Source organism: Schistocerca serialis, chromosome 5 (genome assembly GCF_023864345.2).
Source record: "Schistocerca serialis cubense isolate TAMUIC-IGC-003099 chromosome 5, iqSchSeri2.2, whole genome shotgun sequence".
Classification (NCBI taxonomy): domain Eukaryota; kingdom Metazoa; phylum Arthropoda; class Insecta; order Orthoptera; family Acrididae; genus Schistocerca; species Schistocerca serialis.
In genome coordinates this window covers 712,246,240-712,390,418 of record NC_064642.1, presented here as the reverse complement: position 1 = coordinate 712,390,418, position 144,179 = coordinate 712,246,240, and the positions used below count along the sequence as shown (strand labels likewise).

Sequence of the window (144,179 nt, the reverse complement as noted above, 5' to 3'; positions counted from 1 at the left end):
ACCCTTCCCTCTCGAAGAATCCTACACTGGGTTCAATTGCAAACATTTCTATAACTACTATTGTTACCGTCAAACAATATTCCAACATTACTCGCTATAGTGTAACGCACTATAGTTGTTCCAAGAAATATTTAATGTATTCACGACAGAACAAACTCAAATGTTACTGTTTGTTTCACTTGTCTCAAGTTAATTACTCTACATGACAGCTGCGTGTACGACGCGTACATTCGCTGTAGATGCGCTGTTCTGATATCGTGAAGACTCACTGACTCATGGTTTTCCCTCTGAAGCACTCTGAGAATACCAGCTCTGTTTGGTTTTTCCACACCTTCCCTTTCATTATACCATTTCTGTGAACATACAACTCACTTCTCTACTTACTAACCTGTAATACCATATATGTGACCTAATTTCTGTTAATCATTATTTTCTGTTACCTTCTGAATAAGACTGCCAGTTAGTCACAATCCTGTCACGATAGTCATTTTAGGTATTATACAGCTAGGACAGTTAATCCAGGTACTATGCCACCAGGCTTGTCTCCAGATTATGTGCTGTGATAGTGGCAGGCCCTGGCACAATTTAGTAATGTTTTGTAATTTTAACATGAAGTCACACAGGAAGAATGTAACCGTACTGTAAATTCATACGAATGCTACAAAACTGGTGAATTGGTCGCTCACTAGTTAAAAAACCAATGACTTTATATGCGCGTTTCGGGAGATACTCATCACCAGAGAGTCTGGAAACCAAACTACTAAGGACAAAAAATACACAAAGGTATACAGAGCAACATGACAAGAGTACAACATTACAATGTTGCATCATATACAGAGCTGACATACACAATATGATCATTTAGATATTCAGATGCATAAAGACACGTCGTAACCGATACAGCTGTCATTGCATACTAATTTCAAAACACCAGCAAGCTTTGTAGATGGACAAATTACATCACAGAGAGTGGTGAAACATACATAGATGGTGCCACATAACGGCGAATACTGAATGATGAATCTTAATTTACTTACATAAAAATTGCTGAATATAAAATATAACTTTAAGGAAGGTATGCAAAGAGAGAAAGTTAAACAACACGCCGTAAAACAATTTTTGCATTGGTATAAAACGCCATCAGTAGAACAGACATATAAAATAAAATGTGTAACTTATATAAACCAATTATATAAAACGAAATTGTACGCAAATGACGCACTCACAAAAAGTGTGAACCAAGCAACATAGTCACATAAAATAAAATATATGAAATACCAAAGAAATAAAACTAGAAAGAGCAGTCGTGCCATACGACATATGAATACAAGCACTCACAGGATCAGGTACTAAGGCTAGTACCACTCAAAGATAATAAAATAAATCAAGGGAAAGATGAAATACCTCATGCTTCCCTTAGAAAGAGAACGTACGATACTTCATGTTGAACCAAAAGGGGGTGAGTCAGATATTTTGAAAAAGTTATAAAATTTAATACACTAGTAGCGTGACCCATCTTCATTGTTGAATAAACAGCTGTGTTCAATATGGTAGTGGTTCTTTACAATATTTGGGGAAACATTGCAGTTGTAATTCTATGAATTTCCCACCTACACTACGCCATTTCGCACATGTGCTTGTCCATAAAGTTGGTTGTTAAATCTTTCACTTTCGTCGTATTTTATTAATTACGATAAATACAGAAATATTTTTGCGTGTACTTGCGCCACTTTCCTCCACACTACGTAAATTTTGTACTATTTTTTTGCTTTGTTATTTTAGGCAGATGTATTGTTCATGTGCACACTTCTTGATATGTATTTTTCTAGAGGGTTTGCGTCCCCGTCAGCTTTGGTATCCAAAGTTACTTTGTATTTCATTTACTCATTAATGAGTTGTTATTACTTTCTCTACATTATGCACAGTATTTCACTTACTATTTATTTTAACGTTCTTACTTGTACAATCTTCTTCACCCAGTTCTCTGAGGAAGTTATTGCTCTAATTCTATGCATCACATATTTTTATGTTTCTGTATGCAGAAGTAGACTTTCTGCACTTACTGCATTTGATGTGTTTTCTGGAAGGTTTGAGCCTCTGATATCCTTTAAATGTAGACATTTTTTGCTTATTTATTATAACAATTTATTCTGTTAACTCTTAAGTATTTCCAAATCATTATTGCGCCCTCCATACTGCTTTGTATTCCTGAGGTGTTGTTACATAATTTTATCTATTTCACATTCCTTTTGATTTATGTTAGTATTTTCCGGTAGTCCTAGTTCCATTACCTAATCCTGTGAATTCTTGTATTCGTGTCGTATGCCACGACTGTTTCCTCTGGTTTTTTAACATTTTAATTTCATATATTTTATTTCCTATACTTTTATGTGGTATGGTTCACACTTTTTTCAATATGTCATTTGTGTGTAAGTTGATTTTGTGTAATTGCTTTTTATACCTTACACATTATTTTACATGTCTATTCTATTCATGGCATTTTATACAAAAGTAAAAACTGTTTTATGGTGTGTTGGTGTATGTATTGTATTGTATAAATTTCTGAAAGTTATGTTTTATATTCAACAATTTTTATGCAAATAAATTAAAATTCATCATTCTGTTTTCGCCGCTATGTAGCACCGCCTATGTATGCTTCACTACACTCTGTGATGTAAATTGTCTTCGTAGAAAGCTTTCTGTAGTTCTGAAATTAGTCTGCCATTACAGCAGTATTAGTTACAACATCTGAATACCTACATGATCACAGTTTGTGTGTCAGCCCTCTATATGACGAAATTTCATAATGACTGTGCTCTTCTCATGTTGCTCTGTGTACCTTTGTATATTTTCTGTCATTTGTATTTTGGTTTCCAGTCCATTTGATGTTCTTTATTTAACAATTTTTTTTCTTACATGGACTTAAAGAACCGAGAAGACGAAAATTCCTCATAAAAAAAGATTTTTTACTTAAACTGCTGAGTGACTTTAACTATACTGTCTCTTTACTATTCTTTATAGTTTCAGCACTGACCTACAGAATTTGCCCTGACAAACAGAACTCAAACTTATCCTGTTCATTAATTACTCACAATATTCAAGGATAACGCGATTAGACTGCTCAAAAATGATAGCCTGACTTCAAATAATTAATACAAAAGAACGGCCCTGAATTAGTAGAAATCCTAGCAATAACCTATACATTTCATAAGTCACTTACCTCACAAAAATCTTCATTACACGAAGTACAGCAATGCCGCTATATAAAAGATTCTAACTACTGAAGGCTCTAACTACTGATAGGCATGTGGTTAGCAAACGAAAGATTTTATTGCAGAGTAAACAATGTATTTACCTTAAGACTGTGACAACCAGTTCAAAAATTATATAATCATCAGTAATAAATCTCAGTGATAGATATACATTCAGACCGTCCGCTCGCCCTAACTGCAAACCTCCAACACTGCTAATTATTAGTCTCTAACCCCCATCACTGCTGACTACTCACTCCTAACTTCCATCACTACTGGCTGTTCACCTCCAACTGCCATCACCTCTGACTGTTAACTTCCAACTGCGAGTCCGACCAGCCACAGAGAGTCTCTTACAGAGTGCGCACACCACTGTCAGAGTTATTAATGCAGAGCGCTACATAGCGCTGCCAACATACAAACACGTAAACAGGCTACTTAACAGTTTCTTATCTAGTGGCATTTCATTCAGCGACCAATTCACCAACTTTGAGCACTAATATTAATTAGTTATATTTTCCCATGTAACAGCACGATTTCCTATATAGGCATAAACAGTCTACGCATAGCACCTCTGATCTGTCACATTCGTCAACGGTATCGTCTTACTACGCCAGAATGCATACAAGCATATCATTGGGTCCTCTCCACATGAAATAATTATGCCTGTTATAGGCTTTCATATGAAGGTAAAGAAAATGACTTGCGAATGAGTAAAGATCATGTAAAGTATTTCAAGTAAAATCAGACCTCTAGTATCTCTTATTCGGTAATTACATTTGTATGAATTTGGTTTAGATTCTGGCCTTAGAGATTTGTTATATGTGTTACACCGTACCTCAAGGTGATTGTTTCAATTAAAATTTAACTTTAGGAAATATTAATATTCATCCGAGAAAGGTCAATCTCAGACCTGTAGCGTTGTTATATTGTAAAAATACCATTTTCTTACTTGATTCAATAGTCAGGTTTTTTATCTTTCCAAATAACGACTTAGTTAAGGATCTCACTCTTTCTCATTTTTACTTGAACGTAAAGCTTTGTATCCTTTTATGTAGAATACATTACATCTTTACTTTTCTCTCTACGATTTTCGATTTTTATCAAAATAATATCGAGCTCCAGTCTAGTGTAATCCTGCTATGGCATTGCCTAAGACGAGTTAACTATCGTTACAGCCACTTGGACCTTGACATTTATACAATTTTAAAGCAACTCTCCGCTTCTTCAGGCGTTGGTTTCTAGCTAACTACTTTTCTCACTACTTTGTCACAGTTAATAGTTACCGGAATTTTGTTACAGTTAATTTGGAAACTTGACTCAGATTAATAGTTAGTGAATATTAGCACTGTACGCTGTTCCGGTTAACAGTTCCTTATAAGCAAACAAAATCGATAGAAAATTAGATGAAGTATAAGTAAGCGTAATAATAGTTCGCTAAGAACTCAGACTTCCCATTGTTCGGTAGTAGTTCTCGCAACAACAGTAAATTACCTCTTGAACCTATCATGAGGCAATAGTACAATCCTTCCAACAACCAAAAGACAGACCAGTCCCAATTGATATGGTTCTGCATAGGCCGTTTACTTCATACAGGCAGTTTATCGAAACTTATTGCTATCAAAATCCATTACTTGATACTGAACAAATAAAACTGGATTCGAATTCTTATCGATAAAATGCTTAGTTCGTGACCATTAGCCGTTTTCTCAAACGAAATTATTTCCTGGTACAGGACTGTTAGACGGATTCAGTTCACCTGCATCCTCGTAAATTACTCGCTGGAACAGCATAATGCTACCAACAGAGTTATAGTTACGTTAATCTGTCCTGATGATTTCAAGCAATTCTTTAAAGACGGTTTACTATTCTGGTACGCAAATCAATCGTCAACTGTCGTAGTAGGATTATCCAAGGCAACGGCTTCATGCAGCTGCTCTAGACAAAATCATCGCGCAACTGCTATTGAAACCCATACTAAACAACAGAAACCATCAAAATTCGACAAGCGAACAACTCTACCAGTGATTTTATATAATTATTTCATTGCATCCGGTGATCATGGGAGAAACATACAGCGATTGGCTTCACACTCAGTGTATACTCTTCGCCGTTGTTTTCAGCACTCACAGCTTGCGTCATCTTTCTCCTTCCTTTCACCTACAACATGTTTTACACAAATTTTTGCATCTATAATATAAAAATACAACCACATCACCATTATTTTCGCTATATCTCCTTCTCCAATCGATAAATCAAGCGATACAGTTGTAGTTGATCCATAAATAAGGTTGGATGACTGTTTCATGACAAATGCCCCTCAAATTTTTGTATATTACGAATTTCGTCATCTAACGTGATGATAGACTTAAATCTATGTGTAAATTTCATTAAAACGGCGACACGGTCCTGTCCATTATTCAGTTTCATCTCACTTTAGTCACTTGTCGCACCCTCATGTTCATTGTATCCAAGTTTAAGATAATGCGATAATCATATATCAAATGTATTATATTCATTTAGTGTCCTCCGACGTAGTATTATATGTACATTTACCTGTCTACACGACCTTTCATCATTTCTGTTTGTTTTGTCAACGTAATATAATCAAGTATATAACAGGGCTGAGCATAGTACAAAGATTCTTAACCACAGCAAATTGCTAATAGCCACGGAGGGAAGTTTTCAAAGATGCAACGCCTTATGACTGGAGCTATGTTAAGGAAGACTGACAGGACCAGTGACTGTTTCAGGGGCTAGTAGTTGATGTTCATTGTGGACAAATTTAAAATACATTGCTTTAGTAAGCGAAGAAACCCAAAACCCGTTACTATTGATTATATTGCAAATAACCATCATAAATGGTTAAGAGCTTTAGCTTTATTATTCTACAAGTAGTTTCAAGTTCAAAAATTTTTATGGAGAACAGCTCATGTCTACAATTTCCAAGAGTTATCCATAATTACACTGCCTACCATAAAAAAAGAACAGTGAAGCACTTAGGAAACATGGTCAGATGTCAATGTAACATCACATACATACACATCATTAGCAGGTGTGTGTAAACCAAACAGTATAACTCACTGTTGGAACGTGTGTGGACGCTTATGACTGTCCTGTGTAATCTGGCAGCACAGAGAAGTATGCACTCAACACTGTGCCACGCAGTTATGGAGGATACGGGCGCTGGGCTCCATCACCTCTGCTGCTGCTACTGCCACATCACCAACAATTCACTGTACTACTGCCGTTGCCACTCACATAGGATGTGGTGGTCTGTGGCATCCAACACAACTGTCATCAAGCTATAAACAAGTCCTGCACACAGAGTGCTTAATGTAACAAAAAATGAACCATTTTAGGGAGTGTGCTTTATTCTGCATGTCACAGCTTAGAAGTTCTCTGGATCTCTACACCATGTCATCAGTCAGCGAGAACCACATAGGATACATGAAGCCTGACAATCATGCAGAACTCGCAAGTTAAGGAATGTCTGTAAGCTATGAATAGAGCCTACAACTGCTACACTGCAATATGCCACGGGAAAATCCCATAGGACACAACTGTATTAGTGCTAAGAAGTCTTTGACAACAGCACCGAATACTTGTGAAAGCTGTGATGATACGTCTACTAATAGCCAGTGTGCGATTTGCCGGGGGGATGGGGGGGGGGGATTTCCCCCCCTCTGCATCAGACCATCCCCTCCTCTGGTTTTAGTTTATGCATCCCATCCTGGGATGTGTATTTCCCACGCACTGGAGTTAAACTTTACATATAATTTGAATTTGTGGAGCCGAACACTGAAAGTTTACTATTAATACTATTAATATGTTTGCTTATTAATTTGAAAAAAGTGTTATGTAGTAGTTAAGCATTTCAAAACATTTAGAACTAAATGACAAGACGACGCACGCCACATTTCCGTAGCATGCCACAATGTTGCAAGACGTCGCCCCAGCGTAGACGAGGCTTTAGAGACAGGTCTGTATTGTATGGTGGATGTGATGTGTTGCGTACGAAACTAAAACCTGCAATCAGATCCAAACGTCGTGGAAAACTGTGAAGAGGTGTCATCCTGCAGCAATATAACGCTCGCCCACTTTCTGCCAAACGGACAGCCGATGCAATAAAGGAGTTCAGATTCGAGGTGCTGGAACATCCACCATACACTCCAGACCTGGCTCCAAGCGATTTTCCCATGTTTCGACCCTTAACGGAAGCACTACAGGGAAGAATATTTGAAAGTGATGAAGACGTCATTGCTGCGTTGAAAAATTGGTTACAGATGCAACCGATAAACGTATTATCTGATGAAATAAAAAAAAACTCGTAAAACGTCTGGAAAACTGCATTGAAGTCCAGGGAGTTTACGTAGCAAAATAACGCATGTTTCAGTTTTCTATCATCAGAATAAATACAGCTTTTCACAAATGTGCCTTTACTTTTTTGATTCCCCTCGTATCCCTGTATGTAGATGGTTTGGTAAATAAGCTTTAACTATAACGTACTTTTAAAGATACAACAAGGGATGGCTTTTCTGATAGTGCATACGCTTGAATAGTGAGTTTCGGCCTTAACACCTGATAATAAATAACTGTTTAACCATGGGTAACGCCACGGTCCAAGCTAGTAACATATATAATTATACTAACCCCCTAAGACATCCCCCCCCCCCCCACTGGTAAAACCATAACTCGCACACTGCTAATAGCCCATATCAGCTTGTTGACATGTGACTGACATAGAACATGTACCAATGTGTAAGATTGGGTCTGTGGTCTGTCTTAAGGCTCTTGCGGAACTCTTCTGCTTGTAGGCATTTAGTAAACTTCTGTGCAACATGGGGTGGTTTATTACAATTTTTTGTAAGAGGGGGCAGTTCGTTACATTTTCACTGGAACATGGGACTTTTGTTACTATTTTACTGTAACAGAGGAAATATTTTTTATTGTCACATGGAGTTTTTACGATTAGAAGGTAATATGTTACAATTTCACTGTAATCTTTGTATCTATGATATAAAAATACAACCACATCACCATTATTTCCGCTATATCTCCTTCTCCAATCGATAAATCAAGCGATACAGTTGTAGATGATCCATAAATAAGGTTGGATGACTGTTTCGTGATAAATGCCCCGCAAATTTTTTCTCTACCATGCATTATTTTGTTACGATTTCACTGTAACAGGAAACATTCTGTTACCAGTAGCGCTTATGTAGTCTCCATTGACCAACATGTCAGTTACTCAGTTTCTCATCATATTCCCACTTCATATAAAATATTGTAATTATGAACTTTAACAAAAATATTTCAGAGTGGCTTTCACACAGTCAAACTCCCCAGGAACTAGAATAACTCCAAGTTTGACGATTATCAGAAATTTTCGCTACAGTCGAACACATTTCAATGTTGTTCAACCTAGCAGGCTTGTAGAATTTCTCCTACTATGTGTGCATAGTTGTTTCGCATCACATATCTTGACACCTGCTCTGGTGACCAGCAAAAGACCTCCTGCACAAGTCCACTTGTTGAAGGAGTCATCTAGGCATTCACCAAAAAATGATTTAGAACTCCTGTGGAGGTGTGAGAGTTCGCAAATAGAAGGCCCTCCACTCCACAAGTCGATTACAAAAGTGAGAACTTGTCACTCATAGCTCAAACCTTCAGAGTCTTCTACAGCTACGGTTGTGAAATCCGCTAAAAATGTGTTACGTACAATGTAAAAGACAACTGTGTGAGGAATCGCTTGCAAATCACTTAAAATGTAATGTTTGTCTCGACATTAGATGTGTCTCTTTATAGGAAAAATGATTGGACTGTAACGCTTTGTATACGCCAGCATCAAATTTATGTCACATCAAGACACACTTACAGTGAAAATTAGTGTTAGTTTAACAATAATACCGTCACATATCAAAAATTATGTGGTCATTGTGTTGTAGCTAGTTAATAATGTATGCTTCTGCAACTAGCCGAAAACCTATTTGAATCTGCAGTACGAATCTAAGGCCATTGTTTAACTAAATTTGCGATGGGACGTACTGTTTGAATTTCTGGAATGAATTTACCAGTACAATAACAACCACTAATACCTTACGAAAAGAGCCACATCGTTGCAGGAACACCCATGCAATTGACTGAGGCGTAAGGCTCAACGGCGCTAGAGAGGTTTCAGGAGCACTCGCGGTGACGTCTTAGCCTTCAAATTGGTCTGACCTGATGGGATCTGGGATGCTATTAGACGACAGCCCTACACCCGAAATATAAACGAGTTCTGTGAAATCATACGATGTTAAATACCTCTGAAAGAAACCGCTACAGAGCTGATTCATCTGCATGCTAGATCTGCTGACAATCGTAAGCCTGTTATAATTTAAAAGCAGACCTCTCTGTCACGACCATCCACAACTATACCCAGCAAAATACTTACAATACAAGCATATTGTTCAGGGAATCACACCTTCATTCATTAGAAATGACTTAGAAATCCTTTGGAGATACATGATATCTGTATATGATAATTCAGTCACCGTACATCTTCTGAGACACTCCTGAATGCTATATACCACTTATCTTCGACTGCAGATCTCTGATACTGGTTATCTTTCATCCAGCCTATCGCAAGATAAGTCTTTCCTCGATAGAAAGGGTTACCCTACCACGTCTGGAGCTACTTACAGCGCTTATGGCTACAAATTGCTGTCTTGGAAATACTGAATGATTGAAATGTCCATCTCAGTGGTTTCACTGACTCAAACAATACAATTCCACAGATATGCTCTTCCAAGGTCTATCCATAAGATACCTATGTTCATCTTCCTTAGGTGACATGAAACTCCAAGGCTTACAGATCCAGCTGATGTTCAACCTCTGGCGACAGTACCATTTTAAACCTGCCGAAGATGTTAGATGTGTTACGTACAATGCAAATCGCAATTTATGTGAAGAATCGTTTAAAACATACAATGTTATCATTACTACTAGATCGTTATCTGTTTGTACGAGTGATGACTGGAGTTTCCCGTATCGTTTGCATCGATATCGTTAGTGACAAACTGACGAAAGTATAAATCTGTAGTGATCTTGCTAAAGGAGTCACATCAACAAAGTCTCGATTTCGTCTGATCTGGTGAGACGCTGTTGGACATTTGCGATTTCCATCATTCGTCGGAATTCTTTCGAAAACTTCTAAAAACGTGCAAGCTCTCCAAACACCCGCCTTGTTAACAGTGCATTTCTAGAGGTTTGTTTGATGTGCTTATAAGGTAAGCAAAACAAAAGATATCAAACGAAATCAGAGATGTCCTGCTAGGACATTACAGGCATGTATAGTCCAAGTGGAAGTATTAGGAAAAGGAGAATTTTTGACGTTATATCTATTGATTTAAGTACATCATTCATTGATTTCAGCGCAAAATTGACGCATGTCGACGAAAATCCAAAAATTTGTTGTATGTATGCATGCACCATAGTGCCTATGTCGCACATTTCTAGTGAAGCTGTGGCGTCAGAGGTGTGGGGAAATTGGGTAAACTTTGGACATCTGGGCTAGCAAAATTTTTAACTTAGTGCAAAATGAACTGTAAGTCTTAGAAGCGGAAAACGCGAATTAGTTTTTAGAGTCACGCTGTTTTAAACTTAGGACTGCCGTATTTGCTTGTCCACCATCTTGAGTTTAAGCGACCAGGCAGTTATGTAGATTGACTTAGTGTGCCCAGATAGCCATCTTGTATTGTGACATCATAGAGATTTTCCTAGTATGCCCAGTCGCCATTTTGTATCGCCATAATGGATTCTGACTCTATACAGACTGTCCTTGCATTTCACTCGATCAGAACAATGCACCATCTTAGACTTACCGTCAGTTTACACTTAGAACAAATGAGCTCTGGGCCCGTACGTCAGACGAGTAGTTGAAAAACCTGTAGCACAATCATGCTGTGTTAAATACCATCATATTTTGATTTTCGTAATAATTTATACATACGGAAATTGGCTGGTGAGTTGTGGAGAGGGCAAATATGGCTGCAGTGCATGATGTCATCCATGATGACAGAATGGGGGAGGGGAGATATCTGAAACAATGGAGGTTCTCCCTGGACCCATGCAGCTATTCTTCTGTTGCATAGAACACTCACAAGAGTACATTAGTGTTGGTGATTGGTAACATTTCCAGCGGTGTCAGTGTACACGAAGGGTGTGAAAAGTATCAGTTCTTGAGTGATGACTGTGAAGGACATGCAGATACCGCATATTTCTGAGAGACCACAACATCAGGACCTGACAGAGTGTGAAAGGAACTCTTTGTGAGATTTCATTTGGTCGCCTGACAGACTCTGGCAACATCCAGATTTCTTGGGCATTCACATGTGACGGTGATGTAATGCTGGACAGCTAGGGAAAGTGAGCGCAGGCATACTCGTCGTCAAGATTCTGGTGGATCTTTCCTGACAATCACAATGGAGGGTCACGTTATTGTACACCAAACACATCGTATATCCTCCACATCTGCAACTGCCATCCGAGAGCGAGTAATGTCCTCCATATAACATTCTGTAGCATCTCATGCCATTGATTGGAGATTAGCAGAAGCTGGACTAGGGAACACTCTCCAGTTCGTAAGCTGTCATTAATACCACAACACATCCATCTGCACTTAGAGTGGTGTTGCTACTGGAAACCATGAACTGCTGGTGAACGGGGCAGCTTTCTGTTCAGTAACGGATAGCGGTTTGCCATGAGGGAGTATGGTAGCCACCTGGTGTAAAGTCCATTCTTCCAATGCTCTGTAGAGGTACAGCAGTTGATGAAAACTTCCATATAAAGTACATATGGAAACAGACTTCTTCGTAGGCACATCACATTATAATAATAGCTCTATGATAATTATCTTCTTCATAGTTTCAACTCGGTTTATTTGCCAGCACGCATTACAGTGCGACATATTACAAACTTTAACTCATTTGATGATACAGAACTTCACCCCAACGTGACGTACGAGAGGCAGGTACAACACTGAGAACATTCAATACAATCATTATAGTTCAATTATTTTCATTGAATAATCATAATAGCCACAGGACATGTGGCAGAGCTTCAGGCTTCTTAACGTGAAGGACAGCCTTCACTGGCAGAGTTCTGAAACCGGCAATTTAATAAACTCATACCATATGAAGAACAGCCTTCAGCATTCACCGTATCCCCATAGCATACATGCATCAAAAGAAAAAAATAAACACTTCATAATTTTGCATCGAACAACTAAACTGTGATAAAATTATTAAACTAATACTTATCATATATCAAACTATATGCAAATCATGTAAGTAGCAAGGTACTCGGCTGCACAGCATAAATTCTGTGCCACTACGTGTCCCACTTCCTACTCTCACAATATATATTCTCAGGAATTCACTATGACTTGTAAACATTAATCATTATTGACTATGTGCTCTGTCAAATTTTAAAGAGTCACTTTATGTTTAGATTAAAAAGCACTCATGTTCTGTAACTACAACAGGTCACAGTAATGTGTATATGTTCCTCCTCAATTGTTCAATACATGATATTAATTAACACATACAACAGGTATATGCACAGTATGACATTATCACCAAAACCTGCAGGAGATATACTCTTGACCTGTTACTAACGACATTCTCAACTCCATATATCTTTTGGAATTTCTTCAGTCTTCGTAAGTACCACTTATTGTTTACTAATTATATTAATAGTAATATTTATTAGGCTACTTTCCAAAATTAAACTTTCGTTTCACTGTCCACGGAGTAGTGCAAACCGCGACAATGCTGGTTTTATCAGATAGACTTTTCATCTAACAATGAGGATAAGCTACAGTCCACGATTTATAAATGACTCCACGATTTACAAACGACAGAAGGTAATGTTCTGATATTATATCCAATCCTTTTAATGACAAAAAAATCACTCGAAATAATATGAATTTTTTCAGCACAGTTATTTACCATAAAAATTAGCCGTGCTCAGTGACCGTGTGGTTAGAGGGACCATGTCACGGATCGCGAGGCCCCTCCTGTCGGAGGTTCGAGTGTTCCCTCGGACGTGGGTGGGTGTGTTGGTCTTTGCACAAGTTAGTTTAAGTAGTGTGTAAGTCTAGGGACCGATGACCTCAGCAGTTTAGACCCTTAGGAATCACACTCACATACAAAAATTACTTTTACACAGAATATTGTATTACATAAAATTTACTCTGTACCTCTTTAAAAGCAATAATTTTAACTTACAGTGGTGGGAGAAAACCAATTAGAGTACTGAAAACATGACCGGTGATTGACCCTGGATACCAACAAGAAGATATTTTTAAATACGATGAAATCTTTACATACAGTAATTACATGGCAAACACTTGCAGCAAAATGAGTTCAATGCAGGCTTCTTTTTTCCAAATGGGCCACCTCTCTACCCAGTCCTCTGAAATCATCCTCTATTCTTAACCCTCAGTTACACGTCAAGGAGAATCTCAAATAAAGTTCCTCTCTCCGTGCGGCACGCCCGCCATCGAAGCTCCTCACTCTGTCAATAAACTTTCTCCCTCTCTGGTCAACTCCCACCGACTCCTTCCTTCCCCGCGCTCTGCTCAATAACACGACAACATCTGGTTGTCAATAAATACGTCTCACTAATGTGTTCAGAAATGCAAAGATGCTCACAGTGGGAAACAGTAACTGTCAAATATACCAAACAAACTGTGATTTAACACGATACGTAGATCTTTCCTAACGATGTCTCGTGATTCACTGAGGTCAGAGAGTCATAGAATAGCGACATGCATGTATATAGATGGTGTTAGTATCACGTACACCAAATACAAAATGGCAGTGCATTGGTAGAACTGTCCTTTGTGATCAGGTGATTCATATGAAAATGTTTCCGACGTGATTATGGCAAACGACGGGAATTTACAGACTTTGAATGTGGGCTGGTAGTTGAAGCTAGACGCATGGGACATTCCATTTCGGAATTCATTAGAGAATTCAGTATTATGAGATCCACAGTGTCAAGAGTGTGCCGAGAAACCAAGTTTCTTGTGTTAGCTCTCACCACAGACAACTCAGTGGCCGACGGCCTTCATTTAACGATCGAGAGCAGAGGCGTTTGCACACAGTTGTCAGTGTTAACAGACAAGAAACACTTGATGAAACAACAGCAAAAATCGACGTGGGAAGTACGACGAATGTATCCGTTGGTGCGACAAAACTTGGCGTTAATGGTCTATGACAGCAGGGGACCGCCGCGCGTGACTTTGCTAACAAGGGAACCTCCCCATCGCACCCCCCTCAGATTTAGTTATAAGTTGGCACAGTGGATAGTCCTTGAAAAACTGAACACAGATCAATCGAGAAAACAGGAAGAAGTTGTGTGGAACCGTGAAAAAAAAAAGTTAAATATACAAACTGAGTAGTGCATATGCAAGATAGGCAGGAAGAAGGCTAATGCGGGATAAGTAGAACTGTGGTCGCGTGGTTAGCGTGAGTAACTGCAGAACAAGAGGTTCTGGGTTCAAGTCTTCCCTCGACTGAAAATTTTACTTTCTTTATTTTCGCAAAGTTATGATCTGTCCGTTCGTTCGTTGACGTTTCTGTTCACTGCAATAAGTTTAGTGTCTGTATTTTGCGACTGCACCGCAAAACCGTGCGATTAGTAGACGAAAGGACGTGCCTCTCCAATGGGAACCGAAAACATTTGATCGCAAGGTCATAGGTCAACCGATTCCTCCACGGGAAAACACGTCTGATATATTCTATACGACACTGGTGACGGCATGTGCGTCACATGACAGGAATATGTTGTCGACCCACCTAACTTGTACACTTAGCGAATGGGTAAAAAGATTCCTCTACCTTGCCCGATTTAGGTTTTCTTGTACATGTGATAATCACTCCCAAAATAGTGATGAAAACATAAGGGTTTGTCACAGAAACTGAAAATAAAAAATTAAACTTTTCACTCGAAGGAAGACTTGAACCTAGGCCCTCTCGTTCCGTAGCAGCTCTCGCTAACCACAGGACCACGGCACACCTGGCCTTCCAGTGTCCTTGATGTTACCTATCTTCGCATGGACTACTCAGTTTGTATATTTTACTAATTTTTTTCATAGTTCCACACAACTTCTTCCTGTTTTCTCGATTGATCTGTGTTCAGTTTTTCAAGGTCTATCCACTGGGCCAACTTATAACTAAATCTGAGGGGGGTGCGATGGGGAGGTTCCCTTGTAAGAGCACGATGCCTGCAGCGCTTCCCCTGGGCTCGTGACCATACCGGTTGGACCCTAGACGACAGGAGAGCTGTGGCGTAGTCTGATTAGTCCCGATATCAGTTGGTGAGAGATCATGGAAGGGTTCGAGTGTGGTGCAGACTCCACGAAGCCATGGAACCAAGTTGTCAACAACTCACTGTGCAGGCTGATGGAGGCTCCATAATGGTGTGGGCTTAGTTCAAATGGCTCTGAGCACTATGGGACTCGACATCTGTGGTCATAAGTCCCCTAGAACTTAGAACCACACTACTGGCCATTAAAATTGCTACACCACGAAGATTACATGCTACAGACGTGAAATTTAACCGACAGGAACAAGATGATGTGATATGCAAATGATTAGCTTTTCAGAACATTCACACAATGTTGGCGCCGGTGGCGACACCTACAAAGTGCTGACATGAGGAAAGTTTCCAACCGATTTCTCATACACGAGCAGCAGTTGACCGGCGTTGCCTGGTGAAACGTTGTTGTGATGCCTCGTGTAAGGAGGAGAAATGCGTACCATCACGTTTCTGACTTTGATAAAGGTCGGATTGTAGCCTATCACGATTGCGGTTTATCGTATCACGACATTGCTGCTCGCGTTGGTCAAGATCCAATGACTGTTAGCAGAATATGGAATAGGTGGGTTCAGGAGGGTAATACTGGATCCCAACGCCCTCGTATCACTAGCAGTCGAGATGACAGGCATGTTATCCGCATGGCTGTAACGGATCTTGCAGCCACGTCTCGATCCGTGAATCAACAAATGGGGACGTTTGCAAGACAACAACCATCTGCACGAACAGTTCGACGACGTTTGCAGCAGCATGGACTATCAGCTCGGAGACCATGGCTGCGGTTACACTTGACGCTGCACCACAGACAGGAGCGCCTGCGATGGTGTACTCAACGACGAACCTGAGTGCACGAATGGCAAAACGTAATTTTTTCTGATGAAGCCAGGTTCTCTTTACAGCATCATGATGTTGGCATCCGTGTTTCGCGACATCGCGGTGAACGCACATTGGAAGCGCGTATTCATCATCGCCATACTGGCGGATCATCCGGCGTGATGGTATGTGGTGCCGGTTACACCTCTCGGTCTCCTCTTGTTTGCATTTACGGCACTTTGAACAGTGTACGTTACATTTCAGATCTGTTACGACCCGTGGCTCTTCCCTTCATTCGACCCCTGTGACGCCCTACATTTCAGCAGGGTAATGCACGACCGCATGATGCAGGTCCTGTACGGGCCTTTCTGGAAACAGAAAATGTTCGACTCCTGCCCTGGCCATCACATTCTCCAGACCTCTCACCAATTGTAAACGTCTGGTCAATGGTCGCCGAGCAACTGGCTCGTCACAATACGCCAGTCACTACTCTTGATGAACTGTGGTATCGTGTTGAGCTGCATGGGCAGCTGTACCTGTACCCGCCATCCAAGCTCTGTTTGACTCAATGCCAAGGCGTATCAACGCAATTATTACGGCCGGAGGTGGTTGTTCTGGGTACCGATTTCTCAGGATGTATGTACCGAAATTGCGTGAAAATGTAATCACATGTCAGTTCTAGTATAATATATTTGCCCAATGATTACCCGTTTATGATCTGCATTTCTTCTTGGTGTAGCAATTTTAATGGCCAGTAGTGTACGTAAACCTAACTAACCTAAGGACATCACACACATCCATGCCCGAGGCAGGATTCGAACCTGCGACCGTAGCAGTCGCGCGGTTCCTGACTGAGCGCCTAGAACCGCTAGACCACCGCGGCCGGCTTGGGCTTAGTTCTCTTGTCCAACTTAACCGATCATTGACTGGAAATGGTTATGTTTGGTTACTTGTAGACCAATTGCAGCCATTCATGGGCTTCATGTTCCCAAACAAAAATTGAATTTTTATGGATTAAGGTAGGCTGTGTTACCAGGCCACAGTTGTTCGCAGTTAGTCTGCAGAACGTTGTGGACAGTTCGAGCGAATGGTTTGGCCACCCAGATCGCCCGACATGTGTCTCATCAAATATTTATTGGACATAATCGAGAGGTCAGTTCGTTGACAAAATCCTGCACCGGTAACACTTTCTTAACTATGGACGGCTGTCGAAGCAGCGTGGCTCAGTATTTCTGCAGAAGACTTCCACTGACTTGTTCAGTCCACGCCACGTCAAGGTGAGGCACTAAGCCGGCCAAAAGGACGTCCGACACCATGACTTTTGTCACCTCAGCGTGTGTAAATCTTTCACGGTGAAGCAGTCGTCACCGCGACCTGACAGTTATGAGAAAGCCATATGAAGGAAGGAGCTCACCTCTTTGCTCGATATGGTCTCGGTAACAGTGTGGTGCAACCTGGGTCGACGCCCCACGCGGTGATTTGCAGACGTAGATGTTCGTCGGCGGTCGTGCAGCAAGCAGGGGGGTGAGGGAAGCACCCTCGCTCGTGCCCTGGCGGGTAATGGCGCCTATTGAGGCCATTGTGCCGGCACCTGGTGTCTCACAAAGGCCGCTAAGCGCCGCATTCGTCAACGTCCGCCGCTCAATGCGTCGCCGCCACTCGCCGGAACCCGCCACTACGGCCTGAGAGCCTCTCGGCCGGAAATCCCCACTCCAGGCAGGGGAGTTGTTTTAAATGAAGAGTAAAACTGCGCACTTTACAAACCTAAAAAACTGTCTATCCTATGACCACAGGTTCCAAGACGCACAATTACAGTCGGTCAGCTCATACAAATACCAGTGTGCAACACTGTTTAGGGGCGTGAAATGCGACGAACACATAGACTCCGTCGTCTATAAAGCAGGTGCCAGACTTCGGTCTATTATTAGATTTGTAGGAAAATGCAATAAGGCTACCAAGAAGACTGCTCACAAATCACTCGCGTGACCCATCCAAGAATATTACTCAAGTGGGGGGGGGGGACCTGTACAAAATAGGACCAACAGGGGATATTGACTATACAGGGTGTTACAAAAAGGTACGACCAAACTTTCAGGAAACATTCCTCACACACAAATAAAGAAAAGATGTTATGTGGACATGTGTCCGGAAACGCTTAATTTCCATGTTAGAGCTCATTTTAGTTTCGTCAGTATGTACTGTACTTCCTCGATTCACCGTAATGATTTCATACGGGATACTCTACCTGTGCTGCTAGAACATGTGCCTTTGCAAGTACGACACAACATGTGGTTCATGCACGATGGAGCTCCTGCACATTTCAGTCGAAGTGTTCGTACGCTTCTCAACAACAGATTCGGTGACCGATGGATTGGTAGAGGCGGACCAATTCCATGACCTCCACGCTCTCCTGACCTCAACCCTCTTGACTTTCATTTATGGGGACATTTGAAAGCTCTTGTCAACGCAACCCCGGTACCAAATGTAGAGACTCTTCGTGCTCGTATTGCGGACGGCTGTGATACAATACGCCATTCTCCAGGGCTGCATCAGCGCATCAGGGATTCAATGCGACGGAGGGTGGATGCATGTATCCTCGCTAACGGAGGACATTTTGAACATTTCCTGTAACAAAGTGTTTGAAGTCACGCTGGTACGGTCTGTTGCTGTGTGTTTTTATTCCATGATTAATGTGATTTGAAGAGAAGTAATAAATTGAGCTCTAACATGCAAAGTAAGCGTTTTCGGACACATGTCCGCATAACATATTTTCTTTCTTTGTGTGTGAGGAATGTTTCCTGAAAATTTGGCCGCACCTTTTTGTAACACTCTGTATACAGAGAACTGCAACACGAATGGTCACAGGTTTGTGTGAGCCTCGGAAGAGTGTCGCACAGATGTAAGAAATGATCTGGCAGAATCTTGAAGACAGACGTAAACTATCCACAGAAAGCATACTTACAAAGCTTCAAAACCGGCTGTAAGTGAACGCTCTAGGAATATACTGCAGCCTCTTCATATCACTCCCATTGCGACCGTGAGGAAAAGATTACATTAATTTCAGCACATACAGAGGAATGTAAAGAGTCATTCTTTCCGCGCTCCATACACGAGTGGTACGGTAAAAAGCTATAGTAACTGGTACAGTGGGACATATCCTCTGCCACGCACTTCACAGTAGTTTGCAGAGTATAGGTATAGACATAACGTCGCCGCGTGGGATTAGCCGAGCGGTCTAAGGCGCTGCAGTCATGGACTGAGCGGCTGATCCCGGCGGAGGTTCGAGTCCTCCCTCGGGCATGGGTGTTTGTGTTTGTCCTTAGGATAATTTAGGTTAAGTAGTGTGTAAGCTTAGGGACTGATGACCTTAGCAGTTAAGTCCCATAAGATTTAACACACATTTTTTTTGAGACATAACGTCGGGCTGCGAGACTCAGAAAAGCATGAAGTAGGGAAGATGTGTATGGCGATACTTGTGCTTGTGGTCGACAAAAAGGGAGCCTGAGTCCCTTTCCATATAGTACCAACGCTCCACAAGTGAAGACTGTGGATTTCATTAATGAAATGTGATGAATTGGATGGCTGCAATCAATTCCATATCTCTGGTCTCGAAGTCCATCTGTGCTGTAAAGTTTGTAAATATGTGCAACATAAATAGCCTACTGTTAAATAAAACATGTCCTCATAGCTGTGCATTTATTTTGTAACAATTGCTAGAGGTCACTCATGATTGACATCGGACGTGTTTATACACTGCTGCGAACTTACATTTGGATGGAATTTACTAAAATTCGCAATATTGCAGATCTACGTGATCTAATTACATCAACTCATTCTCAAGTGACGCTTGGCGATTATCCAAAGCTAGTGAACTTGACAATAGTTCACAATTGCTAAATATGTATGGAAATTGCACATACATCGTAAATTCCTTGCCCCCTTCTCTATGTCCATTTTCTCATCCCCTCTCTTTCTCCGTACATCTCCTCCCCCCCCCCAAATCTCTCTGTGCATAGTCTTCTTATCCCTATCTCTATCCATCTTCAAGTCTCCCTCTCCATATCCATTTTCATTTGAATGTTTAGTAGCTCCGTACGTGTCCTCCTGATGTACTGTCAACAAGTGGATCTGTTAATTAACAAACATTGAATCGTTAGTTTTTCATAAAAGTAATTTTTATTTTTATTTTTATTTACTGGTCATGTGAAAATATATTAAAATTTTATACAGACATGCAAAAGTCGTTTTTTGCTAAATAAAAAAAATTGCACCAAAAAGACTGTTCAATCTCGGGAGATGAAAAACTATTTTCTTTTCTATTTGGCCTAATGTCCTTGGAGAACAAATCTGCAATCACTGTTTTTGAAACGGATTTATTACACATCTTGACTGGATTAATTTTTTAAATGATCGGTTTCGGTTCAACATGAACCGTACTCAGATCTGTAGACAACAGTAAAATAACTAATTATCAGATACTTTACGAAACACAAAACGTTACTAGAGGCATTCCAGCATCAAAGATCAAATGCGCCGGAACGTACCCGAATGTATCGACTGCCACAGTAACCCGTCCAGCTGCGACCAAATTGGCGTGCTGCATCTCATAATAAAATATTATTTCCGTAGAACGCACGTAATTAGGTCTCATATAATCCATGAGGCTACTGCTGATATGTAGTGTCTGGTACAATTGTCACAGCTGAGTAAAAAATACACACTCACACTGAGTTAATAATAGTTTTTCTTTGTTTGGTGTGAATGAAGATACTTAACTGATTTTATGGTGTGGTGTGGGTTACTATAAAACGTTATAAAACATTTTTAATTCAAAAGGAGGACGGCATCCATGTCAGCGTTGAGGTAGGCCTATCTTTCGCTTTTTCATGCTATCGCTGTTTTGGTGTACTGCAGCCAGCCGGGAATTCTTGCACTCACCGCCGTCATGGGAAGAGGGCCGCGCTGCAGAACCCCTTTACCGTATCAGGCGCAGCAGATACACCTTAATTTCCTGTTACTGTCCTCAAATTTTAATGTCATCCAGTATTACAATTCTGATTCTTCCTGTCCCTCCTTTCCCCGTGGCTTTAACATCGATGAATCTTTTTAAGTGAATTACTTCTCAATATACGTTCCTGTAAAAATTCTTTCCTCATTCTTACCAGATCACATCTTTCGTTTCTTGCCTATTCTTAGGACTACTTCTTTTTTCCTTTCCTGTCGCTCCACTTCACTTGGAACGATTTTCCCTACAACCTCATTTCATAACCATCCAACCGTTTTTCTCGTTTCTTCTGACTGCTAATGTTTCATTAGCATATAATATGGCACTGTATTCCAGCAAAATATTCGGCACATGTTTTGCTGTCACCAAACCAATCACCATCTCAAAAATTTAGTTATTTATAGATATTCTATTTTTTATTTCCTCCACACAGTTTTCATTTTCTGTCTGCATCATATTTCAGACGATATTGTATTTGTCCAAGCCTTATTCTTTCTAATGATGTTATCAACTGGAAAAACTGAAGAAACAGAACAAACCATACGTAATATGCACAGCCAAGAACGTTAGTTGACATGGTTAATTTCAAAGTTGTCACCGTGTTGTGCTGTGAACAAACAGGTCGTTATGAGTGTAGCATAAGGAGCCACGCGGGATAAGCCGAGCGGTCTAGGGCGCTGCAGTCATGGACTGTGCGGTTGGTCCCGTCGGAGGTTCGAGTTCTCCCTCGGGCATGGGTGTGTGTGTTTGTCCTTAGGATAATTAAGTTAAGTAGTGTGTAAGCTTAGGGACTGATGACCTTAGCAGTTAAGTCCCATACGATTTCACACACATTTGAACATTTTGTAGCATAAGGAAAATCGAAGACTAAATAAACATTAACTATCTAAACACGTGAAACAGATAAAACCTTACATATGAAAACAGCGCTATGAAAAAGTGCTATAATGATATAATAAATGCGTTACGAAACTACATTTGCAGAAAGTAATTGCGATAATTGAGCGTATCGTTCGATAAGGAAGTGTCAGGATTACAAATTTTCATTACAGTACGAAGTGTCATCTTTATCACCCATAAAATGACAGGTCAACAACTGCCAGTGGTTATTATTTACTGTTGTATATCTAATACCATACCTCATGTAATTTGTAAACCAAATGTTTTCTCTCAGTTATATCGTGAGGCTTACGTTTTCCTTCAGTTGTATTATAGTAGGCCTAGTATGAGTTACTTGTAGTTTTAGATTTTCCTTCAGTTAAGTTATAGTAGGTCTAGTGTGAGTTATATGTAATTCCATGTTGTGTCTAAGTTGTTCCCTATAGCGCATGATCTTTAGGATTTTATCGTTGACCATTTTGTATTTTTAGTTGTATACAATCTTAATCTTGAAGTATAATTTGTGTGCAGTTCACACAATGATGTACAAATGATTTTTTCTTCCGTACTGTCACTTACATTCTTCATCTTACAACTATTGGCATGCAGATAGCGCTATTATGATTTATAATCAGGAATACACTATGATATTACAGCAGTAGCCCAAGGTCTAGGTTTTATGTTATTGGTGACATGAGGTCTTTTTTTCGTGTCCATTGTAACCCAAGATCCGTGCTGTGCTATATACAAGTCTTAGTCACCTATATTGCAGGGTAGTATCTAACATAACTTTCTGACATTTCCTTTTCCTACAATTGTAAATGATCTCTTTATATCATATATACAATAGCTTCACCTCGCTGTTTATGAGAACTCGATGTTTAAGGTGCAAACAAATGTTTTACTTTCGTGGTTGTGCATAAAAACTCGTAATGAACATGTGTAATCCTGACACTTCCATATTAAGTGATAAGGACAAATATCATAATTGCTTTCTACAAGTGTAGTTTAACAACGCAATTATTATACCGCTGTATGAATCTTTCACGGCGTTATTTTCATGTATACATTTTAGTTGTTTGACATGTTTCGTAAGTTAATATTCTTTTAGTCTTTGTTTATCTTGCGCTCTGCTCACAGCATTTTGTTTGCGCACGGCACCGCTTGGTGCCAACGTTAAAATTAACCATGTCAACTGGAGTTCCCTGACCAATGTTCGCATTATAGATAGTATGTTTTTACTCTGTGGTATCACGCTCTTTCGTCATCAGTGGGTACATAGGACTGAGCTGTCAGTCGTCTTTTAACTGTGAGGAGTGCATGTGTGATTTATATCAGCTTTTTAAGAATTGTTAAAACCTGGTTATGTTGGATGTTACGTTTGCCTTCCTACATTTGGTATATGAAAGTGTCTCCAACGAGAAATACGCATTTTTAAACTAATAGACGTTACAATTTTGTAAGTACTGCATATGATGTTAGTTTTCTAAGGTACAACACCAATTTTTTCATTCTTTTCTGTGTATAATACGTATGGTTTCGGCTTGTGCTGTGTGTTCAGTTCTTCCAATTGATGGTGGTTGAAACAACCGAAACTGATGGAATAAATGTAATTTATACAACTGACTGGCAAATAAAAATACTTTTCTTTAAATACCTCACGTTTGTAGTCAGTTACCCAGATAAATTCTTCATTCTCATCTCTTCGATCTTTCCCGTAATTATCCTCTTCTCCAACCCTTATGACCCTCAACATCTTAAGTTTGGTTCTTCACTTGAGTCTACCAGCAATGTTTGACTATCTGCACAGTTAACTGCTCTTATCCTTCCTGTTTCCACTATTTTGCCTCTTGTTTTTTTTCTGAGTCTTTCTCCGTGAATTTCTCAGCAAAAATGTTGAAGAGCGTTGGTGACTAATAGCACCCTTGTAGCAGACCTCTCCCAACACCCATTTCATCCGTTTCCCTCTAGGTGTACTGCGTATCAGCTGTCTTTGAATGTTGGTAAAAGTGACATGGTCCTGTAACAAAGAGGAAGAAACGCATCAGATTACACGTACTAATGAATATCACGTCACTTCGTACAAGTGTTTAGGGGCAATACTAATAACCGATATGAAAGGACGCGATCTCGTAGAATCAGTATTAGTGAAGGTGAACGGAAGACTTAGACTGCGACAAATTCTAGAGTAAGACGTGCTAAGATTGTAAAAACCCACCACAGATCGTAAAGATGTTTCCTTGGAAGAAATACGCCGTACTCCTCGCGAAACCCTGTTTGGTGAATTCAGGAAACATGTGTCCGAAAATGGCTGCGTGACTATCATGCTGCCACCAAAGTGTATCTCACAGTGAGATAATGAGACAAATACAAGAGAGATTAGAGAGCTGCACAGACATATAGTCATCTATCTCTCGCTCATTACACCAATGCAACAGTGTGCGAGTACACTTTCAGTGGTTTGTGGAGGGTTTATGTAGAAGTAGATGGGAATTTCCGAAACTTAAGATTACTTTTTTCCTTGCCTCTCAACAAAGCACGCTCCGCGACTGCTGTCACTACCGCGGCGTATGACACATATGTGACCGGAGCTGTAAGGTACGTAGAAGAGAGGGTGTAGGTAAAGATATCATCAGCCCTTAGGAAGGTTTCAGCAACACAGTGCTGTAATAACAACGGTCGTTCCTGTTGGAGGTGGTATGATATTGTCTTCCTACGACCTTCGAGCTGACTTACCCGTCCACATATATGGAGACCTGTGGTTTAAAGTGGTTCCACTGGACAATTCGGAATTTTGCGCATCAACAAATTCCTTATAACTCCGTCAGATGTCAGATCTGTTGGTTGCGCACCAGACTAGCAAACTTATGCTATGGATAGGGTACTGAACCATCTGTCCTAAGTAATTTTCAGAGAACGTTTACTGTAACTGTTTCGCTGAAGTTTTTCCTTGCCTGCGACACGTGAAGCTATAATTTTCCCAGTTAATTATGGGAAATCATGGGCAAGAGAAGTCTATTGATATCAAACACGGACCTCAACTTGAGGAAGACGTTTCTGAGGATATTTGTTTGGAGCACAGCATTGTATGGTAGTGAAACACTGATTGTGGGAAAACTAGAACAAAAAAAGATCGAAGCATCTCAGCTACAGAAGTATTTTGAAAATTAGGTGGACTGATAAGTAAAGAAATGCAGAAGTTCTCCGCAGAATCGGTCAAGAAAAGAATACATCAAAAACACTGAAAAATAAGATACAAGGTGATAGGACATCTGTTAAGACATCAGGGAGTAACCTCTATGCTACTACGTTGAGCGGTAGAGGGTAAAAACTGTAAAGGATGATAAAGATCTGAATATATCCAGCAAATAATTGAGGACGTATGTTTCAAGAATTTCTTGGCGGCCGCATGAAACCATTCAGAAGGCTGGTGACAAAAAAGTGACATGCAAACGCTCTTACTAGGCAAAGGGAATTTTTCTGAAGCTATAACTTTCTTCTGCACCTGCATATGTGTCAATAAGAGGGACCCAACAATAACTTTTATCCTACTCCGTGTCTAAACTATTTCGCGTGTACGCGTAACTTTTACGTCAGTTGGTATAAAAAAAATTTCTGTTAAATGTACCACATCCCACTCCCAGAAGCCAGTATTTTCGGTAAAGATTTGAAACTTCACCAAAGATGTCACTGTATTGTTTTACTGGTTGTCTATTGTTGATTAAGGCTTGCACCATATCGAACTTCGCCAAATGCTCCTGCAATTTTCGAAGCTTTCTCTTCATTGCTTTGAGGACAGGGGCATTTTCATGCTGACGGTAAAAATACGACTCCAAATTGTTTCCACATTTTCCTGTTTTCTTTTTTTTAACAGCTAAGCTAGTTTGCCATTGAGATAGACAAACTGCCGACACAAAACAAAGAAAAATAGTAGCATATCAAAACAAGAAAATACTTTCCATGAGGTATCCACCACGTCCACAGAGTGACATAAGGACGGCCTACTGTGGCCACTCCATAGAACCTACGCTGTTCTCAGGGCCCAGCTCGTGGGGCCTGGCTCCAGAGCTGCTGATACTCCGTGATATCAGTCGTGATGACCAAGGAACGAATTAAAGATAAAGTTCTTCAGAGTTGTGGATGTGTAAACTTTGCGGATATCATTAGTCTGTTTACAAGTAAAAACGCAGCGAAATCTTTGAGAACAATGAACGTGCCCAACTCTCTCTCCTCGTAGTTTGTTGCTGTATGTTGGCATCTATTTACTTACCATAGCTCAATTCCTATAACTCCGTTGCACATCCAATGACGAGCCGAAACACTATTAAAATTTCCTTAATAGTGTGTTCATCTATGCAATACAACAGCGATTCTACATGGCATGGAATCTGCAAGTACTTTGTGTGTCTGTCGAAACATATGATACGAGAAGTCTGCGCACATATCGCGTAATTCTGATAAATTACGGTCCATTGTTTTGTGGAGAGGAACTGGCGCCTGATAGCGTACCGCATGTTTGCCGTCAGTTTAAGATAATATACATAATATACATTTTGTGGCGAAGACATCAACATGAGCTCACTATCATGCTCCTTAAAAAACTGTAGCATAATTCTGGCCAAGCTACACGAATGTTTATCTTGCTAGGAGACGTAATCAGCATCTGTATAGACATCAAGCATGAAGGGATACACTGTTCAGATAGTCCACAGCTGTCATGGTGTCTTAGATTACTGTCATAGGTCCAAAGGGACCTCATGTGAATGTCCCTCACAGCACTCACAGCATAATACTCCCCCCACCCACTGATCTGCTTCCGCAGTACAATGCATGTTATGGATATCAGATGAAGGTGCATAGGAACTCTTTACTGCTACCAAAATAATTGATATGAGCCAATAAGAGAACTCCTTATCAAATTTTGAACAAAAATTCCAGCTAACCGCCTTTGGGCCCAACTACCGGGTCCCTTGCTAGCTGCGCCATGTTTTCTCCTGTACTTCAGAACTTTTCTTTCTTAAAAGGGACTCTTTTCACTTCGCGCTCACTGAATCTTTATAACAGGTTTGGCTGCCCTGTTGTTTTCGGTTGGCGGACTGCTCTTCCCTTCGTTTACCTGGCTTTCAGTAGAAATATTTTTACAATTCGTATGGTTCCCGTGGCGATTCCCATCTTTTGCCAGCCAGATAAAATCCCAGGCTGCAGCACATTACAATATGCTTCCCTAAAGCAAAAGAAAATGAAATGTAGTTAACCGGAGTTGGAATTTGTTATCATAGCTTACTGTGTTCATGCAGCATTAGTGGTTTTTATTTTATTTACTAGTTAGGTCTGCGTATTAGATTAATGAACAGCTAAAGGGCATTTTTAGGAAAAATTTAGCGTAGCACCTCATATCCTGACCACACAAATAGGACAGTTGTCTGTGGTAAATTCCGTGTCACTATGTAACTGGTTACCTATCACATGTCAAGGTAAACCACCCCTTCTGCCACTCACGCCTTCAGCCAGTTTACTATCTTCGCCAATAGTATGACAAAGAGGCAGGTAGAAACGGGCACTCTATCCCTCCCCCTACACACTCCCTTCTCTCTCTACGCCAGTTGCGTGGGTCTCATCATTAGTGTTCCGTACGCCTCATATGATCGTGAAGGGCTGTCAGCAGAGATCAGCCAGATCTGGACATAACACGAAGCTTCATTTAAGAGCTCGCCTCCACTCACTCTTATAGGTAAATTGAGTGACTGGGTGTGATACTACTTAAAAATGAAGGAACATTTATCTTAATTTATTATCCAAAATTATATGAAGCACTTTGACAGTAAAGTGCGTGACTAAAAAAATTGTAGAACATGAAGAATACAAAAAAATGGAAAATATGGATAAAAATACAAAATATGGAAAAATACGGACAAAATATGAGTGCAAAATTGGAATAGAGAATATCATTCTTTACTGTAAGTACGAAAGGGAAATGGTCATATGTTGATGTATTTGCAGAAAGGATTATGATTTTCAGGATGTTCAGTACAATCACATTAGTTTTCGAGAGACTCCATACATACAAACTTGGTGCTTCAGATATTCTGTATAGTTTATTTTGGATTAGATATGCTATGGCACAGTTAGCAAAAAAATCTGTATAATTAAATACGGATCCAAGGGATGAGGACATTTTTTGTTAAAGCGCGGCACAATATATCAACATTCTATTTAGTGATAGATTATATCTTGATAAATTAATTCTTAATATTACTGCATTATAACCTCAACGCTTCCTATAAAAAACTGGTAAACATTAAGAAATCAGGTTTTAGCGCTAAAACGTAGAACTGATGGACAAAAGCACCAATTCTCAATGTGGATGGTCTTCCGCCGGATTAAAAAGAGTTCATCTTATTCATCACAGACTGCAATCGGTAAAACTTGTTTGTCTATGTTTTCTGTTAACAAGCGTTTCGAAATAGGGAATAGTACGATAGAGGTAGCTTGTGCTGAAAAATCTGCTATGCTAGTAGTGACTTCATTTTGTATCATGGTATATTGCATGCAAAAATATCTGATACTGTCACCGTACTAACCATTTGTAACCCACCAATTACAATTCCTTGCCTGCACTGATTTATAGATACTAGCAAAAAAGAATTATGTTGACTGAGTAATCGAAATTTGTGGTATAAGCTACAGGACTTTGATTTAAGCGCTAGATACAGGAGAGGGACTACGCCACACTTACACATGCTTTTTTTTAAAGTTTTTCAAAGGGAGTAATCAGAATTTGTGGAAGATGTTGCACGACTTTCGTGTAAATACTAGACACAGGAGAGAGATGACACCACATGTGTGTCCTTTAATAATGGGAAGAGAGAACATTCTACAGACATGGTGTCAAGACGAAATTGCCATATTCCCTTACACGTGGTCAATACTGCATCAGTGGTAGGTATGATAGAAAACAATTGCTGGGAAGCACTGGAAACCATTTTGAGGAAATATGAAGACCTATGGATTCGACATATTCAGTAGAGACCGTCAACGTTAAAATGCATGTTCTAATAGATCAAGTGCCTGGACTATTGCACCAGCTTCGTGCAGACAATTGTCGTGTCATGGATTTGAATATAATCAAAGACTTTTCTGGGATTGTTAACGAAGTGGAGATGTATGTCTACCTAACGCCTTTTGTGTGCAAGAAGAAGACTGCAAGCGGAGCGGTGATTTTATTGTAAACAACAATAAGCCTGTTGCATCTTGTGTATGTTATTTTAAATTGAGGGCAACCGTAGCCAAATTTCCAATTTTCAAAGAAATAATACTCATTTGCCGTAGAATACATTTTTATTGAAAGTCACAACTGGTATCGCGCTACTAGAAGACCCATCCTGATTGAGCGGCAGCAGACAAGGCAGTCGCTCAGTCACCTTCCTGTTTGTGGAACAGTTCAGCTATCCCCTTCCTTTTAATTATAGACTTTCGCTTTTGGTGCACTATTTGCCTACGATCTGACATGGGCGATGAGGAGTAGTTCTAAGGCAGTTACTTTTCACCGATGACTTGTTAAAAAAAGTCTTCATCACTTGAGGATGCGTCATCTAGTGGCGCGAAACCGGTCATGACCTTCAATTTTAAGTATTCTGCAGCCAACGCTGATTATTTCTTTCAAAAACTGTTGCCTGTTCCCTGATTAAAGATCATGATGTTACCATGCTAGAAGTTACAATATCTAACCATGGAATGGATTGTGTGTTTGACCCTATGGTATCCTGTGTACATGTATTAAATATCAGTACAGTTTATATTTTAAAATACGTTCATTGTTCACTGTACCAAACACACGGTACGCCGTGGTGTAAATTGTAACGAAGACTGGAACAAAAATGACACAAGTATTATACATAAGTTGGAGAAATAGGTTTTCTCTATTCGGTTCCCCTTCCCCTCCCCCTCTTCATTCCTTTCTGTCTCTAGGCCAGTTGCGTGGGTCTCATCATTAGTGACCTATACAGCATAGTGAAAGTATGCTCGTGAAGGGCCATCAGCAGAATTCAGACAGTTCTGGTCATAATACCCAAGCACTCCTCTAGGTGAATCATGAGACTAGATGTTACACTACATAAAAATGGTGGTAAATAGTGTCAACTAACGATTCAAAATTACATGAGGCACTTTGACAGTACAGTGGGTGACTAAAAAAATGTATAAAATAAGGAAAATATAAAAAAATATGTGGAAAATCTGGATGAACATCGAAAATATGGAAGAAACAGACAAAATCTGGATGCAAATTCGGAATAGAGAATATCGTTATTCACTATAAGGACGAAAGGGAACTAGTCATACGCTGATGTATTTGAAAAAAAAGTTATTTTCAGGATGTTTAGTACAAGCACATTAGTTTACTAGATACTCCAGATATACAAACAAAGGGTATTTTGAATATTCTGTACAGTTTATGTTGCATTAGAGAATATATGGCAAAGTTAGCAAAAAAATAAAACATGTAGCACCACTGTCGTTCTGCAGTTCGTGTCCTGGGGTAATAAGAACACATGAAGGATGACCTGTGCAGAAGTACAACTTCCCGACAGCCAGGGCTGAGAAAAGATTATAAATTATGGTCTGTATGCATACAGTTGTAATTACTTGCCCGTAAACTATGTGAAAATCAATGTTATGTATCCGACTCCATTGCTCTGCTGGAATACTGGCCATTAATTACAAGCAAACTGCATTGCAGAATCAGCAAGATGAATGTTGATGGTGTGTATGCCATAGAAAACGGAACGTTTTATTAATAGTGGGAGATAGTACCATATAGTAATACCCTACAAAAAATGGGGACTAACAGACATATTTTAGGCTATGTCTTGATGGAAAATCTGAATGCATCGATCTGCTGGAGTACAGACTTTCCTTCAAAAGCAAATTGCGTTACAAAATCGTGAGGATGGATGTTGGGTGTGTATATGTCACTGAAGGCTGTGCTGAATGTATACTATGGGAAATATCCTAGTCCATAACATAACAATTATCAGCACCAATAAAAGGTTATAATCTATCCTCTGTCAGCCTGTCTCTCTCCGTGCGAACAGGCCTCGGAAGACCCAACGGTACCGTCCGGCCGCCGTGTCGTCCTCAAGCCTACAGGCGTCACTGGATGCGGAAATGGAGGGGACTGTGGTCATCACACCGCTCTCCCTGCCATATGTCAGTTTTCATGACCGGAGCCGCTACTTCCCAATCAAGTAGCTCCTCGATTTGCCTCATAAGGGCTGAGCGCACCCCGCTTGCTAGCAGCGCTCTATTCAAGTGCTAGCCCAGCCCGACAGCGCGGAACTTCGGTGATCTGACGGGAACCGGTGTTACCACTGCGGCAAGGCCGTTCGCTCTGTCAGCCTATAGTTTTAATTATACACCTATAAACTGCGAGGAGAATGTTAACACAGTATTACTCGCAAGTGCTCTGTTTTAACGGAGGAAACTTTTTCTCAGTTCAGGACCTTGATAAAGTGATATACTGAACATCAAAATTCCATATCGAGGTGTATAACACCTAAAAGGACCAGCATGTCAAGCAGAATTACACCAGACCCTATTACAGATTTCAAGTATAAAGTATATATGTAGCATTACTGTCATTCCGAAAATTGTCTGCTGGAATAATAAGAATACAGAAAGGTTTTCTTGTTTAGAAGCATATCTTTCTAACAATTAAGACCGAGAAAAAGTTATGAACTATCCTCTGTCGATCTATAGTTTTAATTATATATCTATAGAATAGGAGGAGGCTGGTAACACAACGATATACGTATTTTCCACATTATCTAGCTGCATTTATGATACACCATTTGCTATATGCTTCTATTGTGGTGGATATGCTTCTGTTGTGGTGGAAAGTGGCAAGCATCCATTCTAAAGTGCTATAACCTTTAGTTATAAACATAAGAATCTACGGAGAAAATTTGCTGACTTGCCTGAGGCTTATTCTTTCTGCTGTTACAGTAGTGGAGTGTGATTTGTCAGATACTCTTTCTTTGCATTCTAAATGCAGTGAGGTTCTTTCCCAAGACATACATAGCATTTCTAAAGAATCAAAAACTTTAAACAAGACTCATATATATTATATAGTTTTAAGTATATATTCTCGTAATCACAACCCATGAACCCTCGATTCAGATACAAATAAAACCATACATTTTCCCTAATTTGCTGTCCATGCACATTTTCTGTCCTTCTTACTACGCCAGCTAGTCTTTCTTTTAACTTTGTATGAGGAATCGCTTACGAATGTGATGGTGCTCCAATTACTAGATCGCTTTAAACTTAAAAGTTGACGATATTATCATGTCGTCACTTTCGATTATGACTCATAGATGTGGAACACATATTGAAACTACTCATAAAACTGCGTTACGTAATTGACTGGTTCGTGATGTTTTTGATATGTCTTAGGCGCTGCTGTCACTCTTAAGGCCTTACTGTTGTAATGCTACACACTCATAAGAGTGTATGTGGAAATGTGTTGCAGCCCTACTGCCACGCCGGCCTTTGTGGCCGAGCGGTTCTAGGCGCTTCAGTCTGGAATCGCGTGACCGCTACGGTCGCAGATTCGAATCCTGCCTCGTTCATCGATGTGTGTGGCGTCCTTAGGTTAGTTAGGTTTAAGTAGTTCTAAGTTCTAGGAGACTGATGACCTCTGATGTTAAGTCCCATAGTGCTCAGAGCCATTTGAACCTACTACCACATTCACAATAATCAACTGAAACGGTAGCCGCTGTGATATACCTAGGATTACCTATCCAGAGCAATCTATGGTATACTAGAATTGTTTATCACCTGCATCACACGTTTTAGGAATAATTCCAATTTTGTAGAGCATTTTTCGTGTATTAACCATTTCACTGCAGTGGGCATGTATACGCGTCCGTCTATGCCGTACCCCAGGTGTTGTGGACGTGTAAAGATGCGCCGCTTGGATTTTCCTACAGTGCTATGGACGTCTAAATGCGTCCAGAGCTGCCGACCTCTCACTGCTACGGACGAGTTACTTCCACATAAAACGTTTCTAGTATTTATCATACAACATACGTGTCTCATTGTGTGCTATAATTTGCAGAAAACATCATTTAAGTATCTTGAATCGCTTATGAGATATTGCGATTGTTATGACCACATCATTCGGGATGCGTCAGGACGCCAATTGGGGCGTGGCGCGCGGCCGTCTTCCGCATATAAAATCGAATAACTCAAGAACTAAATGAGATATCCTTCTGCTCTCAATTTTATATAAAATTTATATATCTTTTCTATATTTCATTTACAGCAATTTATGAGCCAAGATCAACCATACGCCAAGTTTATGAAATGCGTTTTTACCTCTGCAAAATCTCTAAAATTTCACACAACGTTTTACTTAACTTGATGCACCACAGTAACTATAACATGTAACGAAAACAAATTCAATCTTTTCTGGAGCAAAGATGTAGGAATCTAAGATGTGCAAAATCATTTTTTTTTTACCTAACGGCTTTCGAAAAATTGGATGATGAGCATTTCATATCGACCGGGACGACTCCTCTCAAAAGAGGCAGCAGAATTTGGTGAGCAGTACAGCCGCAACTAAAGTAGCCTCAGGACGGAATGCAAAAAACTCCTCTGTAGCAGCAAAGGGTTAATCGTTGTGTGTTACTTCAAAATACGGCGGGTTACGAGAAATTATGAGAAAATAAGCACACTCTAAATGATTGGTAAATAATACCACGCAATTCGAGCTGTACGATCACCACACGTTAGAAATATATTAGTGCATCAGGTATACACAATTTTTTGCAGTACTTTGCTGTAATGCTTAAGTCAGTGGAACCCAAATTTCGCAGTTGTGGAATGAGTTTTAGTAAAATAACAGAAGAACTGTTGGATGATTGTCAAACTGTTACGAAATGATTTTCTTATTCATTTGCAATGCCTGGGCTCATTGTCTGGTTTGATAAAACTACAGATGATCATTGCATATCGAAAATTACGTTTAGAGATAAATTAATTTGATAAGTCATCCATCATCTCTGTAGAATAAAATGTGGAGATCTAAAATCAAGTGTTTACTGTACAGGAGAACTTTGCCAGTATTGTACAGTGTTAATAACGACCCATTATTGGATGTATTTTTGGGGATTTAGAGGGACATATAAGGAAGGTCGAGTACATCGTTTAAGACAGGCTACACCACACGTCCTCAAGCTGTTAAATTTATCACGGCTGACCACGTACTCTCCGACGTGGGCAGCGGCCCGTGATCACTGTGGCTAGCGGGTCACAGCCCGCTGGCTGTTATCTATCACGCGTACGGGTGGTGCCTGGTGTGACAGACGGTGTCCAAGAGCCCCTCTCGCTCACTGTGTCCAGCAGCGTCATCCAGCAGATGTGCGGGTGTTCGGCTTTTGGCCGTCTCAGATGCTAGCGGCTGTCTCCTCATCAGACGCGATGCTTTGGCCGTGGTAGACCACACTGGTGGCAGTTGCTGGTGCAGTCAAATCCTGGGAAGCAGTGTGGCGATGCGATGCGTTACGGATCGGACGGGTAGCGCTGACGCCTCGCGAGATTGTGGACTGCATCATGAAAGATTTTTTTGTTTGTTTTAAATCAAGAGCATTTCTCTACCATTCCTATCCATTGCTTGTGTTGGTACTGGTGGTGGGTTGTGTTAACAGTTTATAGCGCAATTTAGCGATATCGTGGGCATACCTATCTGTGGGAGCGATCCTAATTTGATATTTCTGTCATAACTTACAAGTGTACTATAGCCTCATAGTGTGGCAATCCTCTAAGGCATTCTTAAAATACGTCACAAACGGGCAATTTCCTGGTAGACTTGGTATGTATCGAGAGTGTAATTATTTGCTTAAATAAAGCATTGCAGTAATTGTTAAATCATAGGATATAGGTATCTTTGTTAAAATATCGCACTGTGTTGATTGTTGAACGTAAGATATCAATGTTTTTACTAAAAATGACTGTGATAATTGTTAAACATTACAATCTAGTATTTATATGCGTATTTTGTTGACTCTCTATAAAAGTGGGAGAAAACTGGTCAAAAAATGTTACAAACTACTGACTCAGTCAGATCGCTGGTCGATCATCAGCGATCGGCTTGTTATCTTTGGCGCGTCCCCAGGCATGAGCATCTATGCGTTTTCGGCTGGGGCGCGCGGGACGGCGAGAGGCAGTCGGTTTGGGGCTGCCGGTGAGATTGGCGGAGTTGTGGCTCGGGCGTAAACACATGTGTGATGTCTGTTACGCTGGGCCTCTTTGCTAATCGTGAAACTCTTGCGGCGGTTACCGGTTGCCTGGAAGGCATTTTATATAAACTGTGCCAAGCCTCGCAGTGAGAGGGGAGACCGGAGTTGGTGTTGGCCTAGATGTTTGTACAGATTGAAGTGCCTGTGTGAGAAGCACAGCGTGGGCCTGTTGGTTCCTTCGTCCTTCTGGCAGCCACCGCAAGCGGATGTTCGGCCGGAATGTCTTCAGTTCGTGGTGAGCATAGTGTGAACAAGTTTTCGTAGGATGTGCTCCCAGTCTGACTCTTAGCCTGTGTTATTTGTGGATGCAGACCCCTTGTCTGTTACTGCTTCCGGGTGTCCTGCAAGATTTCACAGCAAAACTGTTTTTGTGGCATTCTGTGTTTCTAGCTCATCCTCCGCCTAGAAAGGGGTAATATTTGGAATTCCTTAATGCTGTAATTTAAACATACATAAAAAATTGTTCTTTCAGAATAAGCGCCTGTTTCTTTGGGACACTACAGTTCAAATAGGAGTGGCATAATGTTAATGAGTATTTGTCAAATGAAGTGTATGTAATGTCTTGCTGTTTTCTGGAGCATGCAGCTGTGTTATTGAACTCATTTTGAAGTGTTATGTTGGCTGAATAGCTGCTCCCCACTTCCGTGTATTTTTTTTAGCAGTATTGTAAGGTTTTTGGATATTTGTCAGTGGGGTGTATTGATTCAATTTTGTTTTTCTCTTGCTTTGAATTACGCTGAATTGTTTAGTTTATTTGGTTATTGGCTTAACTCGCGCTTCAGGCATTAAATCAGCTGTTTTTGAATTTTTTTATTCCTGTTTAATGTCAGATTCAAATGTAACTTCATTTATGTTGTTTGGAATAAACGTGTTGGACTGACCTTAATGAGTTATGTGCAATCGATGTAAGGGACCCAGTCCTTCATTAGTGCTTAACAGTGGCGTGTGGTTCGGGTTGTGAGCCCCGTGCTCGTACCACTGACGATGCCTTTGGCACGATTGTTTTATGTATCTCCACTGCAGGATGTGATTTTAGTCCATTTTACTTGTGATGAAGGTATATTTAGATATACTAAAACCGAGGTCAAGGATTTAAATAAATCTTTAACCTGCAGCTGTTTGGCTGTTATCATTTACCGTGAAGAATTTCAAGTTGCTGTTTCAGCCATGTTTAAAATCTTGTTACAAATTACCATAAAATTTTAAATATAAATGGTGGTAGTACATTCGAGTGCTTACAGAAAATACAATTATTCTTAACATACTTGATATCACATATTAACACTTTAGCGTGCGGCTGATGCAATACTACAGTGCTTGCTAGAAATGGGAACTTGCGGCCGGTGTAGTATTATGTGACGCCAGTGACAATGATTTTTCGCTGTATCGAACGTACTTTTACGGTTCCCAGAACCATGTGCGAGGTCTACAGGCTTTGTAGATGACAGTAGCTGTATCTCTTGAACAAATCATCACTTTGAAGTCTTTACTATTGTCACTTGCTTCGTAGGTTCAAATGGTTCAAATGGCTCTGAGCACTATGGGACTTAACAACTGAGGTCATCAGTCCCCTAGAATTTAGAACTACTTAAACCTAACTAAGCTAAGAACATTACACACATCCATTCCCGAGTCAGGATTCGAACCTGCGACCGTAGCGGTCGCGCAGTTCGACTGAAGCCCCTAGAGCCGCTCGGCCACAACGGCCGGCTGCTTCGTAGGCACTAGATGGCGTACGAGTACTGTTTCGTGTGTCTTGTGTGCTTTTAGATTGGTTTTATGTTCCGACTGTGCAGTGAAGAGGAGAAACTTTTGGAGAAAATTATTTGCAAAGCCCTTGACGAGTCTACAGATGATGAAAACGAAATATCTGATGACGATTAAAATTACGTCATCTGAAAATTACAGTAATTCTAGACTTTTACGAAGATAAGTTGCTGCATATGTTTGTCGTATTGTTTTCACAAATTGTGTAGTTACGAAGGATTCTCCTTCAGCTGCATCACGAAATGAATGCAACCGTGAGGGTCCACTGAATGTAATATGGGGCAGTGTATCTCTCCAAGATCCAGTTTGCATCCTACTGTGCTGATCTTGTGTTTTGCGTGTTTCATTGCGCGTAAATTCGATGTAAAGTAAATATAAATATAAAGATCATGTGTTTGCCGACATATTTCAATACCACAATTCCTTTTCAATTTTTCTGCTGATACTATTAAACTGAATTCATGAGTTAACACTAGTAACGCCAAAACATGTGTATTTAAAATAGAAAGTCTAATAAACCTAATCTTTTTAAAAACTCCGACTACATGTTTGTACACACGAATTATAACCAAAAAACAAAACAAATCAGACATTTTAGCCGGTACACAAGTAATGGTAGCTACATGCGAGACCAGCACTGTAAGAGTTAATACCGGGATAATTTCCTCGTATACATGGTGCATAGCAATAGTTCATTTGTTGCAGTGTGATAAGTGTTGAGTGTCATATTTACGTGCGTCTTTAGAGTGGGTATTTCGAGAAAACTGGTCGAAAATTGCCATTAAATTCTAAATAGCAATGGAAGGCGGTCAGACATTGGAGCGCTTACAGTAAATGTCATTATGCCTTTAAATTGTAGTAATTCAGTCAGTCGGATAATGTGCACCTCCGAATTTTCCCCCAATTTTTTAGTCACACACTGTAACTTTCCTCAGTTTTTTATTCACACTGTAGTGTCAAAGTGTCTAACATAATCAAGATAATATTCACCGTCAACCTTAACTAGCATGACACCCAGTCACACGATTCTTCTAGAGGAGTGGGTCGAGAGAAGCACTTAACCGCAGCTTCGTATAATGTCCATATCTGGCTGATCCATGCTGATGACCCTTCGTTGTGATCCTTTCATTATCGTGTACAGACCACTAATGATGACTCACGCAATCGGCCTAGAGAGAGAAGTGTGTGAGGAGGGGGAGGGATAGGGGGACTGATTTTACCTCCACTTGTAACTCCCACTGTTGACGAAGATAATGGATGGAGAGTGACCTTAAAAGTGAGCTCATACCGGCCTAGTGTGTGGGTGATCTTCATTTTCTCACCATTTTTGTGTGTTAGTGGCAGAACGGGTGGCTTATCTGGACACGTAACTGACTTTAAATTTACCATACGCAGTCGCCCTAGAGGCGGGAGCGGAGTATGAGGTTGCATCATGACCTTGAATTGGTTCCTTGTACGCACGTACCTCCAATTCTTCCGTTCTACTAGAGCGCAGGGATATATAACGTTTTCAGAAATGTGGACTTGTTGAGAAAGTGGAGGAAGTTTTCTGCACGTTTAGTGTTTTTGCAGCTGGCACAGTCAGTATCGGAAGAGAACTGACTCGTATTTGTTGATGTTTACTTTAATACGGTCAAACCTTGATCAATTTGACTGATTATTGTAGGTGTGAGTTCACGTTTGGAGGTGCTCAACTCTGCCAGCATGACTGTCTCATTCGGATAGATGACTCTCGTGATGATATATGTGTAATAAATATAATTGTTAAGCCGTATTTGTGCAACGCGTTACATTTTTGTAGACTGACAATTAACTACCAATACCTACTGCAAGCGTCGAATGTCTGCAGATCTTCCTGTGATTGGCTATAACTTTTCAGCATTACAGCTTCTTTATATGCCATAGTCTCATTCTTGAAAAGCGTCATGGAAATTCCGACGTTATTTGCTAGGCCCTTAAGACAGATAGGATCGAAGACCTCTTGCAAATCCATAAAAATCAACGCCATAGGCTTTGCTGGTTTTGTAACTCTGAGTTTCGTGTTCTGTTATACGTAGTAGATGTGGTGTTGAAAGGTGACGATTCCTGAATCCGAATTGCACCACCCTCTGGTCTCAATGCAGGTGCTAACCATTTTAAGATGTCTGGTGGAAAGTATTTTGTGTACCAGTGTCACATCCTCCCATTTCTGATACAGTCACGAATAGTTCAGGGACAGAACAGTAGTTGGCAGTTCTCAGTGTAAGCTCGAAACTCTCTGATTCTAGGCTCGTGATCTTTACGCGAGACACCTGTTTGTTAACTTTTGTAGGAACATACGCTCTCGGAATTTCAACAGTAAACAACAGCGTGATGCAGAACACCTCTCTTGTAGAGTTTGCACTCGAGTGGCTGACCTCCTCCGTGAGGCCCTTGCGATTACTAAATGAACGTTTAGCGAAACGCGCTGTTTATATTTGGATCTGCTCTATCTCCTCCATAAGTCCTATCTGCAGACTGACAAGCAATGTTCAAATATTACTGCAGCGAAGATTTTGTAAGTTACCTCCTTTGTGGGTCGACTACATTTCCTGAAATGGATCACAGTCTGACAACTGTTTTACCTGCAATTGGTTCTATGTGGTCGTTCCACTTTAATCGCTCCATACGCATACTCCTAGATATTTTGTAGGTGTGACTGCTTCCAATGAATGTTCTGCAATCGTTTACTCATACTATAATGGATCTTGAGCCTGTTTCTGTGCAATACGTTACAGTTGTTTATGTTGAGAGTGATCTGCCAATTCCTGCACCAATCGCTGATTCTCTGGAGTTCTTCCTGCATTTCACTACAATTGTCTATCATTGCGACTTCTTTGAATACAACAGTGTCAGCCGTGAAAAGCCGCTTGGAACTTCTGAATCTATCCAATGGCTCATTTGTAAATATTGCGAAAAGTGGTGGTCGTATAACACTCCCTTTGCGTACGCCGAAGTTCCTTGTATTCTGAAGACTTCTCTCCATTCAGAATGATACGCTGTGTTACGTGTTAGAAATTTGTGAATCCATTCACAGAGCTTGCCTGTTATTATCTATGCTCTTATTTTGTTCATTAGGCGGCAAGGTGGAACTGTGTCGAACGCTTTCTCGAAGTGAAGGAACACGACGTCGATATGGGCGCCGGTGTGGTTCAATATGACTGATGGAATTCAGCGAGCTGTTAAACTTGTAACAGAACGTGAAATGATCTTCCCCAGGCTGTCCAAACACCAGAACGTTAACCGCCTTCTTAAACTCCGTTCACTGAGGCCTAGAAAGGCCCAACGGTTCCGACCGACCGCCGTTTCATCCTCAGCCGATAGGCAGCACTGGATGCGGATATGGAGGGGCATGTGTTCAGCGCACCCCTCTCCCAGCCGTTGTTAGCTTCCGTGACAGGAGCCTCCACTTCTAAGTCACGTAGCTCCTCGATTGGCCTTACAAGGGCTGAGGGCACCCCACTTGCCAACAGCGCTCGACAGACCCCAATGGTCACCCTTCCAAGAGCTAGCGAAGTCCGACAGCGCTTAACTTCTGTGATCTGAGTGAAACCGGTGTTTCCACTGCGGCGAGATCGTTGGCGCCATCCTAAAGGCAGGAAAGTGTTAGTTTTAGAAGGTGGCATTCGTGTGATGGAACGTATCTGTGGTACGGATGGTCAGCATCTCGTTGGCCACGATTCTCCAGCAACCCGTGTTGACAGTCGGCAGAGTCGTCTACAGACGGCGTGGAGGGAGACTCCGGAGCGTCTCGGAGAGGGTATAGCTGGTGGCCGAGGGGACGGGCGCAGGTGTCGCGGGGCGATAAGAAGGCGGGCAGGTGTGGAGGCTGGTTACCAGGAAGCGCGCCTTCTCCGAACCGAGCCGCGCTGCATACAGTACGGCGGGCCCGGCGCCGCCTCTCGCACAACGGAGGCCGTGCCGGCCGCGGCAGCACCGAGCACCGGGGGCGGCGCCGCACGTGAGTACCGCTGCTCAACCCACCAGCCGCTTCTCTGCTCTCCTCTCTCAGCTGGCCATTGCGTGATTCATTAATGGTGTGCATCCTCGTGTTCTGCTCAGCAGTTTCCATATTCTGTACAATATTTCGACTACCGACCCAACAGCCTTCTTCAGGTGCTGCGAGTTTTGCTGTTATGTGCATTCAGTGCCTGGTCTCCAACCACACTGTGAATTTTTGGCGCCTCGCGATGCTATTTATAAGCTCAACGGACGAACAGATACGCATCCCTAGAGAAATAATTAGTCAGCATTTATTACCGCGCAGTTTCACCCCTTGTCTTTATAACGGCCTACACTGGGACAGGATGTGAGATGTGAGTCATCCTGGTTGTACAGGTACGTCACGTCCACGTGAAACCACTCGCTGAGAATCTACTCTCGCAGTTGCACCAAATTACGGAGATGCTGATGTTGGCGGTTTACACGCTGTTTCAACATGCCCACAGATTTTCTATTGGGCTCAAGACAGGTGATTTTGCAGGCCAGTCGAGGTGTAAAAAGGGGCGGGAATGTCACATATTCTTCCAGTCCCATGACCTCTGCAGTTGTTTAAAAATAGGCGTATCAACTGCATACTCACCACGCAGATGTTGACCAAAAGCCGTTCTGATCATTCAGAATGTTTAAATAAACATGCTTGTTCATATTAGTGGCCATGATAAGAAAAACACTCACAAAACATCGCAGACACACTTCCACCCTGACTGTGACCTTGCACACGTTCGGATAAAATGCTACATTTCGCCTTCGGTACATCCGATGGCGTGCGTCATTTGGATGCAGGCAAAAACGTGATTCATCAGACCACAATATGCCCCGCCTGACAGCTACTGTTCACGTTCGATTATTTCTAGTCCATAGTCCATTGAAGACGTGCAGCTTTACAGCCTGTTTGAGCAATGGGCACTTGCGAAGTTACCGACTCCAAAAATTTATTGCGTCAAGACCCCGTCGCAATGTTCTCTCGCTGGCTGGTTGGAATGGACTTTCATTCACTGCCTGCGGCCGTTCCTGTCGGGTCCGGAAGCAATTTTTATTCACAAGGCGTGAATCGCGTCTCCGATCCCACTATCAGAACATTTTTCCGACCACAATTCTGACGTCGTATTTCGTGGTTACGTGTGTTCCACCTCTGTTTGTAGACACACTGAACAGTCCTCCACGTTGCACCAAAAAATCCAGCAACTTCACACACTGTATGGCCACTGGCACGGCCAAACACGATTGCCTATTTTTGTCAGTCTCTCACGTCTTTACATTAACCCATCTTTATGTATAATGTCCCGCTCGAAACAGCAATGTCGCACTCATAGTGACTTCCTAAAGCTCAGGCAGAGACAGTGTGCGTGCAGTTGAACACACGATTCGATTGCTGCGCCATCTGTAAAGGCTTAACTATTTGACTGCGCGTGTGCACTGGGGTGACTAATTTTTTGTCCGGTTCGCTTAGCGCAGCTGGACTCCCGACGCCTGCCACACCCTTCGACACGCTGTTGCATTCCAGGGCTCGCACTGGTTTTCTGTGAAACCCAAATCGTCTCAGCGTTTGCCAGCTCTGCTGTATGTTATGGACGACGAGATTTTAATGAACTGAGTACAGTACCCCAAGCTTTGTTTAAATCGTTATGTTCAGAGAGATCGCTAAATTCCTATGGAAACCTGGCATTCACTCTTTCTCCTTTTCTTCAACTAAAATAAAACGTCATCTTTTTAATTTTAAGGACGATTGGGTCTCCGAAAAAAGGGTGTGTACCGTCTTCTATTTGACTGTAAAGGTGGCTCGACGGGCTAAAATAACGATAAAATATTTGTCGCTCCCTGTGCGCGAATCACTAAACGTGCGAGTGAAAGGGTTGTGGACTCGATGACATATGTAGGTTTGGGTCGGTCCTGGAGGCGTTTCCGGATAGCCGAAGTGGTGAAGGTGATCGCTCGCGATAAACGGGAAGTCTGTGTTCGAGTCCCGGTCTGCCACAAATTTTCATGTCACAGGCGGATGACGTCAATCCGGATTCGCAAAAAGCGAAACAATTTCGTAATGAATGTGACATGTCTTACATGGTGCAGACTATCAGAACAGTCGAGGAGAGATGCAACAAACATCAGTGACACACTCGTCTAAACTAGCAAGTGAATCTGCGCCGTCAAACGCTGCCTCGAAAATTGTCATGAAATGGAATACGACGACACTAGTATCGTAGAAAAAACGTCAGATGTTTGGAACATCTTAATTAAATGGTCTGTCGAAATAAAGAAGTCGTGAACCATAATATAGAGGAACGGAGGTTTCAATTTAGATAAGGCTTAGGATCAGCACTCTATTTGTTAAGATCTCGCCAGCCTTCACGTCCACCAGAGCCGAGAAACACTGAGAGAATTTACGTTTCACGGAAAATAAGTGCGGATTCTGCGTCAAAGAGCGTAAAAGGCGTTGAGAGTCAAACTCAGCTATATACAGTAGCCCGAAACCAAGAAGAGCACAGTCAGTTTGGAGTCCACAGTGCGAGTACACGTAACAACAGAACTCGAAACATCTGTAGAAGACGAGTGGATCTGTCGTCAAAAAATTGTACATAAAGTGGGAACAGGAACTGTGCAGAACACCCGGAAGCAAACCATTAATGTTTCTTCGCTCTTCTCCTGTCTCTTCCGCCGGCAGGATAGTACCTCGAACATCTCCACCATCCAGTTGGCCTGCAGACAGTTGCACCGGTTGGAGCTAGAGTCGATTCACGTTGGATCGATCGTGGTCACGAAACGGAACGGGTAACATTCCTCATTGCGCTTCAAATGGTGCTGTTTAACCCATCCTCATTATACATAGTTCTTTATAACGTCCAGTACAGTGTCTGCTTTTTCAAGATTTGGCAGTTTCATTTAACTTTGTGGCCGGATTCTCTTCCTGCCGCTACAACCGTCAACATAATCTAAGGGAGGGAGTCGTGAAATGTGTAAACTTTGTTGTGTGTGTTATCGTATTTTGAACGTTTGTGTATCGTATTCTCTGAGATGAAGATTAGGGTCCAGTACAGCTGGTGACAGAATGGGCGCGGGAACCGTCTGAAAACCAGAGGCTAGCCAGTGCACCACCAGCCCACTGTCTGGCACACGTCTCTGACTTACTCGGCGCACTGAGCGTTACGCCATACGAGCAGGATGAACACTTGTGTCATAATAGTAGTTTTTATGCTCTTGCGTCATCTTAATCCTTGATTTACTGCTGTTTATTTTCGTAGCATATTGTGAAGGCTGCAAGAGGGCTTCATAATTTTTCCTCGGAATGTTTTCCGAGTAATGAAACTGAACAGAAGTGTAAAAGCGTTCCACATTACCTGATCAAAGAGTAAGCGTATTCTGTTCATAAATAACAATATAAACGGGTGTCAACAGAAGACAGCCGTCTCTATTGAGGACAATCTTTTTGTCATTATTGTAAAATTACATAAAAATTAAGACACTAAAAACGAAAAGACTATATTAACTGCCTATTAAAATACGTATCGCGTACTCTATGATGTTCATAATTTAATTCCCTCTATTTACAACTAATAAGATTAAATTTGTCATGTCACACGCTTTTCCCATTTATTTTCTGCAAGGCATCATCAGTGGCAACATTTGTAGACGTTGCTGTGCATGTTATACTTGTATTTTAGAGCTGTTTTCCTGCGTTCTGTCACTTGAATATTCATTAGCACAACTTTCAAAATATGATCAATCATTTACTTCACAAAATATGCCACATAAAGTAAACGAGTGTTCATGTCCTTACTACTGTTCTGATGAAAATTCTAATTACAGAAAGTAGAATAACAGGTCTGAAATCAGAAGAAAGTCAAAAACACGTGTACAACAGCATCTAGAAATCTTACCACTGGGTGATGCCTTTCAGAAAATAAAGGTGAAACGTGCATAACGTGACAAAATTCTTTTTAGACGGATCTGACGTGGAAATTATCAACATATTACACGCGACTGAGGACGACAGGTCAACGAAAAGTAAAATATTGTTTGTTCTGTTTGTATGTAGGTTCGTATTACCTCAAGCAAATACCGATTAGTATTTTGGAATGTTTGTAAAATAATTTTTCTGGTCGCTAAGCACCTCAGTAGCGTATATAATTTGCTGTATGACCTCTGTTGAGAACATGAGAGCTGCACTTTTCCCTACCAGCATTTGCTAGTTCCTTAATGCTGTTACTTGTACTGTATTCCGACCTTGTGTAAGGAGCTGTCCCTCATAATTTCACATTCACCGTTCTGCATTCTGCAAATGGACGTGACTTTCCGTCCAGTGTGACTACACCACCGTATGACGGTGGCGTACCGCCCTGTTCCATCGACGTCCAGCGTGTGTCGACTACTAGTGGCAGTCGTTAATCCTGCGTAACATGCAGTACACAGTACTGTGGTTCGCGTAGTACGACCATAGTCGTAGATTTTATCTTCCCTACTACAAGCCTTGGCAGTTGGAAGATCCCACATTTCATTTAACAGTACATTTTTAACTCCTCTTTTCGTAAATGTGTATGTTGCGCTTCCGTAGACAAGGTGTTCCTTCGCTCTCCATACACCCGTTGCAGACAAGAGGTTGCAGATAGTGATTTTGTGGTTGTACCTCTACATCTCGTGCGTTCAGCCTCGGTGCTCATCCTTCCAGTGACTCAGCCTAGATTGTTTCTAAAATATCTCTGAAAAGAACATCATTCTACGATATATGTTTTCCTTCTCACCCAGAAAAGCCTCAGTGTACTGTTTCCAACATTCAAATTTCCGTACGTCACATTTTAACCGCTTGCATTTTATACCGTGACAAGTGGACTGCAACGGGCATACCGATTGGTAGGAATTCACTCTTTGTAAATTGCATACTTTTTCTGAAATTACAAAAATTTCTCTGAAAAATTAAGGAAGCGTATTCCAGGGCACAACTTGTCATATTCGTAGTAACAAATATTGTATATAAATTCGAAAGTTTTGCAATGGAGAGGACATTGCCATTACTGTGTTTAATCGCCTGTCTGTTACATTATTACTCCACTACACACCAGTTATCAGTAGGAGAAATTAAATTAAGTTTTATCAAAAGCCAGTTACAGGTTAAATACATTTTGAAATAGAAGCTTTTGTAAACTACCACAAATTTCCATTTTCAAAACAGGGACGACAGTCATGTCATTAAAAATCTCAGTTCATTTACATATATCACATGCTCCATGGTAGAAGACCTTCCGCTTCAAGGTACAGGATGATGCACGACCGACGAAGTAGTGCTTAGCTGTCCACTATTATATAAATAGTCCTAAAAATGTATAGCACCTCAGTAACTGAAGAATTAACTATATATTCCAAAAATCTTTACTATATTATACAGCACTGAAATGTGTAGAAAGCGAAATATTTACAAATGTTGCACAAAACACAACGGTAATTTTTGCATGGAAATTCTGTGAGACGAAGCGGTCATTTGGATGCGCTTCAGTAACTTTTCTTATATCTTGACTACGCTTCTATTATTTACAAAAACACGTTACGCGTTTCGACGTTCGTCATTTTCAAAGGCAGTGTTAAGCCAATCACATAAAATTGTTCATTAGATCCATTTATCACGTCAGTATTCTCAATCACCTATCTCGTGACTGGGAATATTGACGTTATACTACGTAACTAACGAAGAATATTATATGATGATATAACACAACGTTTTGAAATGGCGGAATGTCGAAACGCCCAAGGTGTTTTTGGAAATAATAAAACTGTGACCAAGACATAAATACGTTATTAAAGTACAACGTCGTGTGTAGTAACGTCAACAACCAAAACTGTAGAAAATAATGGAAAATGCTTACGATGGTCTTAACACGCATTGTTTCATGTGATTCGTAAACTCAGCAGACTGAAGTGGCAAAAAAAAAAAAATAATCGTGTTCCTAGGTACGCTATCCTCGAAGAACAAAACAACACTCTGCCCTACATCAATTTTTTTTAAATAAAACGTTGAGACGAACGTGGTTCGCGTTTTAGAATGTTGAGCTGTGTCTAAATGACTAGCTAGTTTGATACGTAGGAATGTGTAGTATGTTGTCCTACTGGCTACCTCATCTGCTTATTTCCTAAGTGAATGGCCACACAAATTTTTGGAAATATCTTTTCACCAGTAGGGTTGTGTCTCCAAGCTTTCGTAGAATTCACTCCAGCTAGGCTGCGGTCTCAGAAGCAACGACGTCTACTGACATCCGGCATCGGTCCAAAACAGCTGGTCTTTTTAAATTTATGTGGTATTGTGTATCATCTGGGAACAACTCCATTTATCGGCTGGCATAATGGACGTCGAAAGTTTCTCAGGGGAAATCTAATAAGTTCGTTTTCTTCGACCCGGCGTACATGATTTCCCTTTTGGAGGCAGATGAGCAGCGAAAATCCTGCGCTATAAGAAACATTTTTGTCTAAATGAAAGTAGGCTACATGTATCGTATCTCTGAAGATAATTATATAATAAATACTCTACTTTTCACATAAGAACAAAAAAGGTTTCCATTTTTCTGCACTCACATTTTTCCCCCTGTTTTTTATAATACAATTTTGAAAGGTTAATTGTTTCAGATATAACATGGTAGTATCGCATAAATACTTACCTTACGATAATTTATTGCTTGTGAAACATCACGATTAGTCACGTACGCTCTTCCAGTAGTGAAAAATCTACGTTCAGAAAATTTAGACTTCATATTAAATTTAGTCGAAGATGTGTAAGAGGTTGTGAATTTGAAATAACAATAATATCTATCTACGTTCATTAATAACTGGACCTGCTGATAAAGCGTTGACATCGTATTCATCTCTGTTGGTCAGAAGGTCCGGAGCTTTTAGCTGAAATCTGTCCACAAAGTCCGGAACCGGGAAGCTAATCAAAACTTCTTCTGAGGAAATTCCACAAGCACTAGATGTCTTCTGCCTATGTTAAGAGTAAACAATCCATCTAGTCTAGGCAACTCGAGAGTATACTCATAGAGAACTTTAACTGTCGAGGGCCTCTCGGTGTTTCATGTGTCCGGGATGATACTTTGTTGTCGATCTGAGTGTCAAAGGCTAGTATTTGCTTTCTGTTGACAGAGCTCGATGACATATCAGTAACTTCTGTGTCTGAGTTGCTACGTCGAACACTTGCCATTCGCAAAGGATGTGTAGCAGCAATTTAAATTTTACAGACATCGTTCTATACCTAATAGTTTGATGGGGTTTTATGATCTAGACATTTAAGGTACCTTTCGCTTATCAGTTCGTTTAACTCGTTTGTTCAATGGAATCTCGTAAATAATACTATCCGTTTCCTTTGCAGTGCATTTCCCCCCAATTTTCTGGAAGTGTTGCGAAGCACTGGGTGCATTTTCCTGGACGGTTACTGTTTTCATAATCCGTTTTTACACAACGTGCACAAAAGGTCTTATCAGAAGTAGAAAACTTAAATTTATCCATAGTCAAAGCACAAGAGGCATGTAATTAGCATCAAATAACTGATACTGCATAGAATCTAATGCATAGCACTGTCTCATCATTGTCATTTGTTTATAAAATTTGCACAGTTCATCGAATGACAGAGGAAGGAGTATAAGATATTCACCACTTCTCGAGAAACATAATGCCATACGTACGAAAGTGTCTCCTTTTATCTAACAAAAGCCTTAAGACAGTAGCTGTTTTTTTCACGGAAGTGTTGTGGCAGGCTTCCCACCGCAGCCAACTGATGAAAGAAGTCGGACGCACTGTCACAACAGACAGATGAATTTCCCCGCCGACTTCTGACAATGGGGTCTGGCGAATAAATGGACGAACAGCCTTGTCAATCCAGCGCTTTCTGTACCCACGGAGTCCTCATTTAGTGTGGGAGAGGCTGGCGACAGAACGGCCAGCTGGCATAGCTTCTGTTACGAATCTGAGTCCCATGTTCGCAGGGGACCTTGAGTACGTACTATAACTTCCGCAACAAGTTCGTATTTACTTCTCCCGATGCCAGAAATTTGTTCTTTCGCGATTTACTAATAGTACTGCCATTGCAGGGAAGTTAAACGGCGGAGCAAGCAGGATCGTGTGAGAAACTGGACGTACTGTATTGCTGTACCGTAAGGAGTCCGCTATTAAATCTGAACGGAGGGTTGCTTCTCGACAGAAAATGATTTGCTATGTTATTCTGCTTTTGGCCTCGAACTCCAACAACTACGCTTGTACCTCCTGCAATCAAAACTAATATACTGTTATGTTTCAATGCAAAGCAACCTTATGTATAAATAAATATTCCTCAAGCCAAAGTACAGTACGTGTCACATTGTAGTTTGCAATAGAATTAGCAATTTTCTGTCCTATTCCATTACATAGCATGGGAAAAATAATTGCCTGGTCTAGTTGCAGGTTGTCTAACGTTTTATTGGTCTAGCTACTGCTGCGCACTTAGACTGACTCATGCAAGAAACATTTGAAGTAGGTGATTTATTTATTGTAAATAAAAATACTCCATTTATTCAGATCAGAGCAGCTACCGTTTCTGAATCCGTATGTTCATCATCAGCCGGAACTGCAATTTTTATTTTATGTTTTTCGGATCGTACTGATGTAAACAAAGTTTCCTAGTATGGTGGGAACCCAACAATGACAGGTTTCAAAAACAGAGTAAATTATTAACAAACTTGTTGACAATCAAAACATTGTCTTGACAATGGAAACATTATCTTTGTACTGTAAATGAGGTGATGAACTTTTTTGTATCCTACGTACATTGAAAATGCAATGTTACTTCCTGAACGGCTAAAGTCTGTCAAACTGTTTCAAACTGCACAGCCTTATAAATAACAATGAATGCTTTTCTAAGCCCACTCGGCGTAAAGTACCACAACGACGTCTCAGCACTCTCGTCAAAATGGACGCTTGAGCTCAAATATGGCGGCAAATGAAGACAAAAAGGTAGCTGTTATGTGAGGACACAGGAATATTTTCTAGTATTTTGTTCCATAGCATGAGGTGCTATGACATCGAAAATATTTCGACAAGATATTGGTGACATGAAAATAGTAAAATGTGTGATTTAATACATGCTATTATAATACAATATACAATGGTACGGAATATCGCTTTTTTGCAAAAGTTGCTGCGAAATATCTCGAACTAAAAATCATCATCATCATCATCATCATCATCATCATTTAAGACTGATTATGCCTTTCAGCGTTCAGTCTGGAGCATAGCTCCCCTTATAAAATTCCTCCATGATCCCCTATTCAGTGCTAACATTGGTGCCTCTTCTGATGTTAAACCTATTACTTCAAAATCATTCTTAACCGAATCCAGGTACCTTCTCCTCGGTCTGCCCCGACTCTTCCTACCCTCTACTGCTGAATCCATGAGTCTCTTGGGTAACCTTGCTTCTCCCATGCGTGTAACATGACCCCACCATCTAAGCCTGTTCGCCCTGACTGCTACATCTATAGAGTTCATTCCCAGTTTTTCTTTGATTTCCTCATTGTGGACACCCTCCTGCCATTGTTCCCATCCTGCAATCATCCTAGCTACTTTCATATCCGTAACCTCAACCTTGTTGATAAGGTAACCTGAATCCACCCAGCTTTCGCTACCGTACAACAAAGTTGGTCGAAAGATTGAACGGTGCACAGATAACTTAGTCTTGGTACTGACTTCCTTCTTGTAGAAGAGAGTAGATCGTAGCTGAGCGCTCACAGCATGAGCTTTGCTACACCTCGCTTCCAGTTCTTTCACTATGTTGCCATCCTGTGAGAATATGCATCCTAAGTACTTGAAACCGTCCACCTGTTCTAACTTTATTCCTCCTATTTGGCACTCAATCCATTTATATCTCTTTCCCACTGACATTACTTTCGTTTTGGAGATGCTAATCCTCATACCACAGTCCTTACATTTCTGATCTAGCTCTGAAATATTACTTTGCAAACTTTCAATCGAATCTGCCATCACAACTAAGTCATCCGCATATGCAAGACTGCTTATTTTGTGTTCACATATCTTAATCTCACCCAGCCAGTCTATTGTTTTCAACATATGATCCATAAATAATATGAACAACAGTGGAGACAGGTTGCAGCCTTGTCTTACCCCTGAAACTACTCTGAACCATGAACTCAATTTACCGTCAACTCTAACTGCTGCCTGACTATCCATGTAAAGACCTTTGAGTGCTTGCAAAAGTTTGCCTCCTATTCCATAATCTTGTAGAACAGACAATAACTTCCTCCTAGGAACCCGGTCATATGCCTTTTCTAGATCTATAAAGCATAGATACAATTCCCTGTTCCACTCATAACACTTCTCCATTATTTGCCGTAAGCTAAAGATCTGGTCCTGACAACCTCTAAGAGGCCTAAACCCACACTGATTTTCATCCAATTAGTCCTCAACTAATACTCGCACTTTCCTTTCAACAATACCTGAGAAGATTTTACCCACAACGCTGATTAAAGAGATACCTCTATAGTTGTTACAATCTTTTCTGTTTCCATGTTTAAAGACTGGTGTGATTACTGCTTTTGTCCAGTCTGATGGAACCTGTCCCGACTCCCAGGCCATTCCAATTATCCTGTGTAGCCATTTAAGACCTGACATTCCACTGTATTTGATGAGTTTCGACTTAATTTCATCCACCCCAGCCGCTTTATCGCACTGCAATCTATTGACCATTTTTTCCACTTCCTCAAATGTGATCCTATTTCCATCATCATTCCTATCCCATTCTACCTCGAAATCTGAAACATTACTGATAGCATTTTCACCTACATTGAGCAACTCTTCAAAATATTCCCTCCATCTGCCCAAGGCATCCACAGGATTCACCAGCAGTTTTCCTGACCTGTCCAAAATACTTGTCATTTCCTTCTTACCTCCCTTTCGAAGACTGCTAATTACACTCCAGAATGGTTTTCCAGCAGCTTGACCCATAGTCTCCAACCTGTTTCCAAAGTCTTCCCACGATTTCTTCTTGGATACTGCAATTATCTGTTTGGCTTTGTTTCTTTCTTCAACATAATTTTCTCTGTCTATCTGGGTTCTGGTTTGTAGCCTTTTTTTATACCCCTTCTTTTTCCTTTTACAGGCTGCCTTGACTGTATCATTCCACCAAGCTGTTTGCTTCATCCTACTTTTACACACTACTGTTCCAAGACATTCTTTAGCCACTTCTAGTACTGTGTCCCTGTACCTTGTCCATTCCTTTTCCAATGACTGTAATTGACTACATTCAACTAACTGGTACCTTTCTGAGATCGCTGTTATGTACTTGTGCCTGATTTCCTTATCCTGAAGTTTCTCCACTCTTATCCTCCTACATATGGACCTGACCTCCTGCACTTTCGGCCTCACAATCCCAATTTCACTGCAGATTAAATAATGATCAGTGTCATCAAAGAATCCCCTGAATACACGCGTGTCCCTCACAGCCTTCCTGAATTCCTGATCTGTTATTATATAGTCAATGACAGATCTGGTTCCCCTGCCTTCCCAAGTATACCGGTGAATGTTCTTATGTTTAAAAAAGGAGTTTGTGATTACTAAGCCCATACTGGCACAGAAATCCAAGAGTTGTTTCCCGTTCCTGTTGGCCTCCATATCCTCTCCAAATTTACCCATAACCTTTTCATACCCTTCTGTTCGATTTCCAATCCTGGCGTTAAAATCACCCATGAGCAGAACACTGTCCTTGTCCTTTACTCTAACAACTACATCACTGAGTGCCTCATAAAAACTATCCATCTTATCTTGATCTGTCCATTCACAATGTGAATATACTGACACAATCCTAATTTTCTTGCTAGACACTGCCAAATCTATCCACATCAGTCGTGGTACACATTGATTTGAAGTATCTAATGGTGAAAGCAGTTCAGAAGAAATCGTTCGTTTACATACCTTATTGCAACTACGCTGGGTTCCATTTCTTTCCTGATGTAAAGCCCTACACCCCATTGTGCTATTCCTGCTTTGACTCCTGACAGGTAGACCTTGTATTCTCCCACTTCCTCTTCTTTCTCACCCCTTACCCGACTGTCACTAACAGCTAAAACGTCCAGCCCCATCTTACTTGCAGCCTCTGCCAGCTCTACCTTCTTCCCAGAGTAGCCCCCATTGATATTAATAGCTCCCCATCTAATTACCATTTGTTTGCCAAATCGTATCTTTGGAGTCCCTGGTTTGTCAGTTAGAGGTGGGACTCCGTCACCTCCAAAGGTCCGAGGCATTTTGCTCTGATTGTTGCCAGCATCATATTTAAAGTCCCAGGGAAGCAGGTTGCTAGCCTTACTTGCCCCGAGTCCCATTGGGTTTTACCCCTAACGGCTGAGGGACTAACCGGTGGATTTGGTAGTCTTTGCCGTATGAGCACAAAGGTGACCACGACTCAGAATATGTCCGAGATGCCCATCCTTATTCCAAAGTAACTGGTATCCCGACTGTCGGGACCACTTACTTGGCCACTCATACGTTGCCCGTGGTTCATGAACTAGGACATGACTACAGGAACCACACCATGAACCACAATCTAAAAATACAACAACAATTTTATAGGTATTTTAATATGTAATTTGAATGCGGTACACATTGATTTGAAGTATCTAATGGTGAAAGCAGTTCAGAATAAATAAAAATTGAGCAACTGATACGATCGAACACCTTTCAGTAGATACGAAAGTGCGTTCTAGAAAGGAAGCCTTTCCCTTATGATAAGCGTTTCTGGAATAAATAACGTCCGAAGAACTGTGCTGTCTGCGTAACCCCTACGCTTTACCCGGGAAACTGCAGGCGAACAACGCACTGCCTAGTACTGACTTTACAGCCGCTGTTATGTGAACTCTAAGGAATATTTCATGGGATTCTGTTCCATTCATGATATGAAATAACGCGCGTAGTCTATCAGTTTTGCAAATAGACAAAACGAGAAACATTTGTTTTCTTCTTCTTTTTACAGTAAGCGATGGCAGTATATCCTCAGTATGACTGTATCGGTAGTTAAGTTTGAAAGCAAGATCTAATATCTTGATTAGTAATAGCTACGAAAACATTTGCTTTTACAGATAGTGGGGATGTGATTGCGAACAGGGGTGGGGGAATACAACGATCGCTGTGACTCACTTACTTTATTTCTCACATTTTTATCAGCATCAGTGACACAGATCGCAAGGACAGTCAAACCACAAGGAGAAGATAAAGGTTTGAGCTATTAAATTAGGAAATGAAACATTTTAATACGAATAACCATGCAGCATCCGAATTTATTTTCATTTCAAAAGTATAACAGTCGCTGAGGAGAGAACAACGTTTCGGCTGTGACTCGTTAGAGGGAACCGTCCCAGCATTCGTCTCGAGTGATTTAGAAATACCTAAATCAGGTGAGCTGAAATGCGTAGGAAAGAGTGGGGCCTCTTTGCTTGAGAAAATGTCCCGGAACGCGACTACTTTCCATACATCCCAATCAATATGACCTTCAGTATTCACCTTTCTTTCATTTCCACGTTAAAAACCCAATGGGCTGTCACTAACAGCCTTCATCACCTGTAGAAACCTATTAAAAATAAAGCTTTCAGAGAGATTCAGGTAATTTGAAACAGCATTTAAAATGCACTAGCAAACTAAAAATAAATCTTTTGCTGTGTTCCCAATCTTGCAAGCGACTGCATGCATTGTGGCCCAGTCCGACAGTCTCCAAACTGTTACAGAGAGGACTAGAGGGGCTCTGTGAGCTAGGGGTCCTCATATGTCGTATTTAGGCTAGTCATTATTTATGCGTGAACTGAGTTCCCGTGGAATAATACTCCTTACGACATGAAAGAATGGAGATATGAAAGAAAATAGTTTCCATTGTGACATTGAGGCCGAATTTCGTGTTTGTTGCGGATGGAATGGCATACTACCTGTAACATTGTACAATTTGGGCAGTAAGTACGCGACGCCTTGGTGAGAGACACTTGTGTAATTATGTGCTCTCCTGTCGAGGACTTTAATGAACTGTCGTGGAATAACTGATTACACACTCCGAAATTAATTTGCAGTACTGTGCTGTCTGCATACCCGGGAAACTGCAGGTGAACAACGTACTGCCTAGTACTGACTTCACAGTCGCTGCTAAGTGAAAGCTAAGGAATATTTCGTAGAATTAAGCATCCAAATTGTTCAGTTGATATTAATTCCTATTTCTTTTTACCTGCAGCTATCCATTGTACCACACAAGGCCGTGTAAGAGTGGAATTTTTGACCCGATGAGGCTCAGTCGAAATTGGAAGGCTGCAACTTAAGCTGCAGTAATAATTCGATGACGGAATGTCATGAGTCAAATTGAGGCTTTGCGTGTTCTGGGTAGACTCAAATGTCACCCTTTCCAAAGCTCACTTCTATGAAAACAAGCGCATCCTTGTTCTTGTTCATCTTTCTTCACCTGCATTCATATCTACAAGGTACTCCGCAAGCCACCGAACGGTGTGTGTCGGAGCGTGCTGTCGGTACCACTCACTGATCCCTTCTTCCATGTTCCACTCGATGTTGGGGCGTGGGAAGAATGACTGTCGGTAAGCCTCCGTATTAGCTGTAATTTCTCGAAAAATTTCAATAGTAAACCTCTCCGTGATGCACAGCGCCTCTTGCACTGCCCGCATCTTGTGGTCGTGCGGTAGCGTTCTCGCTTCCCACGCCCGGGTTCCCGGGTTCGATTCCCGGCGGGGTGAGGGATTTTCTCTGCCTCGTGATGGCTGGGTGTTGTGTGCTGTCCTTAGGTTAGGTTTACGTAGTTCTCAGTTCTAGGGGACTGATGACCATAGATGTTAAGTCCCATAGTGCTCAGAGCCATTTGAACCATTTTTTTCTGTAACTCTCTCTCGCGCACTAAGCGATCGTGTGAGGAAACGAGCAGCTCTTTGTCATACCTTCTCTGTATGTTCTATCAATGCAACCTGGTAAGGATCCCAGACTGGTGAACAGTACTCAAGAATGGATCCAACTAGTGCCTTGTAAGCCACTTCCTTCGTGGATGAGTTACAGTTCCTTAAGATTATTCCTATTACTCTGTCAGTCATCTGCTTTTCGCACTACTCGTTTTATATGGTCATTCCACTTAACGTCGCTCTGGATAGTTACTCCAACCAAGCTGTGAGATCGTTATGAGTTATACTCTTACTAATGATGTTGCCCTTTACATTACTTAGTTGTTAATTGTGTCAAAGTCTTTGCTCCCTTTGGCTGAAGTGTGTATCATTCAAGCAAAACGCCTGTGATATCTTATATCCAACTGATTTCTCTACAGCCTTGTAACTGAGCTTTTATACTTTCTATTTGTAAATCTACCGTTATTTGTACACATCTTATCTTGGCATTTTCCCTGCCTAATACTGTTCTTCACAAAAGTTTAGTCCAGGTGCCAACAACTTTCCTTTTTTTCTTTTTGTTTAGATTCCGTATAGACAAGAAATTTTCATCTTGGCCTGTCTCTTGGTTTTTATCAGTCTCTATAAAGTGTGCTGTTAATGTAATAGAACTGTCCTCTTTCGTTTCCAGTGGCATCTTCTTCTTGGAATGATCATGAGAATCCGTGGATACTGAACGTATTTACCCTCTCTTATTTGTTAATTTTCAGTTTCTGTTTAATTTGGAAATTGGTGGTAAGGACTAGAGGACCAAACTGCTGAGGTCATCGGTCCCTAGGCTTACACACTAATTGATCTAACTTAACCTAATTTACGCTAAGGACAACACACACACCCATGCCCGAGGGAGGACTCGAACCTCCGACTGAGGGAGCCGCGCGAATCGTGGCAAGACGCCCTCAGACCACGCGGCTACCCCGCGCGGCTTGCTGTCTAACATCCAATAGTTCTGATTCTCTAAATTCCATGTATTTATGTCTTTTGGTCGAAATATTGTAGTAATGCCTCATAGCTGCCAAATGGAGGACATGACCAGCTCCATATAAGGATACCCCACTGTCAGCAATTATTATTCAGTCATCAGCAAAGACAGCAAACATTATTTAGTAAATACGACGTAACTTATGTCTGCAGTTCAATTTTCCCCATTCATTGCCGTCGCACGTTATCCACGTTAGATATATGACTACGTTTTGCACCCTTGTAACGCACCTAAAACTATTTCCTTTGCTCAAAATGGCTCTAACAAGGGAACCTCCCCATCGCACCCACCTCAGACTTAGTTATAAGTTGGCACAGTGGATAGGCCTTGAAAAACTGAACACAGATCGCTCGAGAAAACAGGAAGAAGTTGTGTGGAACTATGAAAAAAATAAGCAAAATATACAAACTGAGTAGTCCATGTGCAAGATAGGCAACATCAAGGAGAATGTGAGCTGAGGAGAGTCGTGGTCCCGTGGTTAGTGTGAGCAGCTGCGGAATGAGAGGTTCTTTGTTCAAGTCTTCCCTCGTGTGAAAAGTTTAATTTTTTATTTTCAAACTATTATTATCTGTCCATTCGTCCGTCCGATGCGAGGTAACTGCGCAGTAGTATGGGGACGCTACACCTGAACAAACATCGAAACACACGACGTCAGTCGACTACAGCGCACGGAAGAGAGAGTATTCCTGCTAACGAGGCTCCCTGGCTGGCAGTTGACTGTTCGCTACTTTGGACGAGAGTGCATTAAATACGTGAGATATATTCCGTGGGCAATATGAATCCAGCAAATATAGCTCGCGACTTCAATAACAATGGCACGGTTTTGCGGTGTGGTCGCAAAACGTAGACACTAAACTTATTACAGTGAACACGGACGTCAATGAACGAACGAACAGACCATTACTTTGCGAAAATAAACTTTTCACTCGAGGGAAAACTTGAAACCAAGGACCTCTCGTTCCGCAGCTGCTCACGCAAACCACGGGACCACGGCGCTCCTGAACTAACACCATCCTTGATGTTGCCTATCTTGCGCATGGACTACTCAGTTTGTATATTTTGCTTTTTTTTCATAGTTTCACACAACTTCTTCCTGTTTTCTCGATTGATCTGTGTTCAGTTCTTCAAGGCCTACCCACTGTGCCAACTTATAACTAAATCTGAGGGGGTTGCGATGGGGAGGTTCCCTTGTTAGAACTACTTAAACCTAACTAACCTAAGGATGGCCGAGGCAGGATTAGAACCTGCGACCGTAGCAGCAGCGCGGTTCCGAACTGAAGCGTCTAGAACCGCTCGGCCACAACGGCCGGCTATTTCCTTTGCCAAAATTTTCTCTCCAAGTAACTGCAGTTTATACCATACACCCTTTTTATTCCTCTTATCAGTTTGGCTCACTTCACAGTGGCTGGCCACAAACGAAGCAGCCCTTGATATAAGCAAAGCCGTGGGAATGTAGGACGCCAGTCGGCTTGGGATCTCCCGCGGCAGCCCCCGCCGCGGCCCGGCTAGCTGTGCGGACAGCTTCAACGCCGCCCTTTGCCGACTCGGGCAGGCGGCGGCGTTGCCTGACCGCGCGCCGTCCCAGCCTCGCCGCTACGCGCCCCGCAGCACTGCCACTACCACCGGCTAAGTGTTAATTACGTCGGTGAGTTGCACATTTCCCTCAAAATTGTCTGAATACCGCCGCCAGACATTTTTCCACACGGCAGGAAAAAAAGGGGAGGAATGTTATTTAACACACGCTGGTACTTGTTCGACTACGGGACTGTTACGCAATTAAAGATAGCTGAGGGAGACCGCAAACAGCTACAAACATCTTTCAAACAGGTTGATTTCATTGCCATGGCTGGTTTCGGACCATTACTCCCATCTTCAGGTAGCTACGCTTGCTTTTGTACAAAATCGTCATCAACATGTTGTCTGCAACTGCAGTTACTTCTGGTGAACGATGTTTTGCTCCTCTTTTTTCCATATGAATTCTGGGAGAAAGCGCGAAATGTTTAAACCTTAACAACAAGCACATAGGTTCAAAGATTTCGTGATCTTGACAGTGGACTAAAACAAGTAGAGCCAGCTGAAGATGGATATAATGAGCCAAAAGCGATCATGATAAAGTAACAACATTGTTTAATTTGTAATAGGTTACGATGTACCTCAATAATCTTAAAAGGAATTAAGATAAGTATTTAACATCCTCTTGACGAAGAGGTTATTAGAGTTGCAGCACAAGCTTGCATTGAAGAAGGATGAGGAGGGAAGTGGACCACGTCTTTCTTGGAGAAAACATCCCGGCATTTACCTTAATTTATTTAGAGAAACAACTGAAAATCTAAGTCTGAAAGACCGGACCGGGCGAGGTGGCGCAGTGGTTTGCACACTGGACTCGTATTCGAGAGGACGACGGTTCAATCACGCGTCCGGGCATCCTGATTTAGGTTTTCCATTATTTCCCTAAATAGCTCTAGGCAAATGCCGGGATGGTTCCTTTGAAAGAGAATGGCCGACTTCCTTCCCCGTCCTTCCCTAATCCGACGATACCGATGACCTCGCTGTCTGGTCTCCTCCCCCACAACAACCCAACTCTGGAAGACTGGACGTGGATTTGAACCGCCATCCTTGGGAACGGGAGTCCATTGCCTCTCCACTGCGCAGCTCAGTCACACACACACACACACACACACACACACACACACACACACACACACACACACACACACACACACTATCGTTACGCAGCTACACCTAAACCGTCGCGAAAAGATATTTAGTGATAGCAACCTTGTGAGTACAAATAAAAAGTTCATAAAAGATTTATAGAAGCGGATGACAACACTAGAACCAAATATTTTGTGTGGATTTCCTTCAATTTCTAATAGGTGTTTTCCGTTTAACCGTAACAATCTGTTTTCACTTCAAAGGGTATTACTGAAAATAGTATATCTCTAACTGGTGTTGTTGTTATTAGTAGTCCCAATAAATATTGTTTTCAGAATTGCACTATTTCTAATTATATGAATTTGTTAAGAAATACACGAATGTTTCATTCCACAAATGTGTCTGTATGATCACGAACATGGTAGCAACAAGTAATGTAGCATCGAAAATTCAGAACACGATTCACAGCCATGTTCCACTTGAGTAACAACAGTTTGGAACACGTGCACCGTATTTTCTAATACTGCAGATGCATTATGGTTCCACTGGAACTTCAGTTCTTACCCACCAACAATCATCGTTCGTTTCTTCTTGGGCGTCTTCTTCCTTTTATCATCATAGTCTCTGAAATGTATTCCAGGATATCTATAACTTTTCAGAGGACTATTTCAAATTAATAATTATTTCTCTCTTCGACAGGCATATGACATTATGAGATATAAAAGATCTGCAGTTCCACGCCGCATGACTTCCGACAGTACCGTGTCTCTATATTCAGCTTGGACTATCGAAATATGTCCTGACATACAAGTACAATTTCTTAAAGAAAGGAATATTAGTGTTTAACCACCAATCGACATCGAGGTCTTTAGAGACAGTGCACAGGCTCAGAATGTTTCAGTGAAGGGGGAAGGAAATCTGTAGTGCCCTTTCGAAGGAACCATCCCTGCATCCGGCTGGAGCGATGTAGAGAAACCACGGAAACTTAAACCGGAATGGTCGGACGCGGATTTGAGCCGTCGTCCTCCCGAATGCAAGTCGAGTGTACTAACCAATGTGCCACCTCCCTCGATATAATTTACAAAAATACTGGTCAGAAACTTCTTTAAGATGTTAATTTAAATGAGAACTAAGAATTCTGATTAGTAAATACTAAATGTTATGTGTATGTCCAAAATAGGCAGCGGCATTTCAGCACGCTTGTCTTAACTGTGTGGCAGGTGGCCAAAACCCAAACAAGAAATTTCAAGTCTTCGCTTGATGAGAACTACTGCGTGTAATCATAAGCATGTGTGTCAAGTCTACAAACAATAACCATGTCACAGTTTCTCGGCCCCACATGCATAGTCTATTTTTTTTTAGTAGTAACAAGAATTTTCTTGGCAATCAGGAACTCGAATAAAATGCTTCAATGCCTCAACTAGTTTCGACTTATCAAATGTTTTATATAGTTCATCGAAGGTTTCTTCGTCTATGGCTGCGTCGAATTATCTTGATCGTCTCCAAATGTGTACGGCTTGTGCCAGCAGCCACTAAAATGCCTTATACGATGATGTGACTCCATCAACTTCATTGCTAAAAGAAATGTGCTCGCCGTTTCTCTTCGGCAGTAACACAGCTAGAATGAAGGAATACTATGTTCTTCATACCATAAACTTGCAGCATAACTATCATCACAACAGACCGATGAATGAAGGAAAGCAGCTTCCTACTGTCGAAGCTCCAGTGAAATATTGATCTTGAGGTTTTAGATCAAGTGAACTGCAATTGTAACAATAACAGTTTTATCTTTATGTCACATTACTCCACTAATCAGTAGCTTTTACTAAGTAAAGCTCACAAACTATTACAATATATTTAACATATAACACAAATCACGAGGGCTCGAATTGACATTTCTGCCCTAATGGTATGGCCAAAGATTACGTGCAGTTCTCGATGTCCTAAGTTTTCATTGTTTGGCTTCTCGTGCACTAGTCTCTTTAGCTTTCGAGGTTTGGTTCCTCCTATTTTTTGTTTTTTTCTCCGTTTTGTTTCTCGTCCACTAGTGTAATAAGGGACGCTAATCAGTTGTCACCTAGTAATGAAATATCACGGAAAACGGTTAGTAACACACAAATATATTTTGAATTACAGGCAATTTCTTTACTTTTCGTCGTTGAAATTCCTCTAGCAAGGAGCTGCGAAGAATCAGTCAATATGAAAAATACTGTTTGTCGACTTGTCACACGTTCCACCCATTGCGAGAAGAAGTCTGAGTTGGTAATGTGGTACCGGTGCGGATTTAGCAGCTAAGTACGACAAAGAAAAAATGTTTTAAAAAACCAAAAGTGCTACAGTTAACATTGTTTCAATAAATAAGCTCTGAAAGCCATTAAGAAGACGAGGGAAGCAGTTTGTGCTTAATATTCTTTAGAAACTAAATGGTCTCTGCAGTTCAGGCAGATTGGAAATAGGATGTAGGCTTACCATAGTTTATATGTAATGTGCTTCATGTGCAGGAAAGACAGAGATCAATTAAATGGTAAAACACTTGATCACTAGAATAATTTTATTTATTATATCTTGACCCATTCCATCATACTTCATTTAAAACAAAGTTGGTAAAGGAATACATATACTGTGTACCAGCAGTGGAAGTTCCTCAGTCTTTAAACAGCTGTCTGCAAGATGATCGTAGGTGAGCACCGCATATTGTTTTTACAGCACGTTTTGAACGAAAACTACAGCAGCATGTTTTAAACTTAAGTATGTACCACCATCGTGCGAAAGATAAGGAAGGTCGATGATCGGCTGGCTGTCTGCTTCCCTTGTGAATCCTGGCTCACTCTGGAGGTCGTCCATCTGCGCCGCTGGCAGCAGACGGTGTCAGGCGCACTACGCCCACATACCGCCCGCTGTACCCCAGATACCACGTGGTAACCAAAATGACATCTGTTGGCACATTTCATGTAGTGAAAGTGGTTGTGGTTTCTGTAACTGTTGTCATTAAGAAGCAATACAAAGTACGAAAAGGAAAGAATTTGTTCATCCAGAAAAGATAACCTGAAGATGCCTAAATAAGGCGAAACGCGTCGTTGAAAAATAAAAAAACTAAAATTGCGACCAAGACTGTTTTTAACCAATACAATAAAGAAAAAATTTGTGTTTCCAGATTGCTAGCGCTCAGTTAAGTTTATGAGCTTTTCATTGCCTTCACAAGTCGTTTGGAGCAAATGGTAAGAAATTTTGTCACTTTCCGTTGTATCACTGAACTGATGAACTCTGTACAATACTGTAAGCATTCTTTCAATCAGTTTATTTGAATAATTACGTGCCAGTCAGTGCGACAGTCCGGACCTACTCTGCATTGGCGCAGTAAAAGTCTGTATGGCGAATACACTCACGGTTTCCACCATCGTTAAACACGGAGTATTGCTGATCACAAAAACTGAACAGGCTAACGTAGATGCAATATAGATAACAGTGAATAAACATTGGGTAACGGAAGATATACTTGAACTGCTTGCGTACAATGTAAACTTGAACTGCTTGTATAGAATGTAAACATGTGCTTTTCATCGCTAAATACAGTACAAACTCTGAAGGCTGAACAAAACAACAACAAAAGAATCTTCAACCGGTCAAAGAAAGAATAAAGCATAAATATCTTCAGAAAAAGGCAGCAAGAAACTGGACGTGCAGGGAAGACAAGACGAAATGGTTGAAGGAAACACGTGAATAAATGTAAAAAGAAATGTCATCGTAAGGACAGATTCAGCATTTAGGAAAAATCAAAATCAGCTTTCTGTGAAATTAAAAGCAAGGGCTTCAACATAGATCAGTTGGAATTCCATTGCCGATACAGTACATTTAAGAGCTCTACTGGGAGGGGGGAGAACATTCCTAATAATGTGATAGAAGAAATGAGAGTTGATACTGAAAGCGGTCCAGTACGAGAAACAGAATTCAGTGGAGCCTCGGAAGACGTGCGGTAAATAAGGCAGTAGGGATAGACAACATCCTTTCGGAATTTCTAGAATCAGTGGAAGAATTGGGAACCAGACGATTATTCAGTTTCGTTTACAGATTTTACAAGACTGAGGACGTACCATCGGACTTCTCGAAAAGTAAAATCCACACGATAATGAAGATTGCAAGGGCACATAAGTGTTAGTGTTAGATCTACCACCCAATCAGCTCAGCAGCCCATGCATCCCAATTCGCTAACGAGAATAATATACAGAAAAATGGAAAATTGAAGCTGTATTTGATGATCAGTTTGACATTCGGAAAGGTAAGGCCGCCACAGAGACAGTTCTAATGTTGCAATTGATAATGGAAGTAAGACTTAAGAAAAGTTAAGATATGTTCATAGGCTTTGTCGACCTAAAAATCTACAATGTACTACTGTGCAAGATGTTCGAAATTCTGAGAAAAATGGGAGTAAGGTATAGGGAAAGAGGCGAATATACAATATGTACAATAACAAAGTAAGAGCAATAAGAATGGGAGACCAAGAACCAAGTGCTCGGATTAAAAAGATGTAAGACATGGATGCAGTCATCTTTCCGTATTGTTCAACCTGTACATCGAAAAAGCAATGACCAAAATAAGAGGAAGGTTCAACAGTAGGATTAAAATTCAGGGTGAAAAGATATCATTGATAAGATTTGCTGATGACATTCCTATCATCAGTGAAAGTGTAGAGATTAGCGAAAAACTTAGTATCGAAAATGGAGACCAAAAGTAGAAGAAGTAAAGGAATTCTGATGTCTTGGAGCCGAAATAAAACATGACGGACGAAGCAAAGCCGACTTACAAAGCAAATGAGCGCAGGTAAAGAGGGGACTCATGGCTGAACGAAGTATTCTAGTATCAGACATAAGCCTTAATTTGGTGAAGAAATTTCTAAGAATATACGAGTACATTTGGAGCATAGCACTGTATGGTAGTGAATGATGGACTGTGGGAAAAGCGGACAAGAATAGAACCGAAGCGTTTGAGATGTGGTGCCACAGAAGAATGTTGAAAATAAGGTGGACTCGTAAGACAAGAAACGAAGAGGTTCTCTGCAGTAACTGCGAAGAAGGGAACATATGGCGCACAGACAAGAAGGGGGGACAGAATTATAGGACATGTGTTAAAACATTAGGGAATGAACTCTGTGGTACTAGAGAAAGTTGTAGAGGATAAAAACCACAGTGGAAGACAGAGATTGGAAAACAAGTGCTGCTCTGAGATAAAGAGACTGGCACAAGAGAGAAATTCGTGGCAGGCCGTATCAAACCAGTCGAGAGACCGATGAGTTTATACAACATTAACTATCGTTAATAGTCAGTGGGCTGACACAACACAACCTCAGCCTTGGGAACGTGTACCGAAACTGCACGCATAGGGCGATAAGCAGTGATTCAGTTGACAATCGACACGTCGGCCGAATACGAAACTCAGCTGTCTTCGTCTGAATGTCGCACAGTGTTCAATGTAAATCGAATCGCTTCTGCTACATGCGTTTCGATGCTTGGCCTCCCCTGTGCTCAGCACCCATTGCGCTAAACTCAGTACGTGTGACACGGGCTTGATCCTCGCTGGGTGCAATTCCAGCTTAGCGCAGCTTCAGCTTAAATGCGATGTGAGAGATGTGAGGCTCCAACACACATGTACCTTTGCAATCGTACCCAACTGCAGTCGACAGGGCGTAGTTTCTGTTCTGTTGGAAGTAGGATCCAGTAACGCAATGTGATTACCACAAACGCGATAGTGTGCAATATTGGCTTCCGTATTAAACATGCAACGAACAATAAATACGAGTAGATGAAAGATATTTTTCTTAGCGTATTGGATGCACACTGCTTGACGGTTGCTGAGGAACAGAGGCATTGTTGGACATGAATAATCACAGGCAATGATGGACGACATGAAACAGAGTACAAACGTAGTAGAGGCTGAGTGATATATTTATAACGAAAAATGGTACAGATTTTAGTAAGTAGGAAGGCAGGATGACGGACATAAAAACCGAGCGATGTGGCGCAGCGGTTAGCACACTGGAATCTCATTCGGGAGGACAACAGTTCGAGCCCGCGGTCGGCCATCCTAATTTAGGTTTTACTTGATTTCCCTAAATCGCTTCAGGCAAACACCGGGCTGGTTTCTTTGAAAGAACACGGCCGACTTCCTTCCTCATCCTTCCCTAATCCGATGGGACCGATGACCTCGCTGTCTGGTCCCCTCCCCCCAAATCAACCAACTGATATAAATAACACTCATGTTTGATAAACGTCAGGTTCCCAATATAAAGATTGATATTGGACTCTAAGTAAGGAATAAGTATCTTCAGGCATTAATACACATTTTGCACCTATTATTCGTGCTGGTTACCAAACTGTTGAGGAGTTCTTGAAGGATACTGTCTCAGTCCTCTCTCAAGGCATTTTTCACACACTGTTCGCGGAGGGAAACACGTCTGCCAAGAGCATCACAGGTATGTTCTATAGGATTTGGTCTCAATACCTTCAATTCCTAGTGTGTCCGACTCCTCAGCGGTCGTGTGTGGTCGACATTGTCGTCCATGAGCAGGTAGTCGGGACCTATCGCACCTCTGTACAGACAGACATTATCCAGAATAATCTCACTTCATAAGCCATTGAGAATTATTCCTGGCCACGCCATACCGCCAAGGCCTTACCGAAGATTTCATGAATAATTTGTGGTGCGTAACGTGTTCCCCTTTCTCTTCACGGTAACTGGGTGTCAGAATCACTTGCCACAGTGAAGTGCGATTCGTCGGAGAACGTCACTCTGGACCACTGTTGTTGACCCCAACTAGCATTCTCCCAAAGCAACGAACTCTTTATCGACGATGGCGGTGGGTTGCTTTAACCAGGTTTCCTAGCATATAAGCCAGCTTGATATAATCTCCGCGAAGTGGTCCTGCCAGAGACACACGTACTGGTAGCGTTTGCAAGGTCTGTGGCAATTTGCCTAGGAGAGTGTTGTCTGTTCCTTTTCGCCACAAGGTTTACGAACCGATGTTCTTGCTGTGTGGCGGTCCGTCTAGGGTTTCGAATAGCATTTCCACCCTCAGCGACCTTTTTTAATCCAGAGCTGCCACGTTTGGACACCCCCATTGCTGTAGCCACATTAGTGACCCTTTGACGGGCTTCGAGCACTTCCACGACCGTAAGCACTCAAATAATGTCTAGCAGACATGCTGTCGTACCACACGCAATGTCACACTAATCGCATCCACAACAAGCTTCGCCCAACACCGCATTGCGTGAATTATCGAATGCATACAGAGCGTTAGTGCAGAGGCTTTTCTGCAGTTTTTTTTTCCTTTTATCATCATTGGTCGCGTGTTCCATAGCAATTTTCTGTTGTTCCGTAGCAACGGACAGTTGTTCCTTAGCAGATGTCAGTTGTGCTCTAGCAGCTGTGAGGTAGTGTACAACTTAGAGGCTACTCTTTCAGGCTGAGTGGCTGGCGAGGTCTGAATGCCGGATAGGACGGAATTCGCGAGCCCCGTATGTCGTAGCGAGAGTCTGGTGCGGCGTGACCACGGCGCTGGAGTGGTGTGTTTCTCCAGAGCGGCGTGCTGCCGGCTGGCGGCTGGCGGCTGCTGGCTGCTCCATTGTTTTGGTAGCCTCCACCTGCTGTCCCTCCGACGTGGTCCTTCCTGGAAGACAACGGGACCCGCCGGCCGCTATCCCCTCCCACAACCACCCACTGCGTGGATCAGCCGTTCTCGTCCAGTCCATCTGACCGCCTGACACACTCAAGCGTGTGAAACACTTTCTGTTTTATGGCAACTGGGTTTCGTCCGATTATGCAAATCACAAACTCTTCGTACATTACTTTTTTGGCCAAACGTATCTCGGCACTTTTGGGGTGAAACATCTTCTGAGGAATTTTTCCGTAAAACGTGAATTTTGAATCGCCAATGAAGAGCGGCCCCACTGGTCACGGCACAAATAGGCAGAAACATGTTCGGATAAAAAATTAGTACAATAAGATACTGCGACAGAACTCAGTTCTCATTAGAATGAGATTTTCACTCTGCAGCGGAGTGTGCGCTGATATGAAACTTCCTGGCAGATTAAAACTGTGTGCCCGACCGAGACTCGAACTCGGGACCTTTGCCTTTCGCGGGCAAGTGCTCTGCCACTGAGCTACCGAAGCACGACTCACGCCCGCTACTCACAGCTTTACTTCTGCCAGTACCTCGTCTCCTACCTTTCTTTCAGGAGTGCTAGTTCTGCTAGTTTCGCAGGAGAGCTTCTGTAAAGTTTGGAAGGTAGGAGACGAGGTACTGGCAGAAGTAAAGCTGTGAGTACCGGACGTGAGTCGTGCTTCGGTAGCTCAGTGGCAGAGCACTTGCCCGCGAAAGGCAAAGGTCCCGAGTTCGAGTCTCGGTCGGGCACACAGTTTTAATCTGCCAGGAAGTTTCAGTTCTCATTATTTTGTAAATGCCGCTGCTGGCAGAACATCAAAAACCTAACGACATAGCTCTTTGGTTTCAAGACCAATGCGACCAACGTCAAGAATAAAGGCTAACCCAGGTCTATAGAATTTGCATATTTTGAAAAAAAAATTTTGTACGTGTTGACTGCAGATGCGCTATTCGCACTTCTATCAGAGGTAAAATAGAGGGAACTGTTGTGTACAATTTTCATAGAAACCATAGTTCCAGGTGACGAAGGAGTTGAAAGGTTTGTGGTAATTAAGAAGTCAGTGAGGCGAGAAAGTAGCTTGTACACCATATTACACGAGGGTAATCCTGAAAGTATGGTCTCCTATTTTTTTTACAAGTACAGAACTCTGTTTATGTGGCAGTTGGGCACACTGTTATGAAGAGTGCTTCGCGCGCTGTGTGTAAACATGCGCACGCCGCGCTGAGGCCTTCAGTCTTGGCTTGGCAGCCGTTGAGAATGGAGCTCCCGTTGGATGTTGCCGCCAAGTGCGAATTGCGCGCAGTTATTCGCTTTTTGAACGCCAATTGACGGATATGTATGGTGAGTCGTGCATGGATGTCCAAAATGATTGTAAGTGGTGTAGAGTTTGCAGCTGGTCAGACCGAAATTCACGACGAACAAAGGAGCGGTCGACCGTCAGTTTCTGAGGAGATAGTGTTGAAGGTTAAGCAAAGCATGCGTCAAGATTGGTTAATCACCTTGGATGATCTCTGCACGTTGGTTCCCGAGGTTTCCCGAAGCACCGGTCACAGAATTTTAACGGAAACATTGAACTACCGGAAGATGTGCGCAAGATGGGTGCCACGCATGCTGACTGAGGACCATATGCGGCAACGAGTTGATGCTTCCCACGCATTTCTTCACCGCCTTGCAGCCGAACAGGACAACTTTCTGGACTTAATTGTGACAGGTGACGAAACCTGAGCATACCACTTTACACCTGAGACAAAACAACAATCAAGCCAGTGGCGGCATCCTTCTTCGCCAAAGCCGCGGAAAATCAAACAAACACAGTCTGCCGGTAAAGTCATGACAACCGTTTTTTGGGATCGGAAAGGGGTATTGTTGGTCGACTTTATGCCCACTGGGACGAAGATTAACGCTGACAGGTACTCTGAAAAAACTCAAACGGGCAATTCAGAACCGGAGAAGAGGAATGTTGAGCAAGGGCGTACACATTCTCTATGACAACGCTCGCCCACACATCCATTCGGCAAACCGTTGCTCTCCTGCAACAGTTTCAGTGGAACATAATCACCCACCCACCCTATAGTCCTGATTTGGCGCCCAGTGACTCACTTGTTCCCTTGGTTAAAAGAACGTTTGGCCAGAAAGCGATTCAGCTCCGACGACGAGGTGAAAGATGAGGTTCATAACTTTCTGAACAGCATGGCGGCGAGCTGGTATGACATGGGCATACAAAAACTACCACAGCGTCCACAAAAATGCATCGACAGAAATGGTGATTATGTATAAAAATAGCTAAATGTTCACGCTGTAAACTGATGTAAACCATTGTAGAAATAAACAGGACTATGTACTTATAAAGAAACAGAAGACCTTGCCTTTGGGATTACCCTCGTAGAATCTACGTATACAGTAAGTAGTAGTGCTAACTCAGGCGAAATATCGAAATATGAATCAACAGTCAGGCAAGAGGTAAGAATATTAACGCTTACTGGCGACATTGTGACTGTCAGAGACGGCAAAGGAATTCGAAGAGCAATTGAAGGGAACAGATAACCTGTTGACGAGAGGTTACGGAATGAACATTAAATAAAACTAAATCAAGGGTTTTATGTATGACGTAACAACGTAGTGACAGTTCACTAACTGTACGGTAACACCCCACCCATCATTTATCTGGTTTTGACGTGTGTTCACCCCAGCTAATTGACTAACAGATCAACAGAGAGTGCAAAACTGCCGCAATATCGGATAACGCAAAGAAAGTAATAAGGCCCTTTGACTCCTGATTCAACTGTGGTGGCAGTGTTGACATTAAATGATTCAGAATTGATCACTTTTAATTAAAAAGAGACGCACATTGATGTTATATTCAGCTATTGAACACCAGATGCAAATGTTGAACATAAAATTAAGAAAGTGACTTGGGATTTCAACTACTTGATTGAAAACAGATAGTCGATTAGCACAAATTTATTTTAACTCCCGACTTTCAATGATTACATTACATGACTCTCCTAACAGGCAGTGGTAATAAATTGCGTTTACATGGAGTAAAGCGCGATAAATCAAAATTAACTCCTAACGACTGATTCAGGCATAATGCGAAGTGGGAGAAAAATTCCACAATACACAGTCCATAAAACCCTCGTGGAAACTTTGCCGACATGATCCAACAAATTAATCAGTGCCTATCTCAAACCGGAGCGGTTGCTATTTCACCAAATTCAGCGTGGCGGGGCAGCGTCGCTGTGCAGACGTCGGCCAGCCTCGTGGTGCTGCAAGGCTGCGCTCGTCTATTCACTCCTAAATATCTTGCTCAGTACATAGCTGAACCAAAACTTTCTATCTCCAAGCTCAATCGTTCCGTTTGCTAAGTCCTAAAGTGCAGAGATGCTCACTGTCTCTTAGGCAAGCTGAGTAAAGAACGCCACGCCCGCACTCTAGGCAAGTTGGGAACGGAAGACCACTACAGAGATTCTCCCAGTCAGCTCTTCGCCTCGGTTTCCCTTTCAGCAAAATCACTTACACCAATTTCAGCACAAGATGCATTAATTATGAATCGCTTCCCAGTGCTGACCAATGCCTGTTCTGGGAAGTGAACAAATTCCCACAAAACTTCCCTTCCTCTCAACTTCTGCTATTTAGCTCCTCCCAGGCCACCCATCAAGGTTAGCGTCTGCACAAAACACAAATTTTCCAGAATTCTGACTCCCAGGAGAGTACTTCAAATTCCTTGGTCCTACGTTCTCATCGGAGGCCAGCGTATTTCATTCTGTCGCTCTTCACCTGATTTACTTCAGACTCTGCAGACTGTGAATTCAGCGTGAAGTTGCTATTGTCACCAACACGCATATTTTGGCCCCTGTTGACCACTCCACCGTAGCTTTGTGTGGCTTTCTCGCATGTTTCACTGAAAACGGGATGACGGACATTTATCAACAGGCGTATAAGTTCTCTGTCTGCTTCCCAGTACACCAGCATGGGGTCAGCCACCCACTCACTGTCACTCATCTTAAGGTAGCTGGAGGCCGCGCCCCGTTACCGCTTTCTCAGAGCTTGAGCTGCCCTAAGCTGCCTATTGTCACTTCCCTTCGTTGTAACCACCTGGCCACGGTCAACTCTGAATACTTCCCTGGGATAAACTATCCTGCAGTGAATCGATGCATGTCCACAAAGTTTTCATGTCCTGTGAATTACTTTAAAACCATCACCTGACATTAATTACTCCAATACGTCCATACTATATACTCTACAAGATGCATTGTGCCTTGTCAGTCATTTTCGTTCAGCCCTACTGTTCGCTCAACGTGAGTTAGGTGCTCTTTAATGACTTCATGTAAGGGGCATAGTTCTTGCCATCTTACAGTACTTCTGTAGGAGGTTGAGCGGTTACTACGTCACATAAAAAGAATAGCAGCTCACTCTAATACTCTTCAATACAAAATACTCAACTAGGATGAAATCCATGTCCTCATGAATGAAAATATATATTTGTTACAGTAACAGAACACAATGATGACTGTTTATTACTGTGAACAAAACTGAATTACAGTAAAATATTACCACACATTTAACTACTCACTTTTGAACACAGTTATGACTAATGACACTAGCCCACTGCCGGATCTGATGCTACTGTCAGCAGCGGATACCAGAAGGCTTGGGAGCGGCGCTGCTCTCTGACTTAAGTAAATTTCCAGCGACGGCGGGACGTACGGTACCTCTTGAGGCCGTGTCTTCTTCGCCGTCTCTCATTGGTAGCTGCACCTGGTAGCGATCGTCCTTAGCTTCTGGTTCCGTCGAAAGGTGCCGACTTTACCTGGGGTCTCACTCTTCGGACGACACCTCAAAGCGTAATCCAGCGTAGTCGAATTAAGTAAGGTGATGCTCAGGAAATTAGATTAGGAAATGAGACACTAATAGTGTTTTGCTGTTTGCGCAGCAAAGTAGCGGACGAAGGCTTCTATAAAGAGTACATAACAACATAACATTGATTATCCTGGTTGTAATTTATGAAAACACAACTCAGATAAAAACAAGAATACCTGCGGTGAAGACTGCTTGCTACCAAGTATGAAACACAGCGAAGGTTCGGTGATGATCTGGTCAGCAATATCGCGCTATTCCGTGGGCTCTATCGTCACCATGCAAGATCGAATTATTGCTAAGGACTATGTGACCATTTTAGCTCATCAGGTCCATCCAGTGGTACAATATTTGTCCCCAGTGGCGATGCTGTGTTCCAAGACGGTAGAGTCCCAGTTCACACAGCTCACATCGTCCACTGCTGGTTTTGTGAGTACGAGGATGAATCGTCCCATCTCCCCTGGCCACCACAGTCACCAGATCTCAATATTGTTGAGCCTTTGTGGTCTAGTTTTGAGAGAACTTCCTTCATCGTTACGTGAAATTGCCACCCTTCTGCAGGAAGAATAGTATAAGATACCCCTGACCATACAGGAGCCGGCCGAAGTGGCCGTGCGGTTAAAGGCGCTGCAGTCTGGAACCGCAAGACCGCTACGGTCGCAGGTTCGAATCCTGCCCCGGGCATGGATGTGTGTGATGTCCTTAGGTTGGTTAGGTTTAAGTAGTTCTACGTTCTAGGGGACTAATGACCTCAGCAGTTGAGTCCCATAGTGCTCAGAGCCATTTGAACCATACAGGACCTGTATTTAACCATTCCGAGAAGACTGTAGCTGTTTTGAATGCCGACGGTTTTCTTACACAGCATTAAGCATGGTTGCCAAGGGTCTTGCCGCTGTGGTAACACCGGTCCCGTCAGTTCACTGAAGCTACGCGCGGTCGGACTCGGCTAGCTATTGTATGGGTCTGTCGAGAGCTGTTGGCGAGCGTGGTGCACTCTGCCCTTGTGAGGCCAATTGAGGAGCTACTTGATTGAGAAGTAGCGGCACCGTTCACGAAAATTGACAACGGCCGTGAAAGCGGTGTGCTGAACACATGGCCCTCCGTACCCGCATACGATGACGCCTAACGCTGAGGATGACACGGCGGCCGGTCGGTACCGTTGGGCCTTCAAAAGTCTGTTCGGACGATTCTTTTTTTTTAGTAAGCATGGTTTTGTTGTGATTTTGGTATTTCCTATCTTTCCATATCCCTGTATGCAGACACCTCACTGAAAGTGTCCTCAGGAGAGTTAGTCATCATGAACGCAAAGAGTGGACACAACACACAGTAAAGTCCACTAATAGGTGTCCGAACTCTTCTGATCAGATAGTGTACGCCTCGCGTCTCTGCCATGAGCTTATTACGTCAGCGGAGGAGCGTCCCATGACCGTTCCACACCACCTGCAACGGTGCAGAACGACGAGTTTGCGCCGGCCAGTGCGGCCGAGCGGTTCTAGGCGCGTCAGTCTGGAACCGCGCGACCACTACGGTCGCAGGTTCGAATCCTGCCTCGGGCATGGATGTGTGTGATGTCCTTAGGTTAGTTAGGTTTAACTAGTTCTAAGTTGTAGGGGACTGATGACCTCAGATGTTAAGTCCCATAGTGCTCAGAGCTATTTGAACCATTTGAATCGACCAGTTTGCTTCTTTGTGTACTTTCGTCCAGCGAGCTTAAGCGCAAAAGAAGAAACAAAAGAAGATTGAGCCAAATACAGCAACCAGGTACGCTCCGAATTTCTTACTACTGATGCACTATCACACGCTCATCGAGTAGTAGACTATTTGATATAGCTGGTAGGCTTCTAAAAGAAAACAAAATTGACTTTTCTGATGAAATCCCGAGTTTCTTCTGCTGCTACTGCGTAACTGACTGCTAGCTGTTTGGCGGCAGTTGTAAATGCGATTCTACTATGAACTTAGAATGCATGCCGATACTTCTGCCCATAGTACTTAGTGTATCATATGTAAAGAGTATGTTGGTTGGGTTACACATGATCGACACTTTCGGAGTCCATGTAGAGGGATTACCATGTCATTTTCTTCCCCATAGGTTGTTATGTTTGAAGTCAGAGTACGTTAAAGAGTTCTGCTATTGAACGAAGTCATTGATACGAGCCAGTACCTGATAGGAGAAAAATTCTCACGGAACCTCACTCTAATCGTAAGTACAAAAGATCTGCCGTTCTCGATTAACACCACTGTGTAGAAAACACGTCCGTGTTTTTTACTTTTCTACACGTCTTGGGTTTATTAATACCGTTATTTATGTGTTTCTCTATAAACTTTTTACAACCAGTTACACGGTGATGATTAATTCAAAACTAATCTGTTATTTTCGCGCTATCTCCTCTCCTCTGGTTAAGGTACGTGCGGGAGTTATAGATTTAGATTCGTAAAGGTCAATAAAATACATGAAGAGTCTAGTCAACAGCTGCACTGCCTGACGAAAAAAAAGTGAAGCACGCAGATCAAACGGTCCGATCTTCTTGTAACTTCGTACGCGTTCACACCACTGGCGGGGTGTGAATTACAGTTGCAGTTCTCTGTGACAGGTAGAATGGTCACCACAGGAGATTAGTGTTGTTCGTGTTCAGTGTTATTACGATTTGTGGTAGGTTTTATAAGGGGTGTGAACAGCTTCAGATGTTGAGTGATGACTATGAAGGAGACCCAAATGCCGCGTACTCGTGTGAGAGAACGATGTCCACACCTAATAGAGGTGGAAAAGGGTATCTCTGTGGATGTCCATTTAACTGATCGAATTGTCCAATACCCAGATTCGTGGGGTATTTTGCTGTGACAGTGGCTCTTTGTTGGCCAACACGGGACTGTGAGGCTAGTAGAGATGGGTCGTTCGCGAACTAACGGGTCCAAAAGAACGGTTCATCAAGATGAACGGAACGAGCGAACAACGAATTCTAAGGAACGGTCTTTCATAGTTCACTTCGGTCACGGCTTTCTACTTACAGTTCCCGGAAACGGGAAACGGTCTGTCTCGTTCCCGCAACGGCACGTCGGCCGGTTTCGTTCCAGCCTCGGTCTCGGTCTCGGTCTCCACGGACGGACTCGTCCTTCGAGTTGTTGTTCGTTTCGTTCGCTGCGCACGCCCATTCTGGAACTGTTTCAAATCCTTTTCGAACTCTGAACTTCTGGTTCTTTTCGTATTCTATTCAGCGTCCATGACCGGTAATTAAAATGTATTTTATAATTACGTGAATTACATAAAAACTACGTGCTACATAATACATACATCGTTTTAGGTAACAAAACAGAATATCGGCTTATTTCGCTATTTCGATAAACAGCAGAAGAAATACTTGTGGCGGCCGGTGTGGCCGTGCGGTCTAGGCGCTTCAGTCTGGAACCGCGTGACCGCTCCGGTCGCAGGTTCGAATCCTGCCTCGGGCATCGACGTGTGTGATGTCCTTAGGTTCTTTAGGTTTAAGTAGTTCTAAGTTCTAGGGGACAGATGACCACAGATGTTAAGTCCCATAGTGCTCAGAGCCATTTGAACCATTTTTGAAATGCACTCCTGGAAATTGAAATAAGAACACCGTGAATTCATTGTCCCAGGAAGGGGAAACTTTATTGACACATTCCTGGGGTCAGATACATCACATGATCACACTGACAGAACCACAGGCACATAGACACAGGCAACAGAGCATGCACAATGTCGGCACTAGTACAGTGTATATCCACCTTTCGCAGCAATGCAGGCTGCTATTCTCCCATGGAGACGATCGTAGAGATGCTGGATGTAGTCCTGTGGAACGGCTTGCCATGCCATTTCCACCTGGCGCCTCAGTTGGACCAGCGTTCGTGCTGGACGTGCAGACCGCGTGAGACGACGCTTCATCCAGTCCCAAACATGCTCAGTGGGGGACAGATCCGGAGATCTTGCTGGCCAGGGTAGTTGACTTACACCTTCTAGAGCACGTTGGGTGGCACGGGATACATGCGGACGTGCATTGTCCTGTTGGAACAGCAAGTTCCCCTGCCGGTCTAGGAATGGTAGAACGATGGGTTCGATGACGGTTTGGATGTACCGTGCACTATTCAGTGTCCCCTCGACGATCACCAGTGGTGTACGGCCAGTGTAGGAGATCGCTCCCCACACCATGATGCCGGGTGTTGGCCCTGTGTGCCTCGGTCGTATGCAGTCCTGATTGTGGCGCTCACCTGCACGGCGCCAAACACGCATACGACCATCATTGGCACCAAGGCAGAAGCGACTCTCATCGCTGAAGACGACACGTCTCCATTCGTCCCTCCATTCACGCCTGTCGCGACACCACTGGAGGCGGGCTGCACGATGTTGGGGCGTGAGCGGAAGACGGCCTAACGGTGTGCGGGACCGTAGCCCAGCTTCATGGAGACGGTTGCGAATGGTCCTCGCCGATACCCCAGGAGCAACAGTGTCCCTAATTTGCTGGGAAGTGGCGGTGCGGTCCCCTACGGCACTGCGTAGGATCCTACGGTCTTGGCGTGCATCCGTGCGTCGCAGCGGGCCGGTCCCAGGTCGACGGGCACGTGCACCTTCCGCCGACCACTGGCGACAACATCGATGTACTGTGGAGACCTCACGCCCCACGTGTTGAGCAATTCGGCAGTACGTCCACCCGGCCTCCCGCATGCCCACTATACGCCCTCGCTCAAAGTCCGTCAACTGCACATACGGTTCACGTCCATGCTGTCGCGGCATGCTACCAGTGTTAAAGACTACGATGGAGCTCCGTATGCCACGGCAAACTGGCTGACACTGACGGCGGCGGTGCACAAATGCTGCGCAGCTAGCGCCATTCGACGGCCAACACCGCGGTTCCTGGTGTGTCCGCTGTGCCGTGCGTGTGATCATTGCTTGTACACCCCTCTCGCAGTGTCCGGAGCAAGTATGGTGGGTCTGACACACCGGTGTCAATGTGTTCTTTTTTCCATTTCCAGGAGTGTACTTGTAAAAAGGCAAGATTTTTTGTTATTAGACACGCAAAGGAAGTCAGAACGGCACACACAAGTGGCCATTTTCGTCTTTTTTTTTATCCAAGGTTAAAGACCATGTTCATTGTTATGGAAGGCAGACCGACTTACAACCGAATGAAGCCCTCGCTCCGTAATCAAGTGTCTGGTGTCACATTTTGTACAGAGAATATGATAACTTTTACAATATCATTTCAATGGTACATGGTGGCGCACGAAAAATTGGCCCCGAGTACTAGACTGCTCATTGTCGCCCACCAATCGTCATCTATTGTTTCGAAGTTGTTGTTTGCATTAGCCTATTTGTTCTTTCTTCACTGCCTAATTATTACATGTTTATCTATTCTGCTCATAGCGGTCAACAAATCGTGCGTAACCGGCGAGCAGTCTGTAGTCGGGGCCGGTATTTCGTGCGCGACCTTACATTATTTCACAGCGATCAGCCACATAACGCTACAGCTGGCTAAACGAGAGGTTTTGAAGAATCACGAAAATTACAAGTGTGTGAGAACTCTGTTATGAATAAAATTCTGTACTGCAGGGAGCAGGGAAGTGACCCCTCTTGGCACCTTCCATCTTCAGTCCCTATGCCACTAATTTCCAGTTTTTCATAAGAACCATACACCAAGCACAAATGAGCAGTGAACGAGTAAAAATGAACGGTTCCCAAAAAAGAGCGATCACCAGTGAACTAGTTCCCAGGGATGAACGAGTTTGCCCATCTCTGGAGGCTAGTTTCCAGTGGACCACGCTTGCCCACCACATGCCAGGATCGCCCCGTTGTCGCTAACGACATCGTAAACCCTTCACATCTGCGTCTGCCATCGGAGAACATGTAACAGACTCCTTGCAACATTCTTTCTCGCCCCCACACCTTGATAGAACACTAGCAGCAGCCGAATTATGAACTTCCGTCCAATCAGTAGGCTGCCGTTAACACCGCAACACAAAAAGTTTCTCTAGTACTTGCAGAGGGGAGTGGGTTCATAATATTCTGAATAGGAACCTAAGTTTGGAAACGTAATACGTTCTACAACGGTTTCAGTTCAGGTGTTTAACTCATCGACTTCTACTTGAGGAACTGAGTCAGGGCCGGCCGAAGTGGCCGTGCGGTTAAAGGCGCTGCAGTCTGGAACCGCAAGACCGCTACGGTCGCAGGTTCGAATCCTGCCTCGGGCATGGATATTTGTGATGTCCTTAGGTTAGTTAGGTTTAACTAGTTCTAAGTTCTAGGGGACTAATGACCTCAGCAGTTGAGTCCCATAGTGCTCAGAGCCATTTTTTGAACTGAGTCAGGCGTGACGCAGTACAATTATTAGGTAACAGTTCGAAAGGAAACATAACGTTTACATCAATTTATCACTTAAGTACATTTTTTTGTATTAAAACGTAAACATTACATGTTTAAATTATTCCAAAACAAAAAACAACCCAGTATACTCTACGTACAGAACACTACTGATACATTATAACAGTGGCTCGATGTGACGTTGTTACAGACATTGTGCCTACGAAGCATGTCCCTGTGCACACTCTCCATCCCACATGGTGCCTCTTCAGTTTCTAGTGCAGCGGCCAGAACTCGTGCCAGCAGATCTCCCCCTGTCTCTTCAAGAGTCTGGTAAATTAAATTTTGCATCGGCCCCAGAAGACCTAGCCAGTACGAGTTAAATCCGGCGATCGTGTCGGAACGTGGTTCGACCACCTCATCCTATCGATCTTCCACCACATCGTCTGTTGAGATGTCTCCGAACCGTACGTGAGAAGTGAGGTGGTGCTCCATCTTGCTGAAACCACATTTCTTGATGGACATGCAGTGGTAGAGCTCCCAAGAACGGATGCAGTACATTTTATAGAAGACCAAATATGCAGGACCAGTAAGCTTGAGTGGAATCAGAAGTGGCGCGTTGCATATCTGAACCGAAATGTACAACGGAAATGACACGTTTCCAAAGATGGGTTCCTATACAAGAACTCTGTACTCACTTCCCTCTGTAAGTACTACAAGCTGTAATGGGGATTTCCGAACATTCTGTATAGTACTGCGGAACTGTGCACGTAAATACAGGACAGCGATGTTGTTTTTGTTATTTACACGTGATGTAATTATTAACTATAGTATTTGTTAAGCATGGTATTTTGAAATGGTCAGTTAGGCACCATCACGGAAAATACATCACTTAGATCCACTTGGTTTAACAATTGTGTACAAAGATGTGACTTGTGCGATAAGAGAGACAAGCTGCGAGATATCATCCTTTGCTACTTCACGTTCTTAGGCATGTTGGAACCAGTTGTCGGTAGATATTACGTTAAATTATGCCGTCATCATCTTAATTATCCCAAAATGAGCAGACTTCCAAAGCACAGTTGCCGTTTATTTAATTTGTATAATTATGTTAAAAATAAAGAGATGGAGGGTTTCAGTTTTAATTACGTAAGCGTGAGCACCACGCTCTGTCCGATCGCAGGCATTTCTCTAAAGGATGGCAGTCATGCAGTCTCATGTTGCTGCTGGTCTGTTATTACTTCTTCATTTTCAAGTTCCAAAACTGTTCTTCGGCAAAAACAAATAGCTAATGATACGAACGGTTACATAAAGCGGCAACATTCATTAATAGCGGACAACAAACATGGGCAATAAGTAGCTTGTTACGAGCTGATACAGTAGGAGCTAGACTCTACAGAGGTTGTTTACTCACAGGCGCATGTTTAACGACCAAAATGGATTAAATAGAAGTCTAAAAATTTGTTCTTCCACTATAGGTCTGACAATTTAGAAGCATTACAGAGCACACAGCTCAAAGTTGCGTAAATAAAATTCCGATGCTTTTTACTAGCCTTTGGCATTTTTGTAAGAATTAAACAGTAATTCTTGTAAGCAACCATACCTGATGACAGCGCAGATTCGAAGCTGGGTTTGTCACGTGTCATTAGGTGCCTGATAGCAGACAATTTGTCACGACTCTGAAATCTTCCAAGTTGTGAACCGTCTGTTTAGTAACAAGCAAGAGGGTCCGTGACGTGGAAATTTATTCACTTGGTTCCGCAGCTCACAGAGAGCACAGTGCAGACGTTTAGTGCTCCAAATGGAGCCCGGCGTGAGACGCGGGAGGCGGCTGCCTCTGTCGCGAGGTGTCCAAGATGGCGCCACGGCTGCCGATGGCCTCGCAGGGCTGGCCAAAAGTCGGCCGTGTTCTTGCCGCGTCCGCTTGCCGCAGAGCGACGACTTCACGACGCGGTCACTTCATTATATTGAGGCCAGCCTTCAAAACATTTAGTTGTAAAACACCGTAAGAACGTCCTTTACCTCTGTTGTTCAAGCCATTTCCTCTTCACACCTACTCACAACCTTTTTTTTTCCATCCTATGCCTTCGAAATGAGTGTAGGGTGATTGCTACATTAGTGCTGTACCCTGCTTGTTTTTATTTTTCATTATCTGTGTGTCAAAATGTCAGAATGATTATGTTTGCATTTGAATTTGTGTACAACTATTTACTATTAAAAGTGAACCATCACTGAGCTTCACAACAATGAATTTAAATCATGAAAATTGCAGTAAATACGGAGCATAGGACAGTAATTGAAAGAAGTGCTTTCCTCCTTTCATTTTTCTACCTTCTTTAGGAATTTAAGTTCAGGGAGCAGAAGTAAAAGCTTCCGTGCTTTCCGATGACACACTAACTCCGTCAAGATGGCAATACACTTGGATGTTTAATTGAATGGAATGAACAGTGTCTTCAAAAGAAGTTTCTAAGATGAACACGAACAAAAATGAAACGAGACACGTAAGGTGATGTTGAAGTAATTAGATTGGGAAATGAGCATTAAAAGTAGTAGAAAAGTTCTATAATTTGAACAACACAATACATTTCGAAGGCAGAAATAAAATGGATACAAAATGCAGTTAGCAGTAGCAAATGAATCACATCTTTTAAAAAAAAAAAAAAAAAAAAAAGGGGGGTTCGGGTTTGGGGGGCAGGATATGATGTTGACATTGAATTTGAATTTAAGTGTTAGAAAGAAGTCCTTTCTGTAAGCATTTATCTGGAGCATTGTCATAGGCTATACGTTGGTCAAACGTGGACGTTTCAATAGTAAAGAGAAGATGGCTATAGAATCTTCTCCAATGTGATGCTACAGTAGAACGATTAAGATCACATGCGCTACTGCTTCGAATTTGGGAGGAAAGAGCTCTTATATATGACTTGAATAAAATAAGGGATAGCTTGATAGGTCACATCATGAGGCATTACGAAACACTCACTTTCGTAATGGGGAAAACTTTGGGGTGCAAAAACTGTAAAGACGGAGCAAGGTTTGACAGTAGTAAACAGGTTGAAGTGGATGTAAGATGCAGTAGTTATACAGAGATGAAGAGACTTACAAAGGATAAATTATGGTGGAGAGCTGCATCAAACCAGTCTTCGGAGTGATGAGTGCAAAAACAGTGCACTAGGCAGGGCAAAGGATGTGAAAATGGCTTATGTGTTCTATGGAAGAACGAACTCTGAACACCACAGAGAGGTCGGTGAAAACTAGAATGTTTCTGTAGTCCGTAGTCAGATGCGTCAAAAAACAACTGGTCTTATTATTCAGCTTCGTTTTAATATATTTCAGATGAGAAGGACGGAGCATGGTATATGTGGTTAGACTTACGGGGAAAGAAACCTTCAGAGAGCAAACAGTTTGTCAATTATTTGTTTGAGTCAGGACCATAATGAATGGTTTGTCATTGATTCTCATCTCCCATATACTGTGTTTCCCTAAAAAATAAATACATGGCTTAATGCTTGTTTTGTAGTTGACCATATAAAAATGTGCTGATTTCACTGTACATCTAACAAGCCCGCGAGGTGTCATCTCCTTGAAGTCGGTACAACCCATTTGCGTTGCTTTAGATACCCGTGACAGACACATCGTCACCGACACATAGCTACTGCGATTCTTCGTTTGTAATCCGCAATTTGTTAAAGATCAGGCGGTTATAATTAAACCGACGGTGATCCGAGAGCTGCAGTGCGGGCTGTATACATCGCAGGACACCGACACATCGTTCATTAATCGGTGCGCTTATGGAGTAAGCTGGAAAATATTATAGTTCCACTTCTTGCCACAAGGTGAAAGCAGTCAGTGTAAGCAGTCAGAATGTGGTGTGGGTGCAGGAAAAGGGGAGAAACTATCAGACACTTGATAACGGTGCTTCTGGCACGTTTATGAGGATGGGGTCACAAGTTACAACATGTGTTCCCCATGGTCTCCTGAGTCAGCAACATGCCTCATCCGTAACACAGCATGGTCGACAGTTCCTCGTAGAATATCCGGTGTAATAAGAGTGATAAGCCGTCGTATGCTATCCTTCAGATCAACAACAGACCGGATACATCCCTCACAGACACGCTCTTTCAGATACCACACAACCAGAAGTCAGATGAATCTAGGTCGAGGGAACTGGAGGTCCACATATCTTGAAGTTGTCTAGAGATGATGCGGTTGTTAGAGAAGGTTTCTCGAAGTAAATATTTCACCTGGAAAGCGATATGTGATGATCCCCCAGCGTGCATGACAATAATGGTATCGACAAAGTTGCGTTCTTAGGGAGCTGGAATCAAGTGTCGCACAAAGGAGTCCTTTTAAGGTGCAGGCCCGCGAGATTCATCTCATTGGGGAAAAGCAGACCGACAGTGAAGGAGCTTGTGAAACCCAGCACAGAGCCACGTAAGCTGAGTGCACAACATGTGGCCGAGTAGGACTCCATATGCAACAGCTCTGTGTATTCACGGTACTGTGCAGAGTAAAATGTGCCTCGTCCCTTCAAAGGATATTCCCCTGCACCATTTGATCCGTTTCCACGCTTTCCAGAGAACGAAGGGCAAAGCCACGGCGTTGTAGGCTGTCTTGGGGCTTCATCTACTGCATATTCTGAATCTTGTAGTGATGCCAGTGCAAAATGCGCCACAAAATCTTTTGCATTGTTGGCCAGACGAGAGGTAATTCCCGTTGCACACTTCGAGCGCTAGCTGCGGAATTTGAGGCATGTGTTGCACAGTCGGCTATGGCTACAGCAACTTCGCAACAAACGCCATGGGAATGGGTCGCCTCCCTGTTTCTCTGCTGCGCCACCTAATTCACCGGTTTCTTTAAGTTTCTTTATCATACTCTTTAGCCCAGTTGTTGTAGTGCGTCCTCTTCGCAGCTGTTTCTATCGGTGATATTTCTGCAATGCAGCGCTGCTATTGCTGCCGTGCTGATAAAACTTCCTTACCATCAGTGCACACATTTTCTTCTCGCGTTTCGTATCGAAAACTTCAATCTTCTTAACCCTTTGTATCAATAGTCACTTCATAAACGAAATCGATACACTTCGCTAACCGACAAACAGCATATCGACATCAAAACAGAAACATTCCACGTTCTGACTGCTTACAGCACCATATTTTCAGATGGTGGCAGGCAGTGCAACTATTATTTTTTTCAGCATACTTTGCGAGCCTACCAGTTAATGAACATACCAAGAATGTTGCAGCGTCCTGCGACCTATACAGCCCGCACTGCGGCACTTACAACACCGTCACTTTAATAGTACTATGGCTATTCGGAAAGTAAGTTCCGATTCATTGCGAAATGGAAGCCACTGTGATAATCAGAAATGTTTTATCTGCAACAGTTAGCTACAGCTTCCAACCACTGCTCTACATAGTCACCACTCCGACTTAGACATTTGTCGTAGCGTTGTACCAACTTTCCAATACCTTCGTCATAGAAAGCAGCCGCCTGTGCTTCCCGCCAATTCTTTACGCTCATCTATAGCTCGTTGTCTGTGCGAAAATGTTGTCTTCATAGCCAGTAGTTAACGTGAGCAGAGATGAAACACAGAGGGAGCGAATTACGGGCTGTAGTCCGGGTGATCAAACACTTCCCATTGAAGACGGGAGGACCATTTTCATTGCCCCTACAGACTGCGACCGAGAACTGTTACGAAGAAGGAACCGTATGACAGTTCTGTACTGTGGGCTGCATAACATCAGGCGGAATCTCTCACCGGAACCTCATACTTGGCGGACACACTGTTTTCTACGCATATTTATGTGCTCACCAAGCGCTCAGAACTGAAAAGAGCGAAGTGATGCAACCGACAGACATACTAGAGACACTGTTGAACACGTATATGCAAAGTTTTATTAGATTTCTTGACCGATCGGAGCTTACTTTCCGAATATCCCTCGTAATCACCCGATACTTTAACTCCGTTACTTGCGTTATCAACACTAGGATGTAAGGACTGGTAGGAGCCGACCTACGGGAAATTCACTTGGAATCCAGAGACTTGTAGCAACACACGAAGCAATACTAAAGGTAAGATTCTACTAAGAGGAAAACTGAAGAAGGGTAAACCCACAATGACAACATTTACAGATACAGCGAAAGCTTTTGACAAATGTTAAACACACACTGTTAAATACTGAAGGTAGCAGTGGTAACATAAAGGAGGTGAAAGATTAATTACCACTGTAATTTATACAGAAATGAGAGAGTTGTTACGCAGAGGTTGGTTCAAATGGTTCAAATAGCTCTGAGCACTATGGGACTTAATTTCTGAAGTCCCCCTAGAACTTAGAACTACTGTAACCTCCCCTTAGAAAAATTTATGAATGATCGTGCTGATAAACCCCTTACGTTATTTGATTTTCAAACAGCTGAGCAAAACTGAACGTGCACAGACATTTCTCCCTTTACTTATTCTAATGAACACTAAACTGACACAATATTTTTAGCGCAACGCAATCAGGCTTTCAATAATCCCTACAAAAGAATGGCCCTGACTAACAATAACTCATACCTATCATGAATCACTTACCTCACAAAAATCTTCGTTACTCGAACTACTGCAATACAGCGAGCGCCAGTATTGCCAGCCAAATAAAAGATTCTAACTACTGAAGTCACTAACTACTGACAGGCATGGTTAGCAAATGAAACATTTTGATAGAGAACAAACAATGTATTTACCTTAATAGTGTTCGAAAGTTATAATATATATATATATATATATATATATATATATATATATATATATATATATATATATCAATTCATGACATCCAGTCTTACAAATTTATTGTCTCTGATGGACACACATCCAGATCATCCGCTCTAAAAACTCCTCCATCTCTGTCACCACATCCACCATTGCTGGCGGTTCACCTTCAACTGCGCAACGCCACGCGCTGTTCACATCCAACTGCCCAACACTACAATATCGAATATTACAACAATGCCAATCAACCACAGGCTGCACACACACAGTCAACATGGCGTTACCAATATAAAAACCTAAACAGCCTAGGGTTACACTATTCAAACCTAACTAACCTAAGGACATCACGCACATCCATGCCCGAGGCAGGATTCGAACCTGTGATCGCAGCGGTCGCGCGGTTCCAGACTGAAGCGTCTAGAACCGCTCGGCCACTACGGCCGGCGCAGAGGTTGGACAAGAGTATGCAAACACCGCGAGAAATGCATGCCTGAACATAAATGGCGATGCTATTCGAGGCCTCAAGGTGACGCTGTTGTATTTAATCATGAAAGGCGCCCCGAACAGTGTCCTCAATACACTGCAAGTGTCAGTCGTGGTCAGAACAGTGCTCCGTATAGTACTGAGTGCATTTTATCGGAAGCAAGTGAATTTGAATGCGGGTAAATCGTTGGAGCTCGTGTGGTGTGTATTTCCGGAATCATGTTAGGCGAAGCGTTTGCTAAGAGGCGCCGTATCTAAGATTTATACCGCAAGCAGGGAGAGCGGAAAAATGTCATCCGGAAAGTCACAACGCGGACGAAAGTGTGGGTTGAGTGATCGTGACAAATGTTCCTTGAAGAGGATTGTGACGGAAAATATGAGGACAACAGCTGCAAAAGTCGCTGCAGAACTAAATGTCGCACTCGTGAACCCTGCCATCACCAGGACAACACGAAGAGAGCTGCATAAGCAGGCAGTTGCAGGGCGAGCTGCAATTCCAAATCCACACATCAGTGACGCAATTTCACATTACAGGAAAAGTGGTGCCGAAGGCATAAAACCTGGAGTATGGAGCAAGAAAGCCATATAGTTTTGTTTCACACTGATTTCAACTTGTGGCGGGGTTTACGTCCGGCGTACGCCGTGCCAAGCCCTGTGATGCAGACTGCTTGCTGTCGAGAATGAAACATGGAGGCGATTCGGTGATGATTTGGGCAGTCATAACGTCGTATTCCATGGTCCCCACCGTTACCCTGCAAAGTCGCATAGCCAAGGAATATGTGACTATTTTGGCGGATTAGGTCCATCTCATGGTGCAATATTTGTTCCCCAGCCATGATCCTGTGTCCCAAGACGACAGGGCCCTTGTTCACACAGTTCGCATCGCTCAGGACTTGTTTACTGAGCACGGGGATGATTTGTCCTATCTCTCCTGGCCACCACATCCGCCAGATCTCAGTATTATTGAGGCCTCTGTGGTCTACTTTGGACAGAATGGTGCGTCACCGCCATCAACCTCCATCATCGTTACCTGAATTGCCGCTGTTTTCTAGGAAGAATTGTATAAGATTCTCCTCAAAACCCTACAGGTTATATTTATTCATGTCGAGGCAATTGAAAACTGTTATGAATGCCAATGGTTCTGCTACACCGTATTAGGCACGGTAACATGCTGTGTTTCCGGCGTTTCCGCATAAATATTCACACCCTGAAGTGTTGAAGGAATGAAAGGGGGGCAGTTATAAAGGTGGGGCTAAGACAGGGTTGTCAGCTATACCCGCATGTTATTTTTTGTACACAGAACAAGCGGAAAAGGAGACAGTTCGGAATGAAATTACAGTTTAAGGGTAACTTTTGTCGACGAAAGTACATTAGAGACGGAGCACAAGCACGGATTGAGGAAGAACGGAAATAAAATCGCTGTTCCTTTTCAAAGGAAACCATTTTGTAATTTCAGTTAAACGATTTAGGGAAGTTATGGAAAACATAAATCCGAATAACGTGACAGGGATTTGAAGATCCCTACTCTCGAAGAGTCCTATGAGCCTAAACACCGCACGACTTTGCTCCGTAGTTACGGGAGAGGAAATAAAATCCTTAATGTTTGCTAATAACATTATAATTCTGTCACATACGGCGAAGGAGCAGTTGAGCGGAATGGACAGTCTCTTGAAAACAAACCTGTGAGGAAACGCGCTGATCATTTGGATCTTCTATGTCTTCTGTTAATCCTAGATGGTAAGGGTCCTGCTCAAGAACCGATAGACCAAGAATTTTGTTGGCAACGCCTTTTGTGCGTAAATTAAACTTCCTTAAAATCTTTCCATGAATCTCAGAAGTGGATACTCTGTGCGTCAAGGTTGTGACTATTTTCCCGTGATTTATTGCCATTCGTGCAACCGAACAATAACGGATCCGTACACCGATTCATCCACATTACTTTACTTATTCAGTCCTATCAGCTCTGTGCGTAGTCAAAGATTGACGCGATCAAACAATGCAATGCCCTGAACATATGCTACGCAAACATTCCTAGTTAATTTCAGTCGTCCGGAGGTACTGTTGTTTGTGCCGTATTGAACTACCGTGTAGTACCACTGATGTGAGAGGACTAATGGCAGGTCCAGTTTTTGTTTCCTTACAAGTGCATACATTTTTCTACATTTTCGAACTGTTTGTAGGCAAGTGAGGGATGCTTGTCCTCCAGTCACAACGACAGTTCCTCCGGCTTTCATTTGCTAGGCTTCGGTCCCGCCACGTGCTGCCTTCCTCGAAGCAGTCACGCTGCAGACATACGCGCCCTCTCTGACACTGTGTTATAACACGAAGTAAGTTACATAGCCCTGTATCGGAGTGACGTTTCATTTCAAGTGCGGCGAACCGGTTCTGAGAGCGGAGCACTCGCATTCGGTGGCTGCCACCGCAGCCAACGTGAAAGCACACCGGACTCAAAAAGTCCTCATCTGACACGTGCTTTTCAGGAAGGTTCGTGATGCTCGAAATTAAAAGGAAGAGCGGTCGGATTTTAACCTTTCCTTAATGTTGTGGCGATTAGGGACGCAGTTCGCAGTTCGAGTTGACGTGGACAAGGATACCTCGTTGCAAGGCCACATCCTGAAAAGTGCTTCATGTGATTCAATTGACCTCAAGACAGAGAGCAGAGCGGAGATTTGAGCACTGATTATCCCAGATGTGACTCACGAATTTATTCAACAGACCAAAAAAAGAAAAAAAACTTCTACTGTGGTCGTCAGCCCGAGGACTGGTTAGGTACAGCTTTCCTCGCTTGTCTGTCCTGTGCAGATTTCTGCGTTTCCTGAGTCTGTGCTAATACTGTGAGAGAAGATTCTTTGTTTCCAGGAACATCGTATCGCCTGGGCTTTGAAAACGCTGTAGGATCCGTCAAGATACGAACTTCAGCTATATTGGTCTGTAACTCCGTGTATCCGATCTTTTATCCGACTAGTAAACAGGAGTGACCTGCGCTCTTTTTTCCAGTCATGCAGGATCACTCGGTTCGAAGATAGATGTGAGCTAATTGGTAGCCAGTGAGAGGGTACTGCTGAGCCATCGACATTCCATCGTGGTTGTCAGAAAGAGCTCTACCGGGTGACCTTACCGATAATCGACTTGCTCCCCATAGAGACACGTAAATTTAACAACAGGTGTCGCGCAGAGGGTAATCTAACGAATTTACTTTATTAAACGGAGGTATCCCTATCACGCTGTAACTCACAAGATGATAAAATGTGGAGTTTCATCAAATCCATGCTAGTACAGAATGCAACGGAATTAAAATAACAGTACTTTGGTAAAGGTCATATGATGGAGAGGAGGTGAATACGCCTACATTGAAGTGAACATTGCAGAGAATATTACATCGGGGGGCAGGGGGGGGGGGGAGGGGAGGGGGGGAGGGAACGAGGAAATCGCCTAGTGACTCCCAAATGTTAATAAGAGATGGAAGGAAAGAGCTACGGAATGAATAGTGCATGCATCCTCTCTCTTGATTGGGCACATATTGAGTTCGAGAATGATAATATATGTACCAAAGTTAGAAGCGTAAAAGCCTTAACGTCGATCTGAAAGCTCCGCATCCATCCTATCGTATGGTTTGCGAAAGCTGCAGTGGCTCACCATACTTAGTATTACCCGTGCTTGCAAGGGGTGCTTGTGATGGCTGAATATTCAAAACCATCTGTACAGATGAAATAAGGAGAAGGATGTCTATTGGAATGAGACCATATGAAAACGTGAAACAATTACTAACATCTAGAGGAATTCCACTGCTGCTGAGGAAAAGATTTGCTAAACCTCATGTCTGCAGAGTGAATCATTGATAGTTGAGAGAAAAAGAAAAAGAAAAAAGGAGAAGAAAGAAATATAGCAACTTTTGAAATAGGGCATTCACGTATAGCCAGTTTAAAGGAAAGAAATATGATATTTAAGAAGTTTTGGAATGTAGCCATGGAAAACATTGTTTCAGGTGAAATGGACTGACAGGCTTAAGAGTGAAGAAGCAATAAGGAATATAGGGGGAAGAAAAAAATTATTGGAAGAAATCAGAAACAGGAAAAAATCTTGACTCGGACACACACTTCGTACGAGTGGTCTGGAACAAATAATTAAAGAGGGAACAGTCGACTAAATGAGAGGAAGAGGTAGAAACAGAATTGGAATGATAGCTGACTTTAGAATAGGACTAACATACAAACAGAAGAAGGAAGATGTTCAGCACAGGATACGATGGAGAACCTTCAATCGAAACCTGTCATAAGCCATGTAGTCTAAAGAAGGAGAAACTACCAGCGATAATGCAGAAGGGCAAATAACCCTTTTGAGACAGAGAGCTCTGGTCCTGAAAGCACAGGATCGAAGATCGTAAAGCGAAACATTTTGATGTCAGTTGTAAACTGCAACCGACAAGTTTAATAAATTGATTTATCATGTACTCATGTTACTAGCTTTATAGGGAATGTCAACCCGGTCATCATGTTCAAATGGCTCTAAGCACTATAGGACTTAACATCTGAGGTCATCAGTCCCCTCGACTTAGAACTACTTAAACCAAACTATCCTAAGGACATCACACACATCCATGCCCGAGGCAGGATACGAACCTGCGACCTTAGCAGCAGCGCGGTTCCGGACTGAAGCGCGTAGAACCGCTCGGCCACAGGGGCTGGCGGCCAACAGGAGGTGGGTGCAGGACTTCCCGCTAACGCTCTGCTGGTCGTGTGCTGGGTGCGCCTATACGATCAGAGGTCAGTCCCCATTTGAAGATCGGAAAGGCTGCTGTCTGCCACCTCTATTTATAAGGTCGCGCTGCACATTCAGCACACAGTCTTTCCGCTTACGGAGAGGTGTCAAATGAAAAATGCAGGAAGCAGACAGATTACGCCAATAGTTCAGAAAAGCAGTTACGTGCCTCGACGACACAACTTGGTGAGGCAAGGTCACTCATGTATAGAAGCCTGGGGACGCGAGATTCAATGACTTGTGAATGTACGAGGTCTATTCATAGATTAACTCCGATTAGGTATTAAATATAACGTCAAATTTAACGGCGAACGGCCTTGCCGCAGTGGTAACACCTGTTCCCGTCAAATCACCGAAGTTAAGCGCTGTCGGGCTGGGCTAGCACTTGGATGGGTGACCATCCTGTCTGCCGTGCGCTGTTGGCAAACGGGGTGCACTCAGCCCTCGTGAGGCCAACTGAGGAGCTACTTGATTGAGAAGTAGCGGCTCCGGTCTCGGAAATTGACATACGGCCGGGAGAACGGTGTGCTCAACAGATGCCCCTCCATATCCACATCCAGTGACGCCTGTGGTCTGAGGATGACACGGCGGCCGGTCGGAACCGTTGGACTTTCATGGGCTGTTCGGGAGGAGTTTTTTTTTTTAGTTAAATAGTTAAATGTAACGGATGATAAGAAAATTCCCGTTTGAGGGCTTGCTGCAAGGTATATGCAACGTAGCGCGACTACGATGCGTGTTTATAAGCACCAACACGTAGGCAAAGGATTAGTGTAGCATTCGTGTCCATCCGATGTGCGTGCGATAAATGCGTAAATGTTATTACCGAATGCGTCCGAACAAGACCAACATGCTGTTATTCATATCTTGGCTGCCGAAGGACAAACACCAGTAGACGCCCATCGGAGAATGAAGAGTGTGTATGGGCAGTATTTCTGTCGAAAACTAGCGTTGTGGAATAGTGCGCCAAGTTCCACGCTGGTCGCTGTTCGACACATGCCACCGGTCGGTCGGGCAGTCCAGCCTCATCCATTACGAACACCTGACGCCTGAGAGACGCTCGAGCACCCGCCCTTTAGTCCTGATCTCTCCCCATGCGATTATCACCCCTTCGGTCCTTAGAAAAGGGCCTGAAGTGTCGCCGATTTCTGTTGGACGAGGATGTGCAGCAGGCAGTTACTGACTTCTTCCCACAGCAGGAGACTGTGTTTTAACAAACGGGTTTCTTCAACCTGGTGCGTTGGTGGGATGCTTCCATCAGTGCTCACAACGATTTTGCCTGATTGGTATTCCAGTTCAGGGCTGTACAGTCCTCGAACTAAAAACTTTTTATGGCCCCAGGTATAAACAAATTCTAGTAACTTCACGGTGCTTTCGTGGTTGGAGGAGACTCTGAAGGTCTCGTTGCATCAGCCAGTTCTGTTTCTGTCCTCAGTGTGTAAGCAACAAGACACAGAAACATACGGGAATCTCGCTTGTCCAGCCAGTTGAGAGGTACGTTTTGTCACTCGCTTCTCGCAGGCAGAAAGAGTTGGTACCGAGTGTATGGCGACGGGATTATGAGTGATTGTGTTATGAGGGAGCGGTGCAGGAAAGTCAAGGCTGGTCACACACATGTGGATGACGAAAGTGGCTGAGGAAGACATTCAGATGTGGCTCACGAACATGTCCAACATGTTGACGAAATTGTGCGTGCGACACGTCGGTTCACATTTCCCGACCTTTCTGAAGGTGTGTCTCACATTTCATGCACGAACGTGTTTAACACTGCCACGGAGAGCTACGTTACCCTAAGGTTTGTCTACGATGGGTACCAGAATATCTAACGAATGTTGACAAAACCGAAAGAAAGGGCTCAGCCTTGACCCTTGATATTCCTGCTGTGCTGCTGCGAAGAGCGAAGAGGGAAGAGGGAGAAATTTCGACCAAAATGATGACTGTGGAAGAGACATGGTCACAGTACGGAAACCCGAAAACTGAAGGTCCGAACAGTGGATGTACCCTTATTCTCCCAACAAGCCCAAGAAATTCAAGCATAAGCTGTCAAACCGCAAAAGAGTGATTTCTGCGACCGCAATTTTGTGACAGATTTAATGAGAGCATCGAGTGAGAATCCAATGACATCAGAGTTTTATTGTCAGACTCTCGCCAAATTTTTAAAGTCAGACTAGAACAAACTGCGCGAGATGATTGCCAAAGAAATCAGGATACGCGCGTCCCCATACTGCGAACCGAACGCAGCAAAAACTCACTTTGGCTGGGAGATTTTTCATGATCTTCCCTATATTCCGCAGTTGGCACAAGTCGACCTTCTTCTTTTCCCCAACATGATGGCCTGTCGGGGTACTCTGCACTTCATGGCCGACGATAAGATCAAGGATACTTTGAACAACTGGCTGTAGCACCATGCGACAAGGCATAGGAAAGCTGGTGTCACGATAAGAAATATGTTTGAATTCGGGAGGAGACTATATGCAGAAGTAATGTCAACATGAAAGTATACAAAAAATGTTGTTCTACTTTTTCCTTGTTTTTAATAGCCAATTCCGGATGTTATTTATAAATAGCACTCGGAGCACTTTCAGCATGTTCTGTAGACAGACAAATTTTGTGAAACGAATCTTTCAACTCAGGTATTTATCAGTCAGCTGACTAACGTTAACATAAAAGTTTCACTCGTCCGCTTACGACTTTCAAACCAACTGACACATCTGTCCATGTCCATCACCCTCGAAAGTTTATATCGACTTCACAGAAACACCTAGGGATTAAACGTTGATGTAACGCCCCCCGATTGGCTGCATGACAATTCCGGATGGCTTTGAGAAAACCAGTTCACCTAATTTTGTATGTGTTCTTTTAAAAAAGATGTTCAAATGTGTGTAAAATCTTATGGGACTTAACTGCTGTCATGAGTCCCTAAGCTTACACACTACTTAACCTAAATTATCCTAAGGACAAACACACACACCCATGCCCGAGGGAGGACTCGAACCTCCGCCGGGACCAGCCGCACAGTCCGTGACTGCAGCGCCTGAGACCGCTCGGCTAATCCCGCGCGGCTATGTGTTTTTTACCTAAAACCTTCGACAGTCTTTATTCATTACTTCAAGCAATACTGCGGAGGGTTTTCAATAAGTAATGCAACAAAAATATTTTGTCGGCTAATTTCGGTTGAAAAAAATATGCAGAAATTGTGGTGGGACATCACGAAATATTTACGCTTTAGCCTCTGTAGTTTCATGAAGTTCCGATAGGTTGGAGCCTTATACGTAGCCTTCAAAAATGGCGTCTGTAACGCAGATGCGTTCCAGAGAGCTCATTGAGTTTCTTTTGGCGGAAAATCCAGAGCATCGCAGATATTCATATGTGCCTCCAGAATGTCAACGGAGACCTTGCAATGTACAAAAGCACGGTGAGTCGTTGTGTGAGGCGTTTGTCCTTACAACAAGATCGCGTGTACCTGTCAGATCTCCCGCATACCGCCCGACCGCGCGCGCGACTTCTGTAGTGTTTGGAATGTGTAGACACTCCATTCGAGGTGACTGACAGATCAAAATCAAACATCTCACAGCACAACTTGACGTCTCTGTTGGTAGTACTGACACAGTGGTCCACCACTAGGCGTTGACAAGTAGAGTGGTGCCATGTGGACATACTGACCCTGCCAGTAAGGCGCCGTAAGGCTGTCTCATTGAACGGAAAACATGTGAATAGCAAGGTTTTGTAGCCAGAAGAGTGAGAAATAATGTGATGTATGGAAATCCTGAATAAAACCAACCTGCTTTCAGAAAAAAAGTGTTGCTTTAGACTACTTAGTGAATGCCCCTCGTACGTTTCCGCAGAGTCTGAGCAATTTAAACGTTCCTGCGGCCGTCCGTGGTTACCTTCGAAGATGCAGTACTTTTTGTTTGTCTTGGCTAATATGCATACCACACACAGTAGCCCTGTTATAGGATAGGTTACGCTTGTAGTTCTGTAGATGAAATGGGCTTCTCAGGCAGTGTGTGATCGTTTCGCTTCTGTCCTTGAACGTATATACAGTAGAGTCGACGAGAGATGGTCACTGTGAGCTGCAGTGGGCGTGGCGCCGCTGCTTCGCGCACCTGTCTCAACCAACCACGTAACGCGGGACACTAAAGCCTTTACGTCGATGCCTCAGGATTGCCGCAGCTCTAAAGACAAGTGTTGTTTTCGAGCAGCCGTTAGCGCTTCGTAGTCGAAAGCTGGCAACAGCGCTGACCAGATTCGGTCGAAATGGTTGTACTGAGATGACAGAAGTCATGGGACACCTCCTAACATCGTGTCGGAACACCTTCTCCCCAACGCAATGCAGCAGCTCGACATGACATCGACTCAACTAGTCGTGGGACGCCCCTGCAGAAATTTTGAGCCATACTGCCTCTATACCCGCCCATAATTGCGGAAGTGTTGCCGGTACAGGATTTTGTTGACGAACGGACCTCTCAATTATGTCCCATAAATATTCGATGAGATTCATGTTGGACGACCCGGGTGGCCAAATCATTCGTTCAAATTTTCTAGAATGTTCTTCAAACCAATCGCGATTAATTGTGGCGCGCGGGATTAACCGAGCGGTCTTGGACTGTGCGGCTGGTCCCGGCGGAGGTTCGAGTCCTCCCTCGGGCACGGGTGTGTGTGTTTGTCCTTAAGATAATTTAGGTTAAATACTGTGTAAGCTTAGGGACTGATGACCTTAGTAGTTAACTCCCATAAAATTTCACACACATTTGAACATTTGATTAATTGTGCCCCGGTGACATGGCTCAATGTCATCCATAAAAATTCTCATTGTGAATAGCTGCAAATTCTGCAAGTAGCTAAACGTAACCGTTTCCAGTTGATGTTTGGTTCGGTTGGATCAGAAGACCCGGTACATTACTTGTAAACACAGCCCACACAATTACAGAGCCACCACCAACTTCCACAGAGGCTTGTTGACAACTTGGGTCTATGGCTTCGTGGTGTCCGCGCCACACTCGAACCCTACCATCTGCTCTTACCCACTGAGCTCGGCACTCTATGACCAGGTCACGGTTTTCCAGTCGTTTAGGGTTCACCGGATTTGGGCACAAGCCCAGGAAAGCGGCTTCAGGCGATGTCGTGCTGGTAGCAAAGGCGTTCGCGGCCGTCTGCTGCCATAGCCCATTAACCCCAAATTTCGCCGCACTGTCCTAAGGAATATGTTCGTCGCACGTCCCACACTGTTTTCTGCCATTATTTCACTCAGTGTTGCACGTCTATTAGCACTGGCAACTCTACGTGAATGCCGATGATCTCGGTCCGTAAGTGAAGACCGTCGGCCACTGCGTTGTCCATGGTGAAAGATAATGCACGAAATTTGCTATTCTCGGCACACTTTTGATACTGTCGATCTCGGAATATTGGTTTCTCTAATGATTTCGGAAATGGTGTAATGTTGTTACTTTAATTTGCTATGATGAAAGCGGTACTGATGGACAATAAAAGCGGGTTAAAAGCTGTGAGCTGTCTGGGGAAGTTAACCTTGCATTACTCAGCAACTGTTTCACCAGGTAACTAATCTAGGTTTACCAAATTCCCAATCAGACTAACATTGATTATAATCTTTTAATAGTCATTCAACAACCGGTAATATATATATATATATATATATATATATATATATATATATATATATATATATATATATAAGGAGAATTTAAATAAAAAGAAAGAAATCAGTTTATATTTGGAAATTTATTTTAAGATTGATCATTCAAATTTCAGCATATTAAACGTGAGTTATAACTGAGCTGGTGCCTTATTTAGGACTGTGAAAATGTGAGATTGTAATCTTACGGAACACATAAAATATGGAGCCAAGATTGGGAGACTGCATACAACACTGCATTCATAAAATAACACACGAAGAACGTTGAAACATAAGCAAGAGGAAATTAACCACAACCAACAGATTCAGTTTTTACCCAAAGAAATTACGTTCGTAGCACAATCCTGTCCGTCATGTAATTACCACACACTGGTATACTAAATTCATACCAACTCTCTGTGAAATCTTCCCAAAAAGAATAGCTGAGGGCTACTTTGATGATTACACCACATGCTTCACGTGGTCAACATGGTTTACACAAAGCGTGTAACTCCACAATAATTTTGATAATTAAAATAAATTAGATCGAAAAGCAATTTACAAAAGAAAAACCTCGAACTGGTTACTAACGTCTTACTATTAACCTGATGGGTCAAACAGTTACTGATCAACACGTGGTTCCACTTTACTCACAAAGTAGTGACAAAGCAACTACCGGAAAATAATCTGAACTTCACACGAGAATTACACTGCGCTGCAATTTAAGATAACATTAGATATTTTAGAGCTAAACCTGAAATAAAAATGATTAAATTTTCAGTTAGGCTGAACTTAAGAAATCCATTGTCCTACGGACTTAGCAGACACGCGCTTAGCAGAAGATCTTACCACTCGCCGCGGACCGACTGCCGTGGTCCCTTCCTGAGGGTGGCTCCCAAATACAAACGGAAGTGGCCAGAGAGGCAGCTTCCTATACCAACATGACAACGGACGGCCAGGACCATACTAAGAATAGAAACCTCTTTGCTTTTAGAAAGCGTAGCTACCTGTTCCGACGTTGGTCCTACTGTTTTCTAGCAGACAGCCTTGTCTGCTACCCTCAAGCATGCAACTAGAAATACATTTGCTCATTCATCCTCTCACACAGAAGGGAAGGGGGATGACAGTATCTTATCATATACAGTGTATAAAAGAAAGCGGATGTAGGTTTCGTATGAGACTGTGTGACATGAATTACATATAAACTGTGTTTTAAAGTGTAGTAGTGTGACAGATCGTTCTTGTTTAGGCGTACAAGTAACATGTTTCACTGCTCAGTCTCCTCCCAGATAGTCAGAAACACCACAGTAAATTTAGAAGAGGAATTTATGCCGTAAATGACAACAGACTTAAGAAATTAACATAAAAGTAATCCAACAGAGACCTTTCAATGGAATGTCCCGAGCGTCTAGCTTCAACTACCATTCCGCTTGCTAAGTCCGTTTCATTCCCGTTGTGTGGCCGTAATCATATCAGAAACATGTTCACATGGATCACGTGAGTATACACGACAGCTCCGCCAACGCAATGCCCTTTTATATCACGCGTATGCGATACCTGCGCCATCTGTGTGTGTGTGGATACTGCTATCGCATCACTTCTGTCACCTCATTGTGTTACAGGCCCAACTCTGTCCAAGCTACGAAAGAACGTGAAATGCCGTTGTTATATGAAATATGGAATCCGCTTTAAGTAGCCTAATTTAGGGAATCCACAAAAAAGTTTCGCTGGACAGGGATTTGAAGCAACTCTACCGAACGTGAGTCCACTGACTGTCACTGAAACATGTCGCTCAGATGTATATCGTATAGTTGCTCCCTCGTGATCAGTTTTTTGCGATTAAATGAGTGGCTAATACTCCTGTTTCCCATTTCTCTGCGTGCTAATGTGATGTCGGCCTTCTAGTCAGACTGCGCCCTTGTGGAAGCGTGGGAACGGGCAGTTCGGTTCCGGAAACACATTAGCTGGCTTAGAAGCGATCTTCCGCGGACAGCCGGTGGCGGTGATTACGTCAGGGCCGCGCCGGCGAGCACAGACGGCTTCTTGTGGAGCTGTCGGCGGCTGGGCGGCGCCGCGGGGGGCGTGGCCAGTGGGCGGCGCGCGCTCCCATTGGCGGCCGCCCTCCCCGGGCGCCGGCGACCCACCCTCCGGGGGTCAAGGCCGCGGCCCACGCGCTGCTTTTATTGGCGACTCGCCAGCACGCGCCGCAGCGGCTGTCCAAAGCGCGCGCGAATGGCCTGCCGTAGCAGCTCGCATTCCTCAACGCGTCTTCCTAATCCCGAAAACAACCAGGAGGCAGTGAAGTCTACATTCACACTCTCTACACAGTGGGTCGTATGATTAAAAAAGAAATCATTTTCCGGAGAAGACTGTCAGAGCAAAAGAACATACTCTGAGAAAGATCTCAATTTCGTATGAATAAAACCTTGGATGCGTATTCTCTGACAAGGGAGTTCCTTCTCAGTATCTCCCGTCCTTCTCGAGGCGGTTCGCGTTGTGTGTCGTCTGCCTTGTCCGGAACAGTACGCAGTAATTTTACATTTCATTCAATCCGCTCAAACGACCTAACTATTTAATGTACAAATATTGAACTGGCACGAGTGTATTCTGGAAGAGTTCTTCTGCGTTTCCATTTTACGTTTATGTGCGGTTACAAATTATCAAGACGACTGCGGACAGTTTACGAAAATGCGTTTTCTTGCAATGTAACCGAATTTTCGACATGGGGGAAGCATTTTTGTTATTGAAGTTACGTGAACACATCATGCGAATGAAATCTTAACATCACATAACATTTTCATCTACTCCAATCTGGAACCCTACCAGAGTTATCTAACACGAGAGAATTTTGGTTAAATACGAGGCATTATGGTGCGCTCGCGTGTCAAGTACATAAGTGATCGCCGGTGCGGTTCGTTACGAGAAACAAATCGCTGAGTTTGTAATAAAACAATTATTAATTTTTCTGATCCGCCTACTTATTTATAGCATAACAAAACATAATTAATGCTGTGAGGAGACATGATATGAACATCTGGAGATGCCCGTGGCACAGTTGTTTGGTATACGCCTTCCCATGTATCAGTCAGAAAACTTGAGTCTGCTAATTAGCAACAAAAATGATTCAATTTTCACTCCGTTTAAAAGGTCGCTCCCCCTTCTTTCACGATTCTCTGGAAGGAAGTTCGCCAGGCATATAATATTTTTATTGTTAAACCAGTATAAACCTCAGTATTTCTTCCCAAGAAAAATGAAGTCCGCCATTACCACCAAAAAGTCGGTAAAACAACTTAACCTCAACAGAACTTACTGTGCGCGAAGTACGCTACAGAGTTCACTTCAAAAAACGGACAATGTTCTCCGCTTTTGAGGAGCTCCTCTAGTTTTATCCAGACGAAATCGGAGGAAGTATTTTATTTTGAGCAACTTCCCCCAATGTTTCACTTACGCTGAGGACATTCTCAGGTGAAGTATTTTCTCCGACTTGCTTTATTCGTGCGAATCTGAGAATGTTCTCCGAAATGTAATGTATAAAGTATATTCTGCCTTTTATCCATACGATCAAGTGTTTCGCTGGAGGCGCTTCTATTGTACCAAATCGGAAGATTTCCTTCATTTAATAAGAGGATCAATTGGAATAATGATTCATTATCAGCGTTTTTTTGCTAAAGGGGAGGTTTTATCAGGTCATATTTTCCGGCAGTGTGTGTGGCCGCAATTCTGTTGCCTTCGGTATTGCTGGAAAGTTGCTACAACACACGGCAATTCTGCGCTAAGGCCGGGATAATACAGACAGCTGTTCCAAGTAGTGGCCGAAGTATTGCCGATGTGTTGCCGTTATTGATTGCCCACCAAGGAGGGGGAATACTTCGCACAGCCGGCCCGTATGTACTCTGTCCTTGCACGTAAATGCTTCTTTCTTACTCCCCGTCTTGGTTCGTCGTTCTCGCGCTGATACCGTTGTAGTGCCAATTCGAGTAATGTGTGAAAAAAATGTTATTTCTTTTAAACCCAATATGTACACAGGAGTGTAGAAGTGGCCAAATCCATTTGATACGCACATCTATCACCATAGAAATTAAAAGCCTATGTACAAGGGCAGGAATATAAAAAAGAACGTTCTCGTTGCTACCGTCGTACCTAGCAGAAGATCTCCAAATGTGAGCCATAATTGTGTTTCACATAGGATAAGTGCTGTAAACAACTTTTCAACTACATGTATGTTTTATGTTCACGGACAGCACCTTGCCAACAATCTTTTTTATTACTTTGTTGGTGTACATTACGTTCCACATCTCATAACACTAGTCGTAGATCAATCACACTTACGAAATTCAAAGCTCTCTTGTTGTACTGGTGACAGGCAATAAAATAGTGACAGAAACATGTCATTTCCTGAGTCCTTCCAACAAACTCATAAATGTGTTTTAAAGACGTAGGCTACTTCAGAAAGACGTACTTCAGACTTGTGTATTAATGTCAATTCGTATACGATCCATTATCGGCAAATAATGGCTTTTACGATAAATTTAAGTCGTGTTTCAATATTGTGAAGGAAGTATGAACTCAGATCAGTTGTAGAGTTAAACTTTCGGAGGCAGCTCATTTAAATAAAAAAGAACGCATCCACAAAACCTGATTTATCTTTTTCACTAGTGGTAGCTAGTATTTGTCGATTCCGCGTAATACTGTGGTCCGTGTAAATATTTCTGGCCCGAGAATGTATTGTCGCAGACACTGACGCTGACCACAACCCATTCAGGAGGACAAGGAAAAGACTGGTCCATCACTTCCAGGCTGGAGAACACCTCCTTCCCAGCGGATAGTGGCTCTAGCAGGCAAAAAGGTCCAAGTAAGTAAACATGTGAACTGTTAATGGTCATAACAAACAAAATCGTAAGAGGAAAAGCCAGTGGCGACTGAAGCTGCTTTAGAATAAAGCGCAACACGGCTAATCTTAATAAGACTTTTATTACAGTTGCATACGACGGCAGTTAACCCATACAACTCAAATAGTATATCATTCACAGACACATTATATAGGCTGTTTCGCATTTCCTATTACAGAGTTCTAGAGGTTGTAGAAGGGGCGTAGTAGACAAAGTTTTGGTAATGAACCCATGCCCAGAAATGTACTGCTTACAAGTAAAATAAGTTTGAAAACATGATCAGTTTCAAATTTCCCGCATCACGGTACACTCACCGCAGTGACAACGACCTCTGACACGTGTGCTCTACCGAACCTGCTCCGTATGGCGACTCTGCTGTTCCCAGCACAAGGTGTTTTCTGAGGCGCACGCCTCCACACACACGGCCCACAAATCCTGGTGCTCGTCCGTGCAGCTCCTCAGCCAGCTCTCCTGGTTGCGAAAGTACCAGTTTCTCACAGACATTACTGTAGTCGAAGGATAACGGTACCTCATGGTCTCAGAAGATCAATAAATCATCGTTGATTCCTTTGTTGTGCAGTTGTTGCATTACTTACTGTAAAGGGAAGCGTGAGATTTGAAAGTATTTCGATCCTCAAACTTTTTTCACATCAAAACAGTCCATTTCTGGACGTATGTTACTTTCCAGAACCTTGTCTGTTACGTATCCCCGTAGAAACCTGTAACAGGAGTGGTGAAGCACCCTGTGTAACTTAATTCTTGTCCTCAGATGGAAACATTTCTACAATAAATCACAAATAAACACAAGAAACCGCAGCCGAAAGGCAGCTATATTTATTTTGTGCACAGCGTAGCAAAACATAACTGTATAGTTCCTGCCGGCAGCGGTGGTCTCGCGGTTAAGGCGCTCAGTTCAGAACCGCGCGACTGCTACGGTCGCAGGTTCGAATCCTGCCTCGGGCATGGATGTGTGTGATGTCCTTAGGTTAGTTAGGTTTAAGTAGTTCTAAGTTATAGGGGACTGATAACCACAGAAGTTGAGTCCCATAGTGCTCAGAGCCATTTTTTTTGTATAGTTCCTAATTCAAATTCCAACTTCGATACACACCCACAAATTAAATAACATGACTGATTTAGTAGTAATAAAGAGAACCAGGTATTGTAAAACAACTATACAGCTCGAGACGTTCATAAAAATTTTGAACTACCAAACCGCATACGGCGGAAACGCCTTTAGCTCTATAGCTCAACGTGAGGCTCCTTTACACTCTCGCTATTTCCCACATCATCTGCTCCATCCGCTGCAATATTTTTCACGATAAAAAAATTTAAAATGCACTGATAAATCGACGAAATCTTACACCCTAATTTCCAGATGTCAGACAGTCAGATCGGTAACAAACGTTGTGTGCTTAGAGGGTATCAACCAAAACTCCGATGTAGTTTATGGTATGTGCTGTCTTGCAGGAGAACGTAAGTAAATGGTAGTAACACCTGGCCTACGTTGCTCAGAAAAGGCATAACTGTGAGCGTCTGTCGCGTAGAGCTCCCATGGGGAAGTCTGTAGAGTGTTAATTTGTCATAGCAAAGATCCTAGTTTCGGGTTCTGCTCACGCCAGTTTTTCTACTCTAGTATATGTGAAACAGTTATATGAGGCAACATCTTCCTTGCATGTAAAATGAATGTTCGGAGTTTGTTGCGATGTTATATTGGCAGTCTGCTTTCGCTTCGTTTGTTTGAGAGTAGCAAACTTACAGAGTACATCTGTAGCGTACAAATAAACATAACTGTTTTTTATTCTTGTGTTCCGATTGTTTATAGTTATTCTGCGAAACTTCATATGTATAGGTTTGGTTCTTTTAAATAAAAGAAGCGAAAGCAAGCTGCAAACAGGACATTGTTATTAACTTTGAACACTCCTTTCACATGTCAGGAACATGCTGTCTCATATAACAGTTTCACACGCACTAAACAGAATGGCACAACCAGGGTTCGAACGTGGGACCACTGGTACGACAAACTAACTTTACGGACTTGCACACGGGAGCTCTAAGGGAAGAAGCTCACATTAAAGTTTTTCATGTGCTCGTAAGTTAGGTGTTTCTCATTACTTAGCATTTTCGCACGTTCTCCTGGGTGAAAGCACATAACACAAATTATATCGGAGTTTTGGTTGATACCCTATCTATATACGACGTTTGGTAGCGATCTGACTGTCCGTCATCTAGAGTTTTGGTTGTTAGATTTATCGCCGAAACGTAAAACGAAGTATGTTGTTTATCATATCATCAGAGATTAATGAAATAATTTGTTTTAGATCCAGGGAAAATATAAAGACGAGAAACACTATCTGGAACTTACCATTACATCACCGGTCAAAGCCGACAAGCAATCTCTGCAACTTTCTCTTGACCCAAACACAATTTTACTACGCCAAAAGAGTTTAACGCAATGCGTACTCCGATAAAGGGATGAAACACATCGTGCCCGAGTAAAAGTTGCTGTTCGTGAATAGCACTGACATTGGGATACAATCAAGAGGAGTTCCGAGTCACGCGGTGGAAAGGAAGGTTCGATACACAATGAATCGTACTGTTATTCGTGGCTGCTTGTACATTCGGTTGCACCTCTTGCGCCGTTCTTCTTCACTACAAGACCAGCGTTGAAACAAATCTTCGTAGTGACACACTCTAATCCTGAGACTTTTCCTAGGTGATTCACACACATATGAAGAGGCTTTAGCGAACGTTTTGTCCAACCATTACAAATAAAAAAATAGCAGATTATTCAAGTTATATACACTGTTTGAAGTACGCGTTTGCGGCGACGAAGATTCACGTGATTACCATTCCATTGCACGTGGTTATCATTTCATTGCAGGCGCACATCAAGTGCGTCTGTAGCGCCACCTGCAAGCGCTGTGTTAAGGGTAACAGACGCCAGTGTGGACTTACTGGAATTGTTTTCTCGTGCGGTTGTTCTGCGTAAGCAGCTTCCGTACGCATTGCTGAAGACAGCGAGCGCCTTTCGAGCACGTTTCTTGAGTTCGAGCGACGAACTGCGGATTATCTTTCAGAGAAATCGGTGATTCTCAGACGGGACAAAGGAATTGTGTTGCGGATCTGTAATCTCAGGACGCAGGAGCCAACGACGGAGCGGCGGGACCGATTGCACCTACCTCGCTGCACCACTACACGGGATGACAGGCGTATTATGCGCGCGCAGTGATGGATCGCTCTGCCACATCACGAACCGTATCAAAACAACTTCGGTCTGATGCGCAACAAGCAGCGTCAGTGCGTACCATTCGACGTCCATTGCAGCAGAGTAGACTGTCCGCAGGGCGTCCAGTGGTGCGTTTACCAGCGAGTCAACTCCGCAGGCGTTTGCACCGCCATTGGTGCGATGGACGACGGACATGGACAGCCGAGTGGAATGACATTGTTTTTACCGCCGAATCCCGATTCAGCTTGCACGAGCACTGTGCTTCGATTAGTGGCTGAAGGCACCGTGGTGAGGCTGTTGGGCATTTGCCGTATGCATCGTCATACTGGTGTGTGTGTGTGCGCGTGTGTGAGTGTGTGAATTCCTAAGGGACCTAACTGCTGAGGTCATCGGTCCCTAGACTTACACACTACTTAAACTAAGTTACGCTAAGAACACCACACACACACACACACACACCCATGCCCGAGGGAGGACTCGAAGTCGGCCGGGGTGGCCGATCGGTTCTAGGCGCTACAGTCTGCAACCGCGCGACCGCTATGGTCCCAGGTTCGAATCCTGCCTCGTGCATGGATGTGTGTGATGTCCTTAGGTTAGTTAGGTTTAAGTAGTTCTAAGTTCTAGGGGACTGATGACCTCACGTGTTAAATCCCATAGTGCTAAGAGCCATTTGAACCATTTTTGAGAACTCAAACCTCCGGCGGGAGGGGATGCGGAATCCGTGACATGGCGCCTCTAATAGAGGGGCCACTCCGCGCGGCCGCCATACTGCTCCTACACTACTGGCCATTAAAATTGCAACAGACGCGAAGTCTAACCGACAGGAAGAACATGCTATGATATGCAAATGATTAATTTTTCAGAGCATTCACAGGAGGTTGGCGCCGGTGGCGACACCTACAACGTAATGACATGAGAAAAGTTTCCAACCGATTTCTCATGCACAAATGGCAGTTGACCGGCGTTGGCTGGTGACATGTTGTGATGACTCGTGTAAGGAGGAGAAATGCATACCATCACATTTCCGACTTTGATAAAGGTCGGATTGTAGCCTATCGCGATTGCAGTTTAACAAATTGTTACATTACTGCTCGCGATTGTCGAGATCCAATGACTGTTAGCAGAATACGGAATCGGTGAGTTCAGGAGGGTAATACGGAACGCCGTGCTGGATCCCAACGGCCTCGTATCACTTGCAGTCGAGAGGACAGGCATTTTATCCGCATGGCTGTAAAGGATTGTGCAGCCACGTCTCGATCCCTGAGTCAACAGAGGGGGACGTTTGCAAGACAACAACCATCTGCACGAACAGTTCGACGACGTTTGCAGCAGCATGGACTATCAGCTGGGAGACCACGGCTGCGGTTACCCTTGACGCTGCATCACAGACAGGAGCACCTGCGATGGTGTACTCAACGACGAACCTGGGTGCACGAATGACAAAACGTCATTTTTTTGGATGAATCCAGAATCGGTTTACAGCATCATGATGGTCGTATCCGTGTTTGGCGACATCGCGGTGAACGCACATTGGAAGCGTGTATTCGTCATCACCATACCGGCGTATCACCCGGCGTGATGGTATGGGGTGCCATTGGTTACACGTCTCGGTCACCTCTTGTTCGCATTGACGGTACTTTGAACAGTGGACGTTACATTTCAGATGTGTTACGACCCGTGGCTATACCCTTCATTCGATCCCTACGAAACCCTACATTTCAGCAGGATAATGCACAACCGCATGTTGCAGGTCCGGTACGGGCCTTTCTGGACACAGAAAATGTTCGACTGCTGCCCTGGCCAGCACATTCTCCAGATCTCTCACCAATTGAAAACGTCTGGTCAATGGTGGCCGAGCAACTAGCTCGTCACAATAGGCGAGTCACTATTCTTGATGAACTGTGGTATCGTGTTGAAGCTGCCCTGGGCAGCTGTACCTGTACACGCCATCCAAGCTCTGTTTGACTCAATGCCAAGGCGTATCGAGGCCGTTATTACGCCAGAGGTGGTTGTTTTGGGTACTGATTTCTCAGGATATATGAACCCAAATTGAGTGAAAATGTAATCACATGTCAGTTGTAGTATAATATATTTGGCCAATGAATACCCGTTTATCATCCGCATTTCCTCTAGGTGTAGCAATTTTAATGGCTAGCAGTGTACATCCCGTATTATGACCTGGGACGGTATTGGATTCAACTCCCGTAGCCCCCTAATGAGCACTGCCGTTAAACTAACCAGCCAGAGTAACATCTCTGAAGTACTGAGGTCTGTTGTCCTCTTGTATCTTCGGAGCTTGTCGACGGTCACAGTGCAGCAGGACAATGCGCGACCAGACGTGTCACACAGTGTTCAAGACTTCTTCGTCGCGCATCGGATTGCGTTGCCGCCTCGGCCTCCGTGTTCTGCCGATCTCTCGCCTATCGAAAATATCTGGTCGATGATTGGCCCAAGATATACCACACCGACCGCGCGGAGCGGCCACGCGGTTTAGGGCGTCATGTCACGGACTGCGGAGCCTGTCCCGCCGGAGGTTCGAGTCATCCCTCGGGCATGGGTGTGAGCGTTGTTCTTAGCATAAGTTAGTTTAAGTAGTGTGTAAGTCTATGGACCGATGACCTAAGCAGTTTTGTCCCTTAAGAATTCATTCACATTTGAACGTTTGTATACCACTTGCTGCTACACCAGGTTAACTTTGGAAATATATCGAAGCAGTGTGAACTGCTATACCCTAAAAACAAATCCAGAGCCTTTTCGATTCAGTGCCGACGCGCGTAGCATCGGTTATAACCAGCAGTGCCGGCACTCCGAATTGATTTCACCATCTTCTTCACTTCACATGGGACTGCATTTTCAGTCATTTGATCTTTGCACTACGTGTTATCTCCGAGATCAGTTTGGCTGTGATATCTGTCGTCCTTCTTGGTGTAGCACTCTGAACAGCCAGCACTGTAAAATTAAAAAAAAATGGCTCTGAGCACTATGGGACTCAACTGCTGTGGTCATCAGTCCCCTAGAGCTTAGAACTACTTAAACCTAACTAACCTAAGGACATCACACACATCCATGCCCGAGGCAGGATTCGAACCTGCGACCGTAGCAGTCGCACGGTTCCGGACTGCGCGCCAAGAACAGCGAGACCACCGCGGCCGGCTGTAAAATTCAGTCACCAGTTCGTACAGAAGACGAAATTACGAATTTAGTGACTGCAATCACGGGGCGATATTAAATGATTTGAAATAATGAATTCCGCATCCCCCTTTAGAATCGGTTTTGCTCGGGATTCTGGAATAACCGATGTGTTACTGAATTACAGAACCATCGGTCGATAAGGTCAGAATAATTCTAATTCTGGAAGTCCAGGGATGGCGTGAAGTTTTGACGAAAAAAGAGCCGTTTAGTACAAATTGGCTTTGTGGCTACGCTGGAGCACAAGGAGGCCTTTTTTCTTCGGTGAGCTGGAGTGGTGCCATTTCAGACTGCACGACACGAGTTAAGAGCCTAGAAGTGGCTCACGCCGCACAGCACAAAAAGCTGTAGGAAAGGTCAGGGCAGCTTTCCCTCTAGGGCTGGGTGCGGAGACTATGTTTTAGAGCCCCAGCCGCACCACGGAGGCTCCAAACCGGATGGAGACACGTTTTCCAACTCACTCTGGCGCTGGCTCTCGTCGATGTCGTTTTGTTTTGGACGTTCGTGAAATTGTCACGGAAGTCCGTCCCCATCTTAGCTAGCAGCATGTTATGGACTCCATCACCTTGGAGTCAGACGTGCACAGAGCCGTAACAGCAGGGATCCGGTCGCGATGCGGCTTCCATGATCGCTGTAACTACGACGCGCGCCCGCACGCCGTCTGTGAGCCGATTGTAAACGACACGCCGATACTGCTTTGGTTAGAATCGCCGCATATGTCACCCTTTGCATTCGAGACTCATTAACCCCCATGCTCTAAAAATGTCTCCTCTCATTCTCCTAGAGACGTTTGCCGCGCTTTTTATCAGTTGGAACTCCCTCTGGCTGGGCGAACGTTTTATTTATCTTTTGTATTCTTCTTTTATAAACCCGTAGTCTCGTGAAGGACAGACGAGTACTAGAAGCAATACCTTATGGTGTGTGACATAAGGTACATAGTGCATCATTGTCACATTTCCCCGTGCCTCTTCCAGTCGCGAAGGATTGACAGTCAAACGATAGTTAGTGAGCCTCTGTACGAACACAAATCTCTCAAATTTTAACTTTCCGGTCTTTTCGCGAGATACATGTAGAAAGAAGCGGCTCGAGACCGGTAACGGCGCTATTTAAATAAATAAACAGCATTATAAAAAGTGGCTGGCTACTGTTCTCTTCTCAGTAAGAGTCAATCTATATTTTGTATACACCCAAGGGCGTAGAATGTCAGTTTTCGACAAAATAGCATTTGTTTATACAAAGGGCATTTAAACAGTTTTGCACAGTCATCTCTAATTTTTTTATCTTTTGCAGGAGGAGAATGAATTTTTTTGAGAACATACTTCGAACTTTTAGCTATACGTTGAGCCCGCTCAATGTAGCCTCCATCAACTGTGCAGCATCTGGCCCAACGTTCTTTCCATGATGTGAATGCACTTTGGTAAAATCCTGGGTATTGACTTTTACACCATCGCTTGACACAGGAAATAAGGTCTTTCACACTATCAAATGTTTTACCACGCAGGTGGGCCTTCAGAAGACCAAAGAGGTAAAAATCAGATGGAGCCAAGTCCGGACTGTAGGGATGATGAGGAACAATTTTCGAACCCATTTTCCTGATTGTCTCCTGCGTCAAAAGGACCGTATGCGGTTTGGCATTGTGATGGTGTAGTCTGATGAGCTGACCCTCAAGCTGTGGTCTGTGGGTCTTGATGGTACATCCCAGCTTGTCCAATGAGAAATAGTAACCGTCCCGGTTAATTGTGGAGCCAGGTTCCAAAAAGTCAATGAAAATGACACCACACTGATCCCAGAAGGAGCCCATCACCTTTCGGCCTACTGTTCGGGGAAGTCTTGGTTTCTTCTTCCGAGGGGAACCAGGATGACGCCACTCCATGGATTGGGTTTTGCTCTCATTTTTGGACAAAAACAACCATGTTTCATCCTGGGTACTGACGTCGTCAAAACACTGTTTTCAGTCTTCAGTAAAGGCCTTCATGAGACCCTCGCACACATTCTTCCCCATCGTTTCCATTTCTCTTGTCAGTAATCTAAGCACACAACGTGCACAGATTTTTCTCTACCCTAGTGACTGTACTAGTGATACCACACTACCCAATGACAAACGAGTCATTTCAGCAAGCTGTCGTGTCGTGACACATCTGTCATTTTGGATGATTTGGCCAATGGTCTCCCTATTACCATCACTCACTGCTGTCGATTGTGTACCTCATCGTGGGTTGTCCAGTAGAGAGAAATCACCTTCTTTAAACCTCTGCAAAGACCGCTGGATACTGCTGCAATCTACTGTGTCCTCCCCATAGATAGGGAACAAGTTTCTGTGAATGGTTGTGGCAGAGCCACTGCCGGTCTTGAAGAAGAACTCCACCACCAACCGTTGTCGCAACCTGACAACTACTTCACGGTCCGTTATGGCTCACCTGTAAATAAAAGAAAATATTTTTGTATACGAACTTATGCCTAAATGTTCCAAGTATGTTCACAAAAAATTTCATTCTTCTTCTGAAAAAAAAAACGTTAGAGACGACTGTGCAAAACGTTTTGAACGTCATTTGTACATGGGGCCATAAAAAGTTTTCCGTTCGAGGGATGTACAGCCCTGAACTGGTATACCAATGAGGCAAAATCGTCGTGAGCAGTGATGCAATCATCCCACTGACGCACCAGGCTGAAGACACGTGTTTGGTAAAGCACAGTCTCCTGCTGCGTGAGGAAGTCCGTAACTGCCTGCTGCACATCGTCGACAACAGAAATCGTTGACTCTTCGGGGCCTTTTTTAGGGGACCGAAGGGTGACATTCGCAGGGGGAGAGATCAGGACCATAGGATGGGTGCACGAATGGCTCCCACTTGTCTCTAATGGATGAGTCTGGACTTCCTGATCGACCGGTGTCTTGTGTCGAACTGCGACCGGCACGGAACTTGGCGCACCATTCCGTAACATTGTTTTCCGACTGACATGCTGCCCCATACACTGTCTTCATTCTCCGATGAAGGCTTTTTGCCTTCAGCAGCCAAGACATGAATAAAAGCAAGTTGGTCTTGCTCGGACGCACTTGGTAATAACGTCGTCAAAATCTATGTTTACGCATTTACCGCACACATGTCGGAAAGACACAAATGCCAAAAAAATGGTTCAGATGGCTCTGAGCACTATGGGACTTAACTTCTGAGGTCATCAGTCCCCTAGAACTTAGAACTACTTAAACCTAACTAACCTAAGGACATCACACACATCCATGCCCGAGGCAGGATTCGAACCTGCGACCGTAGCGGTCGCGCTCGTTGCAGACTGTAGCACCCCTAACCGCTCTGCCACCCCGGCCGGCCACGAATGCCATATTAATCCCTTGTCTACATGTCGGTGCTTATATACCAGCATCGGAGCTGGGTTCGTTGCATGTACGCTGCAGCAACCCCCTCAAACGCGAATTTGTTATCGCTCGTTATATTTAATTTTACATTAGCTTTTTGTTCTCCCAAACGATGAAATTTCCTGAGTGGTGGTGCCCTACAACCAGAAGAGGCAACCAACACATCGGTTCTTCGGTTCGAAAATTTAAGAGTAAACCACTCGATGATGCACAACACCTCTCCTGTAGCGTCTGCCGCTGGAGTTGCATGAGCATCCCCGTGACGCTTTCGCGCTTACTGAACGAATTTGTGGCTTCTCCGTCCGCCTGCTTAGCTGACTGGTAACGTGCTTGCCTCTCATGCAGCTGGCCCGTTTGATTCCCCGCTGGGTTGGAGACTTTCTCCGCTCGTGGACTACGTGTTGTGTTGTCCTCATCATCATTTCATCCTCATCACCGATGCACCGATGCATCACCGATGTGGCGACGACTGAAATGAGACTTCCACTCGGCGGCCAAACTTCCCCGGATGGGGCCTCCCGGCCAACAGTGCCGCACGCTCGATTTTTTTTATGACTTCTCCATTTCCTTAACAATCCTTGTTATGTGAAGGTCGCAGACTGTCGAGCAATATTTAAGCGTAGTAGTGTCAGCCTAAGAGAGTTTTGTGAGCGACCTCTTTCATGAATGGACTACCAGAGTATTTTTCCAGTGAATCTGAATGTGGCACCTACCTTTTCTGAGATAAGACTTATATAGTCGTTCCAATTTTAAATCGCTTCGTACGCATACTTTCAGTAATTTAACAGACGTTACTGCTCTCAGTGGTTGTTCTGCAAACGCATAATCAAACAACAGCGGGTCTTACACACAACTCATGAGTGCTAGGCTACATTTCTTTGTGATGTGGGCCAACTGCGACCCCCTGCATCAAGCGTGGGTCCTCTGGAACTCTTACTGCATTTCGCAACATTTTCCTAGCTTTGCGACTTTCGGAAATTTTTGTCGGTGGAGTTCGTGTACACCCTACGCACTTCGTTACCATGAGACACAAGACACATGATATAACCGTATGGAACATCACGATTTGAAACATGCATGAGCAACACAGTTAAACGTTCACTTTTTCGAACACCGTAACTGTTTCCCATCGCGCGGTAGAAGCTTGAAATTTGCCTCTAAGGTGCCTACAACCTTTCTCTGAAAGAATGTAATAGCGTGGCGCCCTGTGACGTTACCCTCGAATGTGGCGACGTTTCAAACAGCAAGGCGTCGACACATGCGAAGAAAGGGCTAGAGCTTGGAAGTTTATGTGAGGTGTAAGGAAGTTAATAGTGCCACATTTATACCACATTCTGCCCAACGCCACCGTGATCGAGTCAACCGACGGCAAGGTCGTCACACCCCCTCTTACCCGCATTTCACCCCTTCTTTTGAAGCCCCCGCGATGGAGGTCACAACTGTTCTGCGTGGAAATCACACGGGGTTCTTGTGAGTGGCCGAGGAAAACGTGTCAGACAAGCCGCCGCTCAGAATCTTAGGGTGTGGGATAAGGGGCGTCAAAGAAATCGCTCCTTTCCTTGGGGCGTTGATTCCCACACATTTCGCGGTCGAAAAGTCCGCAGTGCGATCAGCAGCAGGACTGCATTCTTGACAACCTGAGACAGTGCTGGCAACCCAGGAGGATTAAACTCTTTCCTAAGGATGTAGTGGGCCAGCAACCTACTGAAAACGGTCGCATACTTTTGGAGCACCGTGCGACTGGTCTACAGCACGGAATCATTAAGTATTGTACAAAATCATTAGTAGAAATTAGAACGCCATCAGAAGCACCAAAGGATGCTTACACTTTTTCAGCCCCCCTGTTTTGTATCCCGCCTGGAAGGCGGTGCGTGGGTCTGCTCCTGAAAACTGAAAGGTTGGCCGAATGAAGGAAGGGAGTAGGAGCAGGAAAAGGTAATACACGCCGGCACTGCAAGAAAGTAAAACTGGTTTACTGGTGCATGAATATATACAGGGCATACATAACTTTGTAATGATGAGCAAGCCTTAAACCCGTCGTAAGTAGAGCACAGTATATGAAGCGAAGTGTCCCGCCGTCTGCTCTTGAACAAATGGGCACAATCTGGAGCGGAGCTCGTAGAGCTCTCTCACGCCAGCTAGTGCGCTGTCGTCGGTGTCTGTCGTAGTGCCAACCTAGCAGGGCGCACCTACGTGGTGGCATCGTAGCTGCTTTGCGTCCTTCTGTGGCGTGATCATGGGTATACGTCATTGACACATGTGTGGATGAAACTGCGAAGAATTCCTCTAAGACCTTCCAGTTCGGCAACACTCTTGGTGCTACCCGTCCGCATTTGTTGAGCTCTTTAAAAATGCACGAAGAATATGTGTGTCGCCAGTCCTCGGTCCTGCAGGCAGGGAACATCCTGACCCCCATCCAATTCTGCAAGCACACCAACAGGTGCAAGACCAGCAGAGTAGGCTGCCTGTAAACAGTACTTTAGACTCACGTTATAATAGTCCACATTTTTTCCTGTTATGTGCAGTGTGAAACAGCCCCCACTCTCTACTGCCCAGATAAGGCTGAAACCAGTATTTGGTTCCATGAGGTCCTAGTTTTTAGTATACCATGTCCTGCACAACTTCGTCAGTCTTAAATGGTAAGTAGCAAAATAATTATTTGTCTTTATTTGCTAATGGGTTTCTTTAAAGATAGGTTCGCATAATCATTAGCTTCAGGAGTTGTCGTTACTCTTTTTGATTTATGTGTAACCTCCGGTAACATCTGTGCAACTGAGTTACTAAAGGGTTAGAACGCCTGCAAATGAATAGATCCCAGTTTCATGTTTCACGGTTTCCAGAGGCAACGAAGTTAGATCTTCATTACTGAATGTAATTATTGACCGACACTAAAACAACAAATATGTTGTCTTTATCTACTCATTAAGAGGTATAATGTTACGTTAAAGGTTTAACACAATAAGTCAAGCATTATAGTTAGAGACTGGAGGTAGCGTTATTCATAGTTCGCAAATTGCCCAAAATGGGTGAATAATCTGAAACCAATACAACCAAGAAAGCTAGGGTTTTTCATCTGTAACCATAAACGTTTTACATGCTTAACGTCAAATATTTAACACAATAACTAATCCGTAATGTAATCAGTCGTCTAAAGCTGTCTTTATACATTGCAGTTGGGTTCTTTACAAAATCGTGGGATAGGGTGGCGGGGAGGGGGGTGGTGTGGGAGGAGGGGGGACTGGTTTTCTTGAACGGCCTGTACAGTTTTTGCTGAACATTAGTTAATTCGTGTGGACTGTCGACTTCGGCGTTCGGCGCTCTGGCTGACGAAAACCGTGTATGGATAGTGATGATTGTTGGTTTGTGGGGCACTGAACGGCGCGGGCATCAGCGCCCGTAAAAAGTCCCAATTTTTTACACAGTCCAATTTTTTACACAGTCCAATTTTTTACACAGTCCAATTTTTTACACAGTCCAATTTTTTACACAGTCCAATTTTTTACACAGTCCAATTTTTTACACAGTCCAATTTTTTACACAGTCCAATTTTTTACTCAGTCCAATCTAGCCACTGTCACGAATGATCATGATGAAAAGATGAGGACAACACAAACAGCCAGTCCTCGGGCAGAGAAAATCCCCAACCCGGTTGGGCACCGACCCCGGGACCCCATGATCCAGAAGAGCAACGTTAGCCACTATACCACAAGCTCCGGACGCACAGAATAAGATACTGTAGTAATGCAGAAAAGTAAAATCACATGACGCGGTTGGCTGAGAGCCCCTAAGTCTAATGTTCAGACTCCTGACAGGAAATCTTTTCTAATTCACGCACGCAGGCACTTTTCCTTCGTGATGTGTAACTCTTGTGCAGCAATGGGACATGTTGAGAGTAGATGATTGTAATGAATGTGTGAATATTGTGGTGCCGTGTCTCTGATCTATGACAAGAACACAAAGGACAGGGTTCAAATCCTCGTCCGACCATGCAGTTTCGCACTTCCAATTCTTTTCCTAAGTCGTTCAGAGTAAATGCAGGTAAGCTTCTTTTGAAAAGGACACTATAAATTTCCTTCCATATCCTTCCCAACGGCGACAGTAAAGAGTGGGAATAGCTGCAGAGAAGAATTAGTGGTGAACAAAGATCTGCAGCAGGGATGAGGACTACCAACGACCCTCTTAATCAAGGAGCAGTCCTGCATACTTGGCACAGAAAATACTAGGTTATGAGAGTGACAGAGGAGTACAGCAAGATATTTATCCTGTATTTTGCAAATATCCAGATTACAGTAGCAGAAGATGAAGATTATGTGACATATATGAAATAAAGCTGAAAGAGGAATACAATAACGTTTGTCAGAAGATGAACGTGAAGGAATATAGGGCCATTGTAACGGAAAAAGTAAGTAATTTGGAAGCAGATGGAGAAGTAATTGTAGGTATGGAACAGGCGAAGTACCATGAGATATTGTGTAATCAGCGGAACTCAGGTAATGATGATACTACTAGCGTCTTTGATAGAGGAGGAGCTGTAACAAGGGCAGTGAACCCTGTTCTACGGAACAAAAAGATAGGAACATCAACGAAGAATAAAATATGTAAGACTATGCTACAGAGTGCAGCTTAGCACGGAGTTGAAGCATGGAACTTTTTTTTTTTAATTTAGGACCTAACTCAAGTTGTACTACTATGTATAGGATAAAAAAGGACTTCACCCGCGAAGGATAAATGAAAAGGAAGAGCAATATCTGTGACGTCATGTAATAAAAATAGCTGATGTGGTTTGAGCACATGAATAGGACGAATGAAGAAAGGACACCAAATAGGATACTACGGTGGATACTATGTCAGAGGAAGAAAATGGTTGCCCATGCCATAGGAGGCAATATAAGTACGTAATATGAACACTGACGAAAGTCAAGATAGAAGCAGATGGCGACTGGAGGCGCAGAAGCGGCACCAGCCGTAGATCATCTGCAAGAAGATGAAGGAGAATAGCATTTCCCAAACCAATGCCTGTGCTCCCGTTTCTGATGACCTTGACGTCGACTGGACGTAAAACCCTAATCTTGATTCAGATCTTTGTGATTCATGGTGTTGATACCCTTCTCGACAATTCCAGTCCAATCCGTTATCAGGTTCAGAAACCCTCACCGATTTGTCGCACTTCTTTGGTTTTGTCATTCTTTTTCTTCCTGATAGTCAACTGGAACGTGACCTTTTCTTTTCAGTCTGCTAACTTTTGATACTGTTGCGAAAGCATTTTCTGCCCATGAACTCTGGTCTGTGAGTTTGCACCAAAGATGCTTGCATCTCTGTCCCCATTTTCCACAATTTGTAACGAGTCGTGATGCCAATCCCTCATCCCTTTTCGCTGCAACACGAGTCCTTCCCCTTACTACCGAGTTGAGTAAACAAGTTTGTTGGACACTCTCATAATTCTTTCACCTAAGAAGATCACAACACATTTCCTACGACGGACGTAACTCGAAAGTGAAAAAGACGTACGCAGAAATAAGTGAGCACGGAACTGAAAAATAGCTCAAAACACTGTTTAGAGGAAAATCCGCAGGACCTGGCGTAGCACTTACTCCAAATTCTTTAACGAATCGAACGCCCATGTTTTATGCGCCATGTTCAAAGTAGGTTGAAATCCGCTGACTGCTCTCTTTATAAAACACTTGATGAGTGTAATCTGGGTAATCTCTGCTCAGTTTTAAGCAAAACTAGTTTCTCATGCACCTCAATGTTTCTGACGCCACATCTACGGAAGTGTGAGTAGGACAATGATACAAGTTTGCAAGTACGTTTAAGTGACATACGTGGATATTGTCTACAAAATGTGTTTTCGAATGAAGTTAGTAAAAAAGTAATAAATTAAATCATCATGCCTTATGCGGGCCGGTCGGAATGGCCGAGCGGTTCTAGGCGCTATAGTCTGGAACCGCGCGACCGCTTACGGTCGCAGGTTCGAATCCTGCCTCGGACATGGATGTGTGTGATGTCCTTAGGTTAGTTAGGTTTAAGTAGTTCTAAGTTCTAGGGGACTGATGACCTCAGAAGTTAAGTCCCATAGTGCTCAGCGCCATTTGAACCTTATGCGGAAGTTTTACTGCAATAACTGCAAACATGTGGTAAACGATAAACTTTTTCCCTTTCATTATTTTGTGCAGGGTGTCAGCGACAAAAAGTTTCGAAAGGGCTTGGAATTACATATAAAATCGCTAAGTTCAAAAATGGTTCAAATGGCTCTGAGCACTATGGGACTCAACATCTTAGGTCATAAGTCCCCTAGAACTTAGAACTACTTAAACCTAACTAACCTAAGGACATCACACACACCCATGCCCGAGGCAGGATTCGAACCTGCGACCGTAGCAGTCCCGCGGTTCCGGACTGCAGAGCCAGAACCGCTAGACCACCGCGGCCGGCAATCGCTAAGTGCACTGATTCTCAAATACTGGATGAATGAGATCTAGGTAACAGCCGAGCTGTGAATTACGCTGCCTCAGGACATATACACAGTTTCTAACTTTTATACCTGGAAGCCATTAGATAGGCAATCAGCAACTGGAATCGTGTGAACAATTTAGCCACTTAGTAATACAAATAATGAAACTTACCCCCTTTTTAGCATCAGATTTACTTAAGTCGTTGGAATAACTAAGCGTAGAACATACACCGACGGAAAAAAATGGCAACACAAAAAACAAGTAATGTAGAGTAGGCCTAATGAAATTTCGGGAATACATTTGTCTAGATAACGTAATTAACTAATTGACTTGTAAGATTGTAAGATCACGGGTTAATGTAAGCGCGAGATAGACCATTGCAAATGTGAAATGCTGGTACATGAATAACCGACGTAACCGCTAGAACGCTGAATGCAAGCATTCAATCGTCCACGCATTGCTATCTACAGGTGCCGGATGTCAGTATGTGGGATAGAGTTCCATGCATATTGCAATTGGTCAGTGAATACAGTTGAGCTTAATACTGTTTGTGGAAGATGCTGGAGTTGTCGTGCGACAATGTCTCATTTGTGCTCCATTGGAGACAGTCCTGGCGTTCGAGCAAGCCAGGAAACAAGTCTACATCTTTGGCTACAATAACGCTACGTGGGAGAGCGTTCCTGTTGGAAAACACCACCTGGAATGTTGTGCTGCTCATGAATGGCAGCACAACAGGTCAAATCACCAGTGTGACTCACAGTTTTGCAGTCAGGGTGCATGGAATGAGATAACCACGAGAATGCTGTCACACGAAATCAAATCCCAGACCATAGCTCAAGGTATAGGTCCAGTGTGACCAGCACGTAGACAGACTGGTTGCCGGCCCTCAGCTGGCCTCCCTCTAACCAAAACACGGCCAACACTGGCACCGAGCCAGTACCATCAGAAAACACAACAGACATCGACCCTGTCCTCCAATGAGCTCTCGTTTGATACCACTGAAGTCGTAAATGGCGGTGCTTTGTGGTCAGACTGCAGGACTTGTAGCTCAGAGCTGTCCTTAAAGTAACAGATGTTTAACAGTTCCTTGAGTCACTGTGGTGCTAACTGGTGTTCAGGTTGCTACTGCAGATATAGTTTGACTCACAATGCCAAATGCCGAATACGATGTCTTCCCTCTTGGTAGTGCCATGTGGCCGTCCAAAGCCCGGTGTTCTTGCGACTGTACATTCTCATGACCACCGCTACCAGCAATCATGTACAGTGGCTACATTCCTGCCAAGTGTTTCTGCAATACTGGTAACGGCATCTTTGTCGCCTTATAGGCATTCTTCACTAACATCAACTCACCACTTCCGATCTCAAAGGTAGCTAACGCTCACAACCGTTATAGTGTGTATTTAAAGTAAACCTGAGTTGCATCCTCATAGTGGTGCTACTGCCGCCACTCTCATGCAACTGGCGCGAAATTTGAATACGCATCGTCTTTCAGATGTAGAAGCACGCCTACCAACTTTCGCTTATGCCGTACACAACTCTCTGGTGTTGCGTTTTTTTTTTTTCTCGTCATTGGATGTGGAACAGCTGACAAGAAACTTCCTGACAAATTAAAACTGTGTGCCAGACCGAGACTCGAACTCGGGACCTTTGCCTTTCGCGGGCAAGTGCTCTACCAACTGAGCTACCCAAGCACGACTCACGACTCCTCCTCACAGCTTTAATTCCGCCAGTATATCATCTCCTACCCTCCAAACTTCACAGAGGCTCTTCTGCGAACCTCGCAGAACTAGCACACCTGGAAGAAAGGATATTGCGGAGACATGGCTTAGCCACAGCCTGGGGGATGTTTCCAGAATGAGATTTTCACTCTGCAGCGGAGTGTGCGTAGATGTGAAACTTCTTCCAGAAGTGCTAGTTCTGCAAGGTTCGCAGAAGAGCTCCTGTGAAGCTTGGAAGGTACGGGACGAGGTACTGGCGGAATTAAAGCTGTGAGGACGGATCGTGAGTTGTGCTTGCGTAGCTCAGTTGGTAGACCACCTACCCGCGAAAGACAAAAGTTCCGAGTTCGAGTCTCGGTATGGCACACAGTTTTAATCTGCCAGGAAGTTTCATATCAGCGCACACTCCGCTGCAGAGTGAAAATCTCATTCCAGTCGACAAGAAGATCGTCAGACCTGCAGATTAAGCCTAATGACGTCAATTTTTTGTTTAATTATGGAACATATTACGACCTTAGTGGAGAGAGATCAGCTCTTTTGTAGGTATCAGCATCGTTTCCATTAGTCGTAATCACGTGAAATCCAGATTCTGCTGATCACTCACGAGATCCACAAGGCAATAGATAACAGAGTTCATTTTGATGGTGTATGTTGACATCCAACGTTAGTTACAGTTCGGCACTTGCGGCTAGAAAGCGAAATATATGCTCACAGAATATCCGGAGAGGTATGCAACTGGATATAAGACCATCTCGCGAACAGAGTTCAGTACGTTGCTATTACTGCGACAGTAGTATCAGTAACTTGGCCAACATCTGGCATATCTTGAGATAGTGTGAAAGCGCCACTGCCGTTTCCCCTATAAGCCACTGGAAGAATTCTTGTCTCATACTATGGATTGGACAGTTTTTGTGTATCTATGTGTGACTGTGTTTTTTATATTCGAAACCTCTTCCTCAACACTAATTTGACCACAAGTGCTTTCCAATTACAGCCATTTATACAACATGAGCAAAATAAAACTGGTCTGGAAATCCGTTCAAGCACGCTGAAATAAACAACACTTCTGCTCGTGAGGCTAGAAGATCTTCCAAGCAGCTTGAAAAACACAACTCATCTTACATCATCTGCTCGTGAGGCCGGAAGATATTCCAAGTTCCTTGACATGTGGGACCCAGCTTACGTGCACCTTGAGATAAACAACCCAACTTACATTCCTCCTCCTGAGGCTGTGATTCTTACAGTCATCTTGAGAGAGGCTCCCTAATTTACATCATCTGCTCCTGAGGCTGAAAAAAAGCACCTTGAGACAGACTTCCCAACTTTCATCATCTGCTCCTGATGTAAGCTGTGTTGCCTTTCATAAGGTGCTTGAACCATTTTCCAGTCAGGTTTATTTTGCTCGCGCTCTGTAGTAACCATAATAGCAAACTTGGATTCTCGGTGCAGTTCAGTAGTGTCTGCTGTGTCTCCAATGGTGAACAGAACATTGCAGCCTGTGCAGCCCCGGATCTACGATATTTCCGAATGGGCAAAAACTTTAGAGTGGCGCCCTTCCCCCTCTAGCGTTTGTGATAGGACATCTAAAACTTAAAAAAAAACACGATTTTTCAAAAATACATTCATTTTGTAGCGCGCATGTTTCTGAAGCGCTATGTATATAAAAAACGTATGATCAAGTAGAAAAACGTTTGACAAACTCTGATCAGGCAATATATTCTTTCGCAGAAAGGAAAACACGCCTTGTAAAGCTGTAGCAAGATTAGAGAGAAAAGTATGCTGGGACCTAAGAATTGAAGAAATGTGTACTGTCTTGCTTGTCTCTTGCCTTCACTGGCTTTATCTTTCCTACATTTAATTTTATGCTGCACAAAGGATGAAGTTATTAGCCAATACGCAACAACGACTGAAATTATCTGAAGAGTGGGAGTGAAAAAAATTCAAAATGTCGTTGTCTAATACTGGAAAAACTGTTAGTATAAATAGAACTCAAGACTAGTGTAGTTTCTCGATTTGATTACCTCTATTCTGTCACTGTCTTCTAGACAGAACGAAATAGGCCTTTCTAATATTGCAGCTACTGTAACACACGCCAAATAAGCGACACCGTTTTGGCACAACAGGTCACTTTTATCTGCCTCATTTGCATAAATAACACGACAGAGTATAATTCACGAAGTACAAATATCAAATGCCTATTAGGCCTACTACAAGCGGAAACTCTTATGTCAGGAAACAGTTCCATGTTTCATTCATTTGCTACAGTTTCTCAAGTATGAGATCGAAAAAAAGTAGTTGTACGAAGTTTGTATATAAATTTGGAATCGTCATATTCTTCCATACAATTTGTGTCACGTCTCCGTTTCTTCTCCTTCCTCGTTCTAACAAACAATCTTCTCGTTGCTAATTCTGTAACTATTCGTGCCATTGTCAAAATGTATTCCCCTGTTAACTTCTCTAACCCTGCCAGAATCACCGGTTTAGTTATTCCGCGTCGTACGACGCGTTCTCCTCGCTATTCCGAGAATAGAATTAAAGCGGCTGCTAGCCGGAGACTGTACAACTGGCACTTAGTAGTGTAGTGATCTGGCAAATATTTTCTGTCAAAATTTCATTTTCTTGGATACACCGAGAAGATACTATGTAATCTTTCTTACTTGTTATTCCGGTAAATCGTTTATTTCCACTCTGGCAATACGAATCTATGGATGTCGCCAATAATTATAATAACGCTTATCGTTCGCACACCCAAGCAACCGTATAAACAAGCGGTTTATGTCGTTTATTTGGCTCAACTCGTGTAACCCCGTCCCCTTTTGTCTGCGGGAAAGTTTTTTTTTTTTTTTTTTTTTTTTTACTTTTAGATGCGACGGGGATTCCCCTGGCATAGACGTCGCGTGCAATATGCATGCATTCAAAATTCGTCTCATGATTCGTTCAGAAATCAACTTAAAATGTGTTCAAAAATGTTCAAAAACCAACAGGGATGCGTTTCAAAATCATTTGAATAGTCAATAAACCAACATGCACTGGATGCTACGGCTTTGTGAAACAAGGTTCTTTTCTTCAAGAATATGAATTACCCTGGTTTGCACCCCCCCCCCCCCCCTCCATCCCTCCACCCAACCCCCTAGATCTCGGCCTGAGCCTGTATACACTGTGTAGTATGTCAACATGCCATAAAGGGATCTTTCCAGATCAGTTAGCACCCTGCTTCTCAGTTTGTGTCAAGAGATGTTGTTACCATGGGAAATTACCGGCTGACTTGGCACAAATCACAGGCAAGTTATTCGAGCAGTCAACTGTTATCGGTAAGCAGCAAACAATGAAGTTGGCTTGTAGATGCCCTGAGGAAAATGCGACTGGAGTGCGCGCTACCTTTCCAGAAGCAGTTGAGAGACTGCGTCTCCGCACATAATACGCAACAGCCTCCACTCGATCAAATTGGCCTCTAGACGTCCATTACGAACAAAGTACAAACTTCCCAGCGACAGTGTACGCTAAGAAGGTGAGCAAAGGAGCACCAGATATGGGACCAGGATCTGTGGCGTCCTCTTCATCGCCGAGTGCATGATTCGACCAACGTCTGATGGTTGTCGGAGATGAGTGAGGAGGTGGCCAGGCACCTCAGTCACGCAGTCCTACGCGTTCAGCAGCGAGATGAAAGAGTCATCATTTGAGTTGGTATCGCGTGCCGCTGTCGAAGGCGTCATTGTTATTGAGAGTAATTTCAGGCTGTGCCACCGCTGACACAGAATCCTACAACCTATTGTCCAATCCTACAGTCAATTATTAGCAACTAGTTCGTGTATAAAAACGATAATACTGGAACACACCGCTCTCAACTCGTAAACAAATTCGTGCCGGAGGTAACGATCACTGGAATGCAATGGTCTTTGGTACCTGCTGTGTCCGACCATGCTGCGTGCGTTACTCGCATATGCTCGACCTTCCTGAGCTCTGTTCAAATAGTGTTGTTGTCTTTGAGACATTGTCTTCATGAACGCTGCTTCGAGCCCTGACTTATACTGACTGAACGGTTGTTGTTTATTTTGGTTTTCAGTCCGAAGACTTGTGTGACGCAGCTTTCAAATCTAGTCGGTTCTGTGCAAGCATCTTCATCTCCGAATAACTAACACAACCTACATCCATTTGGATCTGCTTACTGTATTCATTCCTTGTTCTCTCTCTACAATCCCCCCCTACCCCCCCCCCCCCACACACACACATATACACACACTTCGATCCATTAGTAAACTGACCACATTTTGATTGTTCAGAAAGTGTCACATCAGCTAACCCCTTAATGTAGTCAAGTTACGCCACAAATTTCCTAAATTCGATTCATCGGCTACTAATTAGTTACGCTATCTAACCATACAATCTTCAGCATTCTTCGGTAGTGTCGCATTTCAAAAGCTTCTCTTCTCTTAACCACAGACAGAGCTGCACGACCTCTGGGAAAAACTGCGGCTGGTTGCACTTTCGGACAACGGTACGGTGTTGTACCTAGGAACAACGGTACGGCTATCTGTACCGGTGACGCATGCAAGCTACCGATTCTAGGCAAAGTCAATGGTTCGTGGGGAGAGTTAGTTATGTTCCGTAGATCATTTTCCTGATTGTTTTATCTATATGATGTTGAACAATTCAGATTACAAGATATATACACACACATGAATAGTGCTAATATTAATATTACTGAAATTTTTAGTCCTACACTTGCAACTACATGTAAGGGTACAATTTTTTTTTTTTTTTTTTTTTTTACCAGTTCTGAAACAGAAACTCGTCCATGGAATAGAAGGAGTATCCAAAGGAAATGATTTTAAGCTAGATTGAAAACTTTGTCTTCCACCTGCCAGACACTTTATGTTGTTGCGCAAATGATCAAAGATTTTTGTTGCTGAATAATGTACTCCTTTTTGAGCAGCTGACAGCTTCATTAACGGATAGGAAAGGTCATTTTTCCCTCTAGTGTTGTATGTATGAACATCACTGTTCTTCGCGAATTGAGATGGATAATTTGTAACGAATTTCATTGGCGAATATATGTTCTCTGATGGTGCAGTTAAAATACCTAACCCCTTGAAAAGGTGCCTACATGACGTCCTTGGGTGAACTCCACTAATTATTCTCACTGCTCTCTTTTGTGCAATCAATACTTTATGTCTAAGTGGTGCGTTACCCCAGAATACTATTCCATAAGACATTATTGAGTGGAAATATGCGAAGTACGTAAGGAGGCTGATCCTTTTATTACCAAGACTAGCGATTATATGAAGAGCGAAAGAAATTGAACTTAGCTGTTTGAGAAGCTCAGTAATATGCTTCTTCCAGTTCAAGTTGTCATCAATTTGAACATGCAAAAATTTGGAGAAATCTACCCTCTAACTCAGCCCTGTTCATAAGCTACATCAATTGTCCGTATGACTATTCGGTGTACAGAACTGGATATAGTGAGTTTTTTCAAAATTAAGGGAGGGTCCATTCTCTGATAACCACTTAATAATTCTTTGAGAGACATCCTCAACAATATCTTCAGCTGCTTTTTCTGGAATGGGATATATTATAACACTGGTGTCATCTGCAAAAAGTACTAGTTCCGCTTCATGAACGTTGTTAAGTGGGAGGTCATTCACATGAATAGGGACAGCAGAGAACCTAGAATTGAACCCTGTGGGATTCCCTCTGTGATAACTCCCCATTTACTAGAATTTACCATTCTCCCAACATTATTTGTGCTATTCATCAGAACGTTTTGCTTTCTGTTAATTACGTATGATTCACACCAGCTGTGTGTATAGCCTTCAATTCCATAAAACCTGAGTTTTTCTAGGAGTGTGACATGATCCACACAGTCAAATGCCTTGGATAGATCACAATAAATACCAACTAGCGGTAATTTGTTATTTAGGGCTTGTACTATTTGTCGAGTAAATGTGTAGATATCACTCTCAGTCGAGTAACCCTTCCGGAATCCGAACTGTGACATGCTGAGTAAATTATTTTCAATTAAATGTGAGACTACACTTGAATACATAACTTTTTCGAATATTTTAGAAAATGAAGTTAGCAATGAGATTGGTGTATTATTATTTAAGTCACTCTTGTCCCCTTTCTTGTGAAGAGGTTTGACAATTGCGTATTTCAAAATGTCTGGAAAAATTCCCTGTACCAGCGAAGCATTACATATATCGCTAAGGGCTCCACCTATTAAATTAGAACAACATTTCGAAATTCTGTTAGAGACTCCATCAACACCACATGAGCTCTTGTTTTTCAGTATATTTACAATTTCCTTAATTTCAGTGGGAGATGTTGGTGCTATTTCTAAAGACCTAAAGTCCTGGGAAATGACATTTTAATATATTTTTTGCTTCTTCACCTGAATCCTTTAACCCTATTTTTGCTGCCACATTCAGAAAGTGATTGTTAAAAATACCTGCAACTTGTGAATTATCACTCATAACATCATAATTTAGCTTTATTGCTATGGTATGCTGTGCACTGTCAGGCTGCCCCGTGCCCGTTTGACAATATTTCATACAGTTTTGATCTTATTATCCGCATTATTTCTGTCAGAGCACATAAGCTTCTCGACTTCTTAATGACTTTCCATAAATATTACAGTATCTGTTGTTGTAAGCAAGTAACGTCAGATCCTGACTTATTCTGGCCTGTCCATATATTTCCCTCTTCCACTTACACGATATCTTAATTCCCTTAGTAATCCATGGCTTACTTGACTTTTTAATGGATTTTTTGGATAACATTTCAGGAAAGCAACCCTCAAATATCGAGACAAATTTAAGGTGGAATAAATTGAATTTGGCATCAGCATCATTTTCTGTGTATACTTCACACCATTCTACCTCTTCTAGGCTACACTTAAAACTCTGTATCCTGTTCGCATTAATAAGCCTCCCTGCCTTGTATGAACCTGCCTGACTCCTGTAAGGTGCTATATGTGTTATTTCCATTAACTGTACGTCGTGATCAGATAGCCCATTAAGAATTGGGTAGTTATTAATTGTTTCTGCCTGAACACTGTCTATGACAATGTTATCGATAAGTGACCTACTATCCTGCTGCACACGAGTTGGAAAATTTACAACACATACTAGATTGAAACAACCAAACAATGATTCTAGCTCATTTTTCCTACCCGTAACTTTTAATAAATCTACATTAAAATCACCACAAACCACTAACTGCTTCTTTTTGTATGACAGGTAGCTCAATAATGCCTCAAGATTTTTCATGAATAGCTGAAAGTTACCTTGAGGGGTCTGTAGATTGTTACAATTACTATAGAAGTATATTGCAGTAGCAACTCCCAAGCACATGCCTCAAGGATCTCATCTACAAAAATATTATTTGTTTCAATATTTTTGATTTTGTGTACAGTTTTTATATAAGTAGCAACTCCTCCTTTTTCCATGTTGACTCAACATGAATAAGATGCTAATCTATAATCCCTTAAACTATAAGTGAACTATGTTCATAAAGCATCATAAACATCATAAAAACATCACTAATCATCACAGATTGCCGAGAGAAATTTATTTATAAAACTGTCGCCATTAGCGACGTATTTCTACTAGTTTTCCATCTGTGCAGTAATTATTTGAAAGCATGTCATTGTAGAGGAATTACGTACATTTCATAATAAACTGTTTTAGGGCCACTTCTTTAACTTCAGTGGCGATTATGTTTGTGGGAAGACTATAGTTCTTTTCTGGGTGCAAACTTCTTGATTTTGGGTCGTCTACTGTAATTAGTTTAAATGAGATGTCTTATTCCAACAGATTCGGAATTTTTCTGCTATTTTCGGGACACATAGAGTAAAAAGTTTTTTTTCAAATATCTTAAAATGTTTTAAAGGTTACTTTACATTTCTTTTGCTCTTCCTCAGCTGCAGTTTTTTCACGTGATATTTATTTTCTACGAATTTCATTTTTAATTCTTTTTTGTATGTATGTATGTGTGTGTGTGTGTGTGTGTGTGTGTGTGTGTGTGTGCGTGTGTGTATGTGTGTTTGTATTTGCGCGTGCAGTCTCTCATGTTCTGTTGCTGTCAGTTTATTCACGATATGTTTGTTGTGTGTACTTTACAATAGCTAAATATCTGTTTTGTAGGGTTTTAGATCGCCACTGGGGATAATGCCGTCCTTCATCGAAAAATAGATTATGATTAGTGTTACTGAGAGTGTTTTTATTTTAAAAATAGTGGGTACTTAGGCACGTAATTTGAGAACAGTTTGTAGACTCGAGTGATTTTCCTAAACAGAGCGTTAAATGGGAAATACTAATCTTGCCGGGGTGTTGGACGGTCGCTTTATTCGTGCCGGCCTTTGTTGCAGGTGTTCCACGGGCTGCGGCGGCCGGCCGGGTTCTTTGTCCCGGGCAGAGGCTTCGCGCGGCGGCTCCCAAACCGCCAGTCACGCCCGCGGCAGGCGAGTGAACGAACGCTCTCAAGATCACGCGCCCGCCGCCACCACGTCCCACGCTCTCGCCTGCCCCACATCGATTCATCGAAACAGAAACTCGAGCACCAGCAGCGCGCCGCGGCGGTCGTACCTGGAACTATGAACGCGTCTGTTTCTCCGTAACTCCGCAGTGGCTTCCAGGTAGCGGCACTGTCCCGCCATGGAGATGCCGGGCTTCAGCGTCTGAAAACATTTGCAGAAATTTCCTGGTGCGATACAGAATGTGTCAAGAAAGTCAGTGCTTGAGGAGAAAAGCAATATCGATTTTGATACGATTATGTTATAAACCTATAAAAGGACAATTACATAATGTTGTATTATTGTGATAGAAAAATTTTACTACGGAATTTGTAACTTATTACGGTTCATGTAGACTCTAGATTCCAGAGGAAACAGCTTATCACAGCTATTAAACTATTTGTAGTCATATGCTGACAATGGCCAGCTAATACCAATAAAAATTTGTTATGGAACAACTGACATAATAAATTCTCTCAACTGTTTCGAGTTATGTATCTTCTTGTATGAATTCTCCCAGCAGAATGTCTTGTAACATTATTTCTAGGAGACCTAATTCAGTGGTGAGTATGGTTTTTCTTCTTAATTTACTGTAAATTTGCGTTACCATATATTTACGAAACCATGCAAATAATATCAGTCGGTTGGTAGAAAGCATTAAACATTCTTTGTTCCATAAATAGTACGGGTAGTCAAAATAACTAAATGTTTGTCCTTAAAATATTTCAGTCCGTTTTATAGAAAGTTAATTTCGTCAGTGTAGAGTGAGGACATACAAAACGTGAAGTTTTCTAAATAAGTAGTAATTTTTCTTCGTTTTGAGGTGGCTACTATCTTTTTCACCCGTTTTGTGTTCAAGATATGATAATTTTTAACATTTTATCTGCTTTCTGGGCCTTGGCTGGCACGAATTTCATAATTTTTAACATTTTTATGCAGCGACAGCGACTGATTATATAAGAATATACAGCCTACAGTTGCAGATTAACTTTATCGTTTACCTAGGTTTCAACGTTAGTTAGTAAGATATGAGTTTTGAATTTACTCAGGAAACAACACCATATTTCATTACAATACAGAATAGCTGAGGTCTCTACATTTTTAGCGTGGCGACGTCAGTCGTACTGGTTAATATCTGAACGATATATACCATTTTAAATATACGCTGAAGGCTGCCAAATTATTTATACAAAATGACCTTCATGAAAATGGCCATAAGCGGAAATTGGTCAGTAAGTACATGATGCAATAAAGGTCATCTTGTATAAATAATTTGACAACCTACAGTGGAAATGTAATATGGTTTTTATCTTTCAGAAGGTCATCTTGTATAAAAAATTTGATAACTTACAGTGGATATGTAATATGTTTTCTATTTTCCAGAAATTATGTCGAGTTATGGAGTCACACATGAAGATAATACTAATACTAGTCAATATTTATATCACTTTAGAGTTACTGTTAATTAGATTCATTGGTTTCAGATTTTATGACCCCAGCATTCAGAATTCTCTCTCAGAATCTGTGATCACTAGAAACATGAATTTTTGGCTTCATGCTGAATAAAGTATGACACTGGAAAAACTAGAGGAAGAGAAGTGAAGTGAAGCATTTGAAATCTAATCTTTCTGAAAGGTACTTACAATTTAATGAATTGTTAAGACAGGGAATGATCTGGGTCTCTGCAAAACCGTTGAGGATAGGTGTATAAGGAAAACTGCAACTAGAAGATGGGGCAAGATATCACGACTTATGTTAGGACATATGGGAATAAGTTCCATGATACTAGAAGAATCTGAGAGGATGAAGATTATCGGGGAAGACAAGAGATTAATATATATTGAGGACATTAGGTATGAGTACTAATCTGAGATAAAGAGGTTGGTGCTGGAGAAGAAATCGTGGTAGGCCGCATCCAATGTATCAGAAGTCCTATGACCCAAAGAAAGCACACGAGATAAGGAGAAGTACATTAACATACTGAAGACAAAGTATATGTAAAACTAGGTTTAGAAACTACGGGGGCCAGGTGAAAGCTTCCTGTCCCAACCCTAATACAACTTGTTTCTATGTCGAAAATTCGCTATTTTTCGATGTAGTCCCTTTTTAGACCCAAGTAATTCGTCCACCTTTTTCTGATAGCGAGTGCATTCCATCCCTGATGAGCGACTACATAAGGCCTTGAAGAAAACCATTTACGGCTGCCACTAACTTCTTCATGCTACTGGAAGTCTCTCACTGCCATAAATTTCCTTATATGGTGCATATCGAGCTCTGTTGAACAAGGCGAATATTCTGACAATTCGCACGTCGTAATCCTCACTGCCAAAAGACGCTTTCAAACAAGTTGTAACCTCTGTTCCGCTATATTTTGCTGATTATTTGCGGCGATTCGACACGGGTAAAGGATGGTAGCATAGAGGACACTTTGAGTATGAAACCTGGCAGTATTGCCTAAAACTAAAAAGTGTTTCTTTTCTTTACGAAGTCATGAGTTTCGTAAATTTAAGTGTAAAGTCTGCTTTGTAACAGTAACAATTCGTACCATTTACTTCCTTTATTGATTTCTTAACTAAAACAGTTCCTAACAATGGTTAGACACGACCATGCGCGGATTAGAAGTTTGACATTTGTGTAGCGCTTTTCCATGTTAAATTGCTGCGCTCTAAAAGGTCAGGGTAATCTTAATTATTGCAATAATAATAAGAAAATAGCCCACCGACGGATACTACTAAGAATGACAAAATAGATTTCACCACTCATTTAAATTATAATTAGGTGCACCCTCCACGAATAAGCCAATTAATCATTCATGTTGTTTTATCATACGACGGAGAAGTTCCAAACTCACATTCCGTCATCTGCTACAAAGTGATCATATACTTCCGTACGACTCGATCGTACTCTACCGTTCGACGCGGACGTCAACGACAACTCGTATGCAGGCGCGTGAACTGTAGGGCTTCGACTTTGTTGGACAAAACAGCAAGACAGTGCCTTCTGTCGGAAAAGGCGTAATCGGCTCCGAAAGTTCCAGAAAAACAGCGATGTATTTGGGGCACGATTAACGACAACTATAAGAGTACCCTTTACATGGTTCTCTACCCTAGTTCGTGTACGAGGGCGTGCTAAAAGCAGTGTCTCCGATTTTTTTGTGTGAAAACTTTCAAAGTTTTTAAATAAAACACTTGATGTCTACATACTTATTTCTCAACATTGTTCACCCTGAAACACATATTTCTCCCAATGAGGAAACAGTTTGTTGATATCGTCACTGTATAATGTTTGTCTTTGTTGATGGGGCCACATCCTCCCTCTGCTTGGAACGCTTCCCGATTCGCTACTATCAAAGTGAAGTCCTGTAAGGTGTTCTTTAAAGGTTTGGAGACAGGAAAATCGTGGGACCAAGCTGAGGTTAGTACCACTGTTACTTGCATTCTTCTATGGAGATCAATTGGAGGCACAGTTTCTTCGCTTAGAAACTCGATTACAGCAAACTGCCAAGCGGTTCTAGGCGCTTCAGTCTGGAACCGCGCGACCGCTACGGTCGCAGGTTCGAATCCTGCATCGGGCATGGATGTGTGTGATGTCCTTAGGTTAGTTAGGTTTAAGCAGTTCTAAGTTCATGGGGACTGATAACCTCAGATGTTAAGTCCCATAGTGCTCAGAGCCAGAGCCACAGCATGCTGTTTCTCACGCACCGACATAGTTTCGTTACACACCACCGTGTTACACTCTACAATTCTTAGCCCTCTAGCGGCAGAGAGTCGCAACTTAACGGGAAGGTCGACCGAGTAACATGCGTGACACGTAACACCTCAACCGATGTTGAGAACAGAATAAAACGTTCGGAGGTATTACTTTTCAGTAGACACTTGCATATATTCACACTATATATATATATATATATATATATATATATATATATATATATATATATATATATATATATATATATATATATATATATATATATATATATGGAACAACTGACATAATAAATTCTCTCAACTGTTTCGAGTTATGTATCTTCTTGTATGAATTCTCCCAGCAGAATGTCTTGTAACATTATTTCTAGGAGACCTAATTCAGTGGTGAGTATGGTTTTTCTTCTTAATTTACTGTAAATTTGCGTTACCACATATTTACGAAACCATGCAAATAATATCAGTCGGTTGGTAGAAAGCATTAAACATTCTTTGTTCCATAAATAGTACGGGTAGTCAAAATAACTATATATATATATATATATATATATATATATATATATATATAAGGACCGAATTCTTCTCAGCCAATTTTAAGATCTGCAGCACAAGAGTAGTTGTGGCATGTAGGGTGGAAGAGGTAATTTCAGTTTCAGGACAAACGTGGAATTTCCGCCACAGGAAAGACAAGCAACATCAGGCAACACTGATGACACCACAAGACTAATTAGAAAAAAGGATGACAGTAAATCCATGGTGACCTTTCCAAGTGAGATATTAGAAAATGCCGCTAACTTCGATCAGTTATGAGAACGCTAAGCAATCGAATGTCGTTCAGCAAATGATGCCATCGGATTTTCACTTCCTAATTGACATGGGTTTCTTGTTTTATGGAACATACAGAATACCAAGATCAACTGAATATTCAGTCAAGTTTTACATGACAAATGTTTGGTAGCAACTCGGAGACAGAAATGGACACACTGAAATTTTCTACAAAATGTTTTACAAAATTTGCCCGTTTACACGTTTAACTGTATACTCTTTTACTCGTTTACATAGGAAAACGGTCCCCAGAAGATAACACCCCACTATATCTGACATCCTCCGGCAGCTGACACCCCACAGCAAGCGCTAGTAAACTGAACAAAGCCCCTAGAACTCTTATGTATAACATTCCTGGAAAATATCCAGTTCAAAGACAATGTTTCCCTCCGTGTGACAGCATGATTACTCATTATCAGCAGGAAATTACAAATTTTTTGTTCTGCAAGATAAAGTTAATATCCTAGCATGGGGTCAATATGATTAAGTTAATATCCGAGATGGAATCATTATAATGTCTGGCTGGCTTTAAAAGCGTAGCAATCCTCGTTTCGCACCAATACAAATGTATTTTAATACTACTCAGTATGCATTTCCACGTGTTATGTGGTTTTCACGTCTGGCAGTCGAAGATCACAAACGTTTTGAACTGCAGGATGAAGCCAGGAGCCCAGTATGGAGGTCACTACACTATTTGATTGACTTTGACATCGATTTTCGAGATGAATTTTGGAGAGGAAATGGGAAAACATTGTTTAATTTGTTAAACTACATGCACAGCCAGAAACTGAATTTCCTGTGCAACAATATCAAAGGATCTTTACTTATTCACAGGGGAAGTAACAGCAGTGGTTGCGATGAAACTGACGAATTTCGCATTTCGTTCACTGTACTTTGTAATTGTTATTCATCCGTGACCAGCAGAGTGTCTGCATAACTTCGTACCTTTATGACGTCATCGCCTGCAGCTTGATTTTGCAAAAACCTCAGATCATCTCCCAGTGCTGCACTTCGTCTTCTTCTGTTACAGATGACGGTCCTAGGTAACCATTTTGAACAAATTATGTCGAAAGTCTTATGTAACCGAATTGTTGCTCCAGTACGTAGTCCATTCACAAATTTGAAGTAAACAAATTTCTTTAACTCAAGACAACTGTGGGATGAGATTTAGTGTGTTATTTTAGGGAAACATGATTGCAGTAGCGAGCAGTACATACCTGATTAGATTAGTGTTTGTTTTAATCACTAATGTTCATGAAAGCTTTCAATCTTTTTAAAGACATAGTTCATTCACACGCCTCAGCCCGTACATACATTACCTGTTTCTGTAACTAGATTATTAAACCTTGAAATCAATCATACGTCTACACCTCTTCCTACTATACGTCTTGATTTAGTGCCCATCCTTGCCGAACGTCTCGAACTTTATGCAGATGCAATCTGCCATTGACATTTCCAGAATATTTTCAGCTCTACTTTTCTTGCTCGTGCTTCTTCCCCCAGTAAATACTTCTGTACACGTTTCAACCGTCCGGTGCGCTTTTCTGTTTTATTTATTTATCTCCACAGTCCTTGCTTACTGCAGTTGAACGGTATTTCAGTATGAAGTTCAAACAGCTCTAAAGTTACGCCATTACGCAACAACACTATTCCACAACAGTCTTCAGCACTCTATGGTATCTCTCAAATCCGAATTCATCTTTTTCTATAATGTTAAGCATTTCTGCAAACATTCCGTTTTGTGCATCCAAATACCACTCCACCACGTTTCCTGTTTACAGAATTTCATAAGCTGTGCACACTAGTGTACTTCCATTCTTACCAACACTCTGCTGTCAGCTGTCAACGTGTTCCTACTGAGGGTAGCACTTCAGTCAATTTACTATTATTGTTTTGCATTATACAAATTTTACAAGAAAGAAACATACATTTACGAACAATTTATATGTATGTAAAAGGAAATACGACAAAAATATGAAAAATATAGCGAACAGAAAATAGTATTTAACAAGAACAGGTAAGTACATACCAAATTGTCCATTTCAACCTACGTGAACATGTTGCTGCACCTGGTTTTCGGGAGTTGAACATATATCTTTAAAATGTTTCTACAGTAATTGTTAAAAGTAAAAAACTCTGTCCAAACAGACCTCAGTAGGCCCAAAGGTACTGACCGACCACTGTGTCATCCTCAGACGATAGGCAACACTGGATGTGGATATGGGGGGGAGGGGGGGCATGTGGCCAGCACACTGCTCTCCCAACTGATGTCAGTTTTCGTGACCAGAGCCACTACTTCTCAATAAAGTAGCTCCTCAGTTTACCTCACAAGAACTGAGTGCAACCCGCTTGCCAACAGCACTCGGCAGACCCGTACACCCAACCAAGAGCTAACCAAGCCAAACAGCGTTTAACTTCAGTGAACTGACAGAAACTGGTGTTACCACTGCCGTAAGGCTGTTGGCATGGTAGCTGTGAAGTTTACTACAAACACGTGCTGAAAGTATGATTCAGAAGAATAGAAAATATGGAGACTTGTGTACAATTAGTACTCATGACCTGAGTGTAATTTTAATTTAGTCATCCCTCTTGTATTCCGTTTTTATTGTTTTTAGTTCTGGTGTGTTCCACATCTATTAAGGGCAGAGATTGTCCACTGCATGACCACTCATTGTAAAGCACTGCACACTACTCCTTTTCTTTGAGGCTACTATTACAGTGACAGGCTGTCTGCTAACAAGATTACAAGTAAGTGAAAAATTGTCATCTTGTTCTGTATGCAAGTAATCAAAAACTTCGCATGTGATCACATACAGAACTATTAAAGCAGAATTAGGACAGTTTTTCATGTAGACAAAATGTTATTTGGTAATCTTTTTTTGTTCATTAGTTAGTTACATGTTCCATACATCATCTGAACGATTCCTTCAGCGAAATTATGTGAAGTGAGTCAGTTTAGAGGATATGTGTACATGGTTAGTGTTAACACCAGTGAACATGTTGTGGTATCACCCAGAGATAATGTTGCCGCACCAAAGTCTGTCACGTATATCGATACCACAGACATTAGAGAGGGCTCGCTAGAAGCCGCAACAACCAGTGGGATATACTCCTGAAGATCACATCTCTCTCCAGCATTGCAGTGCCCTCACAACTGAGGTCAATATAGAGCTGAGCTTGGAAGACATCTGCCCCAGTTCGAGACCTCTGTTATAGCGGTCACTCTGTAGGATCAACCAGTTGTAAAAGCTTCAGGTGAATTTGTACTGTTGGAATGCTGAACATTGTACCTCAAAAGAACAGTTTATTATTTATTGCATCAAGTGATACTTTCAAAGTCCGTGACAGCTGTACATTATCCAGTACTCCTGTAGCACAAATTCATTGATTCATGTAATAAAGTGAACTGATATTTCATCTGCTGTGCGTAAAAATGGACAATCTCACAGAGCACTCAAAGAACACACAGTTGTGACTAGAGGACTGTAGTTTTGGCTTGTCACAACGCATATTATAATACAGTCTTTGCAGCTACACTTAAAAACTAGATTTTTGTTTTGCAGGCTACCAGTTTTCAAACAAACATTCGCCGATGGAATAGAAGGAGTCGGCCAGGAAAAACGGATCTAGGTTATATTTAAAACTTGCCTTGCTACCTATAAGACTTTTACGTTACTCAACAAGTGATAAAAAATTTAGGTTCGTGCATACTGAAATCCTTTCTGAACCGCTGATAGCTTTAATAGTGGGCAACAAAATTCATTTTTTTTCCTGTAGTGTTGTGGATATGGACATCAATACGCTTCTCTGACAGCGATGAATTGTTTACGACGAATTTCATTAACGAATGTATGTATTGCAATGGTGCAGTTAAAAATGCTAACTTCTTGAGGAGGTGCCTTCATGGAGACCACGAGTGGCCACCACAGATTAATCTTACTGCTTGCTTTTGTGTAATCAGTAATATCTTTCTAAGCGATAACAAGCCCCAGAAAATTATTCCATAAGACATTATAGGAAGTAAATGTGCAAAATATGTCAGGAGATTTATTCGTATGTTTCCAAGACTAACAATTATATGAAGAGCAAAAGTAGTAGAATTTGTCTGAGTAGTTCAGTAATACATTTCCTCCAGTTCAACTTCTCATCAATTTGGAGTATTCTAGCCTTTACTGAGTCCTGTTGATGTGCTGCATCAGTTGTTGATATGATTCTATTTGTTGCACAGAACTGAATATAGTGTGTTATGTCAAAATAAAGGGGGAATCTGTTTTCAGAGACCCACTTAATAATTCCTTGAAAAGCATCGTTAACAATCTCTCCTGTTCCTTTTCGTCTAATGGGATATATTGCAACACTAGTATCATTTGCAAAAAACTTGAAAGTATGATTGTTAAGTGGAAGGTCATTAATTACATCTTTTCCCAGTTCAATATTGTTTGATTTATTCAGCAAAATTTACTGGATTCTATTTGTTAAGTATCAAAAACCTTGGAAAAATCACAAAAATACACCACCTGGTGATATTTTATTATTTGAGGCTTGTAATACCTGGTGAATAAACGTATATATAACATTATTAATCGAGTAACACTTCTGGAATGCCAGCTGTGATGTGCTCTGTTAAGTTGATTGTAGGTAAATGAGAGACTACACTGCAGTACATCAATTACTCGAATACCTTGGAAAACGATGCTACTAAGAATACTGGACGATAATTATTTGAGTCTTTCTTGTCACATTTCTTGTAAAGAAGTTTGGCAATCGAATATTTTAATCTGTCTGGAAAAATTCCCTGTGCCAATGACTCTTTATGGATGTCACACAGATAATCCCTTATTAAATTAGAAGAACTTTTCAGAATCCTGTTTGAGATTCCATGAACATCATGTGAGCTTTGTTTCCTAAACTTGTTACAATACTTCGATTTTAATAAAGGACGTTGCTGCTACTTCTACTTGTTCACAAACTGTGAAATTACGTTTTTATTTTATTCTCTTGGTTTTTCAACTAAACCATTTAATCAACGAAACGCACTACGTTGAGTGCGTTCTACAGCATTAATTTATCAGACTTTAATGTCTGATGATAGCCTTCTAAACTGAAAACCGGTCAATCTGAATATATTTCTCCTGTAGAAGATACACATATAGTGCTTTTTATTTATTTTTATATTGTACTGCGAAGAAGAGCAGTAAGAATCACTTAACACGGATCATTTAATCCTATTTTCGCTGCAACATTGGGAAAATGAATGTAATAACACTTGCAGCTTCTGAAGTTACAGCATCGTTGTTTAGCTTACTTGTTGTGGTACTTTATACACAGACTGCTTGTCATGTTGCATATACTACACTGCGCAATACAACTGAGGGATCATTTTTTCGAGACCCCGTAATTGCCCTCCATTGCGATGTCTAAGTTTGAAACTTCAACCAGAGGTGCCTACAGCATTTCTCTGTAAAGGTGCAAAAGCGTTGCGCCCTGCTACGTCACCCTCGGGCTAGGTGACGCTTCAGACAGCTAGGTGTCAACACAGGCAAAAAAAAAAAAGAATGGCGAAGCTCAGCAGTGTCAAAACAGTAGTATCAGCAGTGTGGAAGGTTGTCAAGAACGTCCTGTTGCTCACTACGATGTGATCTGTCGTTTCCGACCGCGAAGTTTGTGGAAATCAGCCCCTCAAGGCAGAGGGTGGTTTTATTGACGCTGAGGCCTCTTCGTGTCGATTCTTAGCAGTGGTGTGTCTGAAATATTTTCCTCAGCCACCGAAAAGAAAACCATATAATTTCAGTGCTGGGCGTCGCGGTTCTGATCTCCATCGCAGAGATATTGACATGGATGCTCTGCAAATCACATCTGAGTGCATGGCAGAGGGTTCATCGAACCACCTTCATAATTCTCTATTATTCGAATCTCGTATAGCGCGGAAAGAACGAGCTCGGATTTCCCTTATTTTATCACGGTGATCGTTTATTCCTATGTAGGTCGGCATCAACAAAATGTTTTCGCATTCGGAGGAGAAAGTTGGTGATTGCATTTCGTGAGAAGATTCAGCCGGAACGAAAAACGCCTTTGCCGTAATGGTGTCCAACCCAAATCCTGTATCGTTTCAGTGACACTCTCTCCCCTATTTCGCGATAATACAAAACGTGCTGCTCTTCTTTGAACTTTTTCGATGTACTCTGTTAATCCTATCTGGTAGGGGTCCCACACCGCGCAGCAGTATACTAAAAGAGGACGGATAAGGGTAGAGTAGGCAGTCTCCTTAGTAGATCTCTTACATTTTCTAAGTGTCCTGCCAATAAAACGCAGTCTTTGGTTAGCCTTCCCCACAACATTTTCTATGTGTTCCTACCAATTTAAGTTATTCGTAATTATAATTGCAAGTTATTTAGTTGAATTTACGGCCTTTAGATTTGACTGACTTATCTTGTAGCCGAAGTTAAACTGATTTCTTTCAGCACCCATGTCAATGACCTCACACTTTTTGTTATTTAGGGTCAATTGCCAATTTTCGCACCATACAGGTATCTTTTCTAAGCCGTTTGCAGTTTGTTTTGATCTTCTGATGACTTTATTAGTCGATAAACGACAGCGTCACCTGCAACAGAGGCCAGCTCTGATTGTCTCCCAAATTGTTTATATAGATAAGGAACAGCAAAGGGCCTATACCACTACCTTGAGGAACGCCAGAAAACACTTCTGTTTTACTCGATGACTTTCCGCCAGTTACCACGAACTGTAACGTCTCTGACAGGATATCACGAATGCTGTCACGCAACTGAGACGATATTCCGTAAGCACGCAAGTTCACTGCAAGCCGCTTGTGTGGTACAGTGTCAAAGGCCTTTCGGGAAACCAGAAATACGAAATCAATCTGAAATACCTTGTCAATAACACTCAACACTTGAAGCGAGTAAATAGCTAGTTGTGTTTCACAAGAACGATGTTTTCTAAATCCATGTTGACAGTGTTTCAATAGACCGTTTTATTCCAGGTAATTCAGAATATTCTAACACAATTTATGTTCCAAAATCCTGCTGCATATCTACGTTAATGTTATGGGCCTGTAATTTAGTGTATTTTTCCTACTACCTTTCTCGAATATTGGTGTGACATGTGCAACTTTCCAGTCTTTGGATATGGATCTTTCGTCGTGCGAACGGTTGTATATGATAAAATATGACATTAAGAGAAGGGGTGAAATGTGGGTAAGAGAGGGTGAAAGGACCTTCCAATAGTGTGACAAGTCCATAATGGCGCTGGATAGAGTTGTGGTGAAATTTGGTGCCATTGTGACATCGTTAACCCACCTCACACCTCACACCTCACAAGAGCTTCTCAGCTCTGGGCTTTCTTTCGCTTGTGTCGACAGCTTGCTGTTTGAAGCGTCGTCGAGTCCGATGTTCGCCTCGCAGGACGCCACTCTTTTACACCGTAACAGGGGTAGTTTGCAGACACCTTTGAGCGAAATTTCAAATTTATGAGCTACAATGGGAGAAAATTACGGGTTTTCGAATAAGTGATACTTTAATTGTGTTCCGCAGTTTAGTCTCAAACTTATTATCCGCATTATTGATTTCTGTCAATACATGCACATTTCTGGGAACTTTAATTACTTTCCTTAAAACTACAGTACATTTGCTCAGTTCTAGGCAAGCAGGATCTTAACTTCTTCTGCCCTCTATATAAATTTCCCTTCTGCTCTTAAAATATTAATCTATTTATTCATGCATGGATTAACTGTTTTTATAGTGGAATTTCTATATAATTTTTTAGTAAAGCCACTGTCTGATACTGAAACAAATTTACTACGAAACGTAGTGAATTTCTCTATAGCACCTCTTTCTATGTATAACTCATTCCACATTACCTCTTCAACTTACTTTTAATACATTATACCCTGTTCTCATAACGTCTTACTGTTTTATGTGAACCCTCTTCAGGGCTATAAGATGCTACATTGTTTATTTCCGGTAATTCTGCATCACGATCAGATAGTCAATTTTCTGTTGGGTACACATTAGTTTTTTCGGCCTGGCCTCTGACTATAAAAATATTACGAATCGGGGATCTGTCATCTTTCCGCAAGCGAGTTGGAAAATTTACCAATGAAATCAGGTTTAAACACCCAAATAATGATTCCTGTCAGAATGTTTTAGAAAAGTCTACAGTGACATTTCCACAAACTAATAACTGTTCTAGGTTCGTTTTACACAAAATTTGTTTGTTTTAATGTTTTTACTTCGCGTCCAGCTTTTAGATATGTTGAAACTCCTTTCTTTTTCTATGTGCACTCCACACGAAGATTATGGTAGCCTGTGATCGCTGACATTTATTTAACTTTTCTAGCCCTGTGGTTTCGCGGTATTCAGAGAGGGACAGAACACCAATCACTTAAGAATTTTCCACAATTCCTAGACATACAAAAAGCTCATTTACCCTGTTTTTCAGCCCCATAATGCTTGGATGAAACAGACTAATTTTACTTTCCTGGAAACTGTTTCTTTCAAAACTGTCTCTTTACAACCTGACTCTGGTCTAAAAATATGTCCCTCTGACTCTAATAATGAGAGGTATTTTGCCGTGCGTGCTTGTGACTCCCTTTACACTTTCTGCAAGATACTCACGTCTTTCTTTAATCTCAAAACGGTACTTACTTAAAAAACGTGCCTCGTATTTGGCTCATGGTGGTTTGTTTTGAGAGTACGACATGTGCAAGGCACTTTAGTTACGTTTTAATGTAGTTCTAAGCGTGTGAAGTGTATTTAAAATATTCTTGTAGTGAGTAGTATTTAAAAGTTCTGCGGAGCCACTTAAAATGGCTTACATGCAGAAATCGATAGTCGTCTGGTGGATGTGTTGTCGTTTCATGAATACAATGCAACTCACAGTCGTCTGGCGGATGTGTTGCCGTTTCATGAGTAGAATACAACAGCTGTGTCACAAATTAGCGCCGAAAAAGGAAACAAAACACACGAAACATCAGGGGTTCTGCGAGGTCGAAAGCAGACGGATGGCGCTGTGCGGGTGGCCTACATGGAGGCGTCCAACCACCCGACGTCATCTCACGCTTGCTCACGTTTCTCCAGACGAGTTTGTCATAAAACTGGTCCCCCTCTCCAATTCCTCGACGCTTTTGACATTATTACATCTTCTACAGTGAGCAAAGCCAAAGGAAGAGACTGAAGACTCACATAAATTTGTTAGCTTTCAGAATTCGAATTCATTAGCATGTCCTAAAGAAGTATCTTCTCTACCGTCATTGTATCGTTACTGGGAATGAAGAATCTAAAGAAGTGTCAGATCAAAAGCCAACAACAGTTCATTTAATTTGTGTGGAGTGATGATTTTTTTTCACGTTTATGGCTTTGAATGTCTGTTGTCGTACCACGTTCTTGTATTTGACTGCATCCAACACGAAACAGGGACCTTGCTGCGGTGAGATGGCTTGTGGCTTGCGTAGCTGTATGATATACATAGCCGTGTCTCAGGTGAAATAGCAACAGAGCGGTATCTGTGGAGAGGCCAGACAAACACGTTGTTGCTGAAGAGGGGCAGTGGGCAGTTAAGGCAGTGATTAACTGAGCTGGCGTTGTAATATTAGCGAACATAACCCAGTCCTGTTGTTAATGCGAACAGCTACAAGTAAGGAGAATTGCAGCTGCTGTATTTTCGGAGCACTTGCAGCTCTAATGTATCAGATAACGATGGTGGTATCCCCTTGGGTAAAATACGGCGGAGGTATTCTGAGTAGGGACAAAAATGGCGTTCAACGGCTAGGAGCTTGGAATATTAGATGGCTTAAAAGAGTGGGAAGGTTAGACAGTTTTGAATGAGCAAGCAGAAGGTAGAAGTTAGATGTAGTGAAAATAGTGAAGTGTAGTGGCAGGAGGAACAGGACTTCAGGCGCGGTGAGTACATATTACTCAATACAAAAGCAATAAGAGAACGCTGCAATAGACCTAATAATGCTGGAGTATACATAATAACGAATAAGAAAATAGGAATGTGGGTGAGCTGCTATGGAAAGCTTAGTGAACTGGTTATTGTTGCCAATATAGACATAAAGTATAAGTTTATATCTTTATTAGTTCTGTTGATGATGAAATAAAAGGAATTATTCTGGTAGTTCAGAGACGAAAATTTAATTGCACTGAGGGACTAGAATTCTATAGCAGGAACAGGAAAAACGCCAGATAAAAAGTAATATCAGAGCGCTTGTTAGGAGAAGAACATCTGTGTTTTTTAAAGGAAGGTCGATAGCTAAAACAGTGTTTGGGATGAAACGGATCACTGAAAAATATACAGAGTTAAATCGAAAGACCCACCTAAGAAGCTGTGTTGATCCGGAAAAGCACTTTGATAAAGTTAATAAAGAAAATTATGGAGCATAATGAAGAAAAAAGGGCAACCGTTCCATTTAATAGATCCTTTAAGAAGTCTATGGGAAAATATAACAATCACGTTTGATGCAAATTTAAAGCTGATTGCATCTTTCTTCACTGACAGGGCGGTCAGGCAAGAGCGTAGTTTTCTCCGAAAGTATTTGTCTGGACTGTAGTTTTGTAGGATGGTGAAAAAAGGACGATAAGTAGTTGACGCATGAGGAAAATATAAGCTTTCGAAATGTGGTGCTACAGAAAAATGTTGAAAATTAGTTGAGTAGATCGGTTTTCTAACGAGGAGTTAGTGAATTTATGGCATAATTTGAATAAAACAAGGGATATATTTATAAGTCACACATGATACATCGAGAATCAGTCGCTTTTGTAATGGAGAAACGTTTGGTGGGGGGGGGGGGGGGGGCTGGCGGAGGGTGGGGGAAGTTGTAGAGGGAGAACAAGGGATGAATACAGCAAACAGATTCAGGCAGATGTACAAGCAGCAGCTGTTACACAGAGGTAAAAGAGGCTTCCACAGACTACACTGGCGTGGAGAAGTACGTGAAACCAGTCTTTGGACTGCAGTATTTAAGAGTGCTGTGCTGCGAAGAGAAGGAATCGGAAAATGGGACAACGACAAATGGCTGTGTTTAGACCAATGTTTATGGTTGTAGGTCTTTGGTTCAACCTTTTACTCCACTTCATATTTTGTAGACAATGTTTCTTGGATTCCGGTAGGAACTTCATATACGAATAAAATGACAACAGGCATATTTAATATAAGACTTTTGAAATCGGCGACCCGACTTTTTTTACGGTTATCTATGCCTTTTGGAACCGTTTTTACTTCTCGTATTTGCATACTGAAATGGTTAGTAACATACCAAGGTGCAGATTCTTCTGTTCGGAACATAAGAGTCTGAAAAAAATTCTGAATTTGCGTATTAGAAGAAAGCAAATTACTTTCGAAGTTAGTATCAGACATACTATTTGTCTGAATTATGAAGACTCAGCCCAGTTCTCATTTTCCATGTCACGGAAAATGCAGCAACGTTCGGAATTGGATTGCTGGGTGCACTCGCAAGTGCAGGATCCAGGGTAATGTTTTTAATTGGACCATTTGCTGCTGTTCTTAACTTCCCTCATATACTGCCGGTCGCTGCTTCATCCACAGCAGCAGCTTCCCCTGCTGTTTCAGAAGGTTGGAGGGTGGAAAATCCAATCTGAACTTATCCTGATGCACACGTAGAGAAGAACCACTAAATGAGGCTCGCTGGCCCTTTTGTGTTTGTCCCAGCACCAGTTTGCTACTGTTACACAGTAGAAGCTACGCTGGAGTAAAAGCAGACACGGAAAGGACACGTCTATAGCTGCACAGTCGTCCTAGGATAACGATAAACCTGATAGAGAAGCATTCCGAGCACAGTAAGTCCGTAGCACGAATTTCAGCAATAGAGTTACCAACAAAAAGTCAACGTTCACCCGAAGAGAAAACACTGTCGCAGCGAGAAT

At 42.5% G+C, this 144,179-nt stretch overlaps 1 long non-coding RNA gene across 1 annotated transcript; it reads left to right on the top strand.

Annotated features, from left to right (window-relative positions):
* Positions 1 to 41,287: 41,287 nt before the first annotated feature.
* Positions 41,288 to 128,208, top strand: LOC126481420 (uncharacterized). Its single transcript, XR_007587556.1, has 2 exons — positions 41,288 to 41,358; positions 127,607 to 128,208. It is a non-coding gene; the product is annotated as an uncharacterized LOC126481420 (long non-coding RNA).
* Positions 128,209 to 144,179: the final 15,971 nt, after the last annotated feature.